A 144,179-nucleotide genomic window follows, 5' to 3' on the forward strand; every position below is an offset into this window, starting at 1 on the left:
TAGCAATTAATGCAATCCACACTGTCCCCGATCCTAAAATAATTTTGAAAAAGTTTCTATTCGGTTTTTTCCAAAGATTTTGCTATTTTGTTTATAATAGTTGTGGTAAAAAGAATCCCGATCCTTAATTGGCTTTTAAGAGATGGGGAAAAAACAACAAAGTGTTATGCATTCTATATTTTTTTATTAAACTCTTGGTTCATGATTGTGTCTATATTATGTATACTTGTTATTCATGAATATAAATTGAAATGATTATCTATAGTCAAGATATTATATGGCTAATTTTTGTAAACTACTGAAAAATTAATTGTAAGATATTAAGAGTGTAGATTGCGTTGGATCTATAAATAGTTGCTGACGTAGGTGTGTTCGACCATTAATAATAATATTAATAATAAGACCTGTTTACTAGTTTGGGTTTATTACCCATTAGAGGGTTGAGGCCAGATTGGTTCTGAGATAACTTAAGTTATTTTCCATTGGGTGGGTTAGGTCACATGAATATGTATTTTGAAATATCAGACTGAGTAGTTAGATTGCGACATATAGTCGTACCAGACTGTTGAAGGTGTATATAAGGTGAGAACTGAAAAATCAACTTCATTGCAATTTCGGATACATTCCTATTTCGGATTCTTATTTCGTATGTTGAAATATGTCTGCAGATGTGTGTAATGTTGTGTTTGATTAATTAGTGGGGAGACATTTGTAGGGAGTATTCACTGGAATTACAAAGTACTCATTCGAATAGAACCTTATTATGAGACTATTGTGAATTATTCAAAGGAGTTCTGTACAATGACTTTGAGGTATGTGCATTCAAGGATCTGAACTTCATTCGGAAAATTTGATTCTTTTTGATTTGAATAGAACTTTGAAGGATTATTTTGAATTCAGTTCATAATACTGCAAGTTCCTCTTACAGTTTAATTTTATAACATTGATAATTAAATAATTTGGGAAGTTTTTCCAAACTTGTTGGTTTTGCTTCTTTCTGTTACTTAGTTTATGACCTAAAGGCGTAACAAAATTAAATTTGTCAATAACCTTTCGAACGTAGGTTGTCTTGTATGTATATCGCAGGATCATATCAACGCCTACCCCGTTTTGCGCTAAGGTGGCAGGGGATAGTTTCGTGAATTGGCCCCTGTAAAATTTCTAAACTTAACCGTATGATATGACGTTTGCGGATATTTTTATATATAATTAAAGACATGGATATATTTCTGAATTTGTGAATTAGGCGTTTGGGGCTGTGTTGCTCTTGAAATTGGTATGAAGCATGTACACATCCAGTAGTTACTTTACAGTATATAAAAAATGGAATACCAATAATTGGCTAGGTAGAAGAGCTAGACATCCAAATCAGTAGACAAGTATGTCCAATGCAAGTAGAATACGGCTTGAATGGCAACTATTTTGAGTTGTATCAAGCGGTTTAGCACACAATGTTTTTCAGAATTATGACCTTGGAGTAGTATGAAACTGCCGGCATAAACCTGCCAAATTATTGGGATATCAAAATGTGACAAATAAACTGAGATCGCAGTATCGTTTGAATGCATCATGCAGGTTTATCAGAGAAGCGCAAAGGATTGTGTATGCATTCTCCGAAAAAAAATTAAAACACATAGATAAGTCGGTTAATCTGAGAATGACCTTCCAATAGAACGAAATAAAATAGGGCAGATTTTTATGCAAATAAAACTAAAATGATTCTGCAGAATATCGTGCATAAAAGATTATATCTTTAAAAGAAGCATAACTCGCCCACTGCGTCTGAAGCGAGTGACGTTTTGGATGAGGTCAGTGACAAAGATGTTCAAGATGTGGATGTGTTATCCCCTTCACTTTCCATAGAATCAAGTTTGTTGCCATTTGTGCAACCGGAAACCACTTCAATGTTGTCGTTTCTCGCCCTTACTACATACGCAAACCCACCAACTGCTATTGCGTGACAATGTACTTGCCCCATACCTGTTATAAAAGCTGCAGCGTTAGAGCTGTCAAAACTGCACCAGGGATGACTTTGAAAAGGACAGTCTGTGGCAGTATAAAAAAAGGAAGGGGCCTAATTTTACCAGGCACGAGTCGGCGAATACACCCAGGCGAAGGTCTTTAATTGCAAGGTCGCAGAAGATCACGCCGTTAACCTATCCGCAGATCAATCTCGATTTACTTGCGAAGGAAAAATTAATCAAACATTTTGTGGTGTTTTTTATACGATATGAACTTGCATCAATGGTACCATGCACACTTGAAACTGGCATCGTCAGTCTGGATTCATCAACATGCCATGGCACTCACTGGGTGGCATATGTAGTAACACCTCAACATAGTATGTATTTTAAATCGTATGGACCGCCAGTTGAAGTTGCTAATTATCTATCCAAGTATGGTAAGCAACCGTTGTTTCATTCAGTTATGCCAGTACAAACTCGGCAGGATGATCCCATGTGCAGCCATCTTGTTACTGAAACGTTGGCTGCACTGGAGCGTTCACCAACCCCGGAAGCACTTATTGATTCCACATTAAGGTATGTGTAATAAAATATTGCAATGTCTGTTAAAATTTACGGACGTTATTCTGCCCGACGAGACGGTACTGATATGGATCTGAGCCGATTTGCCACCAAAGTGGATTTGACAGATTTTACTAGTCGTGTTGTTGTTGGCGTTGATCCAGGTTAGCTTGCGATCTTTGAAGATCAAACTAGCAAAAAGAAAACATTAAACGTAGATATTTAAGATATTATCGTCAAGTTGAAAGACGCTGTCTCAAAGAACCTGTCTGAAGTCACTGAAAACGGTGTAATCAGAGACACCAGCGTGTCGGTTGCGTTTATCAAAGTCTATGCAGATCCTGGTAATATTACAACAAGACAACGTATATTTAATCAAATCAATAGCGTGACCGCATGTTACCAGCTTCAAGGAATATTAGGCACAAAAAAAAAACAATTAATCAATAGGCAACTTTATTAATTGGTCGACTTAGTTTAACTTATCTTGATGGAAATGATTTTGATACACATAAACCTGCCATTTTAAAGGTGCAGAGTCAGAAAGAGACATGTTTGTCATAACTGGAAGCACAGGTACATGGGATCGAGTAGGAATACTGATATATAATAAGGGTGTCTTGTTTTTGTACCACAAATATCCTGTATTCAGAGGTCCAGCAGTAGTATTGTACATTTACTCACAGTTTCAAGATTAACATCATTAGTTACCGGACATGAAATACAATTCGAAGCACTCAAAGTTTATCCTGACGGATGGTCAAGATTAACATCATTAGTTACCGGACATGAAATACAATTCGAAGCACTCAAAGTTTATCCTGACGGATGGTCACCCGTCTTTGGTGTTTGTGTTTAAGATTAGAGTGTTGTCATTATTATATACGCAATGGAATCTGAATGTGGTGATGAGGTTGCGGAATCTACCGACCGGGTATTAGACCATCTAGCATTGATAACAATTTCGTTCCACATGTCAATGAATATCTGCTTCAAAGTGGTCATACAAAACTCGTATGAACTGTCATTTAATTTTGTAAAGGGCCTAGTAGAAATTGTCATTTAGAATCACCCTGATGTACCACAACCTACTACTCAAGGCCTTGGAATCATCGCACGTGTACGTGAATACACTCAAGCGTCAACTGCAGCAGCAGATACAAAACCTCTTCTGGGTTGATGTTTTTGTATAACCACGACGTGGCATTCACCGATGTTACACTCCCTACTAATTATGTTAGACCAACATTGACTTGGCTAGCAGCAAAGGAAAAACCTGGTTGAATGAAATTTAGCTAGGATTCACTTGTTCTGGTAACAGCTATTGTGCAAAGACGATCGTTAGATATAAAAGGTATTGAGGTAATGGAAAAAAGGTGCTAAACAAGTAGATCACACAATAGCATGAAATTGACATTTCCCAGAGGTTGTAATTTTCTATAATTGTATGACAGTTATACCAGTAAAAAAGTGTAGTTTGTTATAAGTGCGTGTGCGTATTGTGCCTGTCGTGCAATTAAGATAGTGATTATATTATTAATAGAAGAACTAAGGACCCTCAATCTTACCGTCGTGAAATCGAAACGGAACAACAGCTGCAAGATGATATTACCAATAAAACCGCGCGGATGGTGAAATACAAACGCGCATATTTGGTCGTAGATGCTATTTGTGGTCTTGCTGTGGAAGCAACTGTTGCTCTTGGTGTGACTGAAATCACTTCCACATTAATCACTGTAGGCGCATCAATCGTGACTATTGTCGGGATATATCGATAGTAATCAGTATCTCTAGTGGTGCTAGCAACTTAATTTCGATATTACTGCATTCGTGAATACGCATCTATTCTGAGTTACTTGCGTCCACGCAAAGCAGTCTCAAAACGGTCTATTTATCTATCTGTCTATCTATATCTATCTATATATCTATAAATACGCTGACGCAGTCACACTTGGCTATTAAGCAATGGGTGGTGCGTGGTCAAAGATAAAGTAAAGATGAAGTGATAGGACAGTCAGAAGAGTAATGATAGGAAAGGCAGAAGTGAGTTAAAGAGTATCAGTGTACGTTTTCGTCCTTTCATACTCAGACCAATCAGGCTACCGTAGCGGCGATGAGATACGGAACCTCAACCGGCATAGCCCTGAGAATCACTAGGTCTTACTTCTAGCTGTCTAGTTCATTAGAATGTGAATTTGGAAAGCTCCTGCTTGTGAAACACCGAGTCAGGAGCTTCTGCAATTATTGATGGTAGTTTGTTCCTACTGTACATGGGAAGAAGCTAACCTTGAAACAACTTGTCGATGCTGACTTTAACTGGAAAATTTTCCAATGGTTTTTGCTAGTTTGGATATATGCCAGGGTCAGGTATTTGTCTGCAGTATGTCCACTAGGTTGTTCGCAATCTTGTACAACATGGTCAGCTGGGCCTTGGTTCGTCTGGATTCGAGTGATTCCCACTGGAGATGGTTCAACATTGCACCGACACTGCTAGTGTTACGATATTTATTTGTGGTGAATCTAGCAGCTCTCCTCTGAACCAGCTCTATCTTATTTATTAGATCTTTATTATGTGGGTTCCACACAGTTGAGCAGTACTCAAGACCTGGTCGAACCAGAATGAAATATGCTGCACTTTTTACTTTTTCATTGTTGATTTGGAGGTTGCGGCGCAGGAGTAGTAAATAGGGTCACTTTAGCCTCAATGGGAATTAGCATTACAGAGACCCCTGGGTCGTTTTAGCCTCAATGGAAATTTAACATGGAGAAAAATCGTGGGTCGTTTTAGCCTCAAGGGGAATTTAACATGGGAAATAGTCTTGGGTCGTTTTAGCCTCAAGGGGAATTTAACATGGGGAATAGAGTTTGGGCTTGTCTAGGGACAAGGGGAATTGAACATGGGATTTTTTTTAAAAAAATTTTTTTTAAATTTAAATTTAAATTTAAATTTAAAAAAAGTGGTAGGCAATTGAAAAGTCATTCTCTTTTCGAGAAATATGGGTGGCCCTGAAAAGGGCCTTTGGTTTTCTTCTTCTTCTAATTTCTTCTATTTCTCCACCAGCTTCTTATTTTCTGTCCTACACTTTTTCTCTTCTTTTCTTTCTTTCTTTTCTCCTCCTCTTCTTTCTTCTCCTCCTATTCTTTCTTCCTCTTCTCATTTTCTTCTTCTTTTTCAATTTTTTCGTTCCATGCTCTCATCCTTATCCTTTCCTCTTCATCCTCCTTCTCCTCCTTTATTTCTTTCAACAGATCACTGATAATTACCTTCATTTTTCGTAAGTTGTTTATCTCCATCTTCACTCGATGGGGACTATAAGAATAGTGATCCTCGTTTAGGTTAACCAACATTTGCTCCATCATTCCTAAATTGTCCAGGACGTTTTGCAATTTTTCCATTTTGTCAAGGTGGTTCGAAGCCATCTTCTTTTTTATTCTTTGCAGAATGGTTTGAACGACGAATACTGTGGGTTCTTATACGAAAAGCGCGAACGTGATGGAAAACATCCCCCTAAGACATAAAAATTGATCTTACCTAGATCATGACCAAGGAAAACATCCCCCACTTTTCTCATTTCATATAATAAAACCCAAACTATACTCTCCACATACGCTAAGAAACAATAAAGAAACTACTATTCTCACAAACTTTACTTGATCAGTTACAAACACAAACACATACACTCACACTATGAATAAAGAGTTATTGTTTATATTCACACTACTCTACCTACACACATTGGCAAATGGATCGTTATTTCTTTTCTAGAGTATTGGGGTAGCCCTGAAAAGGGCTGTTTTTTTTTGTTTGCTATGGCAATCTTTTTAGTTTCTAAGAATGCGATGTCCTCTGAGGATAGACTTTCTGGCGATAGGTCTGCTTCTTCGGAAAGAGAAGAAGAACTCTTTGGTGTCGATACGACAATCGACAAAGCCTCTGTCAGCTTCAGGTTGCTGCTGCTGTTGTTGCTGCTGTTGCTGCTGTCTCTGAAGTCTGTACTTCTCTGTCCATTCTTCTTTTTCCCTGTTCATTTCTTCTCTGAAGAGCTCTTCTATCAGGTCTTCAGTGACTTTTAACATTCTCACATTCTCTATTTCTTCTGGCTTCGGTATCAGACTGTGTCTGACCCTATGCAAATTCACGTAGGCTTCGTTGAGCTTAGCTAGTTTGGAGCACATCTTCTTAGGAGGATGAGTCGACAATGGATGGTTAGACTGGAAACTGCCCCGGTTCTTAAAGTCAAAGCGCGGACGTGAAGGAAAACATCCCCCACACGGTTTTCGAGCCGCAACGTTCAGTGAGTGTCATGAGAGGGATAGTAAGAAATGAAAGAGCATGAATCCAACATTCTTATAGCTAAACAAACCACAAAGGCATTTTTTCAAAACACAACATTTTTTTATTCAATAATCACTTAACACTAAACAACAACTATTACATTTTTAACAATAATCCAACATGATAACATCAAACATTTTTTCTAATGGCAAACATTTCTTTCTTTCTCAATTCACAGTCTACTTTAAACAGGGCTGACAACGTTGTGAATGAAATTGTGATTTCCACTGTTGGAAATCATTAGGCCATTGATGGACACTACGTTTCCTAGCTTGAGACAAAAGATAAGCATAATGGTCACAAAACCATCGATCTACTTTCACATCGTTTCTAGCAGAAGAACGAGGATCAAAATGAGTCACTAAATGTTCTAAGGAATAGCCTAGGCTGCGATGATGCAGAAAATACACACAGTACTGTCCACACACCAAGGAATCTGTGCCTTGTAATTTCACGTTATTGAATCGGGTAGTCTGAGCATTTCTTCTCATAAAGTCAATGATATCGTCTTCCAAAGGGGGCAATCCGTACGAATCGAAATATTCCACACATCCTTCTTGAGGAAAGTAGACGGCTACCCAGTGGGTTCCTGGGAGATGACTTTCGTCCGTGTTGATTACGTAAGCTTGATGGTCTTTAGGTTTGCGATGAGGGAGTTCATCTTTAGCACAGACGACAGGATTCCAAGAAGACGTATACGAACTGTGGTTCAAAAGGTAATAAAGTTCCCAGGTATCCATGTTTTGTGTGTGTGTGCTTTTTTTCTTCTTCACAGGTAATAATAAGTCGTCAATTCGATCCTGACTTTTTGCTTGAAAATGTCTGACAAATAACCGTTTCTTCGTTTCGTCTCCTCACTTTGATTCAGGAGAGCTTCGATACGATGGATCTCTTGAGTGGTTAATGGTGGACAAGAATGTTCACGCAAGTCTTTATACCACTGGTGCAACACGTCTTCGTCCGAGATGAGACTCCAAGCTTCGTCCAGATACTCGTCCAATTTTTCTTCTTGACTCAACATCAGGCATTTATCGTGTTGAATTTGACTGGGATGATCGTTTTGACATCCATAGCAATTTTTCTTGATCAATTCCGTCATTTTCTCGACCAAGTGTTTGGCAAAACAGGAGACTAAATGGGCTTCTTGTTCTGGCCATCTCGAATTCATCATGATCACTTCTTCTTCCACAGTCTCCTCACATTTCATGTCCAAAGTTTCTCCACTAGGTAAAGAGGGACAACAGTCTTCCATGGTTTCTAGTAATCTAGGATGACTTCTCTCAAACTGTTGATTTCTATCGTATTATCGAATTCTGCATACAGAATGACGTTCACCGTTTCATCAGGATCTCGGTCTTTAAACTGAATTTCCACACGAATCTGGCCGGATTTTATAGGATGGAAATGTCCCTCGTCGCTGCCTTGGTCTGGAGTGAAATCAAAAGCCCACAAAGCGTAGGCTCCTGCATAATCCTCGTACGTAATACCGTGACTGGTATTGGTTCCTAACTGTCCGGTGGCTTCGTACAGGGACAAGTACGATCTCAAGTAATTCTTCTTGGTAAAGTCAGGTTCAAACGGTCGGGTACACAAGGTCTTGCCATCGCGACTGACTTCGATTTTGGACACGCCAAAGTGTTGAAAGTACAAAGGATTTTTTTCGGCAGCTCCGTTGAAAGCTATATTCTCGAAGATACCAACGATGAAACGTTTGGGTAACTGTCCTTGGAACAGATGATCTTCGATCATGGATCGCTGTCCCTTGGGAATGGTGAAGGTTTTCACTTCCACGCGTCGTATGGGATACTTGGCGGTCGTTCTGCTCAACGTCTGACTGATGTCGTTTCCCACTTTAGGTAACACTTCCACACGGCGTACGTAGAGTCTGGCTTCTTGGATTTTGGTTTTGTAACCGTCACTATCAGCCAATAAATGGAAAGCGGTACTGCTACTATTCAGTCTCAGGCGGACATCCACCCCGTTCAGCAAATACTTTTCTTGCAACCACATGTCCAAATGCAAACGATCCATCAGTTCTAAACTTGTGTCGACTCCCGTGATTCTCTTTCTTCGTTCTACAAATCCATCGTTGTTGTCTTTCTTTTCATCAGTTTCCAATATTTCAAACTTGGTAGGTTCGTCAGCTTCCCATACCACACAGGCATTGAGATGAGTGTTCTTGGCATCTATTCCGTACGTCAAGAGATTTTCCAGGTAGGCACGATAAGGGTAAGTATCCATGCTGCTACTGACCAGTTTGTTATTCAAGTACAAGTCCACTCCACTGAACAAGGAATGCATGAAATTGTTGACGGCAGTTACTGCCTCATCTTCTATAGCACCTCCAGTCTTATCTAGAATTTTGACTTTCAGGTACAAGTAACTGCTATTCAGATCGATGTAATCTTCGGGCTGTCCTTTGATTTCAAACTCGATGGGAGCGGAATCCGTCAAAGAGGAGACGGGGTGAAATTCCACCCACTGAGATTCTTGCATGGTCATCATGGTGGGGGGCATGGCAAACAGATCCAGTTCCGACTTGGAACAAGCGCAAGGCTCTCGGTGCATCATTTTTTTTTTGTTCTTTCTCAATAATCGAAAACGTCTAAGTCTCGAACGGTTCTTCTTTTCTTGGCCTTTCTCGCTTGAAGTCTGGTGAAAGGGTGTTTTCTCCGTCGTCTCTTTCTGCCTTGTCCTTGCTGAATGCCTGACTCGGTAGCGTGCAGGGCATTTATAGGTGTGTCTCGTAGGCCTAAAATGTCTTTACCCGTTTTCAGCAAGACATTTTTGCCTGCCCTCATGAAGGCTTCTTTAGGGTTTTGTTTGTCGATGATGACATTTTGGAGAAATTCTTTGCCTTGCGTCAGTGCCGCATCTTTCAATGCGTGCAATCCGCGTGTCACCATCGGTTTCAACACCGGGGCCACTGAACGAAAGGCCGATTTTAACATATCTCCTAAACCGTGTCCTCGCTGTCGAGCAACCCCTCGGTACACTGGTTACATGACTTAAGAGTCGTGAGAAAACCGTTTTCGAAAATGGAGTTTCACCGTGACTTTCCCTTTGGTGAATGGAATATTTTGTCCCAAATCTCCTTTTATAGTAATGTTGACCGTGTCCAAATACGACTTACTGACAGGCAAATAGTGAGGATGGACAAATTCGCGGTGGACGTGGTAAGTGTTTCCACCTTCCTCGTCAGCGTTCGTGGCAGAATCCACTTTGAAAGGAATGACACGCAGTAACGGCACGGAGGTGTGTCCCACCACGTTGTACTCCACCACATCGGAATACACAAACATCAAATTCAGTCCTTGATTCAGTTCTACTGGGGTACGAAATAACTTGCTAAAAGACTCGTTGTCGTAAACGATGGGTAATTCGTTTTCTTCATCATGACCATTCTCATGTTCATGTCTCCGCCCAACATGTCATACAATTCAGGACAAAATAAAATGGACAGGATTTTACTCCGTTCAAATTTCATCGAGAAGCGACGAGCTGCTTTGTGGTACTCCATGGTGACACTTTTGTTGATATGCTCCAAAGCTTTCAGAAACACGCCATTAAACCTGATGGCTATGGTGCTGACCAAATGTTGACCACTAAAATAATAGCCTGGGGGAATAAACAAGTGATAGGTGGTGTACTTTTGTGTACGGGTTTTCTTGTCATATTTGACATTGCTATCCATCCACTGTTGCATTTGCTCGTCATGAACTTAAACATCAAAAAAATTTTGATTGGGAAGGACATTGAGGACTTGGGTCGGGTGAATGATTTCTACTAAAGCCACTTCCCAATGGGCTTCGTGATCTAAGGGGATGGCCTGAGGTAATTTGGCCGTGTAAGAGCACAACGTGTTGTGGGGAAACACCTCCATGGAACTGTCACTGGGTAAGGTTAAGTAAAATTGGTTTTGGTGACTCATAATTCCAGAGTTCTGTGGCTGTCCGAAGGGTTACTGGACGTCAGAGGCGTGTCTCCGCCCAAAATGGGGTTCTGGTTGTGGTTGTTGTTGTTGGAGTGGTGACTGACACTGGCACTGGACACAAGGTTCCCGTTGGAAGAGAATTTCAGGGAGGGATTGGGAAGCAGGTAACCGATGCAACTGCTCAATAAAATGGTCCACAATTGTTTGTCTCCTTGTTGCAAACTCAAATTGGCGATGGCTGCCCCGATGACACAATACACCACGAAGATTTGGCAGAAAAAGACGATTTGCGTTTTAGGCACACGTTCTCCGCACCACACCCACAAAGGTTGTTTTTGTAAATCTTGCACAGAAGAACTAGGTGAAGGAGGAGTGGTCGACGTAGCTGCGTCTGCTGTGTGAAAGGGCATGATGGTCGCTTCTTTTTATAGTCGATGACTTGCGAAGCGTCGATCCAAGAATCAAAACTGGGTGGATATCCTTTCCAACGTACTTTGACTTCTTTGACACGTCGTTTGCCCACTTTACGGGTTCTGCGTTCGAGAATGCTTTCGATGTCGTACACGTCGTCTTCTTTTTTGGTGACACGTTGTAACTCGGGCAAATAAAACGTTCCTTTGAGCACTTCTCCGTTCATGTCTTCCAATTTAAAGACGACAGGATGACGACCATGCACTCGTCCAGTGACGCGAAAAAATTCGGTCGTCCAGATAGGAAAGTAACCTTTGTCGAAAGTGCGTTTGGTTTTGCCAATGCGCACCCAATCTCCTACGGCCAACATTCCACTTTTCTTGGGGACAGCCCTCGTCGGGGACGTGCCAAACAGACGCTCGAACACCAGCACTTCGTTCTCGGGAGTCACGTCTTGCGGGGCACGTCCGATGCTTCGATGGTAAGATTGGTTGTACGCTTGCACCAGGTGCGGTAAGATGTCGATGTACTTCAGAGTGTGGTGATGCGTAAAATATTTCCACATGCGTTCTTTCAAAGTGCGTTGAAAACGTTCCACGATGCTGGCTTTGGTTTCGGGATTCTCGGTGGTAAAAAAATGAATGTCACGTTTCTTTAATTCTTTTTGGAAAGCTTGGTTCAGAAATTCGGTGCCTTTGTCCGTTTGCCATCGAAGAGGGCGACGACCGCTTTGTTTCAACACCCGTTGCAGGGCTCGCACTAACTCGCTGCTGGATTTGGAAGTCAAGGGCACGACCCAGGCAAATTTGGAAAAGACGTCGATGACACAAAACAAATATTTGTAGCCACGATTGTAGCTGGCCAAATGAGAGACATCGGCTAAATCGGCTTGCCATTGATGATCGATGCCTTCCACTTGGGTGCGACTTCTGGCAAACTTGCGTCGAATGGGTTTGTGTAAAGTGTAGGTAGCTTGTTCTTGTAACCATCGTTGCACTTGAGGTAAACGGAGACTTTTCAGTCGCGTTTTGGCAGCACGATACAATTTTTGAACTCCTGCGTAACCTGCAGGATGCGAGGGATCGTAGTAAATGCTGGCTAAGACTTTTTCCATTTTTTGTATTTGTGTGTTAATAAGGCACCCACTCTTGGAGGATGCTACTCTTTTTCTCTTGGGGTATTTTCTTGGATTGCAATGCTTTGCGTGTGCGACCGGCGATAGGTGTTGAAGAGGAGGATGTCTGAGCGGGGGATATAGGTTCTTGTTTCACTTCTGTCTTCACTTTCTTTTTCTCTTGTGATGAAGAAGGGGTGGCCATCATCTTTTTAATCCATCCAATTCTGGAGGTAGGTGGTGTTGTTAGCTTGCGTACTTTTTCTGGTGGAGTTTGAAACCCTTCTTCTTCTTCTTCTTTTTCTTTTTCTGTCTTGGTCACTGGTAGTGATGGTACGGGTACTGGTACTGGTGATGGTGCTGGACTTTTCATCAAGGTCTTAAAATCTTTCAGAGTGGGTAAAGCTGTTTCGTCTAAAGCTTTCTGGTGAAAGAGTTGCAGTCGTTGCAAGAGTTGACCGTACTTTTGCGATTTTTCTGTTTCGGACAAATCTTGGCGATCCATCAAGGACTGCAATTCGTGTTGTAACTGGGACATCTCGCTCAAATTGGGATTGGGAGGTAAATGCGGGGTGCGTTGTTCTTGCCACCGATGGTATTCCATCCATCGTTTGTAAGGCACTAAAGCTAGTTTTCGTCCTTCCATGGGGTTGTCAGGGGTCGATTCTGAGATCTTGGGACTTCCAAGGGTCTTTTTATCTTGCTCCCACCAGTCCTCCCAACATGGTTCCCAAGACTCCTTTCAGTATGGGGCCTAACAAGAGAGGCAAAATGCCTCCACGTTGGACCAACATCTTCTTTTTTTGACGAATGGGAATTTTCTTTTGAACCATTTGGCGAAGAACGTGACGATGTTTGCCTAAGCATTGTTTCTGGTGTTTGGACAAAGGGATCGTGCCTTTCAAAACGTTCAAACAACATTCGCACACGGTATCGATGACCTCTTTGGAGGCCGTTTGAATGAGTTTTTTTCGTAGGGGTGGAGAAGCTTTGGACAGGACAGATAACATGTCCCCATGTTTAGCTAAACGTGGTGGCAGTCCTTTCCTTTTCTTTCCTTGGGGTTTTCTGGAGGGTGACATCTTTGAGTCTTCAGGAGCACCAAAAAAACACTGATACCCTACTTGGTCACAGGCCTTTTTTATACTGGAACGCGTCGCCACTGATTGTCTTTACGTCGTATCAGTTTGAGGACAGGCATGACACGTCGTGCAGGGGTACGTAACGGACTAAATCGAGCCAGTTCTTGCTTGGACAAATCCAGTAAACTTTGTAACATGCCCGATCTTTCTTGGACTTTGATTTTGGGAGAAGGTACTTTGTGAGCAGCAGCCACTGCCACTAAATTGGAGGGTCCTGCCACTGGGGAAGTTCTTTTGGGGGTCATCAACGGAGAAGTTCTTGGTGTGATCAACGTCTCCAAGTACTCTTCAGTTCTGGGTGTCATTAACGGAGAAGTGGATAAACGTGAGGCTGCCGGAGACGCAGTCACCGCTGTGGCAGGTCGTGGTTTGCGAGTGTAAGGTTGCGTCCTGGCCGAAGTGCCTCTCTTGCGACTAGTTTTCTTCTGTGGACTTTTCTTTTTCTGGGGACTTTTTTTCTGTTTCTTTTTCTGGGGGCTTCTTTTCTTTTTCCGGGGTGGTGTCTGATCAGAGGAGGGTCCTGCCACTGGAGAAGTTCTCCTTGGGGACCTGGTCTTTTTCTTTTTCTTCTTGGGGCTTCGTTGGACTTTTGTCTTGGGGATAACTTTGGGGGCATTAGGATCCCATCTTAAGAGAGAGCGAATGATGACCCCTCCTAGAGTACCGCTCCCTCCAGGTTTCAAAATGATTTGTTTTTTGTTTTGAGTGTCGATGCGGGGATCGGCCAGTTGGACCAAAGCGACTTTGTTTCGATCGAAAAAGCGTTTGGTTTGATGAGGAATCTGAATGATTCCTTGGAGTATTTGACGTGCCATCACCGTGAACCATCGTAAGACTTCTCTGAGACTAGCTTCTAAGACATGGGCTCGTGTTTGTGGATTTTTTTCTCGACTGATGCCATACAAGGCACGAATCAATTTGACGGGAAGATGCGACTGAAGGAACGTCATGTTCGCACTGTGAGTGAGACAGACGAAAAAGGGTCTGAGGTTTTTATAGAATTTTTTTATGTGGAGTGAAATGAAGTCGAGGACGGAGACGTGTACAGGACAGGCCCTCCGTCTTGGCACCAGTGGTGAAACAAGTGGGTACGAAATCGCAAATCCTCGGGAGTCGTAGGTTTCAAATCGACGAGTAAATAGGCGTGTGGAGTTTGAGTGGCATCGTCGTACACCTGAGTCAGCCAAGGCGTTCCTAACTGTTTGGCTAAGACTTGCACTTGCGATTTATCTCAAGGGCTTTTAAACAAGACCACGTAATGCGCATTGAGACTGATGGTGCGATGGGCTTTACTTTGTTGAAACAAATTTTGGGTGATGTAAACGACACTGGCATTACGGTGATGCCCTTTGCGCGTGAACCACAATTTAATTTCTTCTTCGTCTTCTCCTAACATGTCGTCAAAAATGACCAAATGGGTTTGACGGGAGTCAGAGACGATGCTGTCGTCTTCTTTAGGAATGCCTTCCACAAACACGATGGAATCGCCTTGACTTTCTCGCAAGAGGTCGTACGCCGATTGCCACTCTTTGTAACACCACACGATCCGTTGAGGTGGCCGATCGATCAAATGATGTTTATGTTCGATCAAACGTTTGACGAATTCGGTTTTGCCTGAACCGCTGGGTCCAGCAATGAGCATGTTAAAGGGATGGCGAAGATACAAAGCCTCCCAACTGGCACGATCTAAGTGTTCGTCGATGACTTTGACAGTAGAGGAAGAGGGAGCAGAGACAGCAGAGGTAGCCATTGTGTGAGAAATGTCACTTGTGACACGAAAACAAACAAGACAAGAGTTTATATACTTTTTCAGAACACGTTTATTGAATGTTTTAAACATGAATACGAAAGACAAAAATACATAAAAGCCAAAGGCTTAAGTACAAGAATAAAAGGCACATGATAACCATTAACGTGGAATAAGCACAAGTGTCTGTACAACAACATGTTTTGGGTAATGTTCTAACCAGTTCTATACTAGGGGGTAAGGTCACACAAGTGTCCTCCCGAAAGGGTCTTTCAGGCCTGTCCACGACAGTCCCGTCCTGGGTGACGGGTTCTTCTGGCACCGTCACTAACACAGGTTGAAAAGTAACTTTTTTCCTTGAACAACTCTCGTGCATACTGGGCCACTTCTTGGGTCCAAGCCTCAAAACCCCATTCTTTCCAGGCACGGACATCTGTCCAATGGGGATGTAAGTCACAAGCTACACACACATCGTCATACACGTCTTGGGTAGCTAAAAGTTGACGAATCTTTTTTTCCTGTTGAGGTCGAGAAGTATCCAGATGAAACCGCAAGGCTTTGAGCAAAAGGAGTTTTTCGTGACCATTTAAGGCCATTGAGGTGGTAAGTACTGATCGTAAAGAGTCCACAAAGAATCGGCTGGTAAACGAAATCCCAGAAAACAAGTCACTAAGACACACACCACTTGTCGTCCAAAATTGAATGGATACAGTTCTTGTAATAATCGATGGTAATGATCCACGGTTTGAATATGGTCATTGAGTTCCTTCCACGGAATCTGTTCAATAATATGTGACATAATCCGTGGCATGGCAACTTGATTTTATAGTGTCTTTGTTTCTGAAGCAATAAAGGTAATTTCTAACCAAACATGTTCGTTCTCCAGTAGGGAATTTAAATGTTACATACTGTAACTGAAACGTCAGAGTTTGTCTAGATGTTTCGTCTTTTTCTAAGCAGATTCCATGTAACAAATGTTGGTAATCCTTTAACTCGTCTTCCTCAATACGTTGCAGTAAGTGAATCTCGAAGTAACCAAATTACGAACGTCTAGTCCATCATCATCCCCAAACTGAAAGTGTTCAACAAGGTCTGACCACTGAAAAAATTTCTGACGAATCAGTGCTCTTATACCATTCAGGTACCAGTGGTTAAAGATCTGGTGACGTAATCGATGCAATTGTTCTTTACGTTTCACTTGTATTTTCACCAGCTCTCGGTAAATCCTTTCTCTCAACTCCTCAGGCAAGCCCAAAATGTTCTCTTGTAAAGTATCCATAAGATTATACACTGTTTTTGGAATCGTTGGGTGGTGGCCAATAGCCTCGTTTAACTTTGTGCCTAATGTAATATCCACTCATAATCAGTCTTCTTGTACTTTGGAACAGAGCATAATTTAAAAACGGACGAATCACTTTGAGTTTGCGTTTCACTTGTATTTTGATCAGTTCTCGGTAAATGCGTTCTCTCAACTCCACAGGCAAAGCACGGATATTCTCTAGCAAAGTATCCATGAATAGGTCATACTAAATCCTCTTTGGTCTGACACAAGAAATGTACTCTTTGCACAAACATGGTTTTATTTCAGTGTCGAATTTAAATCGTTTAGTCACTAATTTGCACATTACAATTCGTTCAGAAGTTTCCTCTTTCACTAAGTTGACATTGTGTTCAAGATGTTGGTAATTCGTTAACTCTTCCTCTGGAATTCGATCCAGTAAGTTTACAATGATGTACGTAGAATCGTCCATACCAAACCAATCCTTTTTAAAACTAGAGGATCGTTGATCAATGTCTGTCCGATGGAACACTTTCAATTGAATCAATCCTTGTATAGCCTTCAGGTACCAGTGGTTCAAACACCGGTGACGTAACGGATGCAATTGTTCTTTACGTTTCACTTGTATTTTGACCAGCTCTCGGTAAATGCGTTCTCTCAACTCCACAGGCAAAGCACGAATGTTCTCTTGTAAAGTATCCATGAACAGATTATGGTAAGTTACTTCAATGTCTCGGTCCCACTAAGAGTAAGTAATGACAATTCGGTGACCATCGAGCATGTTCTACGTAGGCCGAATCTTGCGGTTCCCAGTGGTGAAGTGACACACCGCAACTGAAGCACTTGACTTTATCTCCTTCGCCCAAGTAGAAAAATCCGGCTCTGGCTAATTCTTCGGGGGTCGGTCCTCCAAGATACTTAGGCCATTTTCCTTTGAACGATTGAAGACGATTTTCAAAGTCGCAGTATTCCGACAAACGCACAGGGAACGAATATTCGTCTTTCACAGGTTCGTTTCGATGAGGGTTGAGTGACATGGGCAGGAGTTTGCTCAGGGCTGGATGACATCCGTAGGGGGGTAGACGTGAAGGTGAACATTCCCCTTTAAAACGAAGCCCAGTAAAATGTCCACGAGGACGAGCGGCATCACTTTCGCATCCCTCAGGTTTGACACGCACAGCATCCCTTTCCATGATAGGGGTAGTGACACTAAAGTTCCCATGATGCTTTACGGCATCGCTAAGGTCACAGCGTACAGCATCGTACCCATCGCAAGGCTCACAATCGCATTCCACTTCCGAAGCCTCACACTTGAATTGTGCCTTTCTAAACAACTTGTTCTGTGTTTCTCTGAAAGTATTCATCTTGTTCGCTCGGTCTTGGTAGTCACAATGAACTATCGATCTTGCCTAGGGTTCCTTTTTATATACAGACCAATACCGACGTGACCGTACGGCAACGTAAAGTGATTGGGAAGTCTCACTCGCTTCTGGTACACGATTTGATAGACTTTTTCCAAGGGTCGACTGACGATGTGGTGAGTGGGTAAACGTACAATCTTCTTCGGTTGATAGGTGGTCACTTTAAAGTTTCTGTCCTCTCCCGATTGCAAGGCTTCTTTCAATACCCCAAAGTTGACCACTCGACTGGTACGATGATTCAGAGTCAGTCCTTTCACTTTGAACGTCGTGTGCACTTCTCCTTGTTTGTCCCGGTATTCGTAGCCGTAATTTTTGGGGCCGCCACTGACGAAACTTAGAATCTTGTCGTCGGGATGCTCGTCTGTCCAGGCTCCTAAACGGTCTCCTTCGATGTCAGGGTGATGTTGAATCGGGTGATAGTAGTGAATGGGGCCACCCTAGCCTCAATGGGAATTAGCATTACAGAGACCCCTGGGCCACTCTAGCCTCAATGGAAAATTAACATGGAGAAAAATCGTGGGTCACTCTAGCCTCAAGGGGAATTTAACATGGGAAATAGTCTTGGGCTACTCTAGCCTCAAGGGGAATTGAACATGGAGAAAAAACCCTGGGCCACTCTAGCCTCAAGGGGAATTGAACATGGGATTTTTTTTTTTAATTTTTTTATAAATTTAAATTTAAATTTAAATTTAAAAAAGGGGTAGGCAATTGAATAAAGTCATTCTCTTTTCGAGAAATATGGCTGGCCCTGAAAAGGGCCTTTGGGATTATGTAATGTATCCATTAACATAAAGGGCACCGCATTGGTCTTCTTCTTGTCCTTAGGCTGCGTTTCACTGTAGGACCGTAAATCAGGACTCTTTTGAGGCATCCTTGTCTTTCTACGTAGATCCTACGTATCCACAGACTGGTGTTTGTCCTGTGGACAACGGTCCACTTGGACCGGACATACATGAGCATGTCCGTCCTAAACATCATGGAAGACACAAGCGTAGAAGATTGCACATCGGTCCACATCTTGAAGCGACGAGAACAAGTGAATCAATGCACTGAACTGCGCTTATTTATAGGTAGAGGCAGGATTGAAACGGATTGAGTTCATTCACCAATCCAAACACGCGTTACAAAATTCAGTCAGCCCGCATCCAATCTGAAGAGATCAGTCTGTGACGTCAGTTGGTCTATATAGATTCGCTAGCGCTTGTGTGCAGTCAATCTATGCGACAGTGATTCAACATGACGGAAATTCAGAAAACGATCCATTGGGGTGCACCAGCAGGGGAGACTGCCCAAGGGAACCCGGACTTACTTTCAGAAGAGGTACATTGGGATTTTGTGGATTTTCTTATCTCGCAAGAATTTGTTCCGGAACCTTCGTCTCATTCTTCATTACCGCAAGTGGAGAATTTTAGACAGAGACAGAAAGAAGAATTGGAGAAATTTATGCAACGACAAAAGGAAGCGGAACAAGCTTTTCTCCTACAGCAACAGCAACAGCAACAGCAACAAGAAGAGGTAAGAAAAAAACAACAGCAACAACAGCAAGAAGAAGTAGCAGCAAAGAAACAAGAGGGTGAAAATCAAACGGCTACGGTACTGTTGGACATTTTAGCGGAGTTAAGAAGTCTGAAACAAATGTATCAGACTTCTTTATCACGACCGAAGAGAATACGACCTTCCCGAGCTAAACACGCCAACCCTGTGACTAAGCCTGTCGTACCACCCTTAGTGATTTCAACCCAATCATTAGAAGTAGGCCTTGGCCGTGGCAAAGGCTTAAGGCAGTTAAAGTTGATTGGTTAAACTCACTCCTACACCATAAAGAAAAAAGGCCCTTTTCAGGGCCACTCACATTTCTCGAAAAGAAATACAATTTCAATTTGCCAATAACTCAAAAATAAACCCCACCCATTTTACCCTTATAGTACGTGTCTGTGTATGAGTGCGTGAGTGTAGCTTCTTATTTTAAAATCAAAACTCAAAGACACTTACCTTATATCATTAATGTATTATTTTCTCCATAGTTACAATCCAATTCACAATTCACAACAGAACACTTTAATTAAAAGTTCATTGACTTCTTCTTTCTCCTTGTTTAGTCTCTCTGTTTTTTGAATTTCTTCACCGTTTTTTCCTCATTCTCTTCCCTTCTTTTCTTCTCCTGTTTCTTTGCCTCTTTTAAATAGAATTTTCTTCTTTCTTCCTCTTCTTCCTCTGAAGAATCCCTCTCTTCCTCTGAAGAATCCCTCTCTTCTTCCGAAGAATCCCTCTCTTCTTCAGAAGAATCCTTCCTTTCTTCTGACTCCTCTTGTTTCTTTTTTGGGCAATCTGGAGACCAATGTCCTTTTTCTTTACAATAATAACAGGTATCTTTACTTTTGTCTTTTTTAGCCCCTGTTTTTTTTTTCTTTTTTGACGGTCTGGACACTCTGAAGACCAATGCCCTTTCTTCTGACAGATATAGCAAGTATCCTGACTTTTATCTCGAAAGGAAGGAGAGTAGTCCGTAGGCTGGTCTGAAGAGAATTTTCTAATGACCCCTCGCAAAGCTCTGACGAAACGTTCCATCTGGGTAGTCTCTTCCATCGTTGTGCTCGGTTTGAGAGTGAAATGAATAGTGAAAGGACAAGACACACACCCTTTTATATACGCTGGTTTCTCATGACTATAAATTAGTCTATGGTGTTTAAACTTTAGTCATTTGACGTTTTTCACTCAAGATGAAACGATCCTATTCATTCGAGAAGAAAGAAGAAGAAGAAGAAAGTAAGAGGCAGAAACGTGATCTATCGCCTCGTACCAGGGGTGAAATCTTGGCACAAATTCATGCCAGTGATTTTGAAGAGGACATGAGTGAACCAGAATCAGAACCCTCTAAACCAAGTTCACCACCCTTAGTCAACCCTGAAAAGTACTATTCCATTCGAGAGACGGAAAAGCCCTCCTCTAGAAAATTTAGAACCACGGCTTACACCTACACAGTGAAGTTTAAAGATTTCAAGGCCGACGTACCATTGGAGAAAGCAGAAGGGTTTATCAACCCTCAAGACCAGATGTGTTTAGCTCGAGCCATCGTGGTGGGACGAACCTATGCCAACAAGAACGACACGGTAGAATGGAAAAGAGCCTGGAAAACTATTCGACAATCGGACCGAGCCAAACAACGAAACGAAGCAGAACTCCTGTTGCAACAAGCTGGTCTGTCCAAAGACGCACCCTGTGGCATTCCTGAGATGCAAAAATTGCAAGATGCCCTAGCTCCACGCTACACCTTGAAAGTGCACCCTCAAGAAATGCGCGGACCTCTGTTGTTTCGAGGCCAAGACTTTAAGGACGGAAAATACATTCATGTTTATTATCACGATGACCATTTCGATACCATTACCACTATCACCGGATTCCTGGGATACAGATATTACTGTGAGAAATGTGATTATGGTTATAACAATCGAGAGCAACACAAGCATTGTGGATGGAAATGCCCAGGATGTTTGCCCTCTCCACCCTGTCTGAGCGAAGAACCAGTGCCTTGTTCCACTTGTCTGCGCACGTTTGTCAGCCCTACCTGTTACCAACAACATTTGAAAACACAAGGTTCACAGAAGAAATGTGCTTGTCAACTCCTGAGATTGTGACCTACGTGTAGACAAGGCATACGTACCAACAGTACCAAGGCACACGTATGTCGAGGAAAGAAAAAATGTCACATTTGCCACCACATCGTCGACTTGGAACACCAATGCTACGTGCAAAAATACCAACCCCCACCAGAGAAAGAGGACGGTCACAAGAAGAAAAGCAATTTCATCATTTTCGATTTCGAATGCATGCAAGAGACCGGCATTCACATTCCTAATTTCTGCGTGGCTCATCGAGCGTGCGAGAAGTGCATTCAAGAACCTATCTTCAGTCATTGCCCTCACTGCAGCAAGATTCCTGGAGGGCGTGAAAAAATCTTTCGAGGACCGAACACGTTAGCCGATTTTGCCCAATGCGTCTTAGATCCCATCGACAAGACGTGGAGCCAAGAGGACATCGAACATTACGGAGATTGTCATCGTCATGCCACGGTGATGGCTCACAATTTCTCCGGATACGATGGACAGTTTCTTCTCAGATACTATACGGAACAAGGCACCGAGCGTCCTAAAGTGACTTTGAACGGAGCCAAAATCATTTTCATGCAAGTGGGACAAGTACAGTTTAAAGATTCGATGAGTTACTTGGCCATGCCTTTGAGTCGAATGCCTAAAACGTTTGGAATGACAGAAATGGCTAAAGGGTACTTTCCTCACTTTTTCAATACGGAAGCCAATCAACATGCCGTTCTGCCCCATTTACCTGAGGCTCACTATTACGACCCCGACAAAATGCGTACCGAACAACGAGAAGCTTTCTACGCTTGGTACCAAGCTCACGCCTCAGACCCTTTCGACATTCAGGAAGAAATGCTAAAGTATTGTCGTTCCGACGTGGACATTTTACGGCGTTGCTGTGGAAAATTTCGAGAACTGTTCATGGAACACGGAGGGGTCGATCCTTTGAAAGAAGCTTGCACCATTGCCAAAGCGTGTTCCTTAGTGTATCGACAACGATTCATGCCTGAAAACACTGTGGCTGTCATCAGTCCTCAAACGACCCACTTTGTCAAACGTCAATACTCGGTCAAAGCCCTACGTTGGTTACATTACTTGTGCGACAAGGAAGACAAGTGGATTCAGCATGCCCGCAACGGAGGGGGCGAAAAGATCATCGGAACGTATTCGGTCGATGGCTGGGACTTAGAAAACCCCAAGATCGTGTACGAGTTTAACGGTTGCTTATTTCACGGATCCCGTCTGTTACCCTGACCGTGGCACTAAAAATCAGTTTTTGCAACGAACCATGGAAGACTTGTACCAGGACACTTGTCAGCGGCGCCTAAAGTTAGAACAGGAAGGATACCAAGTGGTGGAAATGTGGGAACACGAGTACGATCACCGTATGAAAACCGATCCCGAGTTTAAACGCCTCGTGGAAGGTTACCAGTTCATGGACCCGCTGAACCCGAGGGATAGTTTGTACGGAGGAAGGACCAATGCCACCTGTTTGCTGTACCAAGCCGACGAAGAGAAAGGAGAAGAAATCAAATACTTGGACGTGTGTTCGCTGTATCCCTACGTGTGCAAATATTGTCGCTTTCCTGTAGGGCACCCACAATTGTTAACGGAACACATCGACCTGAAAAACATTCGACAATACGAAGGCTTGATCAAGTGTAAAGTTTTGCCTCCCACGAACCTATACCATCCCGTCTTACCTCATCATTGTCAAGGCAAACTGATGTTTCCATTGTGCCGTACTTGTGCCGAAACGTGCAACCAAGATCAGCCTTGTCAGCACACCCAGGAAGAACGAACCTTGACGGGAACCTGGGTCAGCATAGAATTGTTCAAAGCTCTGGACATGGGATACCAACTGTTAGAAGTGTACGAAATTTGTCACTTTCCCAAGACACAACAGTACCACAAGGGTGACCCTACTCAGAAAGGCATTTTCGCCGACTACGTGGATGCCTTTTTGAAACTGAAACAAGAAGCCAGCGGCTATCCTTCCTGGTGTCACACTCCCGAAGACCAAATAAAATTCAAAGAGAAATACTACGAACAAGAAGGCATCTCTTTAGACCACATCGAAAAAAACGAAGGCAGGCGATCGTTTGCCAAAGTGATGTTAAATTGCTTGTGGGGTAAAATGGCACAACGACCGTGTTTACCCAAGACGGAATATTTGACAGAACCTTCCCGCTACTTCCAGATGATTCACGACAAAACCAAATACATGAAACACGTGGACGTCGTTCGAGAGGATTTGATCTTGGTCAATTACGAAGAAGATCTGGACTTTGTACAAGACGACCCTTTTGGAAATGTCATCATTGCGGCTTACGTGACAGCTCATGCTCGCTTAAAATTGTACTAAGCTTTAGAACTGTTAGAAGAACGCGTCCTGTACTTTGACACGGACAGTTGCATTTACATCCATCACCCGATTCAACAGCACCCTGACATCGAAGGAGACCGTTTAGGAGCCTGGACAGACGAGCATCCCGACGACAAGATTCTAAGTTTCGTCAGTGGTGGTCCCAAAAATTACGGCTACGAATACCGGGACAAACAAGGAGAAGTGCACACGACGTGCAAAGTGAAAGGACTGACTCTGAATCATCGTACCAGTCGAGTGGTCAACTTTGGGGTATTGAAAGAAGCCTTGCAATCGGGAGAGGATGGAAACTTTAAAGTGACCACCTATCAGCCGAACAAGATTGTACGTTTACCCACTCACCACATCGTCAGTCGACCCTTGGAAAAAGTCTATCAAATTGTATACCAGAAGCGAGTGCGACTTCCCAGTCACTTTACGTTGCCGTACGGTCACGTCGGTATTGGTCTGTATATAAAAAGGAACCCTAGGCAAGATCGATAGTTCATTGTTCATTGAAGTAACTTACCATGTCGTTGACGAAGAAGAAACCAGATTGGTTAGGAGTCAAATGTTGGACATCACCGAGACCAGGGTTTTGAGGCTTGGACAAAAGAGGTAGCCCAGTATGCACGAGAGTTATTCAAGGAAAAAAGTTACTTTTCAACCTGTGTTAGTGACGGTGCCAGAAGAACCCGTCACCCAGGACAGGACTGTCGTGGACAGGCCTGAAAGACCCTTTCGGGAGGACACTTGTGTGACCTTACCCCCTACTATAGAACTGGTTAGAACTTTACCCAAAATATGTGGTTGTTGTACAGACACTTGTTTTTATTCCACGTTCATGGTTATCATGTGCCTTTTATTCTTGTACTTAAGCCTTTGGCTTTTATGTATTTTTGTCTTTCGTATTCATGTTTGAAAAAAAAACATTCAATAAACGTGTTCTGAAAAAAAGTATATAAACTCTTGTCTTGTTTGCTTTCGTGTCACAAGTGACATTTCTCACACTATGGCTACCTCTGCTGTCTCTGCTCCCTCTTCCTCTACTGTCAAAGTCATCGACGAACACTTAGATCGTGCCAGTTGGGAGGCTTTGTATCTTCGCCATCCCTTTAACATGCTCATTGCTGGACCTAGCGGTTCAGGCAAAACCGAATTCGTCAAACGTTTGATCGAACATAAACATCATTTGATCGATCGACCCCCTCAACGAATCCTATGATGTTACAAAGAGTGGCAATCGGCGTACAGCCTCTTGCGAGAAAGTCAAGGCGATTCCATCGTGTTTGTGGAAGGCATTCCTAAAGAAGACGATGGCATCGTCTCTGACTCCCGTCTAACCCATTTGGTCATTTTTGACGACATGTTAGGAGAAGACGAAGAAGAAATTAAACTGTGGTTCACGCGCAAAGGGCATCACCGTAATGCCAGTGTCGTTTACATCACCCAAAATTTGTTTCAACAAAGTAAAGCCCATCGCACCATCAGTCTCAATGCGCATTACGTGGTCTTGTTTAAAAGCCCTCGAGATAAATCGCAAGTGCAAGTCTTAGCCAAACAGTTAGGAACGCCTTGGCTGACTCAGGCGTACGACGATGCCACTCAAACTCCACACGCCTATTTACTCGTCGATTTGAAACCTACGACCCCCGAGGATTTGCGATTTCGTACCCACTTGTTTCACCACTGGTGCCAAGACGGAGGGCCTGTCCTGTACACGTCTCCGTCCTCGACTTCATTTCACTCCACATAAAAAAATCTATAAAAACCTCAGACCCTTTTTCGTCTGTCTCACTCTCAGTGCGAACATGACGTCCCTTCAGTCGCATCTTCCCGTCAAATTGATTCGTGCCTTGTATGGCATCAGTCGAGAAAAAGATCCACAAACACGAGCTCGTGTCTTAGAAGCTAGTCTCAAAGAAGCCTTACGATGGTTCACGGTGATGGCACGTCAATTACTCCAAGGAATCATTCAGATTCCTCATCAAACCAAACGCTTTTTTGATCGAAACAAAGTCGCTTTGGTCCAACTGGCCGATCCCCGCATCGACACTCAAACCAAAAAACAAATCATTTTGAAACCTGGAGGGAGCGGTACTCTAGGAGAATCATCATTCGCTCACTCTTAAGATGGGATCCTAATGCCCCCAAAGTTATACCCAAGACAAAAGTCCAACGAAGCCCCAAGAAGAAAAAGACCAGGTCCCCAAGGAGAACTTCTCCAGTGGCAGGACCCTCCTCTTACCAGACACCACCCCGGAAAAAGAAAAGAAGCCCCCAGAAAAAGAAACAGAGAAAAAGTCCCCAGAAAAAGAAAAGTCCACAGAAAACTAGTCGCAAGAGAGGCACTTCGGCCAGGACGCAACCTTACACTCGCAAACCACGACCTGCCACAGCGGTGACTGCGTCTCCGGCAGCTTCACGTTTGTCCACTTCTCCGTTAATGACACCCAGAACTGAAGAGTACTTGAAGACGTTGATCACACCAAGAACTTCTCCGTTGATGACCCCCAAAAGAACTTCCCCAGTGGCAGGACCTTCCAATTTAGTGGCAGTGGCTGCTGCTCACAAAGTACCTTCTCCCAAAATCAAAGTTCAAGAAAGATCGGGCATGTTACAAAGTTTACTGGATTTGTCCAAGCAAGAACTGGCTCGATTTAGTCCGTTACGTACCCCTGCACGACGTGTCATGCCTGTCCTCAAACTGATACGACGTAAAGACAATCAGTGGCGACGCGTTCCAGTATAAAAAAGGCCTGTGACCAAGTAGGGTATCAGTGTTTTTTTGGTGCTCCTGAAGACTCAAAGATGTCACCCTCCAGAAAACCCCAAGGAAAGAAAAGGAAAGGACTGCCACCACGTTTAGCTAAACATGGGGACATGTTATCTGTCCTGTCCAAAGCTTCTCCACCCCTACGAAAAAAACTCATTCAAACGGCCTCCAAAGAGGTCATCGATACCGTGTGCGAATGTTGTTTGAACGTTTTGAAAGGCACGATCCCTTTGTCCAAACACCAGAAACAATGCTTAGGAAAACATCGTCACGTTCTTCGCCAAATGGTTCAAAAGAAAATTCCCATTCGTCAAAAAAAGAAGATGTTAGTGCAACGTGGAGGTATTTTACCTCTCTTGTTAGGCCCCATACTGAAAGGAGTCTTGGAAACCATGTTGGGAGGACTGGTGGGAGCAAGATAAAAAGGCCTCGGAAGTTCCAAGATCTCAGAATCGACCCCTGACAACCCCATGGAAGGACGAAAACTAGCTTTAGTGCCTTACAAACGATGGATGGAATACCATCGGTGGCAAGAACAACACACCCCGCATTTACCTCCCAATCCCAATTTGAGCGAGATGTCCCAGTTACAACACGAATTGCAGTCCTTGATGGATCGCCAAGATTTGTCCGAAACAGAAAAATCGCAAAAGTACGGTCAACTCTTGCAACGACTGCAACTCTTTCACCAGAAAGCTTTAGACGAAACAGCTTTACCCACTCTGAAAGATTTTAAGACCTTGATGAAAAGTCCAGCACCATCACCAGTACCACCACCTACCTCCAGAATTGGATGGATTAAAAAGATGATGGCCACCCCTTCTTCATCACAAGAGAAAAAGAAAGTGAAGACAGAAGTGAAGACAAATGTGAAGCAAGAACCGATATCCCCCGCTCAGACATCCTCCTCCTCCTCTTCAACACGTATTGCCGGTCGCACACGCAAAGCATTGCAATCCAAGAAAATACCCCAAGAGAAAAAGAGTAGCATCCTCCAAGAGTGGGTGCCTTATTAACACACAAATACAAAAAATGGAAAAAGTCTTAGCCAGCATTTACTACGATCCCTCGCATCCTGCAGGTTACGCAGGAGTTCAAAAATTGTATCGTGCTGCCAAAACGCGACTGAAAAGTCTCCGTTTACCTCAAGTGCAACGATGGTTACAAGAACAAGCTACCTACACTTTACACAAACCCATTCGACGCAAGTTTGCCAGAAGTCACACCCAAGTGGAAGGCATCGATCATCAATGGCAAGCCGATTTAGCCGATGTCTCTCATTTGGCCAGCTACAATCGTGGCTACAAATATTTGTTTTGTGTCATCGACGTCTTTTCCAAATTTGCCTGGGTCGTGCCCTTGACTTCCAAATCCAGCAGCGAGTTAGTGCGAGCCCTGCAACGGGTGTTGAAACAAAGCGGTCGTCACCCTCTTCGATGGCAAACGGACAAAGGCACCGAATTTCTGAACCAAGCTTTCCAAAAAGAATTAAAGAAACGTGACATTCATTTTTTTACCACCGAGAATCCCGAAACCAAAGCCAGCATCGTGGAACGTTTTCAACGCACTTTGAAAGAACGCATGTGGAAATATTTTACGCATCACCACACTCTGAAGTACATCGACATCTTACCGCACCTGGTGCAAGCGTACAACCAATCTTACCATCGAAGCATCGGACGTGCCCCGCAAGACGTGACTCCCGAGAACGAAGTGCTGGTGTTCGAGCGTCTGTTTGGCACGTCCCCGACGAGGGCTGTCCCCAAGAAAAGTGGAATGTTGGCCGTAGGAGGTTGGGTGCGCATTGGCAAAACCAAACACACTTTCGACAAAGGTTACTTACCTATCTGGACGACCGAATTTTTTCGCGTCACTGGACGAGTGCATGGTCGTCATCCTGTCGTCTTTAAATTGGAAGACATGAACGGAGAAGTGCTCAAAGGAACGTTTTATTTGCCCGAGTTACAACGTGTCACCAAAAAAGAAGACGACGTGTACGACATCGAAAGCATTCTCGAACGCAGAACCCGTAAAGTGGGCAAACGACGTGTCAAAGAAGTCAAAGTACGTTGGAAAGGATATCCACCCAGTTTTGATTCTTGGATCGACGCTTCGCAAGTCATCGACTATAAAAAGAAGTGACCATCATGCCCTTTCACACAGCAGACGCAGCTACGTCGACCACTCCTCCTTCACCTAGTTCTTCTGTGCAAGATTTACAAAAACAACCTTTGTGGGTGTGGTGCGGAGAACGTGTGCCTAAAACGCAAATCGTCTTTTTCTGCCAAATCTTCGTGGTGTATTGTGTCATCGGGGCAGCCATCGCCAATTTGAGTTTGCAACAAGGAAACAAACAATTGTGGACCATTTTATTGAGCAGTTGCATCGGTTACCTGCTTCCCAATCCCTCCCTGAAATTCTCTTCCAACGGGAACCTTGTGTCCAGTGCCAGTGTCAGTCACCACTCCAACAACAACAACCACAACCAGAACCCCATTTTGAGCGGAGACACGCCTCTGACGTCCAGTAACCCCTCGGACAGCCACAGAACTCCGGAATTATGAGTCACCAAAACCAATTTTACTTAACCTTACCCAGTGACAGTTCCATGGAGGTGTTTCCCCACAACACGTTGTGCTGTTACACGGCCAAATTACCTCAGGCCATTCCCTTAGATCACGAAGCCCATTGGGAAGTGGCTTTAGTAGAAATCATTCACCCGACCCAAGTCCTCAATGTCCTTCCCAATCAAAATTTTTTTGATGTGGAAGTTCATGACGAACAATTGCAACAGTGGATGGATAGCAATGTCAAATATGACAAGAAAACCCGTACACAAAAGTACACCACCTATCACTTGTTCATTTCCCCAGGCTATTATTTTAGTGGTCAACATTTGGTCAGCACCATAGCCTCTAGGTTTAATGTCGTGTTTCTGAAAGCTTTGGAGCATGTTAACAAAAGTGTCACCATGGAGTACCACAAAACAGCTCGTCGCTTCTTGATGAAATTTGAACGGAGTAAAATTCTGTCCATTTTATTTTGTCCTGAATTGTATGACATGTTGGGCGGAGACATGAACATGAGAATGAACATGATGAAGAAAAGCGAATTACCCATTGTTTACGACAACGAGTCTTTTAGCAAGTTATTTCGTGCCCCGGTAGAACTGAACCAAGGACTGAATTTGATGTTTGTGTATTCCGATGTGGTGGAGTATAACGTGGTGGGACACACCTCCGTACCGTTACTGCGTGTCATTCCTTTCAAAGTGGATTCTGCCACGAACACTGACGAGGAAGGTGGAAACACTTACCACGTCCACCGCGAATTTGTACATCCTCACTATTTGCCTGTCAGTAAGTCGTATTTGGACACGGTCAACATTACTATAAAAGGAGATTTGGGACAAAATATTCCATTCACCAAAGGAAAAGTCACGGTGAAACTCCATTTTCGAAAACGGTTTTCTCACGATTCGTAAGTCATGTATCCAGTGTACCGAGGGGTTGCTCGACAGCGAGGACACGGTTTAGGAGATATGTTAAAATCGGCCTTTCGTTCGGTGGCCCCGGTGTTGAAACCGATGGTGACACGCGGATTGCACGCCTTGAAAGATGCGGCACTGACGCAAGGCAAAGAATTTCTCCAAAATGTCATCATCGACAAACAAAACCCTAAAGAAGCCTTCATGAGGGCAGGCAAAAATGTCTTGCTGCAAACGGGCAAAGACATTTTGGGTCACCGAGAAACACCTATAAATGCCCTGCACGCTACCGAGTCAGGCATTCAGCAAGGACAAGGCAGAAAGAGACGACGAAGAAAACACCCTTTCACCAGACTTCAAGCTAGAAAGGCCAAGAAAAGAAGAACCGTTCGAGACTTAGACGTTTTCGATTATTGAGAAAGAACAAAAAAAAAATGATGCACCGAGAGTCATGCGCTTGTTCCAAGACGGAACTGGATCTGTTTGCCATGCCCCCCACCATGATGACCATGCAAGAATCCCAGTGGGTGGAATTTCATCCCGTCTCCTTATTGGCCGATTCCGCTCCCATCGAGTTTGAAATCAAAGGACAGCCCGAAGATTACATCGAGCTGAATAGCAGTTACTTGTACCTGAAAGTCAAAATTCTAGATAAGACTGGAGGTGATATAGACGATGAAGCAGTAGCTCCTGTCAACAATTTCATGCATTCCTTGTTCAGTGGAGTGGACTTGTACTTGAATAACAAACTGGTCAGTAGCAGCATGGATACTTACCCTTATCGTGCCTACCTGGAAAATCTCTTGACGTACGGAATAGATGCCAAGAACACTCATCTCAATGCCTGTGTGGTATGGGAAGCTGACGAACCTACCAAGTTTGAAATATTGGAAACTGATGAAAAGAAAGACAACAATGATGGATTTGTAGAACGAAGAAAGAGAATCACGGGAGTCGACACAAGTTTAGAACTGATGGATCGTTTGCATTTGGACATGTGGTTGCAAGAAAAGTATTTGCTGAACGGGGTGGATGTCCGCCTGAGACTGAATCGTAGCAGTGCCGCTTTCCATTTATTGGCTGATAGTGACGGTTACAAAACCAAAATCCTAGAAGCCAGACTCTACGTAAGTAGTTAAGGGGGATCTTATAGGGTCAATGGGACTTATCATTACAAATACCCTTGGGAACATATAGGGTCTATGTAAATTTAACATGGAGAAAAATCGTGGGAACATATAGGGTCTATGGGAATTAACATGGCCAAAAACCCTGGGACAATATAGGGTCTATGTAAATTTAACATGACCAAAAACCCTTGGGACTGTATAGGGTCTATGTAAAATTGAAACAGGGAGGGTCTCTATTTTTTTTTTTAAAAAATAAAAAAAATAAAATAAAAAAGGGGTAGGCAATTCAAAGGCTATCTCTTTTCGAGAAATATGGCTGGCCCTGAAAAGGGCCTTTGGTTTATGTTAATATGCCCTTAACATAAAGGGCATTTGCGACATCTTCTTGTCCTCAAACTTCGTCTTACAGCAGGGCCATACATCAGAGTCCTCTTGAGGCAACCTTGTCTCTCTATATAGACTCTTCTTATCCACAGGCTGCTGCTGGTCCTGTGGACAACGGTCCACTTGGATCGGACATACATGAGCATGTCCGTCCTGAACATCATTGTTGACACAAGGGTTGAAGATTCAACGTCTGTCCACATGTTGAGGCTCCGACAATAGGTGAATCAATGCAGTGAACTGCGCTTATTTATAGGGACAGAAAGGATTGAAACGGATTGAGTTCATTCACCAATCCGAACACGCGTTACAGAATTCAGTCAGCCCGCATCCAATCCGAAGAGAGCAGTCTGTGACGTCACGTAGTCTATATAGATTCGCTAGCGCTTGTGTGCAGTCAATCTATGCGACAGTGATTCAACATGACGGAAACTCAGAAAACGATTCAATGGGGTGCACCAGCAGGGGAGACCGCCCAAGGGAACCCGGACTTACTTTCAGAAGAGGTACATTGGGATTTTGTCGATTTTCTCTCCTCGCAAGAATTTGTTCCGGAACCTTCGTTACCTTCTTCATTACCGCAAGTGGAGAATTTTAGACAGAGACAGAAAGAAGAATTGGAGAAATTTATACAACGACAAAAGGAAGCGGAACAGGCTTTTCTCTTACAGCAACAGCAACAAGAAGAAGAGGTAAGAAAAAAACAACAGCAAGAAGAAGTAGCAGCAAAGAAACAAGAGGGTGAAAATCAAACGGTCACGGTACTGTTGGACATTTTAGCGGAGTTAAGAAGTCTGAAACAAATGTATCAGACTTCTTTATCACGACCGAAGAGAATACGACCTTCCCGAGCTAAACACGCCAACCCTGTGACTAAGCCTGTCGTACCACCCTTAGTGATTTCAACCCAATCATTATCATCATCATCAACATTACGCAGTCCAGAAGTAGGCCTTGGCCGTGGCAAAGGCATAAGGCAGTTAAAGTTGATTGCTTAAACTCACCCCTACATCATAAAGAAAAAAGGCCCTTTTCAGGGCCACCCACATATCTCGAAAAGAAATACAATTTCAATTTGCCAATAACTCAAAAAAAAATAACCCACCCATTTTACCCTATAGTACGTGTCTTTGTATGAGTGCGTGAGTGTAGCTTCTTATTTTAAAATCAAAACTCAAAGACTCTTACCTTATATCATTCATTTATTCTTTTATCCATTTTTTACAATCCAATTCACAACACAACACTTTAATTTAAAGTTCATTGACTTCTTCTTTCTCCTTTTTTAGTCTCTCTGTTTTTTGAATTTCTTCACTATCACACTCTTTTCCTCTTCTTCCTCCTCACTTTCTTCCCTTCTTCTTTTCTTCTCCTGTTTCTTTTTCTTCACCTGTCTGCTTTCTTCCTCTGAAGAATCCCTCTCTTCTTCTGAAGAATCCCTCTCTTCTTCTGAAGAATCCTTCTTTTCTTCTGACTCCTCTTGTTTCTTTTTTGGGCAATCTGGAGACCAATGTCCTTTTTCTTTACAATAATAACAGGTATCTTGACTTTTGTCTTTTTCAGTCCCTGTTTTTGTTCTTTTTTGACGGTCTGGACACTCTGAAGACCAATGCCCTTTCTTCTGACAGATATAGCAAGTATCTTGACTTTTATCTCGAAAGGAAGGAGAGTAGTCCGTAGGCTGGTCTGAAGAGAATTTTCTAATGACCCCTCGCAAAGCTCTGACGAAACGTTCCATCTGGTTAGTCTCTTCCATCGTTGTGCTCGGCTTGAGAGTGAAATGAATAGTGAAAGGATAAGACACACACCCTTTTATATACGCTGGTCTGCTATGACTATAAAGTAGCTCATGGTGTTTGAACTTGAGTCATTTGACTTTTTGCTTTCAAGATGAAACGATCCCATTCATTCGAGAAGAAAGAAGAAGAAGAAAGTAAGAGGCAGAAACGTGATCTATCGCCTCGAACCAGGGGTGAAATCTTGGCACAAATTCATGCCAGTGATTTTGAAGAGGACATGAGTGAACCAGAATTTGAAACCTCTAAACCAAGTTTACCACCCTTAGTCAACCCTGAAAAATACTATTCCATTCGAGAGACGGAAAAGCGCTCCTCTAGAAAATTTAGAACCACGGCTTACAAATACACGGCGAAGTTTAAAGATTTCAAGTCCGAAGTACCGTTAGAGAAAGCAGAAGGGTTCATCACCGGAGTGTGGGATTCTCTGCTCACTGCACTTAAGCGACAATGTCAACCCAAAGAAGACGATCGCTTGAGACTTTCCATACAACACGACGGTTTGAAATCCCCTGTTTGGATCGAGTTTAGCACCCCTGCAGAATTGACCGCTTCCAAAGTCATGGACAAGATTCAACACGTGCAACAATCTAATGACCAGTTTGACATCACCGATGGAAAAGCCACATTGGACATGACCCACGTCTCTCCTCCTCAAGGGACCGGACGCAAAAAGATGTTATTGGTGAACGACCTTCGCAGCATTAAGCGTAGCCTTGTCCAAATTCACAATCCTCATGACCAGATGTGTTTAGCCCGTGCCATCGTGGTGGGACGAACCTATGCCAACAAGAACGACACGGTAGAATGGAAAAGAGACTGGGAGAACATTCGACAATCGGACCGAGCCAAACAACGAAGTGAAGCAGAACTCCTGTTACGACAAGCCGGACTGTCCAAAGACACACCCTGTGGCATTCCTGAGATCCAAAAATTGCAAGATGCCCTAGCTCCACGATACACCTTGAAAGTGTACCCTGAAGAAGTGCGCGGGTCTCTGTTGTTTCGAGGGCAAGATTTTAAGGACGGAAAATACATTCACGTTTATCATCACGATGACCATTTCGATACCATTACCAGTATCACCGGATTCCTGGGATACGGTTATTACTGTGAGAAATGTGACCATGGTTATAATAATCGAGAGCAACACAAGCATTGTGGATCGAAATGCTCAGGATGTTTGGCCTCTTCACCCTGTCTGAGCGAAGAACCAGTGCCTTGTTCCACTTGTCTGCGTACGTTTGTCAGCCCTACCTGTTACCAACATCTGAAAAAGCAAGGTTCACAGAAGAAATGTGCTTGTCAACTCCTGAGATTGTGCCCTACGTGTGAACAAGTCATACGTATCAATAATACCAAGGCACACGTATGTTCAGGAAAGAAAAAATGTCACATTTGTCACCACATCGTGGACTTGGAACACCAATGTTACGTGCAAAAATACCAACCCCCACCAGAGAAAGAGGACGGTCACAAGAAGAAAGGCAATTTCATCTTTTTCGATTTCGAATGCATGCAAGAGACTGGCATTCACATTCCTAATTTCTGCGTGGCTCATCGAGCGTGCGAGAAGTGTATTCAAGAACCTATCTTCAGTTATTGCCCTCACTGCAGCAAAATTCCTGGAGGGCGTGAAAAAATCTTTCGAGGACCAAAGACGCTAGACGATTTTGCCAAATGGGTCTTAGACCCCATCGACAAGACATGGAGCCAAGAGGACATCGAACGTTACGGAGATTGTCATCGTCATGCCACGGTGATGGCTCACAATTTCTCCGGATACGATGGACAGTTTCTTTTGAGGTACTATACGGAACAAGGCACCGAGCGTCCTAAAGTGACTTTGAACGGAGCCAAAATCATTTTCATGCAAGTGGGACAAGTACAGTTTAAAGATTCGATGAGCTATTTGGCCATGCCTTTGAGTCGAATGCCTAAAACGTTTGGAATGACAGAAATGGCTAAAGGGTACTTTCCACACTTTTTCAATACGGAAGCCAATCAACACGCCGTTCTACCCCACTTGCCCGAGGCTCACTATTACGACCCCGACAACATGCGTACCGAACAACGAGAAGCTTTCTACGCTTGGTACCAGGCTCACGCTTCGGACCCTTTCGACTTTCAGGAAGAAATGTTAAAGTATTGTCGTTCCGACGTGGACATTTTACGGCGTTGCTGTGGAAAATTTCGAGAACTGTTCATGGAACACGGAGGGGTCGATCCTTTGAAAGAAGCTTGCACCATTGCCAAAGCGTGTTCCTTAGTGTATCGACAACGATTCATGCCTGAAAACACCGTGGCTGTCATCAGTCCTCAAACGACCCACTATGTCAAGCGTCAATACTCGATCAAAGCCCTACGTTGGTTACATTACTTGTGCGATAAGGAAGACAAGTGGATTCAGCATGCCCGCAACGGAGGGGGCGAAAAGACCATCGGAACGTATTCGGTCGATGGCTGGGACTTAGAAAACCCCAAGATCGTGTACGAGTTTAACGGTTGCTTATTTCACGGATGTCCCGTCTGTTACCCTGACCGTGGCACTAAAAATCAGTTTTTACAACGAACCATGGAAGACTTGTACCAGGACACTTGTCAGCGACGCCTAAAGTTAGAACAGCAAGGATACCAAGTGGTGGAAATGTGGGAACACGAATACGATCACCGTATGAAAACCGATCCCGAGTTTAAACGCCTCGTGGAAAGTTACCAGTTCATGGACCCGCTGAACCCGAGGGATAGTTTGTACGGAGGAAGGACCAATGCCACCTGTTTGCTGTACCAAACCGACGAAGAGAAAGGAGAAGAAATCAAATACTTGGACGTGTGTTCGCTGTATCCCTACGTGTGCAAATATTGTCGCTTTCCTGTAGGGCACCCGCAATTGTTAACGGAACACATCGACCTGAAAAACATTCGACAATACGAAGGCTTGATCAAGTGTAAAGTTTTGCCTCCCACGAACCTATACCATCCCTTCTTACCTCACCATTGTCAAGGCAAACTGATGTTTCCCTTGTGCCGTACTTGTGCCGAAACGTGCAACCAAGACCAACCTTGTCAGCACAGCCAGGAAGAACGGGCCTTGACGGGAACCTGGGTCAGCGTAGAATTGTTCAAAGCTATGGACATGGGATACCAACTGTTAGAAGTGTACGAACTTTGCCACTTTCCCAAGACAGAACAATACCACAAGGGTGACCCCACTCAGAAAGGCATTTTCGCAGACTACGTGGATGCCTTTTTGAAACTGAAGCAAGAAGCCAGCGGCTATCCTTCCTGGTGTCACACTCCCGAAGACCAAATACAATTCAAAGAGAAATACTACGAACAAGAAGGCATCACTTTAGACCACATCGAGAAAAACGAAGGCAGGCGATCGTTTGCCAAAGTGATGTTAAATTGCTTGTGGGGTAAAATGGCACAACGCCCGTGTTTACCCAAGACGGAATATTTGACAGAACCTTCCCGCTACTTTCAGATGATTCACGACAAAACCAAATTCATGAAACACGTGGACGTCGTTCGCGAGGATTTGATCTTAGTCAATTACGAAGAAGATCTGGACTTTGTACAAGACGACCCCTTTGGAAATGTCATCATTGCGGCTTACGTGACAGCCCATGCTCGCTTAAAATTGTACGAAGCTTTAGAACTGTTAGAAGAACGCGTCCTGTACTTTGACACGGACAGTTGCATTTACATCCATCACCCGATTCAACATCACCCTGACATCGAAGGAGACCGTTTAGGAGCCTGGACAGACGAGCATCCCGACGACAAGATTCTAAGTTTCGTCAGTGGCGGTCCCAAAAATTACGGCTACGAATACCGGGACAAACAAGGAGAAGTGCACACGACGTGCAAAGTGAAAGGACTGACTCTGAATCATCGTACCAGTCGAGTGGTCAACTTTGGGGTATTGAAAGAAGCCTTGCAATCGGAAGAGGATGGAAACTTTAAAGTGACCACTTACCAACCGAACAAGATTGTACGTTTACCCACTCACCACATCGTCAGTCGACCTTTGGAAAAAGTTTATCAAATCGTGTACCAGAAGCGAGTTCGACTTCCCAATCATTTCACCTTACCGTACGGTCACGTCGGTATTGGTCTGTATATAAAAAGGAACCCTAGGCAAGATCGATAGTTCATTGTGACTACCAAGACCGAGCAAACAAGATGAATACTTTCAGAGAAACAAAGAACAAGTTGTTTAGAAAGGCACAATTCAAGTGTGAGGCTTCTGAAGTGGAATGCGATTGTGAGCCTTGCGATGGGTACGATGCTGTACCTTGTGACCTGAGCGATACCGTAAAGCATCATGGGAACTTTAGTGCCCCTACCCTTATCATGGAAAGTGATGCTGTGCGTGTCAAACCTGTGGGATGCGAAAGCGATGCTGCTCGTCGTCTTGGACATTTTACTGGGTTAAGTTTTAAAGGGGAATGTCGACCTTCACGTTTACCTCCCTACGGATGTCATCCAGCCCTGAGCAAACTCCTGCCCATTTCACTCAACCCTCATCGAAACGAACCTGTGAAAAACGAATATTCGTTTCCTGTGCGTTTGTCGGAATACTGCGACTTTGAAAATCGTCTTCAATCGTTCAAAGGAAAATGGCCTAAGTATCTGGGAGGACCGACCCCCGAAGAATTAGCCAGAGCCGGATTTTTCTACTTGGGCGAAGGAGATAAAGTCAAGTGCTTCAGTTGCAGTGTGTCACTTCACCACTGGGAACCGCAAGATTCGGCCTACGTAGAACATGCTCGATGGTCACCGAATTGTCATTACTTACCTTTAGTGGGACCGAGACATTGAAGTAACTTCTTACCATAATAATCTGTTCATGGATACTTTACAAGAGAACATTCGTGCTTTGCCTGTGGAGTTGAGAGAACGCATTTACCGAGAGCTGGTCAAAATACAAGTGAAACGTAAAGAACAATTGCATCCGTTACGTCACCGGTGTTTGAACCACTGGTACCTGAAGGCTATACAAGGATTGATTCAATTGAAAGTGTTCCATCGGACAGACATTGATCAACGATCCTCTAGTTTTAAAAAGGATTGGTTTGGTATGGACGATTCTACCTACATCATTGTAAACGTACTGCATCGAATTCCAGAGGAAGAGTTAACGAATTACCAACATCTTGAACACAATGTCAACTTAGTGAAAGAGGAAACTTCTGAACGAATTGTAATGTGTAGATTAGTGACTCAACGATTTAAATTTGACACTGAAGTGAAACCATGTTTGTGCAAACAGTACATTTCTTGTGTCAGACCAAAGAGGATTTAGTATGACCTATTCATGGATACTTTACAAAAGAACATTCGTGCTTTGCCTGTGGAGTTGAGAGAACGCATTTACCGAGAGCTGGTGAAAATACAAGTCAAACGTAAAGAACAATTGCATCCGTTACGTCACCAGATCTTTAACCACTGGTATCTGAATGGTATAAGAGAACTGATTCGTCAGAAATTGTTTCAGTGGTCAGACCTTGTTCAACACTTTGAGTTAGTGAATGATCGAAATGTTCATTATTTTGGTTACTTCGAGATTCACCTACAGCAATACATTGAGGAAGACAAGTTAAAGGATTATCAACATATTTTACGTGGAATCTACTTAGAGGAAGAGGAAACTTCTAAACGAACTCTGAAGTTTCGGTTACAGTATGCAAGATTTAGATTCCCTACTGAAGAACGAAGATCTCTGGCTAGAAAGTACGTGTATTGTTTCCGAAACAAAGAGACTATAAAAACAGGCTGCCATGCCACGACTTATGTCACATGTCATCCAACAGATTCCGTGGAAGGAACTCAATGACCATATTCAAACCGTGGATCATTACCATCGATTATTACAAGAACTGTATCCATTCAATTTGGGACGACAAGTGGTGTGTGTCTTAGTGACTTTTTTTTGGGGATTTCGTTTACCAGCCGATTCTTTGTGGACTCTTTACGATCAGTACTTACCACCTCCATGGCCTTAAATGGTCACGAAAAACTTCTTTTGCTCAAAGCCTTGCGTTTTCATCTGGATACTTCTCGACCTCTACGGGAAAAAAAGATTCGTCAACTTTTAGCTACCCAAGACGTGTATGACGATGTGTGTGTAGCTTGTGACTTACATCCCCATTGGACAGATGTCCGTGCCTAGAAAGAATGGGATTTTGAGGCTTGGACCCAAGAAGTGGCCCAGTATGCACGAGAGTTGTTCAAGGAAAAAAGTTACTTTTCAACCCGTGTTAGTGACGGTGCCAGAAGAACCCGTCACCCAGGACAGGACTGTCGTGGACAGGCCTGAAAGACCCTTTCGGGAGGACACTTGTGTGACCTTACCCCCTGTTGAGCTGGTTAGAACATTACCCAAAAGATGTGATTGTTGTACAGACACTTGTGTTTATTCCACGTTCATCGTTATCATGTGCCTTTTATCCTTGTACTTAAGCCTTTGGCTTTTATGTATTTTTGTCTTTCGTATTCATGTTTGAAAAAAAACATTCAATAAACGTGTTCTGAAAAAGTATATAAACTCTTGTCTTGTTTGTTTTCGTGTCACAAGTGACATTTCTCACACCATGGCTACCTCTGCTGTCTCTGCTCCCTCTTCCTCTACTGTCAAAGTCATCGACGAACACTTAGATCGTGCCAGTTGGGAGGCTTTGTATCTTCGCCATCCCTTTAACATGCTCATTGCCGGACCTAGCGGTTCTGGCAAAACCGAATTAGTCAAACGTTTGATCGAACATAAACATCATTTGATCGATCGACCCCCTCAACGGATCGTGTGGTGTTACAAAGAGTGGCAATCGGCGTACAGCCTCTTGCGAGAAAGTCAAGGCGATTCCATCGTGTTTGTGGAAGGCATTCCTAAAGAAGACGACGGCATCGTCTCTGACTCCCGTCAAACCCATTTGGTCATTTTCGACGACATGTTAGGAGAAGACGAAGAAGAAATTAAATTGTGGTTCACGCGCAAAGGGCATCACCGTAATGCCAGTCTCATTTACATCACCCAAAATTTGTTTCAACAAAGTAAAGCCCATCGCACCATCAGTCTCAATGCGCATTACGTGGTCTTGTTTAAAAGCCCTCGAGATAAATCGCAAGTGCAAGTCTTAGCCAAACAGTTAGGAACGCCTTGGCTAACTCAGGCGTACGACGATGCCACTCAAACGCCACACGCCTATTTACTCGTCGATTTGAAACCTACGACCCCCGAGGATTTGCGATTTCGTACCCACTTGTTTCACCACTGGTGCCAAGACGGAGGGCCTGTCCTGTACACGTCTCCGTCCTCGACTTCATTTCACTCCCCATCAAAAAATCTATAAAAACCTCAGACCCTTTTTCGTCTGTCTCACACAGTGTGAACATGACGTCCCTTCAGTCGCATCTTCCCGTCAAATTGATTCGTGCCTTGTATGGCATCAGTCGAGAAAAAAATCCACAAACACGAGCCCGTGTCTTAGAAGCTAGTCTCAAAGAAGTCTTACGATGGTTCACGGTGACGGCACGTCAATTACTCCAAGGAATCATTCAGATTCCTCATCAAACCAAACGCTTTTTCGATCGAAACAAAGTCGCTTTGGTCCAACTGGCCGATCCCCGCATCGACACTCAAACCAAAAAACAAATCATTTTGAAACCTGGAGGGAGCGGTACTCTAGGAGGGGTCATCATTCGCTCACTCTTAAGATGGGATCCTAATGCCCCCAAAGTTATCCCCAAGACAAAAGTCCAACGAAGCCCCAAGAAGAAAAAGAAAAAGACCAGGTCCCCAAGAAGAATAACTTCTCCAGTGGCAGGACCCTCCTCTTACCAGACACCACCACCCCGGAAAAAGAAAAGAAGCCCCCAGAAAAAGAAACAGAGAAAAAGTCCCCAGAAAAAGAAAAGTCCACAGAAGAAAACTAGTCGCAAGAGAGGCACTTCGGCCAGGACGCAACCTTACACTCGCAAACCACGACCTGCCACGGCAGTGACTGCGTCTCCGGCATCCTCACGTTCATCCACTTCTCCGTTGATGACACCCAGAACTGAAGAGTACTTGGAGACGTTGATCACACCAAGAACATCTCCGTTGATGACCCCCAAAAGAACTTCCCCAGTGGCAGGACCCTCCAATTTAGTGGCAGTGGCTGCTGCTCACAAAGTACCTTCTCCCAAAATCAAAGTCCAAGAAAGATCGGGCATGTTACAAAGTTTACTGGATTTGTCCAAGCAAGAACTGGCTCGATTTAGTCCGTTGCGTACCCCTGCACGACGTGTCATGCCTGTCCTCAAACTGATAAAACGTAAAGACAATCAGTGGCGACGCGTTCCAGTATAAAAAGAGCCTGTGACCAAGTCGGGGTATCAGTGAACTTGTAAAAGATGTCACCTCCAAGAAGCCACAAAAGAAAGAGACAAAGGCAGACGCGTCATCCGACAAAGCGCTTAGCCAAGCATCGACATTACCCTAAGAAAAGACACAGTCGTTCCAAGAAAAAGAGACGTCAACAAAGGGGAGGATTCCTTGGCGATTTTGGGAAAAACATTGTCACCTTTATGACAAAGCGATAGTCCCAAAAAACAAAAAGATAAAAGGGTGTGCGTTAAGTCATCGACGTTAGTGTCTGTTCAGTGAATGTCCCGGAACCCACAAGCAAAAATGTCACCCTCCAGAAAACCCCAAGGAAAGAAAAGAAAAGGACTGCCACCACGTTTAGCTAAACATGGGGACATGTTATCTGTCCTGTCCAAAGCTTCTTCACCCCTACGAAAAAAAACTCATTCAAACGGCCTCCAAAGAGGTCATCGATACCGTGTGCGAATGTTGTTTGAACGTTTTGAAAGGCACGATCCCTTTGTCCAAACACCAGAAACAATGCTTAGGAAAACATCGTCACGTTCTTCGCCAAATGGTTCGAAAGAAAATTCCCATTCGTCAAAAAAGAAGATGTTGGTCCAACGTGGAGGCATTTTACCTCTCTTGTTAGGCCCCATACTGAAAGGAGTCTTGGGAACCATGTTGGGAGGACTGGTGGGAGCAAGATAAAAAGGCCCTCGGAAGTCCCAAGATCTCAGAATCGACCCCTGACAACCCCATGGAAGGACGAAAACTAGCTTTAGTGCCTTACAAACGATGGATGGAATACCATCGGTGGCAAGAACAACGCACCCCGCATTTACCTCCCAATCCCAATTTGAGCGAGATGTCCCAGTTACAACACGAACTGCAATCCTTGATGGATCGCCAAGATTTGTCCGAAACAGAAAAATCGCAAAAGTACGGTCAACTCTTGCAAAGACTGCAACTCTTTCACCAGAAAGCTTTAGACGAAACAGCTTTACCCACTCTGAAAGATTTTAAGACCTTGATGAAAAGTCCAGCACCATCATCATCATTACCACCACCACTACCATCCCCAAGGGTCACCAGAGATGCTACCCCACAAAGACCTGAGGAAGAAGAGATGCGCGAAGTGTTTCAAACACCGTCAGCAGCTCCCATTTCGAGTAAGATTGCAGCATCCTTGTTGACCCCGTCCCCCACACCCCAACGAGAAGAAATGAAAGCTTGGGTTAAAAAGATGATGTCCACGCCTCCTTCGACAGAAGTGAAAAAGAAAGATGGGAGACCAGAAGCGAAAAAAGAAAAGAAAACCAAAGCCATTCCATTGCCACCTCCACCACCACCACCACCACTACCTTCGACTTCTACTCCCGTAGCCCATCGGACACGTAAATCCGTTTCTAAACCACCCTTTCGACCCACCCAAAGTAGCATCACCGAAGAGTGGGTGACTTATTAACACACAAAAAATGGAAAAAGTCTTAGCCAGCATTTACTACGATCCCTCGCATCCTGCAGGTTACGCAGGAGTTCAAAAATTGTATCGTGCTGCCAAAACGCGACTGAAAAGTCTCCGTTTACCTCAAGTGCAACGATGGTTACAAGAACAAGCTACCTACACTTTACACAAACCCATTCGACGCAAGTTTGCCAGAAGTCGCACCCAAGTGGAAGGCATCGATCATCAATGGCAAGCCGATTTAGCCGATGTCTCTCATTTGGCCAGCTACAATCGTGGCTACAAATATTTGTTTTGTGTCATCGACGTCTTTTCCAAATTTGCCTGGGTCGTGCCCTTGACTTCCAAATCGAGTAGCGAGTTAGTGCGAGCCCTGCAACGGTGTTGAAACAAAGCGGTCGTCACCCTCTTCGATGGCAAACGGACAAAGGCACCGAATTTCTGAACCAAGCTTTCCAAAAAGAATTAAAGAAACGTGACATTCATTTTTTTACCACCGAGAATCCCGAAACCAAAGCCAGCATCGTGGAACGTTTTCAACGCACTTTGAAAGAACGCATGTGGAAATATTTTACGCATCACCACACTCTGAAGTACATCGACATCTTACCGCACCTGGTGCAAGCGTACAACCAATCTTACCATCGAAGCATCGGACGTGCCCCGCAAGACGTGACTCCCGACAACGAAGTGCTGGTGTTTGAGCGCCTGTTCGGTACGTCCCCGACGAGGGCTGTCCCCAAGAAAAGTGGAGAGTTGGCCGTAGGAGATTGGGTGCGCATTGGCAAAACCAAACGCACTTTCGACAAAGGTTACTTACCTAACTGGACGACCGAATTGTTTCGCGTCACTGGACGAGTGCATGGCCGTCATCCTGCCGTCTATAAATTGGAAGACATGAACGGAGAAGTGCTCAAAGGAACGTTTTATTTGCCCGAGTTACAACGTGTCACCAAAAAAGAAGACGACGTGTACGACATCGAAAGCATTCTCGAACGCAGAACCCGTAAAGTGGGCAAACGACGTGTCAAAGAAGTCAAAGTACGTTGGAAAGGATATCCACCCAGTTTCGATTCTTGGATCGACGCTTCGCAAGTCATCGACTATAAAAAGAAGTGACCATCATGCCCTTTCACACAGCAGACGCAGCTACGTCGACCACTCCTCCTTCACCCAGTTCTTCTGTGCAAGATTTACAAAAACAACCCTTGTGGGTGTGGTGTGGAGAACGTGTGCCTAAAAGGCAAATCGTCTTTTTCTGCCAAATCTTCGTGGTGTATTGTGTCATCGGGGCAGCCATCGCCAATTTGAGTTTGCAACAAGGAGACAAACAATTGTGGACCATTTTATTGAGCAGTTGCATCGGTTACCTGCTTCCCAATCCCTCCCTGAATTTCTCCTCGAACGGGAACGTTGTGTCCAGTGCCAGTGCCAGTCACCACTCCATCAACAATCACAACCAGAACCCCATTTTGGACGGAGACACGCCTCTGACATCCACTAACCCCTCGGACAGCCACAGAATTCTGGAATTATGGGTCACCAAAACCAATTTTACTTAACCTTACCCAGTGACAGTTCCATGGAGGTGTTTCCCCACAACACGTTGTGCTGTTACACGGCCAAATTACCTCAAGCCATCCCCTTAGATCACGAAGCCCATTGGGAAGTGGCTTTAGTGGAAATGATTCACCCGACCCAAGTCCTCAATGTCCTTCCCAATCAAAATAAATTTGATGTGGAAGTTTATGACGAGCGAGTGCAACAGTGGTTGGATAACCATGGCAAATATGACAAGAAAACCCGTTTACAAAATCAAAAGTACACCACCTATCACTTGTTCATTCCGCCAGGCTATTATTTTAGTGGTCAACATTTGGTCAGCACCATAACCTCCAGGTTTAATGTCGTGTTTCTGAAGGCTTTGGAGGATGCCAAAAAAAGTGTCACCATGGAATACCACAAAGCAGCTCGTCGCTTCTCGATGAAATTTGACGGGAGTAAAATCGTGTCCATTTTATTTTGTCCTGAATTGTTTGACATGTTGGGCGGAGACATGGACATGAGAAAGGCCATGCTCAAGGAAAACGAATTACCCATCGTTTACGACAACGAGTCTTTTAGCAAGTTATTTCGTGCCCCGGTAGAACTGAACCAAGGACTGAATTTGATGTTCGTGTATTCCGATGTGGTGGAGTACAACGTGGTGGGACACACCTCCGTACCGTTACTGCGTGTCATTCCTTTCAAAGTAGATTCTGCCACGAACGCTGACGAGGAAGGTGGAAACACTTACCACGTCCACCGCGAATTTGTACATCCTCACTATTTGCCTGTCAGCAAGTCTTATTTGGACACGATCAACATTGCTATAAAAGGAGATTTGGGACAAAATATTCCATTCACCAAAGGAAAAGTCACAGTGAAACTCCATTTTCGAAAACGGTTCTCTCACGACTCTTAAGTCATGTATCCAGTGTACCGAGGGGTTGCTCGACAGCGTGGACACGGCTTAGGAGATATGTTAAAATCGGCCTTTCGTTCGGTGGCCCCGGTGTTGAAACCGATGGTGACACGCGGATTGCACGCATTGAAAGATGCGGCACTGACGCAAGGCAAAGAATTTCTCCAAAATGTCATCATCGACAAACAAAACCCTAAAGAAGCCTTCATGAGGGCAGGCAAAAATGTCTTGCTGCAAACGGGCAAAGACATTTTAGGCCAACGAGAAACACCTATAAATGCCCTGCACGCTACCGAGTCAGGCATTCAGCAAGGACAAGGCAGAAAGAGACGACGAAGAAAACACCCTTTCACCAGACTTCAAGCGAGAAAGGCCAAGAAAAGAAGAACCGTTCGAGACTTAGACGTTTTCGATTATTGAGAAAAGAGACAAAAAAATGATGCACCGAGAGTCTTGCGCTTGTTCCAAGACGGAACTGGATCTGTTTGCCATGCCCCCCACCATGATGACGATGCAAGAATCCCGGTGGGTGGAATTTCACCCCGTCTCCTCATTGACAGCCTCAGCTCCCATCGAGTTTGAAATCAAAGGACAGCCCGAAGATTACATCGATCTGAATAGCAGTTACTTGTACTTGAAAGTCAAAGTTGTCGATGAGGACAATTCAACCCTAGATGGCGATGAGGTAATAGCTCCCGTCAACAATTTCATGCATTCCTTGTTTAGCGGAGTGGACTTGTACTTGAACAACAAACTGGTCAGCAGCAGCATGGATACTTACCCTTATCGAGCGTACCTGGAAAATCTCTTGACGTACGGAATAGACGCCAAGAACACTCATCTCAATGCCTGTGTGGTATGGGAAGCTGACGAAGCAGGCCAGTTTGAAACATTCGAAACTGATGCAACCAAAACACCAAACAATGACGGATTTGTAGAACGAAGAGACAAAATCAAAAACGGACAAAGTTTAGAACTAATGGATCGTTTTCATTTGGACATGTGGTTGCAAGAGAAATATTTGCTGAACGGGGTGAATGTCCGCCTGAGACTGAATCGTAGCAGTGCCGCTTTCCATTTGATAGGTAATACTGCTTGCAAAACTGTCATCGAGGAAGCCAGGCTCTACGTACGACGCGTAGAAGTGTTACCTAAAGTGGGTAACGACATCAGTCAGACGTTGAGCAGAACGACCGCTAAGTATCCGATCCGACGCGTGGAAGTGAAAACCTTCACCATTCCCAAGGGACAGCGATCCATGATCGAAGATCATCTGTTCCAAGGACAGTTACCAAAACGTTTGATCGTTGGTATCGTCGAAAATGAAGCCTTCAACGGAGCTTTGGCTAAAAATCCTTTCTACTTTCAACACTTTGGCGTGTCCAAAATCGAAGTCAGTCGCGATGGCAAGACCTTGTGTACCCGACCCTTTGAGCCTGACTTTCAGAAGAAGAATTACTTGAGATCGTACTTGTCCCTGTACGAAGCCACCGGCCAGTTAGGAACCAACACCAGTCACGGTATTACGTACGACGATTATGTAGGAGGCTATGCTTTGTGGGCTTTCGATTTCACTCCTGACCAAGGCAGCGACGAGGGACATTTCCACCCTATAAAATCAGGCCAGATTCGTGTGGAAATTCAGTTTGCAAACCGAGACCCTGATGTAACGGTGAACGTCATCCTGTATGCAGAATTCGATAATACCATAGAAATCAACAGTTTGAGAGAAGTCATTCTAGATTATTAGAAACCATGGAAGACTGTTATCCCTCTTTACCTAGTGGAGAAACTTTGGACATGAAATGTGAGGAGACCGTGGAAAAAGAAGAAGTGATCATGATGAAGTCAAGATGGCCAGAACAAGAAGCCCATTTAGTCTCCTGTTTTGCCAAACACTTGGTCGACAAAATGACGGAATTGATCAAGAAAAATTGCTATGGATGTCAAAACGATCATCCCAGTCAAATTCAACACGATAAATGCCTGATGTTGAGTCAAGAAGAAAAATTGGACGAGTATCTGGACGAAGCTTGGAGTCTCATCTCGAACAAAGACGTGTTGCATCAGTGGTATAAAGACTTGCGTAAACATTCTTATCCACCATTAACCACTCAAGAGATCCATCGTATCGAAGCTCTCCTGAATCAGAGTGAGGAAACAGAACGAATAACCGTTTATTCGTCAGACATTTTCAAGCAAAAAGTCAGGATCGAATTGACGACTTATTATTACCTGTGAAGAAGAAAAAAACACACACAAACCAATGGATACCTGGGAACTTTATTACCTTTTGAACCACAGTTCGTATACGGCTTCTTGGAATCCTGTCGTCTGTGCTAAAGATGAACTCCCTCATCGCAAACCTCAAGACCATCAAGCTTACGTGATCAACACGGACGACAGTCATCTCCCAGGAACCCACTGGGTAGCCGTCTACTTTCCTCAAGAAGGATGTGTGGAATATTTCGATTCGTACGGATTGCCCCCTTTGGAAGACGATATCATCGACTTTATGAGAAGAAATGCTCAGACCACCCGATTCAATAATGTGAAATTACAAGGCACAGATTCCTTGGTGTGTGGACAATATTGCGTGTATTTTCTGCATCATCGAAGCCTGGGCTATTCCTTAGAACATTTAGTGACTCATTTTGATCCTCGTTCTTCTTCAAGAAATGATGTGAAAGTAGGTCGATGGTTTTGTGACCATTATGCTTATCTTTTGTCTCAAGCTAGGAAACGTAGTGTCCATCAATGGCTTAATGATTTCCAACAGTGGAAATCACAATTTCATTCACAACGTTGTCAGCCCTGTTTAAAGTAGATTGTGAATTGAGAAAAAAATGTTGGTGATTTGAAAAAATTGTTTGATGTTATAGTGTTGGATTATTGTTAAAAATGTTAGAGTTGTTGTTGGTTAGTGTTAAGTGATTTTTGAATAAAAATGTTGTGTTTTGAAAAAAATGCCTTTGTCTTTTGTTTAGCTATAAGAATGTTGGATTGATACTCTTTGACTTCTTACTATCCCTCTCATGACACTCACTGTACATTGCGACTCGAAAACCGTGTGGGGGATGTTTTCCTTCACGTCCGCGCTTTGACTTTAAGAACCGGTTTGTTTCCAGTCTAACCATCCATTGTCGACTCATCCTCCTAAGAAGATGTGTTCCAAACTAGCTAAGCTCAACGAAGCCTACGTGAATTTGCATAGGGTCAGACACAGTCTGATACCGAAGCCAGAAGAAATAGAGAATGTGAGAATGTTAAAAATCACTGAAGACCTGATAGAAGAGCTTTTCAGAGAAGAAATGAACAGGGAAAAAGAAGAATGGACAGAGAAGTACAGACTTCAGAGACAGCAGCAACAGCAGCAACAACAACAACAGCAGCAACAAGAACCTGAAGCTGACAGAGGCTTTGTCGATTGTCGTATCGACACCAAAGAGTTCTTCTTCTCTTTCCGAAGAAGCAGACCTATCGCCAGAAAGTCTATCCTCAGAGGACATCGCATTCTTAGAAACTAAAAGATTGCCATAGCAAACAAAAAAACAGCCCTTTTCAGGGCTACCCAATACTCTAGAAAAGAAATAACTATCCATTTGCCAATGTGTGTAGGTAGAGTAGTGTGAAAATAAACACTAACTCTTTTTAAAAAAATGTGAGGATATGTGTTTGTGAGTTTGTGTGTTTGTAAGTGATCAAGTACGTTGGTGTGGATAGTAGATTAAAATGATGTCTTTATTTGGTGTTTGAGGTGTAGATTTCGGGGTTAGATTGGATTGCTTTGAGTATGTGGATAGTCAATTGAAGTGATTTATAAAAAATTTTAAAATAGTGATGGGTAGAATAAAAAACTGAGTGAGTGTTTCTTTTAGGTCCGCGCGTTGTTGTTTTTTTTTTGGTCATGATCTAGGTAAGATCAATTTTATGTTTTTAGGGGGATGTTTTCCTTCACGTACGCGCTTTCACTATAAATTGAAACTTGTTCGGCAGTCTAGCTACCCTTGTTGATTGATCAACACAAGAATGAATAGTAGCAGAATAAGCAAACTTCTTGAACTCCAGATACATCTGGAATATGTCAGACGCCTGGTAAATGAACTGGCTGCGGAGGCTATAATAGAAGAAGAAAGAATAAAGAAGGAAGAGGAGGAGAGAAGACAGAGGGAAGAGGAGGAAAAGAAAAGAGAAGAGAGGATGTCGTTCAATATTCCCGAGACAGAGGATTGGGGTGCTGAAGCGAATCATCCTCCCTCTTCGCTCCCCAGAAGAAAGGTGAAAGGAGACTGGGGAAGAAGATGCGTGTGTGGCGCCAGGCCAGGAAGGTGCAATCATTAGATAGTTGCATCTGGAGTTTTAAAAAACAGCCCTTTTCAGGGCTACTCAATACTCTAGAAAAGAAATAACTATCGATTTGCCAATGTGTGTGTGTGTGTGTGTGTGTGTGTGTGTAGGTAGAGTAGTGTGATTATAAACACTAACTCTTTTTTCATAGTGCGAGGGTATGTGTTTGTGTGTTTGTGTTTGTAACTGCTCACGTAAGTTTGTGTGAATGGTAGATTATGGGTTTCTTTATTGTTTCTTAGCGTATGTGAAGAGTATAGTTTGGGTTTTGTAACCGCTCACGTACGATTGTGTGGATAGTAGATTATGGATTTTGTTTATTGTTTCTTAGCGTATGTGGAGAGTATAGTTTGGGTTTTGTAACCGCTCACGTACGATTGTGTGGATAGTAGATTATGGATTTTGTTTATTGTTTCTTAGCGTATGTGGAGAGTATAGTTTGGGTTTTGTAACCGCTCACGTACGATTGTGTGGATAGTAGATTATGGATTTTGTTTATTGTTTCTTAGCGTATGTGGAGAGTACAGTTTGGGTTTTCTAACCGCTCACGTACGATTGTGTGGATAGTAGATTATGGATTTTGTTTTAATGATTTGCGTGTGTAAATAGTAGATTTGGGGTTTGTTTATTGTTGCTTCACTTATGTGGATAGTATATTATATGAAATGAGAAAAGTAGGGGATGTTTTCTTTCACGTCCGCACGATGTTAGGTCATGATCTAGGTAATATCAATTTTATGTTTTAGGGTGATGTTTTCCATCACGTACGCGCTTTCACTATAAGAACCCACAGTATTCGTCGTTCAAACCATTCTACAAAGAAGATGGCTTCTAACCAAATTGACAAAATGCAAACATTGCAAGACGTTTTGGACAATTTAGGAATAATGGAGCAGCTGTTAATAAGCCTCGTTGAAGACCACTATTCCTATAGTCCCCATCGTGTAAAGATGGAAATTAATAACTTAAGAAAGGTAAAGGATAAGATAAGTGGTGTAATGAAAGAGATAAAGGAGGAGAAGGAGGATGAAGAGGAAAGGATAAGAATACGCAAATGGAACGAAAAAATTGAAAAAGAAGAAGAAAATGAGAAGAGGAAGAAAGAAGAGGAGGAAGAGAAGAAGAAAGAAGAGGAGGAGAAAAAAAGAAAGAAAAGAAGAGAAAGAGTGTAGGAGAGAAAATAAGAAGTTGATTGAGAAAAAGAAGAAATTAGAAGCAGAAGAAGAAAAACCAAAGGCCCTTCTCAGGGCCAGCCATATTTCTCGAAAAGAGAATGACTTTATTCAATTGCCTACCCCTTTTTTAAATTTAAATTAAAATTTAAATTTTTAAAAAAATTTTAAAAAAAATCCCATGTTCAATTCCCCTTGAGGCTAGAGTGGCCCAGGGTTTTTTCTCCATGTTCAATTCCCCTTGAGGCTAGAGTAGCCCAAGACTATTTCCTATGTTAAATTCCCCTTGAGGCTAGAGTGGCCCACGATTTTTCTCCATGTTAATTTTCCATTGAGGCTAGAGTGGCCCAGGGGTCTCTGTAATGCTAATTCCCATTGAGGCTAGGGTGGCCCCATTCACTACTGGTGATGGATGTAAATGCAACTGTCCGTGTCAAAGTACAGGACGCGTTCTTCTAACAGTTCTAAAGCTTCGTACAATTTTAAGCGAGCATGAGCTGTCACGTAAGCCGCAATGATGACATTTCCAAAAGGGTCGTCTTGTACAAAGTCCAGATCTTCTTCGTAATTGACCAAGATCAAATTCTCTCGAACGACATCCACGTGTTTCATGTATTTGGTTTTGTCGTGAATCATCTGGAAGTAGCGGGAAGGTTCTGTCAAATATTCCGTCTTGGGTAAACACGGGCGTTGTGCCATTTTACCCCACAAGCAATTTAACATCACTTTGGCAAACGATCGCCTGCCTTCGTTTTTCTCGATGTGGTCTAAAGAGATGCCTTCTTGTTCGTAGTATTTCTCTTTGAATTGTATTTGGTCTTCGGGAGTGTGACACCAGGAAGGATAGCCGCTGGCTTCTTGTTTCAGTTTCAAAAAGGCATCCACGTAGTCGGCGAAAATGCCTTTCTGACTGGGATCACCCTTGTGGTACTGTTGTGTCTTGGGAAAGTGGCTAATTTCGTACACTTCTAACAGTTGGTATCCCATGTCCAGAGCTTTGAACAATTCTACGCTGACCCAGGTTCCCGTCAAGGCACGTTCTTCCTGGGTGTGCTGACAAGGTTGGTCTTGGTTGCACGTTTCGGCACAAGTACGGCACAAGGGAAACATCAGTTTGCGTTGACAATGGTGAGGTAAGACGGGATGGTATAGGTTCGTGGGAGGCAAAACTTTACACTTGATCAAGCCTTCGTATTGTCGAATGTTTTTCAGGTCGATGTGTTCCGTTAACAATTGTGGGTGCCCTACAGGAAAGCGACAATATTTGCACACGTACGGATACAGCGAACACACGTCCAAGTATTTGATTTCTTCTCCTTTCTCTTCGTCGGCTTGGTACAGCAAACAGGTGGCATTGGTCATTCCTCCGTACAAACTATCCCTCGGGTTCAGCGGGTCCATGAACTGGTAACTTTCCACGAGGCGTTTAAACTCGGGATCGGTTTTCATACGGTGATCGTATTCGTGTTCCCACATTTCCACCACTTGGTATCCTTGCTGTTCTAACTTTAGGCGTCGCTGACAAGTGTCCTGGTACAAGTCTTCCATGGTCCGTTGTAAAAACTGATTTTTAGTCTCACGGTCAGGGTAACAAACGGGACATCCGTGAAATAAGCAACCGTTAAACTCGTACACGATCTTGGGGTTTTCTAAGTCACAGCCATCGACCGAATACGTTCCGATGGTCTTTTCGCCCCCTCCGTTGCGGGCATGCTGAATCCACTTGTCTTCCTTGTCGCACAAGTAATGTAACCAACGTAGGGCTTTGACCGAGTATTGACCTTTGACATAGTGGGTCGTTTGAGGACTGATGACAGCCACGGTGTTTTCAGGCATGAATCGTTGTCGATACACTAAGGAACACGCTTTGGCAATGGTGCAAGCTTCTTTCAAAGGATCGACCCCTCCGTGTTCCATGAACAGTTCTCGAAATTTTCCACAGCAACGTCGTAAAATGTCCACGTCGGAACGACAATACTTTAGCATTTCTTCTTGAAAGTCGAAAGGGTCCGAGGCGTGAGCCTGGTACCAAGCGTAGAAAGCTTCTCGTTGTTCGGTACGCATTTTGTCGGGGTCGTAATAGTGAGCCTCAGGTAAATGGGGTAGAACGGCGTGTTGATTGGCTTCCGTATTGAAAAAGTGTGGAAAGTACCCTTTAGCCATTTCTGTCATTCCAAACGTTTTAGGCATTCGACTCAAAGGCATGGCCAAGTAACACATCGAATCTTTAAACTGCACTTGTCCCACTTGCATGAAAATGATTTTGGCTCCGTTCAAAGTCACTTTAGGACGCTCGGTGCCATGTTCCGTATAGTATCTCAAAAGAAACTGTCCATCGTATCCGGAGAAATTGTGAGCCATCACCGTGGCATGACGATGACAATCTCCGTAACGTTCGATGTCCTCTTGGCTCCACGTCTTGTCGATGGGGTCTAAGACCCATCGAGCGAAATCGGCTAGCGTGTTCGGTCCTCGAAAGAATTTTTCACGCCCTCCAGGAATCTTGCTGCAGTTAGGGCAATGACTGAAGATAGGTTCTTGAATGCACTTCTCGCACGCTCGATGAGCCACGCAGAAATTAGGAATGTGCATGCCAGTCTCTTGCATGCATTCGAAATCGAAAAAGATGAAATTCCCTTTCTTCTTTTGTCCGTCCTCTTTCTCTGGTGGGGGTTGGTATTTTTGCACGTAGCATTGGTGTTCCAAGTCGACGATGTGGTGACAAATGTGACATTTTTTCTTTCCTCGACATACGTGTGCCTTGGCAGTATTGGTACATGTGCCTTGTCCACACGTAGGGCACAATCTCAGGAGTTGACAAGCACATTTCTTCTGTGAACCTTGTGTTTTCAGATGTTGTTGGTAACAGGTAGGGCTGACAAACGTGCGCAGACAAGTTGAACAAGGCACTGGTTCTTCGCTCAGACAGGGTGAAGAGGCCAAACATCCTGAGCATTTCAATCCACAATGCTTGTGTTGCTCTCGATTATTATAACCATAATCACATTTCTCACAATAATAAATATATCCCAGGAATCCGGTGATAGTGGTAATGGTATCGAAATGGTCATCGTGATAATAAACATGAATGTATTTTCCGTCCTTAAAATCTTGGCCTCGAAACAACAGAGGCCTGCGCACTTCTTGAGGGTGCACTTTCAAGGTGTAGCGTGGAGCTAGGACATCTTGCAATTTTTGCATTTCAGGAATGCCACAGGGTGTGTCTTTGGACAGGCCAGCTTGTTGCAACAGGAGTTCTGCTTCGTTTCGTTGTTTGGCTCGGTCCGATTGTCGAATAGTTTTTCAGGCTCTTTTCCATTCTGCCGTGTCGTTCTTGTTGGCATAGGTTCGTCCCACCACGATGGCTCGAGCTAAACACATCTGGTCCTGAGGGTTGTTAATTCGGACGAGACTCTTTTTGGTGCTGCGAAGGTCGTCCACCAATAACATCTTTTTGCGTCCAGTCCCTTGAGGAGGAGAGACGTGGGTCATGTCCAGTGTGGCTTTTCCATCGGTGATGTCAAACTGGTCATTAGATTGTTGTACGTGTTGAATCTTGTCCATGACTTTGGAAGCGGTCAATTCTGCAGGGGTGCTAAACTCGATCCAAACAGGGGATTTCAAACCGTCGTGTTGTATGGAAAGTCTCAAGCGATCGTCTTCTTTGGGTTGACATTGTCGCTTGAGTGCAGTGAGCAAAGAATCCCACACCCCAGTGATAAACACTTCTGCTTTCTCTAACGGCACTTCGAACTTGAAATCTTTAAACTTCACCGTGTATTTGTAAGCCGTGGTTCTAAATTTTCTAGAGGAGCGCTTTTCCGTCTCTCGAATGGAATAGTACTTTTCAGGGTTGACTAAGGGTGGTGAACTTGGTTTAGAGGGTTCGGATTCTGGTTCACTCATGTCCTCTTCAAAATCACTGGCATGAATTTGTGCCAAGATTTCACCCCTGGTTCGAGGCGATAGATCACGTTTCTGCCTCTTACTTTCTTCTTCTTTCTTCTCAAATGAATAGGATCGTTTCATCTTGAGTGCAAAACGCCAAATGACTCAAGTTTAAACACCATAGACTAATTTATAGTCATGGCAGACCAGCGTATATAAAAGGGTGTGTGTCTTGTCCTTTCACTATTCATTTCACTCTCAAGCCGAGCACAACGATGGAAGAGACTAACCAAATCGAACGTTTCGTCAGAGCTTTGCGAGGGGTCATTAGAAAATTCTCTTCAGACCAGCCCACGGACTACTCTCCTTCCTTTCGAGATAAAAGTCAAGATACTTGCTATATCTGTCAGAAGAAAGGGCATTGGTCTTCAGAGTGTCCAGACCGTCAAAAAAGAAAAAAAAACAAGGGCTAAAAAAGACAAAAGTAAAGATACCTGTTATTATTGTAAAGAAAAAGGACATTGGTCTCCAGATTGCCCAAAAAAGAAACAAGAGGAATCAGAAGAAAAGAGGAATTCTTCAGAAGAAGAGACGGATTCTTCAGAGGAAGAGAGGGATTCTTCAGAGGAAGAGAGGGATTCTTCTGAGGAAGAAAGAAGACAGGTGAAGAAAAAGAAACAGGAGAAAAAAAGAAGAAGGGAAGAAAGCGAGGAGGAGGAAGAAGAAGAGGAAAAGAGTGTGACGGTGAAAAAATTCAAAAAACAGAGAGACTAAACAAGGAGACAGAAGAAGTCAATGAACTTTTAATTAAAGTGTTCTGTTGTGAATTGTGAATTGCATTGTAACAATGGATAAAAGAATAAATTAATGATACAAGGTAAGTGTCTTTGAGTTGTGATTTTAAAATAAGAAGCTACACTCACGCACTCATACACAGACACGTACTATAAGGGTAAAATGGGTGGGGTTTTTTTTTTTTAGTTATTTGGCAAATTGAAATTGTATTTCTTTTCGAGAAATGTGGGTGACCCTGAAAAGGACCTTTTTATTTTGGTGTAGGGGTGAGTTTAAGCAATCAACTTTAACTGCCTTAAGCCTTTGCCACGGCCAAGGCCTACTTCTGGACTGCGTAATGTTGATGATGATGATTGGGTTGAAATCACTAAGGGTGGTACGGTAGGCTTAGTCACAGGGTTGACGTGTTTAGCTCGGGAAGGTCGTATTCTCTTCGGTCGTAATAAAGAAGTCTGATACATTTGTTTCAGACTTCTTAACTCCGCTAAAATGTCCAACAGTACCGTGACCGTTTGATTTTCACCCTCTTGTTTCTTTGCTGCTACTTCTTCTTGCTGTTGTTGCTGTTGTTTTTTTCTTACCTCTTCTTCTTGCTGCTGTTGCTGTAGGAGAAAAGCTTGTTCCGCTTCCTTTTGTCGTTGTATAAATTTCTCCAATTCTTCTTTCTGTCTCTGTCTAAAATTCTCCACTTGCGGTAATGAAGAAGGTAACGAAGGTTCCGGAACAAATTCTTGCGAGGAGAGAAAATCCACAAAATCCCAATTCACCTCTTCTGAAAGTAAGTCCGGGTTCCCTTGGGCAGTCTCCCCTGCTGGTGCACCCCAATGGATCGTTTTCTGAATTTCCGTCATGTTGAATCACTGTCGCATAGATTGACTGTACACAAGCACTAGCGAATCTATATAGACCACGTGACGTCACAGACTGCTCTCTTCGGATTGGATGTGGGCTGACTGAATTTTGTAACGCGTGTTCGGATTGGTGAATGAACTCAATCCGTTTCAATCCTTCCTCTACCTATAAATAAGCGCAGTTCACTGCATTGATTCACCTGTTCTCGTCGCTTCAAGATGTGGACCACAGTTGAATCATCCACCCTTGTGTCTTCCATGATGTTTAGGACGGACATGCTCATGTATGTCCGGTCCAAGTGGACCGTTGTCCACAGGACAAACACCAGCCTGTGGATACGTAGGATCTACGTTGAAAGACAAGGATGCCTGATAAGAGTGCTGATTTACGGGCCAACAGTGAGACGCAGCCTAAGGACAAGAAGAAGACCAATGCGGTGCCCTTTATGTTAATGAATACATTAACATAAACCCAAAGGCCCTTTTCAGGGCCACCCATATTTCTCTAAAAGAGAATGACTTTTCAATTGCCTACCCCTTTTTTTAAATTTAAATTTAAATTTAAATTTAAAAAAAAATTTTTAAAACAAAAATCCCATGTTCAATTCCCCTTGTCCCTAGACAAGCCCAAACTCTATTCCCCATGTTAAATTCCCCTTGAGGCTAAAACGACCCAAGACTATTTCCCATGTTAAATTCCCCTTGAGGCTAAAACGACCCAAGACTATTTCCCATGTTAAATTCCCCTTGAGGCTAAAACGACCCACGATTTTTCTCCATGTTAAATTTCCATTGATGCTAAAACGACCCAGGGGTCTCTGTAATGCTAATTCCCATTGAGGCTAAAGTGACCCTATTTACTACTCGCAGGAAACCAAGGTTACTGTTCCCTTTTTGCACTATATTGTCTATGTGCCTTTTCCAAGAGAGGTCTCTGGACAATTCAACCCCTAGATATTTTGTTGCCTGCTCATTGGTCAGTAAACTGTATTCAGCCGCAACGAAAGATAAAATAATCAGTGCGGCTGAATTTGAGACCGTACTGGCGGTAATTTAAAATCACATACATTTACAACCACAAATAAGAAACAGCGCGGATTTACATACAGAGAAAACCAAATAAAGAAAACAATCTTCACGCACAGAACTGGTTATCGATCGAAAACACATTACCTCGCAGTGTGATTTTCTCGCTACCATAGGCTTGCCCGAATAAGTATACACTCTGCGGGATTTTTGTTTCTACAATCACAACAAAGTAGATATGTTTTACTACTCAGGTAGTATCAAAACCCGGAGTCTTAGCCTGTTTTGTTACCCGTTCGGGTCACAGACATCCGTACGAAATTCGACCTCATGGTTGGTTCACTCACGTGACGTATGGGTTTGCACCCCCGCGGACAAAATTAAAATTGCTAAACATGAATCGATTGCATGGCGTCAAACTATGTCATAGGGGTAGATGAAAGAACGGGTGTTAGTGGACCCAAAGGGTAACAAAAAGGCAAAATGGCAGTTTTATACTACTCTTGGAAATGGGCATGTGTTTGCACAGTGAATAACACATGTTGTCAAAGATGACCTTCTGACTTTTAAAAAAACATGCATATATAAATTTGGGGTTGGGTGCATAAACTTCTTTTGTTATAACTACCAGGTATGATATTCGTAGGCTTTGTTTTAATATTGCTATCCAAAAATGTGTACTTTTTGACCTCACTTGTGCATTTTTTTTTTGATGATTTTTTTAATTATATATTAGGCAGGTGGGTTCGGCATTAAATTTATGCAAAAACTGTCCCTCGCACCCGAAATGATGAATGTCTGCCTGTTGTCTATAACTTCCTTGTTTCCTTTAGTCGAAATCGTTGTCAGGATGTAATTTATATTCCGTTAACAAGGGCTCTGCAGAGTAGGCATTTGGGAGTTTAGTTTTCACAAATCCAAAGCTGGGTGAAATTAACAGTTATTTTACAACGCGCTTTTTAGCATTGGGGGCTGCACCAAAGCTACGACGTAAGTTGACTAACCAGAGTTTTAGCACGACCCGAGAAGCGCCACCTACTGGTCATGCACCGAGTCAAGCGGAAACAAATCCTATCCCAAACAAAAAAGATGACTTCAGTGTAACCTAGTTTACATTAAATCAATACACGAGCGATGTAGACGGAAATGTAGAAAAGAGAAAGGATGAATCATCAAAGCAAGATATTTTGTTTTAGGGTCATTGTGATCGTCGTGACTGCTTTATTATGGGTAAGTCCAACATTATTATCTTTTATTTCTTGGCATTAATCATGATTATTACAGTGCTGAGTGCAGACGGCAACGCTGTGAATGTAATAAAAACGGCCAGGCTCTGTCAGGTCACAAAACAAATTATGATAATGAAATGATCATACATAAATACGGAAATCAGTTGCATGTTTTGATTTTTACGTGTGCAGATTTTATGTTAGATTACAGGTGCCTCTCGGAGCTTGATGCAAAATTGCTCCACTGCATAATTACAATCTTGATGTGTGTTTTGAGGCAGTTTTATATAAATTTTCTTAATTCATTGATATTAAAACTCAGAATTGCGAGCTGTTGACATATACATGTAGGAAGATGCCTTGATATGATAATGACCATACCCAAAAACTCGACAGCATTGACTGATAGAAATCTTGGTAGTTTTGCCTTCAATCGTGTTCATTCGCCCCAAAAATCATAAAAGAAATTAACTTTCTTCTGTAAAATTTTGATTTCATGTTTCGTGTTGCATGGCTAATATTCACAGTAGCACCTGAGTCAAAAGTCATATGAGGTATTAAACATTTTGTAGATCTAACCTTTATTCTTCCAATCCCATGTCAGCTTCTTATTTATCCTATTTTATTTCAAAAATCATATTTTTTATTATTATTCAAGAACGTTCTTAAATATGCACAAAAATAGTCTGACTGGTTATAAACATAAAATTATCTTTATCAACAACAATAATATTGATCATTCCATTGATAGGCATAAAATGATTGTACTGAATATTGACGAGTTTTCTGTTGGGGAAAAAATCAGTTAATTCTCCTGATTTATGAATACATATTGAACTACTAAACCATGATAATATACTGTTTGGTTTGAAGGACATTTTTATTATCAGTCTACGAAACAAAACAAAAATTAGCTTTTCATGGACCACGTTTGTTGTTTGAGCAGAATAAACCTGACAAGTACTTTCCTTTGCTAATTAATCAAGTACAATTCTAACATTTTTCGTCTGTCCCTGAGGACAGAACAGCAGTGTTTGATTTTATGCATTTGCTTAACATTGGTGTGATCAAAAAGTAGTTGTATGAGAAATTAAAATAAAGGTACATTATATAAACAATGATTATTTAAATAGCTTTATCAAAATTGAAATTGGTCCTGTTAGGATATCTAGAGCACTGGGTTGCTATAGTACTCATATTGTTTAAAATACAGAATAAGTATGTGAAGTTGGAGACTTCATGGCATGTGATTGAATTCTCTATTTCATGAACTGCTGCTGATCAAATTTTTTAAAATGTTTGAGGCTAACATTGCATAAAACAGTTTGGACATAAGTATAATTTAATTCAATTTTGTTTTTTATAATATAATTTAATTTTGTTTTTTATTGTGTTTCTAAGTTGGTACTTTATAACATTTTATGTTAATAACACTCTGGTTTTATCTTGGTATATTTATCAGCATAAACAATGAGGGCATAACAGTATGTTGAGTGTTTTGTAATAACTTGAAAGTCTATCCCCAGAAGTGATGATCCAAAACCTATCCCCAGAAGTTGTGATCTCATTCTTCTCATATATAGGCAGGGAGAGATATGGATGCTAAAGCCTGAATAAGTATTGGGTTTAGCTGTCTGGCTGTAAGACCAAGTAAATTTATGGTATGACTTTGTGTCAGACATCCATCCAGTGTCTATCAGCAATTGTTATATGTTACTTCGTCTCAAAAACCTCCTGATCAATTTCAACCAGTCATGGTACATAGCATTATGGGGTAAAGTCCTCTTATGTTTGTATATATGCCATAAAATTTGGCTACACTTACTAACAATAAAAAATCCCTTAAATGTTTTATTTTCAAAAGCTTATGAACAGGAATCAAATGTACAGAGCTTTTTGCATGGAGATCTTTGAAATTTGCCATAAAAATGTCAATGTACTATCAAATATGGCTGCCATTGCTATAATTAGAATAAGATTCAACTGACTTCTACAAAATCACTCAATAGAATTTGAAAAAACTTGACAGAAAGCATCCTGGCATGAAGATTTTTCATGTTTATACAAATGTGGGCTGTGTTAAATCAAATTTAGTTTGGGTAAGCTCCAGTATCCAATGTCCTTACAAGTAACAGTTAGAGAGAATGGGAAGAAGAGTCATATTCATAACAGTCCTTGATGATCGTTTGTCATTTAGTTAGGCATCACACTGGAGGAATTGCATAATGTGATTAGGGTCTTATTACATACCATTTTTGGACATATGTGCATGTACTAGTACTAACTCGGGGCAGGTGATCAATCATTGCTTGAAAAGGTGTCAATGTGTGGACAACCTTTTATATCATATTTTTGTAAGGCACTCCAAAAGGAGACCTATCCAAATATGATGCATCCTGGGGACTCCACACGGTTGAAAAACACTTGCTTCAGGGACCTGTGCAGTTGGGTTAAAAGGAAATCCCTGTAGATGCTTAATAGAATCTTTACAAAAATTTCCTAGCTTGAATGCCTATCAGAAGCTGATGTATGAGAATTTTGAGGTACATGAAGCTGTATAAGTGAATGATTTGTATTGATGATATTGAAAATCATGAATGTGTTTCCTATCTTCCTATGTATAGTATCACTGCTTCAGGGATGCAGCTAAAATAAATAAATTCCTTTGTATGAGGGCCTCAGGGTAGATTAGTTCTTAGCTAATTGTGTTACCCTCTTTAAATAAGGTCATTATTAATATTATTATTATTATTATTGTTATCTTAAAAAGCCATTGGCAGTATTGGTATTGATTACAGATAGGAAAAAGCATATAATGTTCACCATGTAGTACATTAATTCATGTCAAATATAAAAAATGATATTGGCATATGTATTGAGATTACTGATAGCCTCACACTTTAGACAGGATAGAAAAATAATGAGTACATAAGAGAATAAGGAAAATGTCATTTCTAAAGGTGAAAAAATGATAAATATGACATAAACTTAGTGAATTAATTACCCTAACAACACTCATGAGTTAGTAAATTAAAATGCTCAACTCCTTTTTTTATGATGTTAAAAAGAGAAAGGAAAAGAAATACATTCATGTAGATTGTTACTGCTATTCTGATTTGTCACTTCATCATCAGTAAAATTAACTTTAGGAGAAGGAGCAAAGAAAATATGGTAAGCCATTCATTGAACTAACAACAGAAATTTATAATAAATTCAGCAAACCCTTATTTACACATTACTGTTTAAGTGGGCAAAACAACCTGGGCAGACATAACATGGGATGAGCCAATTTGTGGGCCAAATGACCTTTTTCCCCAGTGATACTATACATGCTTTCAACCACATGTGTTTAAGGAAATGAAAACTTTATGTAGCATATTGTTCCTTTTTAATAGATTGTGATACTGTATTTGAAATATATACATGTTGCTTGCTGTAGTTTCTACTGCAACAAACATACATGATGAATCATTAAGGGTATGGATGTCACATAAACGTAAGTACATGTAAAACTATATATGTACATAGTCTACATTCAAATAATTAGCCATTGGCAATCATTTGACTGGTGCACATTTCAATGACCACTGATACTATCAGTGACCTGTCATACTTGATTAAATGCATTACTTTTATTTGATATGAGGGATCAGTTGTTTCTGTTTCCTGTTATGAATAAGATGAAAGAATGAAAAATGCTAGAGATAAAAACTAACCATTATTTACTATTGAACTATCATAGATTAGGTCAGCATTGTTTGTTCTTCTCATAACAAAAAACAAAATTTCATTGATCCAGATCTGCTGGCACATTATGCAATGGCAGATCTGGGTCTGTAAGTTTGTTGTTGGATTTGACTTATAAGCAGGCATAAACAGTAAGCAGAAAAGGTACTATGAGTGTCAAAAATCACAAGATGTACAGTGTGTGAAATGATAAATATCTGCATCTACAGTATACATGTATATGTAAAGGGTTTAACAGCATGCAATGTATCAGTGTATATCTGCTAATATAGCACCAACAAAACAACTAGCTTGCAAAAATGGCACACTTTAAACACCTTGCTACATGTGAAAGACAAAACACCTCCAGCCTAAAATAGATGTCCACCATGGAACAAAAGATGTAAGATTAAAGATGTTGCAAAAATGTCCCCAAAAGAGATACAAACAAATATAAAGACAAAAGGGTGTAAAATACAAAGTCAGAATTGGTCATTATAAACCACGGATAGTCACAGGATGCATGCATCAGCAAATGAGTTTTTCACTTTTGTATGATATGCAGTTGAGCTTATTTTACAGACCCAAACCCCCCAGTGGGAATAATTGAGACGAAATGGACTTTACAAGGCACAAAGGACTTACAGAGGGTGAAAATATCAAATTGTTGTCAAGCTCACACTAATGAGAAGTGAGACACAACAGTTATTTTTCAGTCAGCAGTACAATCGTCTACTCATTGTTAAGGATTTGTTTTCTGGCAGGTTCTTCATTTCTCTATATTTACCATTGATAGATTCTTATCATACTTTGCAAGACTCATTATGAGGCTTACACAGCTCATTCTAGGACATACTTGTTTACCCTTTCACATTAGTATCAAGATCACAGTGATGAAAAATTTGCATTAAAATTTTGCTTTTATTTTCGTAAACATCTTTTTGAATTTTGTTCATACTTTAGATGACTTGTTCTCAAAATGAGATAATTTGCATTATGTGACGTATATTTACCCTCTTGACCTTGGGGTCAAGATCACAGAAAATTCGAATTAAGGTTTAAGTTAAAAATTATTTAATATGGTTTTATTTCTTAAACCTCTTGATTGGTTTTTCTTATTATACTTGGCATGAATCGTTGATTGATTTTTCTTATTATACTTGGCATGAATCATTATGAAGCTAAGACAATTAATTTTGCAATACTCTTGCTCCCGTCTTTGGCCTTCATGTCAGTATCATGGTCAAAGAAATGTGTAATAATGTTTTGACTAAAGTATTTCCTTTGCTTTCTTTCCAAAGCCCCTTGATGGATTTTATTTATACTTTGGATGGATAAATCTTTTTATGATGCTTACAAATTTATTTTATGTCATGCTACTGAACAATTTGACTTTAAGGTCAAGATTACATTGCACACTGGTATTTTGATAATGGTTTAGATGTGCCATACTTGAATTTCATCTTCATTTTATTTGACCACTCGTTTGCCTAGGGATAATGTCAGGATAATGTGACTGGGAGGACATGATGTTATATGTCTGTGACATGATTCCCCAGTGCTAGACATCACTATAAACTGCTGCAGTGCAGAAGTAATAGTGATATGACTGACAGATTGTTAAGGCTACGTTAAAAATCCAAATCACACACACTCTTCATTATTTAGCTCAGATAATTACTTAATGTTCTTAAGTAATGTCTGCATAAACAAAATCTTAATAATTCCGATGCATGTAACACCTCAGTTTCTTATCCATTTTTTATCAGTAAAAGATTGCTGTAGTGATGCACATTTACAGATAATTTAAAACCAACTTTTGATTCTGTCTTGAAGTAAACTTTTATTTTTTGGCAGTGTCTTTTAAATTTGTATACATATAGATAGCTAAGTAATTGTAAAATAACAGAAAAATATATTCAGTTTGAAGAAAGATTTTCTCATCAGTAATCCATATAACAAAAAAAATATAAAAACAACAAAATTGTAGAGGGACAAAGTTACATACAATGACAACCAAAGACTAGAAATTATTTTGTCTTTGGTCCTTCAGACCTGCTGTAGATTCTCTCCACAAAGATTTACCACCTATACATGTGACTGTACAAGCATAGTAATGCCTGTAGACAGTAATTCTTATTGAATCCAGAAACATTTATTTAAAACAAAACAAAAAAAACTCATATTTTCTCAGCCCTTTGTAGAAAAGTTAAATTTTATATCTGAGATATTGCATAATAAAAACAGTTAAGTGTTCATTGTTGGTGTGGTTAATGATATAATCAATAATTTTAGCCATTGGGTTTGTATGAACTCAAATGAAAAATGATAAAGAATTTTCAGTAGACTGATGAGGAAATTAGCGCCTTCTTTCTCCAAACAGAGTGAAAAGACTGACTTGCTGTCAGCACAAGTTATCTGCTGGCATATTAGGTCTGGCCATGTGTATTATACATGAGCTCAGAGCTTTCTTCAGATTCATTATTCAGTCTGGTTGTAGGTTTCTTTTCCTTAGCATAAGATTTTTTTGCTAAATGATGAATTGTTTCATGTTACAAGATTTCAGCAATGGATTGTATTCTTTGCTGAGCCATTTGTTCGGAGGATTAGTCTGAGATTTTAATTAGCCTAATACAGTTTTGCAAGGAAGCTGTAGCTGTTCTGGTGTAGTCCTGCTCGTGCTCATGTGGTGTATGCTGAAAGGGAAGAATCATTAAATAATTAATTTAACATGTCAAGATTTACATCTAAAGTGACTTTTATGTTGTGAGTCTTATGAAACATGTGCCTGAAAGTTCATCCAGCCATTTTCCGTTTACAGGGAATTGCACTTAGGCTGCTTTCTTAAATCTTTTATCTACAAACATGCTTACAATGTGTATATGGATGGATGCATCTCCATTGTGAATGCATGTAAGTGTACATGTATATGTATATTTGTATGTATGTAAAAATCATATTTGTCCAATGACAAGTCCATGCTTGATGATTCAGCCTATCCAAACTTTTATTAAGTTTTGTGAGAGATTTAGTACTGTGATATCTTTGATAATAAGCCAACTTTCTTCTATGTGACAAAGATATTAAGCTGGCCTCCAGGGCATATCAGAAATATGGTATGCATGCATGTACATGTATTTTTAGCTGCAAGTATGTCTGCACACTTACATACAACAGTATTTTCTCCAAGTAAAAAAGCATTGGGAAAAATTGCACTTATTTTTACACCTGTGTTTTACCAGTATTTTTAAGACTTTATTGGCTATACCATGCTGTGGAAATGGTAGCTAAGTGCATTTCTTAAGGACATGCGGAGGTAGCTGGCCTGGGTGGGTACATGTATCACATGAATGGAGGGGAGTGTTCCCTCCCCCCAAACTTTTTGTTCTAGAAAGAACCTCGTATGTATGTATGTATGTATGTATGTATGTAATATTCACCAAGGGACATCTACTTGATCCTGAAGAAAACGGTGCAAGTCTGATGTCCATTATGTTCATCGTAGCAGATAATTTAAAAATCTTATCACTGAAGAATATCGGAGATGGTTTCAGTACTCAGCAGTCAAAAGTAAGATGTCTATCTTGAATTCCTGGAAATTGTTTTCTCAGAGAGGAACATCAGTCCTTTCAAGGGACTCTATTATGGAGGCAGATTACTGCCATAATTATATGCTTGTATTTCCCATTCTTCCTTGATGCATTATTTTAAATGTCTGCTTGCAAGTGCTACTCTCATAATTCTATCAATGTATATTGTACTTTCACTGATGCAAATTGGACATGGCAGTTTGCAAGTGGACATGGCAGTTTGCAAGTGCTACTTTCCTTCTGCATTATTGTAAATGACTGCTTGCAAGTGCTACATTCATAATTCTAGTCATGAATTTTTTATTTTTCATTGATCCAAGCTGTAAAGGGTTGGTTGCAAGTTTTTCTATCTACTTTCCTTCTGCGTCATTGTATTTTGTGATTTGCCAACTACTGAATTGATTTTGTAGTTTGTCATTTGACAAACGCTATGTCAGTTATTACAAGTTTTGTATATTCTGTTTATAAACTTTACAATTACTTCATTCCAACTGTTGTTTTCATACAGATTTGGCCTTGCAACAATGTAAATACTGAGTTTTATCAGTATCGTCTTTGTTGTCCTACTTGTGTCGCCATCTGTTGTCATAATGGCATACTAGAGATTAGCTTTGCATTATGACAACAGACGGTGCTCTAAATTTTTAAAGGTTTTTCCTTTACCAGAAACAATGAATGCTCACCACGGGCTTTACAACATTCATTTTGTGTCGATAGCTCTTTCAGTCCCTTTTTAAGGTGTACGTTAGCAACATAGTTTTAATTGTTTCTAAAAACCATATGCTTTCTCGAAGGTCTAAGTGATTTATAGCACCTTAAGAAAACAAAAACGCATACAGTACAGCAGGGTGGTCCATCTTTTTCAACCCCAGTTTTGACGCACTTAGGTATTTACCTTCACTGTTTAAGAAATCTACTTCTTAGTGATATCTCTCATTACTTTGGAAACATTAGTTTTTTTAGTAAGGATCAGAAATGACAATAATATATTCCCTCATACTCTTCTTAATGAGCTTTCATCAGACGAACCCTGGTTGTAAGAATTGTATGTCACCCATTTTGATGCACCTCACAGATGTCTATCTTTTCCTTTTATGCTCTTGTACATAAGCTCTGCAAAAATAAAATATTTCCGAGTAACATCAATAGCACATAAAAAAAGTTTAAAGTTAAAATGACATTTAAAAAATTCAGCATTCCTTAAAGGTATTCTTATTCTTATCATGATCTTCATTTTGGAACAAATTTTGCCGCAAAAACAGAAATAATCAAACAGGAAAATCATGATCGTATTATGACAAAAATGTTTACTTGCGATTAGAAAGATTATATTTAGTGTACAATTGTTTTCCAATACTTAATTTGCATTGTTAATGTACAGAACCTCAACCTTTGAATGTATTTATAAAAAAAACAACCAAAAAACCAGCTTTAAAACTGGTTTGCCTCCTTTAAAACTTTTGTCTCTAAAAGTGGAAATAATCAGAGACAAAAGAATGTTACAGGAAATTTTACTTTTATCTATTGTAATCCTTACCATTATCAAACCAATTAAAATTAATAATTTGGTTCAAGAATTTTAAAAATATAAATATAGCACCCATGGGTTCTAATTATTCAGCTGCTCTTTGTCACATTACAGATTTTTAAAAATAGCTTATAAGAATTTTTGAAATATGAATGTAGTGATGCATGATTCTGATATGTTAATTGTGCAGCTCTTTGCAATATACAGTAGTTAGTGAACTATCTATGATCAAAGAAGTCATTGTAATTGTTTACATGTATCCTGGGTTGATGAGTGTGTTTTGGGACAGTCTAAAGCAAGTATCAACAAAAGAATAAACTCTACACTTCTTACTTGATAATTATATAGAGTAGAATTTTACAGATCACTGTCTTTTTATTTGGTTTTATTCTGTTTAATTGCCTACATGTATCCTGGGTAGTTGAAGGTGTTTTGTGACCGTCTTTTGTTGTTTTAGGGTAGTCATGGGGTCTTTCATGTGGTAATAAATACCAATATGGGGAAAAAATCTCTCCTGATCTTACTTGATAATTAAATGCAGGATTTGACTGATCACTGTCCTTTTTAAGGTTTGATTCAGTATAATGATATACATGTATCCTGCGTAGGTGAGAATGTTTTCAGACAGTCTTGAGCTAGCCCCATTACTTTCAGGGTGACGGATAGAAAAATTAAACTGTTGGATGTCTAATTCATGCATAAGTTGCTGGAAATAATCAAACATAAAATTTGCTAGACAGATTTGGGGTGGCAAACAAGTGTTAAAAACATTGCCTAAACTTTTAGAACAGTTTTTGCTTTAATATTCTTCAAAGGAACAGACTATGGAAATCTTGATGACGCACACATTATGGTCAACAAATATTGGCTGCTTGACTTTGTATTTGGTAAAGAACCGACAGTCTACCATTTTTCTGTTAAATGGCTTGTCAAATGGTCAAATGCAGGAATAGGCTGCAGATGTACCTTAGATATCTTCTGATTAGATTTCCTACCATTTGACAAGTGTGATAAGATCTATGGTAATTATAAACATCACTTTAAATTTTCAGAAAATAAAAATGATTCAGGATCTTGTGATAAGTCTTACTGACACCGAAATGACCAGCTTAAGGAGTTTTATGGGCTAGACTGCATTTCCTGTCAGTATGACTTAGGAACATCAATTTGATTGCTCACTGACCACTCATCACCAGCAGGTACATCGGGTGCCTCCATTTTCTCATAATGACCCCATTTTTCACAAAGTAACAAACTGGTACTTGTATGGCTTTAATTTCTAAAACCCAGTCTTGTGTCTTCTCTGAGGAATAGTACTTGGGGGCCTTTAACACATTAAAATGACTTGCATGCTTATAAAGTAGCTGTTACTTTCTGCTCAGATATCTTACAACTGCAGTTAGAAATTGGCTCGTAGTTTCTATTATTCTGTGAAGAAACTAACTTATGAATCTCTCTCTTCCTCTCTCTCACTCTGAGTGATTAAGACATTTAAATTATGGAATTTACCTTATACATTGTTCCAAGGCACATACATTAGGGATAAGGGGCCATATTTAGAATTTCATCTCAGGTTCATAAATATAATAGTTTTGTGAAGGTCAAAGTATCAGAAATAACAAATTAGCAAATAAAATATAATCCTTTTCATGGTTTTTTGCTCATAGCAAGTGCAAACAACTTGTTTTTATTGCCCACAAAATAAATTCATCAAAAAGTGAGCATTTTTGTACAGTATATATATTGAATACAGATCCAGTAATGGAATGTTTTTGGGGATTAATTCTTGAAACAGACACCAGGGAATATAACCTGACTGTTCTTGAGTCATAATTTACAAATGTATGTGGTATGCAAAATGTAATGTGTCTTGGCCAATCCAGAATTTACAGTTTTAATTCCTCAGAATTTGAAATGATGAGTACGTCCAATCCAAAAGCCAGATTGTGTGAAAAGCTTGTCTTCATTCATGTTTTATTCATGTGAAAGTGAAAAACAAAAGGGATTGGAAAATAAATCTATAAAACAATGTACAAGACAATCCAGGTATTTGATCCTTACAATTGCCTACCTATATGATAATTTTTGTTTCAGACTAATTCATCTAACAATATTGTTTGTATGAATGCCGGTTTAAATTAAACTTATTTTTTCTCTTATATTTCCTATGAAAAGTTAAACATAGGACTGTATATTGTTTTTATTTATTTATTTTACTTTATTGCATAGTTGTATTGTGTTGATATTTGTTGTGTCATGACACTATTAGCTTATATTTTAAACAGGATAAAATAATGATAAAATCATAGACAACTGAAGATGTTTATATGGGGGGATGGAGGTCATGGATGCTACAACACTTTACAAGATTTTTAGAAAATTATTTGGGGGTTCTTATTCTTTTAACAGAAAACAATCACATCTGTAGAAGATACATGTAAAAATTTGTATTCAGCTTTTTAATTACTAGATTAATTTCATATCCAGATGTATCAAGCACTTTTAGTACTGTACTGTAGCAGTAATAATACAAACAAATTGAGCTGGTTACTGGTAGCAGTAGCAATGTTGTTTATATTCAATATATTATATTTGTATAATTGCTACCAAATGAGTCTGATGTTTTATCAGTGAGGTACCATACAATCATTCATCTTATCTGTACTATAAATGTCACTTCATATATGGATGAATTACGGTTTTAAATAATAAAAAAATGTAGTTTCCAGTTTGATATCTGTCGAAATAAAGTATCTCATAATTGTATGGAAGTGTTCTTTATGTTTACATATAGAAAATATATTTCATACTCTTAGAATTTCTTTTCTTATATAATGAAATAAGTTCATATTTTTGTAGCATATATGCTTTGTATGTGATGTCCTTGTTTCAAGTCATTTGCCTCCTGCTGTTGTATTGGAATTGGAGATTTAAAATGATATGACATACTTGTCACAGACAACTAGTGACAATACTTGCTGGCTATTGCATAATAACCCATGCCATACATATATAAGAATTCTGTATAATTTGACTATTTACATTACTTCTTGTTTTATATATATATATATATATATATATATATATATATATATATATATATATATATATATATAATTAAACTGCCACTGTAAACTGCATATTAACAGTAAAATTTAATTACATATGGTTGAGAGAATAAACAGAATCCTCATCTCAGTAATGTACTCTCTCTCTCTCTCTCTCTCTCTCTCATGAATAAAGGAATGAAAGTATGGCCTCGAGGTGCAATTATCTGCACTTTGCTCAAACCTTATAAGGTCTTTACTGCTACAAAAAGCAGAATTTGCACTGCACTCTAAAATAATAAAATAAATATGCTCTAAACTGATTTTGAATGAGAATATATAAACAACTTGGGGCCTTAAATCCTGCTTGTAAGCGGCTATCCTATTCTGCCACCATGTGACAGTGGTAAATTAAACAGACAAAATGTTCAAATAAAATGGGGTGGGAAGGGTTAGTGGAAATATAACGTTGTGTAAATACATCTAATTGTATACAATTTGATACATTTAATTTATTTTGTGCTACTTGCATGCCACCTCTCTTCCAAATGTTAATACTCTGAGACATCAGCTGCTGTAATATAATTCGAATGATATTTTAAATAAGACACCCAAACATGCCGTAAAGTGGTATAACCTCTTGTTGCTAGGGTCAGGGGAATAGTCGTATTGTAAGAAATTGACATATCACAGCACCATCTGTTGTCATAATGAGGCATTATTTTATGCCAACTTCCTTGATTCGAAAATTTTAACGTGCTTGATGCTACATTATAGGCATGATATTGGAAGGTGCAGTTTGTGAAACTTGTGATATAGCAAATTTATAAACGGAATGTTAAAACTTGTAATAACTGACATAGCATTTGCCATATGACAAACTACAGAATCAATTCAGTAGTTGGCAAATTGCAAGATACAAGGATGCAGAAGGAAAGTAGATCTAGGCACTTTCAAGCAGCCATTTACAGCTTGCATCAATGAAGAATAGAAAATTCATGACTAAAATTATGAATGTAGCACATGCAAGCAGCCATTGACAATAATGCAGAAGAAAAGTAGCACTTGAAAACTACCACGTACAATCTGCATCAGTGAAGAATACAATATACATTGATAGAATTATGAAAGTAGCACTTGCAAGCAGCTATTTACAATGGATCATCAAGGAAGATTAGAAAATATATGCATAGAACTATGGCAGTAATCCCCCTCCATACTCTATAGTGTTAATACACATTCCCGATTGTATCTCCTACTGATTTTAGAAACAAAAAACATCAAGGATATAACATACACACAAAATTCAGTCATTCATCGATTTTTAAATTTTTAATCTGATTGGTGCCAAAGGGTCCCTAACTTTGTCAAATTATTGGCATTTCAATGCAAAACTCCCAATGTAAACAAGCAAACAGACTGCTCGCTGTCCATTTCTGATATTTAGAATAGTCTATTTCAGTAAAAACTCTGTCATTTGCATCCAATGTTTGCAGTGTCTAGTTTTAATTTTTCAAAAACAAATTGAACGAAGAAATTGGAGGAACTTGTGTATATAATAATAATAATGAGGACTTTGTATAGCGCCTAATCTTTAGAAGCTCTAAGTGCTTTACAACATTAGATAACACCTATAAGATAAAAAACATATAATGATATGATTACAAAAACAAACACCATGAAATTAGAAAACATAAAAAACATGCAGAGAATATCTAAGGTAGGAAACATTATTAGGTCTTTAAGTTTATTCTTGCAGTCGAAATAAGTGAGTTTTGAGAGCACTCTTGAATGGTATCACCGGTCTTTGTGTCTAAGTTTAGTGGGCAATTCATTCCACGTTGCTGGGCCCTGTTATGCAAAAGATCGCTGTCCATATAACTTTGTTTTCATAGTGGGAATAATGAGTATACGATTGTCAGAAGAAGAGCGTAAGTATCTTGCTGGTGTGTACACATGGGTGAGGTCGGATATGTATGTTGGACTAGAGTCCGTCAATGAAACATAGCACAGAGAACAAATCTTGTATTTGATTCTGGATCGAATGGATAGCCAGTGTAGGGTACAGAGCAGCGGGGAGGTGTGCTCTGATCGTGGTACTCTAAGTATGATCCGAGCAGCTGTGTTTTGAACTTTTTGAAGTTTCTGGAGTAGATATTGAGATGAACCAGACAGAACTGAGTTACAATAGTCCAGTCTTGAAAGTACTAATGAACACACAAGTGTTTTAGTGGCATCAGCTGAAAGATATTTGTGAATATAGCTGATGCGTCTCAGCTCAAGATATGCAGCCTTGCATATGTTCATGACATGTTGGTGCAATGTGAGAGTACTGTCCAGAGTAACACCTTGGTTTCGTACTGATTGTGTGAGTTTAATGTTGTTGTTGCTGATATTTATTGTTTGAGGTAAAGGATGTGAATGAGAAAATCCTCAAAGGGATGTCAATTCAAAATTTACAGAATTGTTGAGATTTTCAATGACAGTGGACTACATCACATCTGTTGCTTAAAAACAGACAGGCCCAAGGAAATATAGCAACTGTGTTGCTAAGGAAATTTGATTCAAAACGCCAACAAGTTGACAGTATTTGGGACATCAAGGTGACAGTCAGGGTAGAACTTATAAATTAGTGACTGAAATGATGAAGTTTTGCATATTTTTTAATATATATCTGATGCCCTGTTTTTAAAATCGGTAGTGGAGTACAAACAAATGGGATGGTGTAAGAATACAATAGTTATAAGAGTTTACAGGATGCACAGGATATTGGGGATAGTGGAAGCAGCTTCCTTGTGCTGTCTTTTACTCTAATGGTACAGCTGTATCTGCAAAACAATTACTCCATGACCTTGTTTCTGTGTAGAGCCCTTTGTTAAAAGCTTTGCATACTAGATAAGGCCTCAATTACATAAATGGTACATCTTAATATAGGTTTCATTGTGTGTTTTTTCTTTTAATTCATTATGTTACATGTATTTTTACAAATCTGTCAACCATAAAAAACTATTTAACAGTCAGAAAGGTTATGATAGGGTGAATGGATGCTGGAAATTAGATTGATTGTCATAACCACATGTACACATAACTGATAAACAGGAACAGTATAAGCTCAATGTACTTGCACAAGTTGCAGCTTGAAAATTTAATGTCTGGTTCAGCTCTCTCTGGCATATTTTGCAGATTGTTGAATGAATCAGCAGTACCGCTATATTTCAGTGTACATGTATGTATTATGTGTACAGCATGTATGCAAACAACTGTTGAGACATGTATAGTTAAGTTGGACAATCAATATCAGCATAAACATACATGTCAAATTAAAGATCAAACTAGTTCATGGGGTGGGGTGTGTGTTTTTATTTTGAGTGACAATTTTTGTATTTTCCTCAAGATGATTTTTTTTTCTTTAACAACAATAAAAGGTTATTTTGGTTCAAAACCAAAGCATGAACAAGCTACATGTATTTGAGAGCTAGAATGTGGTGGTTTTTTTTCTTCTAAAAAATCATAAGGCAACAGCCCCACTTTTAAAATTGAATATTCAGGCCCTTATAACATCATTTTTTGGTTCCTTATTATGCCTCTTATGACATGGTATGGAAATGGACCCGATTAAATTGTTTGAATTTTGTTTTATTACTGGCTGTAAAAGTATTTCTCTTAATTTTTGTTCTTGATAATTAAAACCAATGATAACACATTGGTTTGTGTTATTATGACATGTCATTGTTGGAGCATCCCTTCCCTTACTGTATGGTTCCCTCATTTATATAATTGGTCACCTTTCAGCATTATAAAGAGCTCATTTACAAATCAATTTGCGGACTCCTGGGACAAGCTCAAATTCTACTCAGGTTAGCTCAAATTCTTACATACATGAAAGTTAACAAAATTAAGAAAGAGGGATCATGTTTCATTGGAATGCTTTATGTTCTGCAAGTTTTATACCCTGTGATCTTGCCACAGTACATTATATGTACCACATTCTTTTATTACGTAACTGGCAACAGTTTCTTTCGTTTATTGTGTGTCATTTCATGCTTGTAGTCAGTGTCATTGTCTCTCATTTTATTGGTAGATGTGATAATGTGAATATTTATGATAAAAGCAAATTAACATATAAGGAATAAATATTTATATTTAACTTACTGGTTTCAGTTTAATCATAATATCTGTACCTATCCAGGATTCGCTATCTTTTATGTACTAATATAGTCACTGATAGTTGTGGGCTTGCTGATTCTAAACAATCGCCATGTCAGAGACTTTTTTTAATTGATGTCACAGATCTTAAAGTGAGTGGGCATTAATTGGTAATAATATAACTTGTGATATTTCTTGGACAGGTGTGTTTGGAAATAAAAGACAATCATTTCTAAATGATTATCCACATGGAGGATTTTGTTTAAAGCATGATCAATGTACCTAAAAGTAGCAGCCACAAGTGATGTTTGTAATCTGTTGTTTTGTTGAGGGGTTACATGTAATTATAGGAGACCAATACATACTTACTGCTAAGCAAACAATTAAATAGATAAAAATAAGTATTTTCAATCTCATAAATTGGCTTGTCAAATATCTTGATGCATATTGCTAATTTCAAGGTGACGAGATGATAATTGTTTAAGTAATGGATAAAATAAGTGTTCGCAAATCCTTATTTGTGAATATAAATAAATCATCACAAACAACCTAGACTGCATTATTGTTGATGTAGTTGATGATAAGATTGCATTATTGTTGATGTAATTAATGATAAGATTGTATTATTATTGATGTAGTTGATGATAAGATTGCATTATTGTTGATGTAGTTGATGATAAGATTGCATTATTGTTGATGTAGTTAATGATAAGATTGCATTATTGTTGATGTAGTTAATGATTGCATTATTGTTGATGTAGTTGATGATAAGATTGCATTATTGTTGATGTAATTAATGATAAGATTGCATTATTATTGATGTAGTTGATGATAAGATTGCATTATTGTTGATGTAGTTGATGATAAGATTGCATTATTGTTGATGTAGTTAATGATAAGATTGCATTATTGTTGATGTAGTTAATGATAAGATTGCATTATTGTTGATGTAGTTGATGATAAGATTGCATTATTGTTGATGTAGTTGATGATAAGATTGCATTATTGTTGATGTAGTTAATGATAAGATTGCATTATTATTGATGTAGTTGATGATAAGATTGCATTATTGTTGATGTAGTTGATGATAAGATTGCATTATTGTTGATGTAGTTGATGATAAGATTGCATTATTGTTGATGTAGTTAATGATAAGATTGCATTATTGTTGATGTAGTTGATGATAAGATTGCATTATTGTTGATGTAGTTGATGATAAGATTGCATTATTGTTGATGTAGTTGATGATATGACTCTGCTGTCTTATCTTGGAAACTGAAACTTGATAATGTGTCAAGCTCGAATGCAGGGATGTATCAATTTTATGAACATCAGCTTGCCAATGGCAAGGGCCAGCTGATGGGAATTTTTTGTTGTTCCAGCTTTATCTGCTTTCTAACACTTTCTCATTTACATATCTATCTAAATGTATTTTTTAAAGTGCCAACAAAGATAAAACAAAAACAAAAGTTAAAATAATTATAATGTGATTTCCTTAAAATATCCCATATTTATCCTTATTTTTTTTCAATTCATATTGGGATATTTTGTTGGGGCAAGCTCATATTTCCCAACTGCATTTTCAATTTTCCAGTCGGCTAGAAATTATTAGTAGACGTAAAGTCTGCTGATTCAGTCACCGGTACTGTATATAATATCAGGTTAGACTTTTAATTGGTTTGAAAAGAAAACATAAAGTAAGAGTTAACTCTGGCGTTTAAAGTTGTTTCAGTCATAGGCCTCAAATATTTGAACGGAATTCTTTTTAATGAATGTGAAAGCCAAAATTTAAAGTTGAAATGATTTATTGTGCATTCATGAGTTACCATTCCTTTTTTTAAAGCTGATTGCTTTCTCAGAAATTGTCTTCTTCTACTGTTGCTAAATGTACAGATAATATTTTTAACTTGTTTGCCATGCAGCTTTTAAATAAAGACAAATAATCTTCATTCATGTAGTTGATAAGATTGCATAAATGGGGACAACTGTCAGAATCCATGATGGCTGCTAGTACCATTTAACTGTATTAGCTTTGCTGCTTTGGCTTCATGCATTGCTCATTGTTACCAGTTATATTATTTAGCTGGGTTGCTATGGTTACCTTACAGTATTAGTATTGCTTGTATGTATTTACTTTTCAGTCATTGATCAGTGGAACAAAAAAAGCTCCATAGGCAAAGCTAATGGATTCAGTTACTTGTACAATATGCTTATATTTATAAGCCTGCATTTCTTCCAGAAATTCAACCATAAGAATTTGGAATGCACTGGCTTCTTCTCTAGCTTTTTCCTCTTCTAAAATAGTATCATACCATTTAATGTATATACATGTACTCACTTATAAGTTTGGTGCAACAACATAGACACTGATTTGCCATCGCATTGTGTCCCAGATTAGGGTCTGTATTGTTTGTTCAACTGATTATTCCAAACAGACTGCATGGACCCAGATCATCTGGTGCATCTATACATTTGGATCTGACATGTGTGAGTACGTGTATATATGGTAGATCAGATGTGTTTGATGCATTTAATTTTTGGAAGACTCTCTTGTCTTAGATGAAGTAGTGTAAAACTGGTGGTGTATATAGGAAAACAAAACACTTTTACATATTAAGATGGTAACATGCAGTGTTCATTGTATAATTATTTTGGTTCTTGTTTGGGTTCATTGCATTATTTTAATTATTTAAAGTTGAACAGACTTTGGTTCAACAAAATATAAATGTACATTGTAAATAACCTGATATGGACACTGAGAATGAAAGCAAGTGTACATGTGAGGGTCAACTTGACAGCTATGAACAATACATATTTTCTGTCCTCAGAGTATTAGAATGTATGGGTTACTCAAACCAAGGCATGGGATTGAAAACTTGAACATCAGCAGTGAAGAAGGAAGAAAGAATGATGAGAAAAAAGAAAACAAAACTCATATGCACCATATTTATACCAGTACACAAGAAAATGCTCTGTCAATTAGGGTTCCTATGATTGGTTTAATTGGCCAATTTTCAGTTTTCTTTGCACTTAAAGGCAGTAAAATCTTAAATTTGTAGGAAATCAAGTTGAATTTAAAAAAAATTAAGACGAATAATATTAATAAATGATAAGTCAAGCCAAATGAGCACACTCTAAAAAATATGGTGGATGAAAATTGAAATAACCGTAATGCTATTTGGCAGGTCTTTACTGAGTTTTGGTGCAGGGAACTGTCAGAGTAAAACAGAAATTTTCTCCGTATGTCAATAGGGGATTTATACTGATAATCCAAGTGACATCTGAAATATTTTAAATCACTTTTCGGTTCAGATTGCTGAAAAACTTCAAGAATATGAGATTTCCTCCAATCTTCTCGAATGCAGAGATGTATCAATTTTATGAACATCAGCTTGCCAATGGCAAGGGCCAGCTGTTGGGAATTTTTTGTTGTTCCAGCTTTATCTGCTTTCTAACACTTTCTCATTTACATATCTATCTAAATGTATTATTTAAAGTGCCAACAAAGATAAAACAAAAACAAAAGTTAAAATAATTATAATGTGATTTCCTTAAAATATCCCATATTTATCCTTATTTTTTTTTCAATTCATATTGGGATATTTTGTTGGGGCAAGCTCAGATTTCCCAACTGCATTTTCAATTTTCCAGTCAGCTAGAAATTATTAGTAGACTGATTTGTTCAGAAAAAACTCAGTAATATAAAGTTTAAAATTCCAGAAACGAGTCCTGTATTTATGTTGAAGTATATTACAAAAATGAATGATTGTAAAGCCAAAGGACTAGATATGATTGGACCAAGGCTACTGTTATTAGTCTTTGCTCTTTAAAAAAGTAACAGAAAAGAGTGAAAAGCATAAAGCTTTGTAAAATTCAACAAATAATTTATTTACCTAGAATACATGAAAATAAAAAAAAAAGAACTGGTATTGCAAATTAAATCCCAAAATAATCATAGAATTGCAAACACAAGTCCTAATAATAAAAGTTCTGAATAAATTTTAGTAGAAATCAAAATTAAAGCCATTGCTGAAGGTGTTGATGTGCCTGTGGCAGCTTGTATCATGTTGTTGTACGAGCAGTCTTTTGTTGATATACAGCAATGTAATTCCAGGTTTGCGTTAACTATAAATTCCAGTAAATGTCTCTGTCCAGGAATATTTTTTGATGAGCATGGTGTATTTCCAGAGGAAAAAAATCAGTGAATTAAATAACTTGAAGTAATAAAATCCCAAATGAATAATCTTTTCAGTGACAAAATTATTTAGTCCTCTACTTGATCTCATGTTACAATTAGCATTTCTTTAAAAAAATCTTATACCTAATGGAAAATAACCACCTAGAAACTTCTTAATGTTTGCTAAATAAAATGTTAGTTATTATTAGAAAGTCTCTTACTAAAGTTATAATATATAACCTGTACTATGTCAGGTATGCCAGGTAAATTGTAGATTTTAAATAACCTAAACCCATACCCAAATAAACTTGTTTCCTTCTATCAATAATGATCCTGATATTAAACCCAAATACATAGAGAATATTTTAGACATGTATTAGTTGTTTACAGGATAAAATAAAATCAATTATTCAGGTCAAGTAGAAAATAAACTTGATCTTGGACAAGGTTAAGTGCAACACACATTGTTACATCACAGTAGCTAATACTGAAATAAATGAAAATTATTTAAAAAATAATAATAACAAACAATGCATATTAAATATACATAAGACTACTAAAGGCATCTTCACCTGCTATAGTAGATTATAGTTTTTATTTGCAATCACCAAATTAGGCCTAATACACTACCAAGATAACCTCACTGCATAAAGCTGCAACTAAAGATGATGTGAATAACTAGACCCATCTCTATCCTTCCATGTCTTTCCAAATTACTCGAAAAACATGTACATGATTCTTTTATAAACTTTTAGTCTTATGATAATCAGTCTAGCTTTGGACAAACTCACTTGTACAAAACTGAAGACATATCTATGATTGATAAGTGGCCACAAACATTAGCTAATGGAGAAGTGGTTTGCATTATTTTGGTTGGTTTTCATAAAGCTGTTCCTCTTGTAGACCATAAAACTTGCTTGAAAAACTGAAAATCTATCCATGTAATGAAATCTCCCTTAACTGGTTTACTTCCTACTTAACTGATAGAGTGAAAAATTTATCTCTAAATGGTCATCTTTCTGAAAGTAAAATATTAATTGTTGACTACCACACGGCTCTATCCTCAGACCTCTGTTATTCATTCTATACATTTCCCTTTAGATAGGAAATTAAGTGTACTTAGAACAAAACAAAAAGGTTGAAGTCTAGATAGTTCTCAAACTCCAGGTTCTGTTTGACAGTGTTAGCCTAGATATGACTTCTCATGGTACTTGCCCAGAATTTTTTTCTTCTTGAAATATTATACACTTCTGGGATTTCCTTTATATGGTAAGTGACAGGAAGTTTTACTTAAATAGAAAATTTTCAACTTGTCCAGGACTATTGGATAATGAAGTTATTTATTCCTGCATAATCAAGTCTGTTCAATAATCTAACCAGTAAGGAAGAGCAAATGGTAAATGTTCATTTCAACACTTGAAAAACATTTTCTCTTTTTCTTTTCAGTTGCTGGGCGGTGGTATGCTAGGTGTGGCCATATGGTTCCGGTTTGACTTCTGGATCAACCAATATGTTGCAGCCAGTGAGGAGCTAGAGAAATATGCCATCCTTGTGTACATTGTCATTGCTGCTGGGGCATTCATAGTTCTTTTTGGCATCATTGGAATTATTGGTGCCGTCAGACCTGAAAAAACTCTTCATAACATTTTTCTTATAGTGGTATGAATACATCTGTAGTACATTAAGTCAAATCTTATATACAATAGACTTGAGTTTTTCTTTGGTTTTTATCAAATAATGCATGCATAGTTGCATAGTGTATTTGTTTATCACTCATATGAATGCAGTAATTAAATTTTCAGAAGGAGGTATTGGTTATTTTAAGTCCTACATTGGTTCTCACCTTTAAGACCCTTCTATATTAAGAAAACTGTTATAAAAGGTGACCTAAAAAAAATCTAACATGAAAGTACAGTGGTTCCACATAGTAAATCAGCTCAACATAGTAGTATTTGAAAAGTTCTGAATATCATGTTTTCATTGTTCTTGTTTCTTTGAAACTTTCACTAAATTTAGTTGTGATTGATTGACAAAATAACATTCTATAAAATTATCTGGAGTTACCTGTACAAATGCCAGATTCCCGAAGATATTGGTGTGTAATATAATATGGGCTAATGACAGTGACCTACAATGTGGGAAAACAATTCTGCTACTGAGCAAAGAGCATACAGTAAAATCAAGCCACTCCTATTGTATTCTCTGACTGATATCATAGCTGATTTGAATGAACTTTATGGATGTTATCTGTAGTAATATCCTACAAATTCAAAGTGATTTCGGCATTTTAATGATCACAAATCTATGGAAGATAACCCACATTCTAAAACAACATTGGCTGCAATTGGTGAATGGGATGTGGATACTGTGAAGGAGGCAATTGATGAAGATGTTTGATACATTGTGGAGTATGTTTCTGTTATCAAGGGCATTAATTTGCAAGCTGTTTATAATATATTGAAGAATCAATTGAAGCTCACTAAGGATTGTGCAGTATGGATTCTGTATTTGTTGATGGCCGATCAAAAATGGTCATGGGTGGGAAATAGCCAAGCAGCTGCTCCTCATGTGTGAAAAGAGTGACCAGAAACATTTTAAATGAGATGGTGATAAAATATGAACTTTTTTTACCTGACTCTAGAGAAAACAGTGTAGTTTTTATTGGAAAAAACTATCAAAGATCACAAATTGCTTGATGATGGATGATTGTCAGACACATTATTTTTCTTTGCAAAAGACCTTATCATCCAGGTACCTGTGTCTGATTCAGCTAGTATCACTGACGTTTATGCTTAGAAGTGTTGCCAAAAGTTGTAGAACACTCTTGAACCACCTGTCTGCACACCAGCAACTGAAGGATCCTTCTTTGACGATGCACCAGTACACAAATCTGCCATCATTACAGACTTTCTGAAGAAGCACAGCATCCAAACTTTGCCACAGCTTCCATAGAGCCCTGACTTAGCTCCATGTGATTCTTGGCTGGATCTTGTTATCAAAGGTTTGCTTAAGGAACAATTATTTAGACAGTCACCTTGCAGTTGGAAGTTCAATTTACCAGGGTATGAAAGAAGAAAAAAAGTGGATACAAAAATGGCATTTAATAAGTGCATAATCAGACTGCAAGAGTCTTTAGCATTGCATGGGGAAAATGTTGAGGGTAGAGATGTCAAAATTTTGGGAAATTTCTACTGGGTACCTGTCGGTTGAACGATCAGTTACCCGGGTAGCCAATCAAAGGGAAATTGCATTAAATGTGTACCTGAACTGCATTGTTGTAGGTTCACTCACACCACCCCCCAAGAGAGGTATTAGCATAATTTATTACTTATATAAGTGGCAAAACACAAATTCGGAGCATAAAAAGAGCAGTCTATATATTACCTGCCATAATTACAGAAAAGTATATGAAAAATGTACATATTTATTTTATTTAACATAAGTTTAATTTTGCTACTTACCTGGATCTGCAGTTAAATTTTTTGTCACAAATCAGCTAAATCCTTGTTATTACAAGAGTACAGACACAAAAGAAATTGATAAATTATTAATGCATAATACTCACTTTAACTAGTCTACATATCTACAGTAACTTTTGCGATTAGTCGTAAAGTCCACAAAAGATGACTTTTGTAGTATCCTTGACCTGCCATGGTACATCCATTGATGACAGTCTTGTGCAACATATTTTTAAGTTTAATAAAATCCCTCCCCTAACATTTTTAAGTCATGTAACATCCAACAGTCTCGTAGATACAGCCCCTTTTTTTGTGATATCTAGCACCATTTATTTTCAATTTAGACTGGTGCGCAACATATGTAGTATCAAAATAGAATGAATCCATGAGAAACCTGTATGTTTTCTTGGAACTGTTTCATGTAAACTTAATGCAAAAATTAAAATATTTACACACATGGTCAAATTGTATTAGATTATTTTTTCAATGCTATTAAATAACAAAGATGTCTCTTGTATTTAAATATTTCATTCTGTACAGTTGTCCATGTCGTTCATTTTTTTCCTAACATGATATAAGAAGTACATGTTATGGTAACCAAGTTTTTGTGTCGCCTTTGCCATGACAAAAATATCTGTCTTGGGTTTCCCTCTAATAAAATAAAAAAAGATTCCAGTAAACAAACATGTGAACAGTGGCCCAGACTTGAACAACTAATACTTGCTCCAGGGCCACAGACTTAAGTATACATGTATTTTTTTTTAAAATATAACTTTTCCTAAATAAATGCATTTAGAACTTATCTTGAGATGACTCAGAGTTGTAGATTGGTTTATATGCGGGTCATGCACATTAACCCTTTACCTCATGCAAGCGCCTTTGGACGCCTCTACTCCGTTTGCATGGAAGCGCCTTTTGACGCCTCTACTCCTTTCGCATGGAAGCACCTTTGTAAACATCAGGCGTTTTAAGTGGGTTTTTGTAGCGCCACCTTCAAGGAAAAACCCCTACTAGGTACTACAGTCATTTCTGCGAATGACCATTACATCAGATCATGTGGTCACTGTTTATGCTCTGGTCGAAATCTGCTATTTAAAGTAACTGGGTCATATTCTCCACTCTCCAAAATGGAGTTCACAGATTTCATTCAGTACTTACAAAGTTTTCATGATTAGAATCACAACTATGAAAGCGTCAATAGCTTAGGTAAAGGCTCTGATATTGATGTAGACGGCAATTAGTTTTTATAATTTATCAAATTCAGATGACTTAGTGATGTAGACACAGACAAAAACTTGTAAATTTCGAGTATGAGAAATGGCAGCTACAGTTGGTCACACGGATTCACTGACTTGACGGTGAACAAGTTCTCTCAAGATTTTAAAGCACATAAAACAAATTTCCGTGAAAAATAATTACACAGCTATAACAATTGGACTTTACTCTTAAATTTTTCCATACATAATAGATGTGTACCAAAAATGTAAAATGGTTAAAATTGCTGTTAAACATAAAAAAACACACTGTGTTGCTTAACGGTTAACAGGCAGGCCTATGCATATGGAGTCGAATAGGTAACAGGTGTTCTATTTATAGTGCACTGCACTGGGTAAATTGGCTCAATGAGGTAAAGGGTTAAAGCAGTTTTACCTGTTCAGTTTGGGGTTTTTCTAATACTCAAATGGGCTTATACACGAGTATATATGGTACTGTAGCTTTCTGTGAAAGATATTGACCTAGTTAGGCTCTCAAAACAAACATGTTTAATTTGTGAGAAAAATTGCACAAGAAGTTAGGATGGTGCAGCTTTAAATATCAGCATTGATTCTTAATTAGATCATGCGAGAAAGGACATGTACGACAAGTAAATTCTAAGCAACCATACAAGGCCCTGTGATGATGATTAAATGCGCACACAACACGAGCCGCAAACTGTAATCGTTATTCTGTGTCTCGATCTGAACATGGAATACTTTTTTATGCATACCCAGTTCATTTTATTACCTGGATTATTACTAATGGGTGGGTATCTGTTTGGATCTTTAGTTGTGTATTCACTGACATACTGTTCACTAATAAAGAACTTTGTGGCAAAGTACACTAATCAGAACTTTTTGAATATCCCATGTACATATAACATGGTCTCACATTTAACACCAACGTGGTTATAGTTCCCATTATTGGGATGAATAGTTTTTTGTAGTCCAAAAGTCAGCTTCTATACCTTGCATGTTATGTTAGTGGCTGATTTATTAAACTAACAGTTCTGATATTGAATTGTTCTCAGGATAAGAAGACCACCCTTGATGTAGTACATTTTAATGGCTTCCCAGAATGATGTTACAGTGTGGTTTCAGTGTAGTACTTTCAAACTTCATCTTTGACATGGTACATTTGTATGGCTTCCCAGAATGATGTTACAGTGTGGTTTCAGTGTAGTACTTTCGGACTTCATCTTTGACATGGTACATTTGTATGGCTTCCCAGAATGATGTTGCAGTGTGGTTTCAGTGTAGTACTTTCAAACTTCATCTTTGACATGGTACATTTGTATGGCTTCCCAGAATGATGTTACAGTGTGGTTTCAGTGTAGTACTTTAAAACTTCATCTTTGACATGGTACATTTGTATGGCTTCCCAGAATGATGTTACAGTGTGGTTTCAGTGTAGTACTTTCAAACTTCATCTTTGACATGGTACATTTGTATGGCTTCCCAGAATGATGTTACAGTGTGGTTTCAGTGTAGTACTTTCAAACTTCATCTTTGACATGGTACATTTGTATGGCTTCCCAGAATGATGTTACAGTGTAGTTTCAGTGTAGTACTTTCAAACTTCATCTTTGACATGGTACATTTGTATGGCTTCCCAGAATGATGTTACAGTGTGGTTTCAGTGTAGTACTTTCAAACTTCATCTTTGACATGGTACATTTGTATGGTTTCCCAGAATGATGTTACAGTGTGGTTTCAGTGTAGTACTTTCAAACTTCATCTTTGACATGGTACATTTGTATGGCTTCCCAGAACAGTGTATGATAGTGTAGGTTCATTCAGCACCAATCACAGTTAAAGGCTACCATTAAATGATCACTGGCTCTCTGCATCATCATTGAAGAGAGGATATCTGACAAAACAAAGACCTATCCAATGTTCTGTTCAATTTGGTTATCCACATCCTTGCACAATGGATTCTTATCACGGGTACTAACCTGGCTGATCAAGACACCATTTGAACCGCTCTCAAGAGCTTCATTCATTCACCTCTCATATTAGACCTTCTTCCTCACTGCACTAGCAAATAGCAGGCAGAATCTGCAAAATACATGCTCTATCAGTCAACCTGAACTTCAAACAGTTCTGGCAGAAAATGGGTCAGTATCACTCATTATGGCCCCTGCTTTTATTGCCAAAAATAGGCTTTCATTGATGGGGAATCAGACTTTTGTAATCACAGGATTTTCAGTGTTCTTATTGACCTCAATCAACACACAAAGCTCTTGACTGTTAGTTTGTAGGCCATAAAACAATACCAATGACAGTAAAAGATGCTATTTCAAAAACAAACTTCTGTCTTTATTGTGTCAAAGTTCAGTTCTCAGCTATCATAATATCACTGTCTAAAAGTGGGGAATTTAAAGCCTGCATGATCTAAAGTAGTCCTTGGTTTGTTGATGATTCTGATACCATCTTAACTCTGTATGCGACTTGCTGCCCATTGGTGTGAGTAGAAGTCAGTAATGTTCTTTGATAGTTTCTAAACATCTCACAAGGAGAGACTGCTGTCACATTTAAAAGAAAATGCTATCATACCTTTGTGCCAGGTACATGCACAAAGCCTGCATATTTATTTGTCAGCAAATTCCCCAATGAGGAACTGTACTCATTTAAATGGACAGGCAGACATTGCTGTCAGAAGAGCTTATATGGCCAGGAAGTCAATTGATACAAAGTTGATTCTTTCCATATCTGACAAAGTATCAGTTTAGATGGAAGTGATTAAAATCAACTTGAAGAAGTAATAACAATAACAATTTGGTTTTGTGTTCTCTTTGCTCATTGGAATAACAAATTCATGTCATATTTGTCATCATTAGAATAAACAATGTAGTGAGAATCTTTTCTTATTCCATAAGTCACTGCTATTGGAATTAGACACAGTAATTGCTTTCACATTAATCTACATGTTTCTGTTCAGTATAGAATAGCGCCTTATAATAGAGGATACAATACTTGGATGATCCATATCTTATGTTTGATATTTTCATGGAAAAATAGCTATTAACGTTATTCTAGGATGTTTGCGCTTAAAAGGGGTGAACACTGTGATCAACATTAATTTTGTTGAACTTAGCCATTTAGGCATTTCACATCTCTTAGATGTCCACTCAGTTATGACCAGTTAAAACATTTTGCCCATTGTTTTATTTTACCATCCACATTTGAATATATATATAGCCAATTTTTAATTTGCAAAGAAAATGCAATGCTATATTATTTCTACTTTTTTTTTGTCTTCCTACAGTACTTGGTCTTTTGGGTCCTTGTATTACTTCTGCTAATTGCTGGAGGTGTGTATGGATATGTCTACAGAAAGGAGGTAAGAACTAATGTATACTTCAGACTTATTATTGAATTTACAATAAATCCTATCTGATCTAAACTCCAAAATTTTAAAAAGTGTGTTTTAAATGGGCAGTTATTTGGACTGGAGGGAACATTAATGCAAGCACATGGGGTTCTGCAGAACACTTGTTAATTGAATCAATTTGCCACTTCATTTTTCCTGTTTATCCAAAATGGCTGAGGACAGAAACATCCATATTAAAAGGATATCATTGTATTTTAATACACTGTAAATATGTTTTTTGCATGTATCTGATAAACAGAATTGTTCAGATATGATTGGTCAATGATCAAAATATAAGATCCATTATTTCTGTTATAAAGTATACTATAGATGTGTAAGACTTCCATGAAGTTGATAATCAACATGGAGGGTGCCATTAACTTTTAGCTTTCTTGGATATAAGGCCATTTGAGCTTATGGTGTCTTATCTTGATATCACTTATATCCTCAGTTCATTATTTTCAGGTCTTAACTAGATAATTAGTGCTACTTTCAAAAATGTGCATACATTAAAGTACATTATAATATTTAGATGATGCAATATTTCTCTGGTGTTACTAATCAGATATTGTCTCCATATAAAATATTACTCTATTCACTTATTTATAGTTCGTTTATAAGGAGACAGCACTAATCATACAGAAAATGATAAATAATTATAGAATTTACTTGGTTGCCATGGCAAACAAAAACAGTATTAGTGTTGGAAAGGTTTCAAAGAGTTTAAATAAAATATTGTTGGCAGAATCTTTTATCCAGCTGTAAACAGCTTTCATTTTTCCTAGAATTCAGTGTGGTGAACCTGTTTTAATTATGAAAGTAAAATGCTAATTTTTATGTATGAAGCAAAATTAATTTATGTTTTTGTTTAAGGAGAAAACTGTTGATGCAGTGAAGTCTAGTGAAGAATAACAAGACTAATTTTCTCATTTGAAAGTTGTTGAAATTTAGATGTGTCTCAGTTTTTAATATAAACACATCTATATGCATAATATAATAATAACTGACAAAATCCATCACCGGTTTTATCATCAACTGGTGGACTAAATGTTTAAAAATGACAATGACACAAAAATAAACTTGCCTTTTAAATTGTAAAAATTGTTATTAAAAATTATAACTTTATTCTTTGATTTAAAAACTTTTAGGGTCATCACTAAAAATGTTCATTTCCTATTAGTGAATATGAAGGATACAGTCTATCGTTACATATCCAGAGACGGCATGCATTCATGATTTTTGTGCAGTTTTGGTGAAACCTATGTCCTTGGATTAAAAATATATGGACATAAAGATACACTAATATGCATGCATTCTCGAGATCATGAGTTGCACAAATTTGAATTAAACATGTCAGAAACAAGACCGATTGTTAACTCATAAAGGAATAAATTCTTAGGTCAGTCGTATTCATCTGAGATGGTACTGTACATCTTTTAATTTCATTTAAAGGCCACGTACCTCTACTCGTTATTATTCATGCAATGATTTTACATGTATTTGTACACAGTGTCTTGAGTTTCCTCGTTGAGCAATCCAAGCCATTTTTATGTATTTCACATTCATCTAAAAATGTTTTGGAACAAGGTTACCATATAAAGTGTACATTTTTACCACCAACATCACAGCCTTACTCCAATCATTGAAAAGCATTGAACCCTCTTCCATAAAGAATTTTGTCATATTCTCTTTCCAAAGACTTGTAAAATTAGTACTAGCAGCTGCCTTGCTTGGCACTTAGCATTAAGAAGTTAGTGTTAGGACTGGTCGGACTTGTGTCAGTATAATGTGACTGGGTGGGACATGATGTAATGTCTGCGGCAGATTGTCCCAGTGCTAGACATCACTACAAACTGCCACACTGCAGACATCATAGTGATATGACTGAAAAATGTTTAAAGCTATGTTAAAAATTTAAATCTCACACACATAAACACTTTCCACACTTAATTTGACAAACTGGTAATTATTCTGATTTTACAAAAACATGATTAGCTTGTACAGTCAGGAAAAGGTATTCTGTCTTTTACTAGTTTAGTTTCTATGCAGTAACTCAAGTTTTCCACCATCAACAGTTACCAGACTTTGTGGTAAGGAAAAAGTCTATCAATTTCAGGTTTAAGAGTCAGATGTCAAGGTCACTGAAAGATGAAAAGTGGTTTTATCACAATAACTTTAGTTCTTTATCATGTACCTGGACCAAACTTTGGCTGGCTTGCTTGGTTTCTGCTGATTAAGTTTAGTGTATTAAGGACCTGCCTAGAGGATTATTAAATAGGGGTTGGACATAACAACATGCTGTTCACAGTATTGTGTCATTTCAACAGATGGAGGATGCTTTGAAGAGATCAAACCTACTGAAGAATGTGGTACAGAAAGTCTATGGAACAGATAAAAAAGTCACCAATGGTATTGATTATATGCAGGTGGAGGTAAGAGTATTACCATAAATCACAATATTTTCATGAGCATGACATTTTTTTGAGTTTGCAGAACCTCTGATTTTTTTAAACAAAGTGCAGATAGTAACGTTTTCATAATCAGCATATTACCAATGAGCAGAATACAACATCGGCCACAAATATGATTTACTGAATTCATAAAATATTCTCAGACTGATACTAAAAACATATGATTCACAGTATGTGGCTTTCAACAGTAGATATGGGTATAATATTTTTGGATCCCCACCAATATTTATAATTGTTTTGTTTTAATGACTTATGACTTATTTAAATATTTGTCAAGGTTGGTTGGAAATTACAAGTTTTTCATTTGGACATGGTAAAATCTCTGAAACTGTTGACAAAAGATTGATCCCCTCCCTCCATTGTCTTCTTTTTCAAACTTAAGTTTAGTTTATGTCAGATGAACTGGCAAGGGATGACAGATGAACTGGCAAGTGGCAAGGGATGTCAGATGAACTGGCAAGGGATGTCAGATGAACTGGCAAGCGATGCCAGTTCAGGTAGTAGAGCAGTCCTCTAGGTGTGGGGAGGTGCCATGTTCAAGCAGCAGCCTATATTTCCTCTCTGATTTTTAGTAGCATCAGTAAGATTACTCATTGATGCTGTCATACATAGGAATATTACATTCAATATTTTAAGCCACAGAAGACATGAACGATCATAGAGACATAATTGAGAACCCTTCTCTGAAATCAGCTGCTTATTATTATTGCAAAAAGCAGCTTGGATCATCTCTTCAAATGGCTGAGCTATTAGAGCTCAGTGATTGAGAAGTCTTTGATATGAGCTAGTTTCCCATTTAATTACCCTAACACATTCATCTCATCAATGACTTGGACATCAAAACGTGTTTTTCAGCTAAAATGTTGTGGTGGTACTGGTCCCCTGGATTATACAGAATCAACCTGGAGAAATGGAGATCCACTTCTCCCTAATAGCCGAAAGGACATGGCTCCATTGACATGCTGTCAAGACTACTGGAAGTACAAGGATGCCAATACTATTAACTACAAGTACTGCCCACTTTTTATTGACAACACTGCTAATGATCCTTTAAAGAACCTCAATTATAACATCTACAAAAAGGTGAGCTTTCTCTCTATTCATCTTAATCACTACCTTTATCTTTACCATCGTCTTCCTTTCCTTCCGTAGTAGACATTGCTGTAAGATTTCAAGAAAGTGCCTGAAATGAATGAGCATAATGTAAGATTTCATGAAAGTGCCTGAAATGAATGAGCATTCTGTAAGATTTCATGAAAGTGCCTGAAATGAATGAGCATACTGTAAGATTTCATGAAAGTGCCTGAAATGAATGAGCATTCTGTAAGATTTCATGAAAGTGCCTGAAATGAATGAGCATACTGTAAGATTTGATGAAAGTGCCTGAAATGAATGAGCATTCTGTAAGATTTCATGAAAGTGCCTGAAATGAATGAGCATTCTGTAAGATTTCATGAAAGTGCCTGAAATGAATGAGCATACTGTAAGATTTCATGAAAGTGCCTGAAATGAATGAGCATTCTGTAAGATTTCATGAAAGTGCCTGAAATGAATGAGCATTCTGTAAGATTTCATGAAAGTGCCTGAAATGAATGAGCATTCTGTAAGATTTCGTGAAAGTGCCTGAAATGAATGAGCATTCTGTAAGATTTCATGAAAGTGCCTAAAATGAATGAGCATATTAAAGCCCTTCCTCGTCATTGAAATTACTTTATAGGACCCTCAAATTCAAAACTGGAAGCTGTATAAAAACCTCAGAAAAATAAATAATTTAGGAAACACATATATTAGGAATATGGTATTGATGAGTTGGGACTGATTTGCTATGTAATTTACTTCTACGCTCAAATACTGCCATTTTTATTTCACCCGGTGAAAGGTCAAATGAGCTGATAGTATGCCTTATTGTGTGTCAAGTGTCATGCGTTGTGTGTCCATCAAGAATTGCAGTTTTAAACTTTTCTCAAAACCCATTGGACCAGTTCTAACTCCGTTTGACACAGAATATCCTGGCATGAAAGGCTTTCACATTTTAGCCAGTTACGATGTTCAGCCATCAGATATGGCCACTGTTACTAAAAATGCCATAAAAAGGACTCCTCAAAAACAGCTGAACAGAAATTTATAAAAGTGAGAAAAAATTACCTGGTAGGAAGACCTTCCAGATTTGTGGAAATGATGATGGTCCACTTATAAATATGTTCATGGTTTCTAAATACAACAACAGAAAAGTCATTATAGCTGAAACAAGTAACCAGAATTAGTATGAGTTTGCTTTTTTACAAATATTTAAATAGAAAATAAAGCATGGCAGCATTTTATAAAAGAAACAAGGGAACAACTTCAGACTGCTAAATCATCTGAAATTCTAACTCTGACTGACTCAGACTCTAATCATAATGCCAACATAGTCTTAACAATCAACCAGAGCTGTGAACTATTTTTGAACTGTTTTCAGACATTCTTTTAATCTAGAGCAGTTGTAGTCAATCCCACATACCATTACCACCCCCTACACCCTGATTATATTACCACAGGAAATTGACTCCAATATATTGCCACATTTAGTCTTTTATTCAAGTTGTGAAGTCACTACATACATTTGGAATTATCAGTATGTTTAAAATCTGACACTATCCTTTTATTTATTTTCTGAGAAGTTGGTAATGCAACATCACCACTAGCCAAGGGTCATCAATCCACTTTGTTCCACATCAACCCTTGCTATATTCAGCAAACTGAAACTGTATCTACTGCTTCACTGTCTGATTGGAAGCAGCTGAAAGAAATGGATCAAATCAGATCCTTTGTCACACTTCAATTGGGGTATTGTAAAAAAATAACTGCCTTTGTACACAATGACTCGTGTTCATGCAAGTTAGTTCCTTTTAAACATTTTAAGCAACATTTAATTCTGTTAGCAGAAGTTTCTGATCACCACTCCATCTAAAAGGTCTTCTGTTAAACTTTACAAATACACATTCAGCCCATAATTTAGTTGGTCCCAAAGGAAAATGGTTCTTCCCAGACATCCACTACCAGTATGGTTGTTATGCTGGTCATCTTGAAAATCTTGTTACCACTACTCCAGCAGAATTATTGGGTGATCTTGTCAACTTAGGGTTTTCATTTAAAGACTTCTCATGTCTTAAGTATGTGCATAATAAATTTTGGAAAATCCAATTTTGCATTGTGGAAATTAATCCATCCATACTATTGTCCCTCCAGGACCTTGCATAATGGTAATGGTTGATGCCTACATCATGGCTCATAGTGGATGGAATGTTAATGTCCCGATTGGAAAGTTCCAGTAATATAAATATGTAATAGTAGACTCCGCTACACAATATAGTGAACTCCACAACACAGAACTTACCTGCTTACCTGTAGGTTGAAATAAGTAGACAATGCAGAATGCTGTTTTAAATATTACTCAGTACTTAATTTTACTCAGTACTTTTTAATATTCAAAGATTTGCCCATTAAATCACATTAACCCATTGTCAGGTCTTCTCATCCAAGCCATTTCAAGTGCTTCTTTTGTCTTTATTTGCCACAAAGCATAAATCAGACTCCTACATATGCTCTTAGCCCATGGTCACCTGTGGAATTATTTGCTAAACTACTATTATTGTGAGTTACTTAATTTGATTGGCTGAAAGTGGTAATTACCACAAAAGTGCCCAATACAACATATACACAGTGTAAATAGAATGAAGACAGAAATCAATTAATTTCAGTTTTGTATTTAGTAAAAATTCAAAACAAAGTAAAATAAGGTGCAAAAAGTATGTCAATTCCTAATGAAGTTTTTCATCTTCAATTGTTACTGGATTATACCTTTTACAGTCAATACCCATCCCCTTTGCAGTCACCTCCTTCATTTGAAAATCTAATGCTTTTTTAAATGTTCAAAAATCGGATGTGTTTGTTTTCATCAGAGTCAGTCCAGGTTTTCTTTCCTCTAAAGTGTATGTAGCATTAGATTACATATGCTATAGCCATAAGGATATTGAGGTGGGGGATAATTTCCACAATCAGCACACTACAGTTAATTTCAATAATCTGGAAAGACAAAAGTCCAAAACATCAATGTAACCATCTATCAGATTCACAGGAATGACACCTTTATTTTGCTGCAGATCTTTATGGATATAGCTGAGTCACTACAAAGCTTGAGTGACTATCCATTTGATCTACATGTTTTCTCAGGAATTCTGCTTTTGAGTTTTTCACAAAACTCTTGTGATGGCAAAAGTGGATCAAACCTCAGTGCAATTTCTCCACCTTCTTTGAATTTTCATCATTAGTCTCCAGTTTCTGTTTAGGGATATTGACAAAAAATCCTTTGTAGGAATATTGTTCATATATAAATTCTCAGCCACAAACTTAAAATTGCCAAGTTGTCACAATATGAATTAACGGTAGATGTATTTGAAATATCTTAAGTAAAAAAAATCCATAGAGAATACTAGCTTATATAGTACTTGCATAATTAGTATAAAAAATTGACAATGGTAGACTGTAGGGTGCTTGCATAAGTAGGATATAACTTTGATAGACCATAGGGTAGGACCCTTTGGGTACTTTCACTAGGTGTCTTTATATAAGCAGTTCACATTGGTGAGATAAGTTATTATTTGATGACTCTTGTCTTTTTTAACCAATGATTTCAGGGATGTGGAGAGGCCATTGTTGATTTCTTCTACAACAATTTAGGAGCATTTTCTGGTGTTGCTCTTGGCATGGTTGTTTTATCTGTAAGTAAAAGTTTAATCTTTCATCAGTTTGTCAGGTATAATTTTATTCTTCCATATGTTGTTTCTGAAGTGTGTGTTTGTAACCAAATTTCAAAATGTTTACCTTGTGTGACAAATTAGCAGCTCCAGTTAGTTCAAGGTTTTCCTAATTCCAGTAGATCGTTGACTGATACTGAATGTTATTGATATGTTAGTCATTAATTACTATGCACAGCTACACTCAAGACTTGTCCAAGTTTTAATTCTTAAATGTCTGGCACTTAGTTGATTATCAGATTTTAAAATATGTAAGTTCAGATAACAATTCCCATTTCATTTTCTTGACATTTCTTTATATATAATATATACCTAACATCAATGAAAATTTTTATATACTCACTTATAAGTCACGTCCAACTGCAAACTGCACAGAGCCAGATCTGCCATTGCATATTGAACTGGCAGATATGAGTTTGTGTAGTTTGTTAATAGTAATCACTTAAGCAATTAACATAGACCCTGTTCTGCTGATGAATTGTGTGCTGGCAGGTTTGGATCTTATCTTGTTTGCAATTAGACTAGACTTTTATGCATGCATAGATCGTATAACATTCCAAGCAATTGTTTTGCTATCAATTTTCATTTCAGCTAAGTGGTATTATCAGTGTATCATGCCTGCTCTATTACTTGCGGCATTGGCCACCTCCACAGGTGGATGATGTTGTCTATGAGATGGCAAGGACACAGGAAAAGTCTCCATATCCTACAAGAAGTGGTCCCTATGCGAACTTGTACCAAAGCTAAGGGCACTGGATGCCCTTTTTTTCATCCGTGATTCTCATATCATAGATTTCATTGTAATGATTTATGGGTCACAAATTGTAAACCAATCTATTGCATACTGTGGTTTAGTAAATTTCCATTTTTTATTGCTATATCAAGCTCTGAAATGAAGAATTAGTATAAGCATGACTATAGATATGGTATTATTAATCCAAGGTTCTTATTAACTTTGCATTTTGATGATATAGCAAAAGTTAAAATATTGCATCTAGTTTTTATTGGATCCCTTGGATTTAATCAGTGTCCCAAAATTGCATAGTCTTTTATGATTCATTGAACATACATTATCTTACAGGTATTTTTTTAGTTTTATGTACAGATCCATTTGATTATGTTCATTTTTTGAACATTTATTAATCCTTCTCTGATCAGTACAGCTTTATTTTTAACAGAAATTAGAATATATGTTATTGTGGATTTCAGGCAGTCACATCAGTTAAATGTAATGCTTTTCTGTGTGCTGGAAAATTAGAAGATGAAAAAGTATACAAAAAGGTTGGATTACCCACACAAGACATTGTGAAAATTACATTAGCTTCAAATGTGATGAAAAGATGTTTCATATGTCACACCTTAATGCATCTATATGTATTCCATGGGATTTTAATTAACATTTTAACATCAATAATGAATTCAACAGATATTTCTGCTGCACTGTAGGTGCGATGCTCAATGTTTATACCAGTCAATATTTCATAATTTGCACACCAGTTCATCACTTTTATCCATCATTGTTACTATGTCAGTTAATTTTACCCAGTCTAAAAGCACAGAGCTGGGGTCATACTAGGGGTGACATTTGCTCCATTACTTTTTTCCCATATATTGGGCTGAGGCAAAGAAGATTTTGACCTGTTCTTGAGTCCATGTCTTCATCCCTTATTTTCATTGACTATTATGAGTACTACTTCAACTCTTAAATATGTTTGTGTTCAAAGAACAATGTAAAATGATTTAACCTTAGTATTATTATGCTTTTTGATGTCAATTAAATGAACATTTATGCTAGCAGTTAAATTTTAATTTGCAAGATTCCAGCTGAAAAGCCACACAAGATGCTTGAAGAAGTGAGTGAAATTCCATGCATTTGTAGCTCAGTAAATTATTACATATAGGTTTGTAGACTGATTCCTAGTCTGGATAAAAATGTGTATTTCACATTTCATCCTGTAAAAAGTAACAAGAATAGGCTTGTCTGGCACCCAGTTAATAGGTAACCTATTTTAAAGATTAACATCCTTTGCAGAAATAGTGTGTGCGTGATTTAGATTTTTAACTTAGCTTTAACAATTTTCCAGTCATCACTACAATATCTGCAGTGAGGCAGTTTATAGTGTTGTCTAGCACTGGGGCATCATGCCGCAGACATGTCCCACACAGTCACATTAACCTGACACCAGGCCAACCAGTCCTAACAATAACCTCTTAATACTATGCCAAACAAGGCACCAGCTAGTACCATTTTTATAAGTCATTGATATGACTTGGCTGGGGTTCGGACTTGCAACCTCCTGCATTCAAGACACACTCCAAACAATAGAGTGATGTAACAATTTGCTGAGTCCAACTCAAAAACCTTTTAATATTTTCATAAAGTTAATTGAATGTTTCTTTTGTTTTTACATTATTAACTCATCAGCTTAGTAAAATGGCTGTTTTAAGTGATTGTTTTGACCATTCTGACTGTTAACCTCCCTACAATCATTTCTCCCAGTTTTCCAACCACCCTGTTCTGTCAGGAGAGTGAAGTCAGTGTACCTGAGAATTTCAGCAAAGCATGGATCCTGATAGAGATATACCAGTTCATTTCACCATTTCTATATGCCTGCCAAAGGCAGTGTTTACAATTTTATGATTATGCTTGTATATACATACATATGTATGCCAGTCTGTTCAAATCTCTTTCTGTTACCTTTATGTTTAGCACAGTAACTTCAGTTTTAAACCAACTACCATTACCAGACTTTCTGGATTCCATGCACTTGGAGTAAGGCTTTACTTTTAGGTCAGAGGTCGAGTTCACTGTAACTACATAAAGAAAAATAGTTTTTGCACAGCAGCAGTAGTTCTGAATCACAGATCATGATCAAACTGGATAGCTTGTTCTTGGGGTAACAAAGAGGACTATCCGTTATGGGGTCAAAAGGTCAAAGGTCATATTAGCTGGCTGAAAAGATTCAGTTCTTGATCATGTACCTTCACCAACTTTTTTCAATGGCTTACACTTTAGGTACAAAAGAAAGCTGTTGGTTTTGGGGTAAAAAAGATTCAGAGATCATGGTCACTATAACTGAAAGATGAAGAAAACATTTTTCCATAAAAGCTTTAGTGCTTGACCATGTACAGTGGCCTAATTTGTTTAGTGCTTGACCATGTACAGTGGCCTAATTTGTTTAGTGCTTACACATAATGTAATAAAGAGTCTTTTCATTTAGGGTTCAAAAGTTTGAAGACTGAGAGTCATTGTGACTGAAAAAGGGTTTTGAGCAATCAGTTTTGCTCTTGAGTCGTGTCCTGGACCAAACTCAGTGGCTACTTGCACAGTACTGGTATTAAAATAGAAGAGTCTGGTTGACATCAAGTTTGGTTTAAGACTGCTTTTGTGACCAAAGGTGAAGGTCAATAAACTCTCAAGTGACTATGCTCTGTTAGTGCCTGCATAGGAGACTGATAAACACAGAGCAGGTATATAATACTATTCCAGGTACTTGTGTTAGATACGTAATTTAGATGGACTCTACTGAGACTCTGTCCTTTAACATTATTCCCTTATATGCCATTTCACACTACTAGATTACAAACATTACCATTCTCTACTTCATTTTATTGCTTGTTGTGAATATACTTATGTCTGTTTTCAGATATATTTGTGGTAGTGTAATGTTATCCATGTGTAGTCTTTCTAACACTTGATAATTATATTGGGTTCTTCAGTCAAAGATTATTATTTCAGTAAAACATTTTGTGCTGATAATTCCCTTAATTACAAGCTCTAACAAGAAATCATAACTCTCTAATGAAATATAGAATTTTTAGAAGTTCATTTGCTAAAGATTCATACATATACCAACCAGCATGATCTTGTGGACTAGAGTTTCCATGGAATTTTCATGAGGCCCTAGTCCATTTAAACAATATGCATTAGACTGCATCCATTCTGTATGCATAGTCTGGATGTATTATCCAATATGTACACCATCATACACATTTTTGGGTGGACTAGCCCTGATAACTGTTCTGATGAAAGATCAAACTTGACAGGTCATGTTGGTTCAGATATACAAACTAGATTGAAGCATTTTTTATCCAGATGTCCTAGTCAGGTAATTTCTTTTTACGTTAAATTCACTGCGAAGCTGTGATGTCTTAGTGTTTTTTACATTATACTCCTGAACAGAAGGATACAGGCTCTCACCATTTAATCAGCTTGTATCACTTACTATGGTATGTCCTTGAACAAGGTGCTTTACTTGCCATGACACACTTTTACCTTTAGAGCATTGCTTTAATGTGCAACAAACATAATATCTAAACTCTGCCACTGTCTGTGAGTCTGAGATTGTCCTTATTTGAAAATGGGTAGCAGCAGCATAGAAAATACATACAAAGTGCATGTGATATATGGCACAGTGTTTTCATTGATGAGTTTGTTTTTTCAATGATATTCTATATGACACCAAAATGTTGCCATCATATTTATCATAAATATTGCTGTGATTGATGAGCTTATCAGGGGTAATCAGTAATTATCAGTAATTGATTGCCAGGTTTTCAGTATTCACAAGTAGTTTGTAATAGGCTGAAGAGATTTTTTTATAAAACATTGCCCAGCCATATGTTATGACTAAATGGTGCATTGCATTCCATAGCCATGTCCCCTGTCTCAAGTTCAAGGTCATGGTAAGTGAAAATTTAGTTCCTTGTATCCTGGTCTGGAGTATAACATTTGAACCACTGAAGACATTTTACTGAAGCCAATTATATATGACATATAGATTTTGTGTCATAGACAAAATCTACACCCCAAGCCCCTTTAGTCAAAAGTCTTTAGCAAGAAAAAGTGTAATTCTGCGGTTTGTATCCTTGTCTGGAATATAACCTAATTGATCACATTGGCTTAAGATGTTTTAGTTAGTCTTTTGCCATGTATAATTGCTGTGTTGCATACCATAGCCACACCACTTGCTGCAAGGTCGTGACAAAATAAAATGTAATTCTTTGACCTATATTTTTATTTGGAGCATAATTTTTCAACAGCTGAAGATATTTCATTTAAAATTTATCCATATATGCATCATGTATAGGTGGTATGTCACATACCATAGCCGTGTTCCTTTCCTCCCGGTGAGGGTCACGAAAAGAGGAAATGTAACTCTTCCATGTATCCTTGTTTGAAGTATATCTATTGAAAGATTGAAGTTATTTTAATGAAACATTATATATATATATATATATATATATATATATATATATATATATATATATATATATATATATATATATATATATATATATATATATATATATATATATATATTGACTAGACAGTGTGCCATATATTATAGCCATGTCTCATGCCTCTCAAGTAAAGGTCGCAGCAAGAGACAGTTCCAGTCAGTGAAATCCATTCATGTACAAATATTATTTTTTATTCAGTGAAGATATTTTAATCAAACTTTTCCCTTTTACCATATATATTCACTTATAAGACAAGTACAGCTGCAAACTGCAAAGAGCCAGATCTGCCATTGCATAATATGCCATCAGACCTTGGTCTCTGCAGTTTGTTTGGAGTGATCAGCAAAACGAACAACATAGACCCTGATCTGCAGGTATATTTTGCTATGGCAGATCAGGATCTTTGTCATTTGCAGTTTACTTGAATTATAAGCAACTACATATGGTATACATCTTGACTTAACAGTGTCTCATCTTCCCGTCTGTCTCATTGTCAAGCTCTCAAAAAGGGATAATCTAAGTCAGTCCAGGCTTCTTTATTCAGACCAACACTTTTAAGATATTTTATGAAGTGTTATTCAGGTCCACACCATATGGTATAGTAGTTGAGTTTATTGTTCTAAGTCGATGGTCATTAGTAGATAACTATTAACGTGACAGGCATATCACGTGCCCTTTGCGCTAGTCGAGTTATACTTGGCTATGACTTTGATATTCAATATGTCGCTTGTAAATAATTTTCATTGCCTCGGGCTCGGCCAGTGTGGATATGTGAGAAAGCTTGCCGGTAGCTTCTCTTGGGTCAATGGTTCTTTCTGGGGTTTTCCCAGGTTCTTCCTCCACCATTAATACTGGCCGCCATGTGTAACCTATCTTGTGCTGAAAAATGGCGTTAAACCCTACAACACCAACAACAAAAACAACTTTTCATTGCCTGAACATATCACATGGTCAGAAGCCCCAAGTTTTCATGTATGCAAGCATTTATTTTAACAGTTTGTGGCATAATTGCATATTTGCAGCAATGGACTGGAGAAGAGTTTCTATGGTGATGATAAAATGGCATTTAATAGACATTAGGAACAATCACTGTATGGTTCATGTATGTCACCAGCATTATAACAATCTAATTATAAACTGAGTACATCACCATTTGTAACAACATGCATTTTTTTATTGACTTATTGCAATTTTTATAGCATGATTGATGTATAATCAGGGGGAAAAATCACTATGACATTCCAGCTAGCATGAATACAGTATTGTCTGTAATATTTTTTACCCTCATATTTTCATACACCCTAAGTCTATATTATAATTTTTTTTTCTAATTTTGGTAAAGAGAATATTTTTCTTATCAAAATTTTTTTAGGTTAAAGTGAATGATTTTTGGTGTTTAAACATGTAGATAGCGCAGCAAGCTATTTTCAGCACATTTGTTTCTGACATACTTTCAGTAAATGTACTGTTTGGTACACTTACATTGAAACTACAATTTTCATGCAAAAACCTCATTACATCATCTTGAAACTCTCTTTACATATCTGAGATTCTTGCAGGTGTCAATGTATGATGGAAGACAAAACTCTGCAACCTAGTAGTGAAATCTTGGACTTTTGACTTCCATTATGACTTAATGAGGAATGACTGATAGAATCAACATCTCGAAGTAAAGACTTCCTGCATTTTGGGAATTCCTGCTAAAAGTCAGCCTAGGGTGTTGATAATATATGGCCAACAATACAATGCTAGAATATTTTTGACATCACAGCCACTATGATATGAAATCAGTAAAATCTCAAGTCATTTGGGTTTTTTTGCTTGACTTAGATATTCTTCATTAATAAAAATTAGTGATTTTATTTCTATACATAATGTAGGCCCTGATATTAAAAGTTCATGCAATTATATATTGTCATGTTTTTTTTAATTAAAAAAAAAACCTCTTAAATAAAAAAGGTATTGATTTTTTTTTAAGAATTGAAAAGGTATGAACAAGAATATAAATTGAAGAAAATAATCATTGGTTAAGTAAATGAATAATAAAGGCAGGTTGTTGATAGTATGGGTGTGTCAATAATGGGCAAATGAGACTGGCTGCAGAAGAAAATCAGCATCTCCAGTGAGACAAGGGAGGCAACTATTGTATTAAAGAGATCCAACTGATCATGGTGGGTGTTGTTTTTTGTCAAAATCACAAAGAGGCGATGTGTGCATTCAGTTCATGTTATCGGACCAATAGTACCTCATATTGCTCTTTTTACTTCTTCACCTGAAAATGTTTGTAGAAAGTGTACAAAAATTACAGACCATACAGTAAAATGATTGAGAAGTGAAGGTCAGATGATACAGATATAAATACTACATTTTGTGCTGTGTAAAGAGTATCCAGTACTCATCTGTCTTAAAAGACAGTAAAAATAAAAATTGAGACTTTAACGTTATAAATATGAGATGCTTTTGTATAAAAGCAAAATCATTTAACTATTTTATTGTCTTGGGGTGTTGTTGTTGTTTTACTTGAAAGTTGACATGTAACATAACCTTTGAAGAAGCAGAAGTTATGGATTGTTCAGTAACTTGAATATATTCTCTTTTTAACTACAGTGAAACCTGCTTTAATGGACATGCATCTATAGACATATAAAGAACCATTGTTTATAAATTTAAAAGACTTTTGTTATTCCAACATTTTTCCATCAAGGACAACATGGTATGGTCCTTTGTGTTTCCTTTATGGACAGGTTTCATTGTAGCATTTAAACACCTTTATATTTAATGGAAGCTTTGAGTTTTTGTATGTTTTCTCGTCATTTGTGACTACATGCTGATCAAATGTACATTTTGAGAGCATCTTTGACTATAAGATTTTTGAACATTTAAAAATATTAATTTAATAATGTTTTGCATGTATTTTTTGTATGACCGATACATTTTTTTGGCAGATAGTTTGATTTCCTTGAAAATAGATATCTTTCAGAACAGAGGACTATTGTTAGTAATGGAAGGTTGTATGAATCTCGAAAAGATTACTTAAAAAATACATTTTTATTCATAATAAGATGTAGTTTTTCTAGAGTTCTATGTTTATTATAGTTAATCAAAAATGTTCATTTTTATGTGATGTATGTGAACATCTGTATATGACAAGGTATTGGGTAGTATTTTTGTTGCTATGTAAAAGTATACTGTGTTGTGAATTTTATCTGCAGAAATTAAAAATTTAATGCAGATAGTTGTACAATCTAAAGGTGACCACATACAAGATGAAAAATCATCAGATTCAGAATTTACGGGATAAAAAACATTATAACAAAGATACAAACTGGCTTAGAACTCGCTAAGTCAATTTTTCCACAAAAGTTTGATCTTTGATATAAATATATACAAAAATGAATATGGGTTGTTGAATTAAATGAAAATATCCAAGGCAACCAAATGCATCATAAAAGTTAACTATAAAGAAATATGATTAGCTTTGTGGTAGCTCCTATCCTGACAGACCCTACTCAGGAGCCCATCTCCTGATTAGAGGCCAGTATAGTGTATTTTTGATTTGAAAGTCAAATGTTTTGACAATGGTTTTTTTTAGCTGTAATGATTGGTGAGCATAATCACAAAAGGTATAAATGGATTTTTATGAAAACCAGGTTGTGAGTATACATGAAGAATCCCTTATTTAGAAACTTGATTCCACTTCCCAACTAATATTTATGGCTTTAATCAAACTTGGCACGTGGGTGTAATCTTGACTTGATCTAAGACAATTAAGTTAATTGACCGTCTGTCAGATTCACAATTATAGGCCATGACAAAGAACTATATACATGTACTGCAGTTGTAGGTACAGGCTGTGTATCTTTAACATATGAGAAAATATTTTTGTTACTGAATTTATAATGTAGTTTCTCAAGAATATCAGAGATAATTACAGTACTTGGCAGTTAAAAAGAATAAAAGGAAAGAAGAAATGGACTTATTGTATATTCATAAAAACTCATTTTGGCTCGTAGAGCATCATTCCCTTTGAGCATCTGTTATTATTTTGTACCCCTTAAAAGATGTCGTCCTTTTTTTAAGGCCAACTTTCCAGTACTGAAAGGATGGCATCATCACAGGGGACCAGTATGCTAATATATTCTAAGAAACAACACTTTCATTATTACTTCAAATCTTTATGTTTGGTCAGTCATCAGGTCTGCTGAACATGATAAAGCCATTGATGTATTCTGTCTTTTGGCCCTGGTTTGCATCAATTATCTCATCATTTGATCATTGTTGTCATCATTTTTTGAAGAGTATTACATGTCATGGAAATTTGAAGATTGTCATCCTTGTACTTTTTTGTTGTGAAATTCATTGATTTTGTAAATTTGTATTTTGCTACATAAATTTTAAACTATTTTAGGCTCATGTTAAATAGTTATGTAAGCTTACAGTTGTTGACTTTTTAGATGATGTGTATGCAAATCTCCAAATGTATCATCTTGGTTTGATACTTCTTAAAAAGTAATACATGCACTAGCAACTTTTTAAACACCCACTGTAAGGCAGAAAATATGCTGTGATGTTGTCTGACCACTTGATTTAAGGAAGAACCCTATCAATTTCAGGCATAAAAGGTCAGAGTTCAAGGTCAATGTGGATGAAACAAGGAAAATGTTTTTATATAATAATTTGAGTTTTCCACAATTTACAGTTACCAAAATGTGTGGATAGGTTGCACTTAAGGTAAGGAAGAACCCTGTTGATTCCTCAAAAGGCCAAGGGTCATTGTACCTGTGACTGAAAGAAGAAAAATGTTTTTTTGCACAGTAGCATAAATAGTCCTATATGACATACCTTAGCCTGACCTTGTTAATGGCTTACACTTATGGTACTGTCAAGGTCACTTTGCAAGTAGCATAAATAGTCCTATATGGCATACCTTAGCCTGACCTTGTTAATGGCTTACAATTATGGTAGTCAAGGTCACTTTGCAAGTAGCATAAATAGTCCTACATGACATACCTTAGCCTGACCTTGTTAATGGCTTACACTTATGGTACTGTCAAGGTCACTTTGCAAGTAGCATAAATAGTCCTATATGGCATACCTTAGCCTGACCATGTTAATGGCTTACAATTATGGTACTGTCAAGGTCACTTTGCAAGTAGCATAAATAGTCCTACATGACATACCTTAGCCTGACCTTGTTAATGGCTTACACTTATGGTACTGTCAAGGTCACTTTGCAAGTAGCATAAATAGTCCTACATGGCATACCTTAGCCTGACCTTGTTAATGGCTTACACTGTCAAGGTCACTTTGACTGCAAGTAGAAAAATGTTCTCTCCGCAAAACTCGGTTGTTTACATCGAAGCTAATTAAACATATGGGAGGTGTATCATGTGCCTGTTCACACTACTCTTGTTTTTGGTTCATATTTTGTGTAGTGTTATGAGAAGACACGGGACATATATTCTTTGCTATCATTTTTCATGTTAGAAATCAGAAATATGGTTCATTGGTACATATCATCAAATCAGCAACTGTTTTGTTTATGTGATAAACCATTAACTAAACATTTTGATTAGATTGTTTTACCATAATTTATATTAGAGTACCTTTCAAAAATATTGGAAAAGGTTGAAATATGTTTTTAGACTTGATTACATGTTACTGTTTATACATTTTAATGTGTATGATACATTAACATCACACATTTAGTGGTTCATCGTTAATCAGTCGAAACCTATTCAAGCCATCAAAGTATTTTTCTTCTCTTTGTTTTTGGTCAACATAAATTGTTTATCAATATTTGTGATCAATATTCAGTTTAAAAGGTGCATTTAGAATAGATTTTTATTTGTACATATATATATATATATATATATATATATATATATATATATATATATATATATTTGCCATAGATGTAAATAAAAACAAAAATATCTGCATGTGTATGACTTTTATTAACTATATATTACACAAAAAGATAGTTTATCAGTTGGCTTCGTAAGTGACTTATTAGGCACATGCACACATACACACATCTGTTGCCACTATCCATCATTTTATTTGTAAAATACGTATATTGTAGTTTTATTCACCTGATATTATCACACAAAACACACACTGTACTGTTATCCATTCATTTAAATCTTTTTTTTATTAAGAAAAATGTGCAACTTCTTATAAATTTAATAAAACATCCATTTGGATTGGCTATTGGCATGTGAAGAGCATGAATATATGAATGAATAAATACAAAATAAAATTCAGTTTTCAGAAAAGATTTACAATCACTGTGTTTTCCACAGTTGTGTGATTCCAATCCAACCCCTATTCCAGTAAAACTCCTCCCTATCTAAAAACTTGTCATAATTCTAAAATCATACCCAAAATATTCCCATTGGTATCCAAAAGTGCATGATATCATTTATCAAAAGTAATGCAATGAAAGCAGCGCATACTGAACCATGGCAAGCAGGCTTTGTAGTTATTTATACAGGGTATATATATATATATATATATATATATATATATATATATATATATATATATATATATATATATATATATATATAGCCTTATCTTAAAGAAGAAGCAGTTTGAGATGTATAGACTATTTTAAAAAAGTAACATTTAAAAATACTACAAAACCTGCTTTGCTGACTGTTTTGTTTTGTAAGTATTAAACCTGTCAAGTTGCCATTTAATGGGTGTTTGTTAGCAATGTAGATTCTTGGTCAGTTGTTTTGACCAAGCCTGAGTGTTCAGGTCCTTGACAAATACAACCAGATCTCAGGCAAATACGACCAAACTTGGGCCAAGACTCCTGACCTCAGACCTTGTACTGTACCTTCAACAAGGACATCAGAAAAACACTAAAGAAAATAATATTACAATTCAACACGTGCATGATGACTAGCATGCTCTTCAGGACTTTCTAAAGAAAATAATGGTTGGGCCATGTTTCAAGTAGAAATAAATACAATAATACTCTTGGTGGACAACTGATGGTAAAATATACTACAAAAATGCATTCAAGTCTTTATTAAATATAATTATTACAGATTAAAATTTTTCTACAAAGAATAAAAACTTGCATAATAATATCATTTTAGGTGTTATGGAAATCATTTAGAAATGCAGCTTGAAAAATGCCACCACCACTGATCTCAAACAAATTAAAAGCACAAATGGACCTGAGATCACTCACCTGGTTGACACCTACCTAAAAGTAAAAGAACTGGGAAAGCAAAATGAGTTAGCATGGTGAAGTCTGAAATATATATATATATGTTTTTCTGTGATAAGTAAGGCTGGTCATATTTGAAGATGATCAGCATCATTTATTTCAATTTAAAAGGCATGCATGCCTTATGCTTTTCATGAAATTTGGTCTAATACTGTGAAAGGGGTTTTGAATGTTTTCACTAATTTAGTAACAGTGGTTCTATTTGATGGCTGATCAGCATCAGATTTGTAAGCTCTTCATTCCCAGATACCTAAGAAGAAGAAATTGTATCAAGATTTTTCCATTTTTAATTGCAGTAACTATATATGAAGGTTGATGGGACAGCTTCTGCACAAACTTAAAAGCACTTTATGTCTAAGTGTTGTTAAAATCTGTATGCATGGCTTTTGGTGTTTTTTTCTTAAATTATTAAGTCATTGAAATGGTTACTATTCTTATTAATGGTCGCCATATTTAATAACATTATCATAATCTAATAATTTTTAACGACTTTTATGCAAGAATGCTTTCTGTTGAATTGGATCATTTTCTGTTTCCGTTTTTGAGAGAAAATAATTGAAATATTTCTATATTTTTTAATAATGGTGGACTACATTTTATTGTGGACCAGCATCATTTCTACAAACTTTAAAGGCCTTTATGTCACAATGCATTCTACAAACTTTAAAGGCCTTTATGTCACAATGCATTCTACAAACTTTAAAGACCTTTATGTCACAATGCATTCTACAAACTTTAAAGGCCTTTATGTCACAATGCATTCTACAAACTTTAAAGGCCTTTATGTCACAATGCATTCTACAAACTTTAAAGACCTTTATGTCACAATGCATTCTACAAACTTTAAAGGCCTTTATGTCACAATGCATTCTACAAACTTGAAAGACCTTTATGTCACAATGCATTCTACAAACTTTAATGGCCTTTATGTCACAATGCATTCTACAAACTTTAAAGACCTTTATGTCACAATGCATTCTACAAACTTTAAAGACCTTTATGTCACAATGCATTCTACAAACTTTAAAGACCTTTATGTCACAATGCATTCTACAAACTTTAAAGGCCTTTATGTCACAATGCATTCTACAAACTTTAAAGGCCTTTATGTCACAATGCATTCTACAAACTTTAAAGACCTTTATGTCACAATGCATTCTACAAACTTTAAAGGCCTTTATGTTACAATGCATTCTACAAACTTTAATGGCTTTATGTCACAATGGATTCCATAAAAATTGGTGAATTCTATTCAGCAGGCACGTATATGTATATAGAGAGAGACAGACAGACAGAAAAAGAGAGATACATATCTCCCTTGTTATAAAGCAGTAGTTGGGGTCCATAGCTGCCAACCGCGATATATTGAAAATAGCATACATGTAACTGTGGTATAGCTGGCATTAACACAATGTGTTAAATAATGGTTTTTTGAAAAGGAAATGAAGATATAAAACCAGGTTTCAACTGTATTGTTAGACATTGGTATGACTTTGGTTATGGGGTCCACAATGGTACTGCATTGTACCCAGAATCTCATTATAACTAGGTATGTTATAATGGGATGTGTGTGTGTGTGTGTGTCATTGAAAGGTTTTTGTGTGTGTGTATATATATATATATATATATATATATATATATATATATATATATATATAGTAACAGATTATCTCATTTTAGTAACAGCAACCACATATAATTGTAGATCATTATTGTACTGGTCTCGTTCAACCATATCCTTGCATGGCTCACTACTGTGACCTTGGCCATACAAGGGTCTGGTTGACCTTGCTCATCTGGACCGATCATCACTGTGCTGTGAAAAAAACAAAATCAGAGCCTAGTCAAACTGTGAGTGCACAACACCACTGCCAGCCCAGACCATTCGACCCCAGAGTGTTTGATTTGTCATTTCAATGATTTTTGTATTGAATTCTGGCAAAATGATTAACAGTTAACAATACAGTGCTAGAGTTAATTGATTGATTGTTTGGATTATAGAGGCGTGTGCACAATTGTGTATGTGTCTCTTGTTTATTCCTGCACAGCAGGATGCTAATACTTCTTGGGGGAAGGAATTAGAGCCACATCCCACAGGCGTTTATGTGCTCAAAGAGCACTGTTAATTTTAGCCTCAGGTCGTGGGACAATAAGTCCCTAAAGAACTGAATGAAGGGCTTTCACGAGTGGGAATGGACCCAACACATACTCATGTTAAATAAATGAATTTCAGTCTGCAATCAACTAGTCCAGGTATCTACCAAAGCAGTATGTGACGCCAGTTGCGATTGGTCGCCACTATGACGTCACATCGGGACACCAGGATTTGACGGGTGGAAATGGTTCCACATCTCCATCATGGTACAGGAGGTCCGGAAGAGCTAAGGGAGGAAAGGTACCCGGCAGCAGGTGCTAGAGTTAATGGCTAAAGTCTATCAAACGATTAGATTGTACGCTGCTTTTTGAAAATCCTCCTGAAGGGATGAAATTACAATGTACCCGCTTTGCGTAATTAATCACACGGGGGTGAAGCTATTACCTTATTTTCCACCAGAATGATAACTGCAAATACTCTATGCAGATACAATATGGGCAGGTGGTCTCATTCAAACAGACTCTTGCGTTGCTTTGCGATAGCTTGCTTTGCCATACGAAAGTAGTAAATCCTTCATTTATCTCTGGTACTTCAGTAAAATTGAGACAACAAGACGCTTCTTTTAGACAAATTTTTTGCAGTCTTTCATAATGTAAGAACTGAAAATTTAAAAGTATATAATTTAATACCACTACTGCCGCAGGAGGTATATCTCAACCAGCCATCGAAAATGACCATAAGTATGACATCACCTTGTTTTATCAACCTATTAAGTCAATTTTGGGGAAGTCCAGTTCTGACGATATGAGACAAGCTCGGTTTTTAATCGAACTCTTGTATGGCTAAGATTCCCATGGAATCGTGCGAGTCTGGTTGAACGACTAGGTAGACAGAGACCAAGGTTTTGTACAATGCTTCATTGATTGCTGTTACCGATTGAACAGGCTCTGAAAGACATTTTTCGTAAACTGACAATTTATCGGGAACTACCTTCTGCAAACACTCCACCAAATTTCTCTATTAAGTTTCATATAATGTCACTAAACATCACTTTGTAAACAGACGCTATGCAGGAGGGGTGTCTCAATCAGCCAGTGCAACTTTAAGTGTTTTGGGTATTACAATGAAAACATTTTATATAACCCTTGTAGGTTAACATCTCGCGAAGCCACACGATATATTTTAAATTATTTTTGTTGTATTTTTATGTTTTATATTAATTTTTTGGTTTAATATGGTTCAGTGGTTTGTGACAGGAAGAAATTAGCAATTGCAGACGGACGAAGGGGCATACCATAAGCTCGCATGACCTTGCAACCAGGTGATGTAAAAATCAGAGCCACAAGTTTAAAAAAATATTTCCAAAGGAAAACAAACAAACAAAACAGACACAGCAAGAAGTGATTATATTGTTTGACTTGGAAGCGTACTAATTGCCACATGACGGCTGACTATTTAACAATCACCGAGGAAAACTGATCTTGTATTTCCGCAAGTTTCAAATGTGACAAAAAATCTTCCTTATATTTTACGAGATCATTTTCAATTAAATCAAAAGCAAAGGCACTGAAACACGCTACGGCTGCATCGTAAATCCGCTACTTTAAAATAGTATCGCGTCAGAGCTTTTATGTTCATTACAATTTTTCCATTTTTAAAAATACTGTTTCGTAGTTTATATTTACCCACACCGAATTCCGGGAAAACTCAAAAATATTAATTTCCGGATTAAAAGGCTTCCTACTGTAAGCTGAGGTTAAATATTTTTTAATGCCTTTTCAATTCCCAGAATCTCTTCAAAAGTATTAGCCTGCATTTCTTACTCTAGACGATGTACAGTACTGCTAGTTAAATGCTACTGTACTCATTGAAAGTTATATACATATTGAATGAAATTTAACGATTTGTTATGTACAAACGCCAAAACCAATTTAATCAAATTCTGTCGACTTGAGGGGGGGGGGGACATTTCCTCTACACGTCCTAAGATGTTAACATGATTCCAAACTTTGCGAGCAACTGCAGAAGTACGTATGCGGTACGCATGTTATGAGTTTAAACGTGCTAAGTTCGCCTAGCATGTGCTTTTCTGTAACGATTACGCCACGAGATTTTCCAGGGCCTCTTCTGGTATGCTGTCGATAGCCCGACCGGTTTTTAGAGTTATGGCCACAGAAACATTTTCTGGACTGTAAACACCAAACACTGGCCACAGTGGCTCCGACATCTCCGAGATGACCAAGTTCTTAAAATGGAACAGCATTTTCTTGTTTTTGACATCTACTATGATCCAATGCTTCTTTTCTATGTCCAACATGAACCCGTAGTACTGCCTGACGAAAGTACCAGGAGGCGAAGGTGTTCTTGGCGACAATGCTTTGTGGGTCAACAGCTGACCATTGTGCCAAGTCTGCAGACAGATCTTGCCACACACGTGACATCCACGCGCGCTGACGGACCACGCGGCAGGATGGCAGTCCACTGATTGGTGCTTGTCGATGCAGTCCAATTTGGCGAGGCCAAACTCAAAGAGCATGCCTTGTCGAATAAGGCGCTGGATCTTGTAAACGACCCCAACTTCCCAGTAATACAAGCCTGTCTTATGCATAGGTCTACTGGCCATAGCACCACGGTAAATCTGCAGTCTCCCGGGCTCTAAACGAGTCGTGACTTTGCCCTTCGTTCGAGATGTTTTGGCTCTTATCGTCTTACCTTCCTCCAAAATGTCTATAGTGTTGTGGCATGTCACTGCGTCAAACACGAAGTCCGGACCTTCAAGAAGAAAAAAGTTGTGTAAAACAATTCAAATTAGTTTGGAAAGGATTTATTACTGAAATTCACTTCGGAAGATCACCTTGCTCAAAACTAGATGATTAAATCTGCAAATACTGATAAACTGTTTCTTCCTACCCGTCCACCTATCATTCTACCTGCTCACGCACGTATCAACTTACTCACCTAACTTATTAATTGAATTTCTCACTGACATGCAAATATTTGTATTTTTACAAAATACAAAATTACAAAATGGACAGGGTAATTACGTGTTCTGAGCAATTTGGTTTACAATGCAAAATTAGTATGTCCATTTTTTTAAATTTAGCTCGTTGCTGAATCGTGAAAGCAGTCACATGACAAGTCACATGAACTAAACTTCCAAAATACTTCGAATCGACACAATTTGAATCAAACTGTCCGTTCAATATTTATAGCATAGTCAATCATCCAGCGATGTAGCCCGTAACATTTTAATGGCGATGGGCGTTAGAGTTATGTTCCACAAGTTGTCAAACATCGGATTTGATATGGAAATATGTTATACAGATCGCTGAAAGCTCCTTTCAACAGACACTAACTCAGGAGCCGCGAAAAATATCGATAAGTATCTAAAACCATCGATATGTGTACTGATGTGTAGCCGACAAGTGTGTCTGCATTAAATGCAATGTTTGATGAACAGGTGGAATCCACCTCAAACCACCAAATTTACAGTACAGACCCGTGGGGGGGTGGGTGGGCTGATTTACTAGACAAATACGAAATATACTTACAAACAATATCGCCCAGCATGAAATCCGTAATCGGGGTCATCGCTTGACTTGCCTCTGTAACAGGATTAGTCATAATTATTTATAATTTCAAACCTGAAGTTTCTTGAATATACTAATCAAATATAGAACATTACATTATTGTAACAAATTTGCATCGCTAGGAAGGCTGCATTTTCATGATATAAAAAGGATTTTTTTAAAAAGAAAACTTTACCACGGTTATATTTCTTTTCTTCTAGATGATTACAGACTCAATTTTATTCGGTAGGTGTTGCATAATTGGTTTAAAATCCCTAGGAACATCCACCATTACGAGTTCCAGTTGAGGCCCTCTCTGTATTCGTGACCAAGTAATGAAATCACCAAACCTATGTAGATCTATTCAAACGTCTGACATACAAACTTTGAGATTTATGAATCGTCGTGTCCTTCTCTCCGTCTGTCACACAATCTCGTCTGCGCAACAAGTTCCTATTTCTTTCTTCTTTTTCACGAATTTGGTAAATATTATGGTTATCAGTTGATAACAAAGTACAATAATTATCAACAGATTACTATTCTGCAATTTGTATAAGTGTTAATGTTCTTTTCGACTTGCTTGGGCATGCGATCAGGCTCAGCTTTTAAATGGGCGGCATACAAGTTATTAAAAAGTGATGGTCATCGTCTGAAGATGCGCATATCGACAAATCACTTTTAAATGGGAGGCATACAAGTTATTAAAAAGTGATGGTCATCGTCTAAAGATGCGCATATCGACAAATCACTTTGACTTTTGTAAGTTATTGCATTGTCCTTTTTTGCTTTCTAACGTAATGCGGCGTCTGTCAACCATGTTATCGCAGCTACCCACAGTTATTTTTTATAATTGTTTTTGCATGGATTGCTATGAAATTGTTAATATTATGATAAATACATTAAGATGTGCATAATAACATATTACTTTGCTCCCACAGTATTTTATTTTCTTTTTTATAAGAGTTATAGCTTTTGTTACCTTTCAGCTGAAAGCAGTGTATGACGAAGTGTTGTAAACGCAACTAGTCTCATAGTTTTCAATGGAAAGTCATGAAACTCGTGAAATTGTCGTTGTCTGTACTCCTCCGGTTGTTGTCAGTTATTGCACTTTTTAAACGTGGAACTTGAAGCAGTGTATGATGGAATCTTTTGAATACAAATGCTGTCACCGTTTTCAGTCAATTTTCTTTAAACTTGTTATGTTCATCATTGAACCTGTGCATTTGGACAAATTACTGTCATCCCATAATGTTTGTTCCAGTTTTTGACCTTTTTGTCGTGCATCTGGAGGCAGTGCATGATTGAATATTAAAAAAGAAAACTCGTCTCACTTTTCAAATCGATCGTCATTAAACTTTGTACATGTTATGGTCATCATCTAGGCATGCGCAAATCTACAAAACATTGTACTTTCGAACAAATGTTAGAGTTATGGCCCTTTTTGTCAAGCAGCCTGCTGTAATTTAAAACAGGATCTTGGGAACGCAACTTGCATTACGAATTTTGTACAAAGTACTGTTAAACTTGGTACGTTTTATGACTATCATCTAAAAATGCACATAATGACTATTTGTGCTCCAGTGACCTTTGTAAGAGTTCTTTGTTGACCAACAGCCGAACAGAATACATGAAAAATGTGTAGTTTTTAGTGGGTTGTATTGAAACTAAGTACATATTATGGCCATCGTCAGATGATCTGCATGTTAACAAATCATTGTATTCATGCAGTTTTACACAGGAGTTATGGCCGTTTATTTTACTATAGAATTATCTCAAACATATCGTGGGGGTGTGATGCGGGAGAGATAGTGATATATTTATGTGAGCAAATTCCTCACGATTCGTCTGGTTCAAAGCTGTATGTACATAGACTAGTTCCTATTAACTGTATCTTAAGGTGCATAAAAAGGAAATATTTCATAAAAGGCATTCAGTGTTTTAGGTCGATGTTAGTTAGTTAGTTAGTTTGTTAGTTATTTAATAAAGTTATATATGCATGTATCTTTCTTCTATTGTCCCTGACAGTAGTTACTTAATAATCGCCTACTTAGTAGTCACATAGTAGTCACTTGCTTAAAAGTTACTTATTTAGTAGCCACTTACTTACTGAGTGACCACTCCGGTGGCCTAAGTGGTTCGAGCGTCCGCCTCGGATGCTGGAGGTCGCGGGTTCGAACCCTTGTCTAGTCATACCAAAGACTTACAAAAATGGTAATAGGAGCTGCCTCGCTTGGCGCTTAGTATTAAGAGGTTAGTGTTCGGAATGGTTGGCCTGGTGTCAGGATAATGTGACTGGGTGTAATCTGCGGCATTATGTCACAGTCCTAGACATCACTATGAACTGCCACACTGTAGACATCGTAGCAATACTACTAAAATTGTTAAAGCTAACAATCTAATTTACACACATACTTGCTTAGTACTTACTTAGTAGTCACTTGCTAACTTTTTAGTCAATTACTTAGTAGTCACTTAATTACTTAGTAGTTACTTACCGCTTGGCGTTGCTGTTTTCATTGGATCGCCGAGTTCCCTCTGCTCTCTTTTCTCTGAAAGATTATAAAACTGACACAGTGATAAAACATCCCGAATATATATATTCTTTTTATTCCGTGGCATACTTATATCACCAGCATTTCATTTTCAAAGGTGATCTACTAGTATTCGTTTTTGATCACTCGAACATGTTAATAAAATGAAACACAACAGTGTACAGCGGCAATCATACAACAGTCATTGAATAAATAGGTGAAAACAAAGAAATAATCACCCTGAATGGCACAACTGAAACCGTAAAACTTCTTTCAAAGGTTTCTTGGACAAAGCAAATTAGCTGCAGTGAAATCTGCACATGAAGGACAGTTTGAGAACTGAAGAACTGAACAATTTTCCGTTCTTTAAAAACAGATGTCTTAATATGCGTCCTATGCCATACCCATTTCCATTTCCAGATCCAGTCTGTCTACCATTGGTCCGCTCCCAACGTGGAAGGAGAACTCGTTAGGAATCATGGTTCCCATTACGAAGACACTGGCCCGGTGCTTTCCCTTCACAGTGCCCCTATATTTGGCTTTGAACAGACCCTCAGTAGCTGTGCAATCTATTATGGTAGCACCGTGCGTTCTTCCATTGGGGTCCGTGACCTCAACTCGCACATCTACATCTCCTGTAATAAATAATCATACTCTACAACATATAAAGATGTTTTATTTAACAATGGATTATGTGTCTTTGTCAATGTTTTAAGTCATATTGTTTCTATTCATCAGTTATCACCACACTGGAAATGGAAATTTACTATCGAATATTGCTACAAATTTACTTGTTTTAGTGTAACCATAAACTTTTCTCTCCCCTATAACATTTTAACTGCTTCTCTTATGAATGACAATGAAAACGAGAGGGAGAGAGAGAGAGAGAGATACCTTCACTCTCCTGGTGACCCTCGCTGTCAAAGAGTGTGATTTTCATGAACACTTGCTCCCTATCCATCGATATGTCAAAGGGTTCCACGTGTGTATTGGGAAGATAGGCCGATGTTGACCAAATGGAACCTAGTTCACGGCTCAGTTTGTTGAAGTCTTCGCCCATTTTAACTGGCTTAAATTTGATCTCATCATTGTCATGAGGAACGATATCAAAATCTTCTTCCCGAAGTTCGTTTAGACGATGGATGATGCTGTTCTTGAAAAAGAGAAACTCAGAGTTGGTGCTGTAGTTTGCCATATTGTTAGAGAATTCATAGGAATCCTCCATGTTGTTCTTGTGGAAGCAAATACTGTCTAATTGCTTGTCCAGTATCTTCTTTTTCTCTTTGACCTTTGTATGCAGTTTGTCCTTTAGTTCATCCCGACGTCTATCCAAGGCTTTAACACATTCCTCGAAAGCGTTATCGATTTCTTTTGTGATTTTCTTGAGTGCCGAATCCAGACCGTCAACTGTATTGTCGATGGCGGTAACGGTGTCCTTCGCAGAAAGGGTTCTGTGTTTCACGTCCGACATTAGCCCCTCGACTACTCTTTTGACTTCGACATATACGTCATTTATCTGTTTGATATTATGTCCTTGTGAATCTGGATGCGACTGGATGGCGCAAAGTGCGCAGACGGGACGATCGCATTTTTTGCAGTAGAATGCATAGGTTTGATCCTCATGGCCCGATACCTCACAAGTCTGCTTACTCTGAAATTCCTCGAAGGGGGACTCCTTCAGTTCTGCAAGAGTCACTATCTTATGTCGCTTGGTAACTTTGGTCTTAATGTGAATATCGGCACATTCAGTGCAGAGGAACTGGCCACATTCATGACATCGGCTGACGGCCTTCTTTTGCTTACCGCATTCTTCACAATCTATGTCTGGGCTGCCTCGCTGCACTTTCAAGTGCATAATCAAGTATTTCCTCGTGTCATCCTTGCGGAACTGATCTAGGTCGCTATCTGGGACCGTGTGTCGTACTTCGCATACAGGGCACTTCATGGTTCCATGGTTTTCCATGGATACGAGGCACGCATGGCAGCAAGCGTGAAGACATGGTAATATGCGCGGGACAACGTCGTTATCGTTGTACTCTTTTAGACAACTTTGACATTCTGTGTACTGCTGGCGGACGTCCTCTGCCTTGACGGAAGCTTTGCTGATGGGTCGCGAGGACTCCATAAATGTATCTGAATATTCTCTAATACTTTCCTTCCTATAATAAAAGATCAAACTTACACATGTTTGACTGCATACAGTAAAGATGTTTAGCTGCGTTCATAAAGCCAGATGGATTAAAACGAAAATTGTTTACATGTTGTATGATACGTAAACTTAGATGGATTCTTCTTTTAAAAAAGAACGAAATTTCACTGAGACCGAGGTAAACGAAATACATTTCCCAGCCAAAGCGATCCAACATTTTCTGTCTGTATACTTGGAAAATACAACGATTTACTTATGCTTCCCCGTTTTTAAATATTATAATTAAATGGAAAACTATATACTTGTACAAATCGATAATGTCGGGACTCTAATTAATATTTTCTGAGAATCACAAGAAAACAATTTGGCATAAACAATCAAACATAAATAAAAACAAAACAATACTTACTCCATTTTTCTCTCTCTCTCTCTCTCTATCTCTCTTCCTTTGAAGACAAAAATAAAATATGTAAGTCTCTAGTCGTCTTAATGATCCGGGTTTTAACGGAAATACGAATTGTTCATAACATCAGTTCATGTCACTTAAAAATACGAATTGTTCATAACATCAGTTCATGTCACTTAGAAATACGAATTGTTCATAACATCAGTTCATGTCACTTAGAAATACGAATTGTTCATAATATCATTTGTTAGATTTGTTCATGTCACTTAGAAAATTCTACCGATATGACTATATCTTTACCACTTTTGAAACAGAGTTCATATTTGTTTATCGATTTATGATCAGTCAAAGAAATCTGAATCCATGGAAGTGTTGCATGGCATTTAATATGGTGTTTGGCGATTCATCAAATAGCCTTTTAAGTAAGCAGTAATTAACAGTGTAATAATATGTCCAGAACTATTAGATAGAATAATGTTATTCAAATATATTAACGACTTACCTTCCAAGTTTATGTCAGATTTTCATTGGTGTTTATAATCGATAAGAAAGAATGTTCCTGTTGGGACAACAAACACGAATCCTACGATTCCGTACACACCAGTGTCGAGTCCTCCGATCAATCAACCTCTTTGTTTCCAGCTGGACAGATCATGTACAATTATGTATGCACGGATTGCTATTACCCACCGTATGTCGGTTTTTAAAGGCAGTCGTCTGACTTCGACATTACCGATACTATTGTACCGCACCGTCTTGGTGCACGGACTTACAAAAGGGCAAGAACTTTTATTCGTGCAGAGGTGGTATCGACAGGGTACCTCCATGTCACCGCTTCTATTGTTTAATGTGTGTTAACTTTCGTCCTTGATAATCTAAAGAATCGTTGCTCTGGATCGTTAGTCACATTGATCTATGCACATGCATAACAACGTAAGCTCCATGGAATTTCTCTTGAGTGTGTACACATATTCCCCCCTCCCCCACTTAAGTCAGTAACTCCGAAATCGTCTTGGATAGACTTTGTGGTATCACATATATAAGTTTGCAACAAAATTGATGTTAGTACGTTTAATACATACATTAAAACAAATATATCGCATGTACAAACAACATTTAACATTCATTAAAAACTGAAGATATATATATACTTAGGAATACATACCTTCCCATTCACACTCATACACATTATATATATATATATATATATATATATATATATATATATATATATATATATATATATATATATATATATATATACTGTATTATCTGAGTCCAGTACTTCATAATAATGCAGTAATATCTACCGATCTATAAGGGTCTCGTCCTTAAATCACCATATGCAACCAATCCATGTTGGGTAGGTTTGTTAACTCCAAGAAGATTTTTTCCATCAGTTCGGCAGCATTTCCTTCAATAGATCCCCATATTTCTGATCCATAATTGAGAACTTGTGAAATTAGTGTCATAACTTTCACAATTTACATTTAGGTGCACATTACCAGACTTGCATAAACATGTACCCATTGCACATTACTGAATTTGTATAAATATGTACCCATTGCACATTGCTAAATTTGTATCAATACGTACCGATTGCACATTGCTAAACTTGTATCAGTATGTATCCATTTGCACATTGCTCAACTTGTATCAATATGTACCCATTGCACATTGCTAAACTTGTATCAATATGTACCCATTGCAAGAAATGTATCTGAAGCTTATGAGTTTAAAGTGTGTTGAACTAGTGTGAAAGAACCCCATGTTTTAAAAGCAATTCGAAGAAATACAAATGCGTTAGCAACCTCTGACCCTAAAACTGTATAGAATAATACAGTATCATTTACAAAATTATTATTTTGTTTGTATTAAATTTAAGGCTTCACTTGTCACATTATGTACAATGAGTGATTAGGCCCTTGTTCTGACCTTATTTGGACTTTAAAAAATATTAATAAATCATCTGCGTATAAAATCATTAACTGGTGTAGCATTCCTAAGCCAACGGCTTGGAGACCACTGTTAATACATTTTTGTACAATTTAATTAATAAACATGGAAAATGAGAAGGGCAACAGACATTCCCCATGACGCACACCAGTCACACATAAAAATGTATTCAAAATATTATTGAATCTCACCCTACTTTGGACATTTTCATTTACTGAATGGAGAATATTTAATATTTCACCTTTTATTCCTAATCTAAGTAGTTTATAGCATAATATATCCCTTAGAATAGAATCTAACACTTCGGCAAAATCAACAAAATCACAAATAAATTTTCCTTGAATTAATATGAGTTGTTATGGACATATGTTTCCAAAAACCAGTCTGAGATTGGACAAATACCTGTTCATTCTCCGTCCAGTTAGCAAGTCTGTTATTTACATTTCTTGTAAACATTGTATACATGACACTTATAACGAAGATACCCGTGTAATTACGTTATTTCAATAATATATTTATGAACAGGTATAACAATACCCTTAGATCAGATGTCTTGGAAGTAACTAATATTGAAAATAACATAAAACATTTAGAGTAGATATAGGTGAAGGACATCCTTGCTATAAATAATTAATTAATTGATTACGTTATCAGTGTTACTGCTTTTACGATTCATTAACTCTTAATTTTTCATTTCCTGTCGAAACAGCTATATCTAATTTATCAAACAAAAGTTGTAAGTACCCAATTATTACACAAATCTAGTCATCATCGTGTATACTGAAATACTTAAAAAATGCTTCAAAGTAATTTATTGATACAGCAGGTACTTGTTTGATATCACATCCCCTCAAAATTGCCAATATTCATAAACATTTCGTTTACAAAATTATAATACTTTATTCGTTCAGGCGTATATAAATCTCCCCCAACATTTTTGCAAAGCCTTATAGACAGAATTATAAACATGTTTAAAGTGCGTTTTACGGCTCATTTCCTTTTATTTTATGACACAGTGTTGCTTTTCTCCGGAACTGTCCATTGATTGTAAAAATATCTTAAATAAAAGAAGATGAAAGTATCAATAAATCATCAACATAAACGAGAATAACATTTTGTAAACTAACTTTACGTGAGGAAAAGATTGCCTTATAGGCTGACAAGGGAATGGCTGATTCAGGGTCTAAATCAGAGCGATAACCTCGCTGTGTTCATTATAGTCGAGAAGTTAATATCTGGTTGTGCCCTTCTATACCCTTTTTTGATCAAGAACAAAATAAATTCAATTACATTATCAAATAAATAGAACAATATTCATATTATCTGGAAAATTTCTTTAATATTCAAATGTTGCAAAAATAAATAAATAAATAAATGGTCGGTCTTGTAGTTTTTTCCCTTTCCTTGTTTTTCTCTTTGTGTGCATTCATTTCCTTTTTTTTTTTAGTCATATATTGATTTAAACTAGATAATGTGCGTGCTTGTTCTCTAAATGACTTGAACTAAGGGTCGGCGAAATGTTAAAATTCCTCCCATTCCCTTTTGTTTATGTCAACAAATATCACAAAGACGATCAACCATCTCCGATTAGCACGAAATACGATTGCTTTTCTCATACTGCATCAGTCTCTCTCACTGTCATTGACATACTTCTCCATGTTTCGTACATTTAGTATGTATCATAGGACGTTGACTTAAATATTATCTTTAACCGATAAAGCGGTGTTTTAATCTCGCACATATTCATAAGTTCTGCGCAACGCAGTTAAGGAAGATTGTGACGATGTCGACAGTAAAGATGATGTTGATCATCATGATGATGATGATATACGGCATTTTGGGATTATATTGTTTTTGGGTTAATAAAGTACGGAACATCGAAATAGAATAATTACTTTAAAGACAAAAGTCGATGAAACAAGGGAAAAGCGGATAAATGCATTCAGATAGAATGAAAGAACTGATTGAAGACACATTACAAAATAACAGGAAATACTGAAAATACACATGTACTCACAAATGATTCGACGTAACAGACACACAGCAGTAGTCACTCTTCAATATATGGATTCGTTTTCGATGTAATGGAGCTTATTTAAATAATTGTTTTGGTGGTGATTTAAATTAATATCATGGGGTTATTTATTTGTGTATGGGTTTGTATGGATATTTTATTTCTCATGGTACACTAATTAAAGGCGATTTTTTTGTGTCACATCTTATAGTTTTTCTTCACTTTTTCAAATTCGCAGATTGTGGTTTTCAAGTATAATGTATTATATGAAATGATACGAAATTCTTTGCATTTTCTGATAATTTTCTTATTTAATGCATCTGTCTCAATCGCCCTCTGTTTCTCGCAATGTGCAAGCGTATTCAAAGCTATTGGCTATAACACGTGTTTATGATATACTTTGTGTTTGAATTACTGCCTTAGTGTTAATCTCGATTTTCTTCACCCGCCTCTCCGTCTTGCCGAGTAGAATATATATATATATATATATATATATATATATATATATATATATGTGTGTGTGTGTGTGTGTGTGTGTGTGTGTGTGCGCGCGCGCGCGCGCGCGTGTTTGTGAGTGTGTTTGTGTGTTCTAATCAAACTGTTTATAGCACCCTTTGATGTAATTTTATGGCAAATATCGCGGTACCTTTTAACTCCGCTTGTACTTCTAAACTCTATTTACGACGCACCAAATCGATAGTGTGTGTAACTCTTTCTACTAAATAATAGAGTTATATCCCCTGCAAACCCATAATTCCATGCGTGTTTGCATGGTTACGTATACACTCTGCTTTCGTATAGTATAAATATTGAACAGTAAATAAGGTTTTCTCCATCCTAATATACCAGGATTTAATTTTCTACTGGCCAGTATTTACAAACAATCATGAGTGAATTTAAGGAGCTTAACTATGAGCCAAGGCAAGACTGGCAGCAGACTTCAACTGGAGTCGGACACCAATATAGACCTGGCTATCATTTTCCCAGTTCCGAGTTTCATGTAAGTTTCGAAATATCTTCACAAACTGGAAAACTTGTATCCTTAAAACAAAACGAATTTATTATTCTGAGCTATTTCAGAAACAATTCTGATTGTTACGTTTGGTTACTATTCAACTGCTATTATAAGTTTCTTTCTTCCTTCTTTCACCTCATCACTCTTTTTTTCTTCCTTGCTAGTGGTAAATATCTCGCTCAGTGATGTTATTGCTACTAATGAGGTTATATATATATATATATATATATATATATATATATATATATATATATATATATATATATATATACAAGTTTTCTCTGACTTTTCTTTTTCATTCATCAAAGCCATGATTTTGCTGTCAAGCAGAGAACAACTTCTTGGTCTATGTATAATAGTGTTGACAGGATTTTATGTTCTTATGTAGTCTATTTGAAGGAGCTAAATCTTAATGTTTTAAAACAAATAACAGTTATCTGTAACATTAAGAAAAAAATATGTAAAAGGTGCATTTATATGAAATTATAAATTGGAAAGCATGCTATTATTACATGTGTAATCTACCATAAGTATTCAGATGAACATGTATAAATAAGAAAGTCAAATGAGCAATATTTCTTCTACTTAGCAATTGTCAAGCGTTCTTAATACTTACATGGTTCCTGCAGTCAAGGAAATCAAGGAAAAGTTTGTAAATTACAGAAAGACATGTTAAGGCCTTGAAAAGTTTTGATATTTTCAAAAGTCTTTCATAGTTTTGGAAAAGCCATGGAATTTGGTTATTTTGCATTATTCTGTCACACTGTCATTTGCCAACACAAAAGTTTTATTAACTGACCTAACCTTGATAATGGACTTGGTAGAGTAGGTTCCCATGAAACTTCATAGCTGGACTACATCTGGGGATATTACCACCATAGGTGGTTTTTCCCTTGAAGTGACTGAACCCCAGATCAATTCTGGATGATTACCTCTCATTGGATAGGTCTTTCAAGCCTGCATTCAATGTCAATAAAGCAGCCTGGAGTGCTTGTCTAAACCCTTGAAGCTAGCAGGAATGAGAAACTTTCTGGTATATGGTGCCTAGCTTGCTCAAGAGATTCTGCTGACAGTGGTAGCTTGACTGCAAAATGATCGAACATTAAAGTGAAAGGTATCAGCTGCAGTCACCAATTCATCAAATTTCCAGGGAAAATCTTCCAGTAGTGGTAGGTAGCTGACCTAAGATATTTTCCTGGCAGTGATATCAAATGGTGACTATTACTACCGGCAAGAAGAAATCTGCTCCATGACAGTGAAGAAAGAATTTCTTTCATAGAATGTGTATTGTGTAAATAATGTTGTGTAAGTAGCATTGATTTTGAATTTGCCTTGAATGACCTTTAGATACTAAATGGTCTGTCCACATCCTGCCCATTGGACATTGACCTGTGAGAACATTTTTCTTGAATTATTTAATTTCTTGAACTTTTCTGCCTACACCATGTACCTTTGAATAACTTGCCCTTCTACTTGACCTTTGGATAATCCCCTGCCCCCCCCCCAACAATCAAGACCAAAGTAAGATATTTTTCCTTTGCATTCCTCTTTCAAACATTTTTTAAAGACTAAAATCCATTTAAAAGCAGCAGCTTAACAAGCATACCATTGTAGTACTGTTTGTTTTGTGAGTTAAAATGATTAAAAATATGACTAGAAATTTTATGTTTTTATGTTTGGTAAATATTAGAGATTGTAGATTTATGTATTAAGTACTATTAAAATTGGTAAAAAGGTCTTGGAAATGTTTTGGAAAAGTCATTGAATTTCATTTATTTTTAAAAATCATTGCTTAATTTATGAATTCTATTCATGTACAGGCCAACATAAGGGAACCAGTACCTCCACCACTGGCACAGATGGATCAAGTTACAAAGGACCAACATTTTGAAACCACCTATGGTAAAAGCCATGACACAAAGTATCCAACTACAGTCTACTCAAATCCAATTTTCAAGAAGGCTCCAGGTCATTGGAAAGTAGATTATGTGAAGGATCTAGCAGAGAAGGTAAAAGGATTCCATAGTTTGCACTTCACATTTTAGACTCCATTAACCCAATGGCAATGTAATAGTTTCTTGTTGATTCAGACATTAGAACAACTTGCGTTAAGTGAATGACTTGTGACCAATATGTGGTCTTGCTTTACATTTTTCTTCCCTATATGTGCATATGACATGTACACAGTTTTAAGAATCATGCTGTGTAATACAAGGGATCATTGAGATTTTCATTTTGAGAGATGACTCTGAATTGTGGTGTAGGAACTTAATTTGCCACTAGATCCAAACTTTTTGTTCACATCAGAACTCATCGAAACTGTTATATTATCAATGACTTTATACTAACTGTAATACCTGGACTGAGAATCGAAAAGTTGCAAGGTGATTGTTTTCCAGTGCATATGCTTAGACAGTCATGGTAATTTTTGGCATACACTGTTTGCAGTTCCATTTTTTTTATATAGCTTTATAGAATATATGTATATGGATTTGTTCAACATAGGAAGTACTGGTAAATAAATGATATATCACGATATACTGCCTTGTAAAGTAAACCATTAGAAAGATATTCTGTCGCATATACACTGCTGATGACTAACAAGAACTGTCAAGGATTTTAATATGATACTCTTGTACTTTAAGTTTCATCAATATTTTAATGCATTTATACAAAAACTTAACATGCAAGTTGTAAAACTGCATTGAACCTTTTCCTTAACATATATCGCTGTGTGTGTATGTATGTATATGTATATATATATATATATATATATATATATATATATATATATATATATATATATATATTCCTGCTGAATTTCAGCTTGACAAAGGTGGCTGGAGAAAACCACTTACAACAGGAAATCAAATGAGTGAGACTAGAGAACAATACTCAGCCCCACCTGGTATACGACAAAAGTATCACTTTGATGATGCAGCTGGTCTTGGTTTGCCTCAACCATTCAATCTGAAAGATCACCATGTTGAGGGTCCATCAAAGGTATTTAAATCTCAGCTTAACAGGATCTTCAAGCCATATAATAACCTAATTAGCACTGTCCCTGCAAAAGATATCCATGCAAAAAATGGAAACTAATTTAAAAAAACATTAAGCAGAATGTATCTTGCATGTGATGTTGATAGAAAGTAATTTTTATTTCCACATAAAATTTACCATAAAAACAGAGAAGCATTTCTTTCAGAAAAAAACAAACTTTCCTTGTCTGTTATACAGTACTTATGCAGCGATAGACCTAGATGATAGATGCTTGATTACAGACCCAACCCCCACTTTCGTAAAACTCTGACAAGATTCCATTGTCCAATCATAAACCCAACTTTGCTTTTAGAAATACAAGAGTCCCAAGAAGGGAACTACTATCTGAAAAGAATTTCCAGAAATTTAAGATTTTTACGATTTTTATGAGTTTTTTGGCCAAGTGCTGAAACCATATCAGATATTCTGAGTGACAAGATTTTCAAATTAGTCACTGTGCCAGCCAAAATATTGGATTGAAGATTGGTACTATTTTCATTTAGCACAAACTAGACACCATTAGAAGACTTTTGGTGAAAAACCCCATGCCAATTTGACTATCCGTTTAGAAGAATTAGTGACATGAGTTTTAATATGTTCATTGTGGCTGCCATATTTGATGTCTTTGGCATGACATTTTCATTTAGGACTAGCTAGATATCATATAATATCTTTTAGTGGATATGTTAGTATGACTATACATTGTGGAGATTAAGTAGCAGAAACAAGATTTTCAAAATGGCCACTACAATGAGAAGCCTTCTTGATCAATATTCTGTGTCGATGTGCGGTCTTTCCATTCAGAAGGAGTAGAGATACGTTATTTTTAAGATGGCTGTATTAGCAGCAATATTTGAAATAAGAATGGCACCATCTTTATTTAGGACCAACTAGACTAAACAGATATTTTTAGAAGCTAGAGCTTATGGTCAGCATGTTGTCTGTTGTCCATCTATCGTTTATTATTTAGCACAAATTTGCTATCACTACTCCTAACAAACAGCATGGGGAATTGCCATGAAACTTAACATGTACACTAATCCCAAAGTATAATGGTCCCAAATGAAAATGGCATCCACTATTGCCATTGTAAAAATTTTGTTGCTACTTCTCCTAAACAGAGGGTTCTATCAATATCGGGTTTTCACTGAAAGACTTCTTATGACATCTGGCTGATCCTAAATGAACATGGTGCCAATCTGACCTCGATATGGCACCATAGTGGCCATCTTAAAAATCTTGTCACTGCTACTCCCACAGAACAGAAAGTCTTCCAATGATACCAAGTAAGTCCTAAATGAAAATGGTGCTAACATTAATCCAATATGGTTGTACAGCAGCCATCTTGAAAATGTTGTCATTATTCCTCCTTCCGAAGGGAATGTCATATCGACATGGGGTATTTACCAGAAGACTTCTCATAGCATCTAGTGGAACCTAAACAAAGTCATGCTAATCTGACATCCATTATGGCCACAATGATGTCCATTTTGTAAATCTAGTTGTTACTCCTCTGGAATTCTGACATCCAATATGGCCACAATGATGTCCATTTTGTGAATCTAATTGTTACTCCTCTGGAATGGAAGGTCATAATAACATAGAGTTTTCACCAAATTACTTTTGATACCTAGTTAGTCCTAAATAAAAACGGTGCTGATATAACATCCAACATGGCCATCTTGAAAATGTTTTTATCACAACTCTTCCTGAATACATGTTCATACAGACACAATGTTTTCACTAAAAGACTCCTCATGATATCTAGTTGACCTAATATGAAAATGGTACCAATCTGAACTCCAGTATGGCCACCACAGGAAATTCTCTTCTGCCCGCAAAACATCAATCCCTTTGGGGACTCTTGCTAGTTCACAGACCAGAAAAGCTTATAGGATGGCCGGTTGTCAGACATCTGTCCATTAATTTGCCCAAATTTGTTATTGCTATTCCTCTTAAACTACTAAGAGGATTGCCATGAAACTAAACAGGCACATTCCTTCCTTGGTATAGTTGGTCCTAAATGAAAATGGTGCTGATCAGATATCCAATATGGTGTTAAGTGTTTAGGCTCTTACAAAATGTAACAAGAAAAAAGTGAAGACAACAAGCTTTGTAAAATTTAACAAATAATTTATTTCCCTAGAAAAGCAGGTAAAAATGAGAAAAAGAAGAAAGAACTTACGGTTCTACAAGTCAAATCCAAAAATAATCCAAGAATTAAAAAAACAGAAGTACTAATAATAAAAATTCCTAATGAAATTGAGTTTGAATCCAATGAAATCCAAAATGGAAGGTGATGACATGTGCTTTGGTCAGCATCATACTGATGTGTCAATGGTTCTTTGTTGAATCACAGAAAATAATATTCCAGTGTTTGAATTCTGTGTAAATTTTGATAACTGTCCTTGTCCAAGAATTAATTTAGAGTACAAGTATTTCCAGAGAAAATTAATCTCTTGAAATCCAAATAAATTGAAGAAAATAAAATAGTTAGCACAAAACTGGCCACAACATAAAACACCTTGTCTTTTCCAGTGTTAAGGCAAGTAATGACTATTCTTTCTCAAAACAGCAATTATAAATCTAGCTATGATGCAAAACAGATGCCCGGATGTGGGTCAATCCACTGGAAAAACCTAATTGATACATGTTATTTGTCACATGCTTTAAGTACAGCCTCAATTTCACTTTATGAATCTTACTTTGAGAAAGAATACAAAATAAAATATTTAAAAAAGTTGTTTACTTCAACTCTTACTGGTTCTGAATCAAGGTCAGGAATTTGGTCAGCATTAGATACAATGTTTCTATAAAGTTGTTTAGATCAACAACAAAAAAATCAGTCAGAACTGAACTCTATTCCAGTAACTAAAGTTACATTACAATAGCATGTAATGGTATATTTAAAAAAATTTAAACTAGCAAACAAACAATAAAATTAAATCAACTATAAATTAAATCAAATATACATTACAAAGTCCACTTGAGCATTCAACTTGAAAATCTTATTACTGCTACTCTTCCTGAATGGATTGTCATAGCAGCATGGGCTTTTCACTAAAATACTTCTTATAATGCAAACTAAGTTACAAATAGCACCATGGGATTTTCACGAAAAGACTTCTTATAATGCAAACTTGCTTTTAAATAGCAACATGGGCTTTTCACTAAAAGACTTCTTATAATGCAAACTAAGTAATAAATAGCACCATGGGATTTTCACTAAAAGACTTCTTATAATCCAAACTCGGTTTTAAATCAAGACGGTGCTAATCTGATGTCCAAAATGCCTACCATGCCAGCCATCTTGAAAATCCTTATTGCTAAGCAGGGAGTCATAAAATCATTGGGTTTTCACCATGAGACTTTTTATGATGTTCAGTGGATCCTAAAGGGGCCATCTTGAAAATCATCATGTTGCCACTCCTTCTGAATGAGTGTATCATATTACTCTGTTGACACCAGGAAACTATTTTTAATCTGTTGTGTCTGCACAAATTATTTCTATATATCTGGTCATTAAGCAAAATGAACTTCATACAGCTTATTAAATTTTTCTTTATATACAAAGATTACATAATATTTATTAAGTGATATATCAGTTGCACATTGCCTACAATGCATGTCATCAAAGCACTGATAACACTTAATTTGACAATCAAAGCACTGATAACACTTAATTTGACATTCAAAGCACTGATAACACTTAATTTGACAATCAAAGCACTGATAACACTTAATTTGACAATCAAAGCACTGACAACACTTAATTTGACAATCAAAGCACTGATAATACTTAATTTGACAATCAAAGCACTGATAACACTTAATTTGACAATCAAAACACTGATAACACTTAATTTGACAATCAAAACACTGATAACACTTAATTTGACAAAAATTTACTATTTATGTGTGACATAAAATCCTAAATTGTTTTTGTTGATTTAATTATAATCACAAATTATCTTTTTATATTTCTAGTATGGACAGGGCACAACAGAAAATCCCAAACTCAAAGGAGAACCATTTTATGTCAGAGACAAGGGAATATTACGGCTCCTGGACCCCTATCTTTCAACAACACACAAAGATCATCGATCTTTCCACCCAGACGAACAAAAGAAGTACCCTAAGAAAGACATCGCCACCTACTGGGAATGTGAGGAATATCCAAAAGCATGGGGCTTTGGCTTGAAACACAAGTAATTAATTATTAATTTAATTATACTCTGAACTTTTGTATAATTTTATGTCAGTTATACAAGTTCATACAACTTATAATAATATTACTTGGGGCTCTGATATGGAAAAAACTGGATAACACTGAAAAGTAAAAGGTGTGATTTGTAGTATTTAAATCATTTCCAGAACTCATAGAGACATAAATTACATAAATTCTGTTATTAATATTCCAATGATACTAATAATAAGATTTAGTAGTGGTTTTCATTACCAGTATATACTTAAGTGTTAAATATAGATTATTACTGATGATATACTTTTCATATTGGTTTAATACCTGTATTTTCACAAGTGAAAAATATTACCTTATATTTTCACATGTGAGAATACAAGATTTCCCATCATGCCATGCAACATTAGTGTCTACCTTTAGAAGTCATACTTGCAGGGAAAAAGATCATTTTGTGAACAGTAATAAAAAGAAACTGCATTGCCTTTTAGGCATGAAAATTATTTGTTGCCAGAGATTCACCACCACTTGCTTCTTTACAAAGCGAACTAAAATAGTCATAAATAAATTTTATAAATGGTCTTCTTATGTCAGGAATAGAGAATGAAAAGATTAAATGACATAGCTAAGATGCCAGTATACTGAATAAATAGGAAAATATATATCACATATACTTGCTTTACAAAACAAGTCCAACTGCAAAGAAACACAGACCCTGACCTGCCATAAAATAATGTGCCAGCAGATCTGGGTCTACATTGTTCTACTGATTATTTCTAACAAACTGCACCAATCCAAATATACAACAGCAAATCTGGGTCTAAATTGTTCTACTGATTACTTCTAACAAACTGCATCAATCCAAATGTACAACAGCAGATCTGGGTCTACATTGTTCTACTGATTACTTCTAACAAACTGCATCAATCCAAATATACAACAGCAAATCTGGGTCTACATTGTTCTACCGATTACTTCTAACTAACTGCACCAATCCAGATATACAACTGCAGATCTGGGTCTACATTGTTCTACTGATTACTTCTAACAAACTGCATCAATCCAAATATACAACAGCAGATCTGGGTCTGTGAAGTTTGCAGTTAGATGTGATATTTCTATAATAAATACAGATAGTAGTGACGAGGTAATTGTATTAATTTTTAGTTTTTATCTCATTTAAGAAATTAAATATTGAAAATCAGTACATATTTCCCAATACTTAAAAACTTAATTCCTGAAATTGTTATTATAATATCTACAATTTAAGAAACACTTTAACAAAAATATCAGTGGTACTTCTCTGCTTGATACATTTCATAGCAAGTTAATACTGGATATTTCAGTGTGAGGTACAAAAACATATTTTAAAGAGCAGTGCAGCCACAAGAAAAAATATATTTTGTCAGCAGTTCAAGCATTATTATGGAATGAATATATCCAAAAAAGTTAAGTAAATATTTTTCTTTACAGCCCCCTTCCGAAAGATACAGTCCCGCGGGAGCCATTACCAATGAGGGATCCAACTTTCTTTACAACAAGAACAAAAATTCCACGTCCTCCTAAAGCTCTGATCCCTGTACCTCATTCTGGTCTTAAGAGCCTCAAGCAAGACTCGTACACATGGCCATCTGATGTAAAGAGAAAGGAGGCCATGTTTTGCCCAGTAGATACTCCATTCACTCTACCCAGTAAGTACATGCATACAGACTCTTCCGTAAAAGTCAACAGCATATGAAATGAGTTTAAGAATTTATAAGATTTTACATAAAACCTTAGAATAGTTTAGAGACTTTGGTTGTTTTGTTGTTGAACAGGGTGAAAATAAGACAATTGATGGTATTAATCCTTGGAGAAAATTGATTTCTTCATAATTTCTTCATACACAGGATAGAACCAGTACATCAAATCAGTAGATTTCAAAATTTAGATTTTTTCAACATAACTTTTGTTAAAATAATCAAAATACTTAAGTGTTTCTGCCAAACTAATTTGTTGGTTGGTCTCTCTTTTTTTTATCTCACTTCCATCATAGGCTACCAGTTTTTAATCAAAGACTCAAAAGCCAACACAGACTACTTTGGATCCTTTTACTAATTATGAAACCTCCAAAAATATCCCACCTTCAGCTTTAAGCTTCTCAGATTCCAACAATAAGGTAATCAATTTAGTGTTTTGTAACATGTTGGCAATTGTTTAACAATTCTTAATCAATCCAGCCAACATTGCACCAGTCACAGCTTATGTCTGTAATGAGTGGATTGAAGGCATGAAAATAGTTTTTTTCACTTATTTAAAGACATTTTTTCATTATTTCATCTATTAATTTTTTGAAAGGTTTTTCAACTATAGAACAATATGTCTGGTAGAGTACCTTTAAAATGGGACTTTTATCAACCAGAATGATGGCTATACCTCTTGTATTTGAGAAGAATGCTCTTCTCACTAACTGGCATAGCTACTTAACTTGGATTATTTTCTCCCTGAAAAGTTCTATATTCTAAAGATTTGAAATTGTAGCAATATGTTGTTAAAAGTGAGCAGTGAAAAACTTGTCCAACCTACAAATTTATGCCTGTAAAAATTTGATTAGGAGTCCAATGTTGAAACCTACCTAGTTGATTTGGAAATGGGTTCATCAATGTTGAAACCTACCTTAGTCTAAGTTGATTTGGAAATGGGTTCATCAATGTTGAAACCTACCTAGTTGATTTGGAAAAGGGTTCATCAATGTTGAAACCTACCTAGTTGATTTGGAAATGGGTTCATCAATGTTGAAACCTACCTAGTTGATTTGGAAATGGGTTCATCAATGTTGAAACCTACCTTGTTGATTTGGAAATGGGTTCATCAATGTTGAAACCTACCTAGTTGATTTGGAAAGGGGTTCATTTAAATATAATGCTATGCTGACTGATATATGCCTTGCCCAGCAGCAAAGGTCAGTACTCTGCATTGTTCAAAGGTCATTTCTCTGCACTGGTCAATGTTCAGTTCTCTGCATTGGTCAAAGGTCAGTTCTTTGCATTGGTCAAAGGTCAGTTCTCTTCATTGGTCAAAGGTCAGTTCTCTGCATTGGTCAAAGGCTGATAACACCTTTCAACCTTCCAGACAGTCTTAAGGGCTTTTTGAGACTTACAAAGTGTTTTCTTTTGTTATTGAAGCATTTAATACAATTCCAGACAGTCCAAAATAGGGCAGTATGCCAGTACATAGCATTGTTGTATAGCACACACACACATGTGCACACACTCAGCTGTGCATGCACACACACACACACACACACACACACACACACACACGCACACACACACATATGCACACACACACATACACACAATCACAGCCACAAAAACTTTGAATAAAACGAGAGTTTCTGTCCTCAAAATACACTTGAATGTGGAATACAGTATTGTCAGTGTTGACTGTGCCACTTGAATGTGGAATACAGTATTGTCAGTGTTGACTGTGCCACTTGAATGCGGAATGCAGTATTGTCAGTGTTGACTGTGCCACTTGAATGTGGAATACAGTATTGTCAGTGTTGACTGTGCCACTTGAATGCGGAATGCAGTATTGTCAGTGTTGACTGTGCCACTTGAATGTGGAATGTAGTATTGTCAGTGTTGACTGTGCCACTTGAATGTGGAATACAGTATTGTCAGTGTTGACTGTGCCACTTGAATGTGGAATACAGTATTGTCAGTGTTGACTGTGCCACTTGAATGTGGAATACAGTATTGTAAGTGTTGACTGTGCCACTGTCATTAGTTGATTGGAGTGTCGGAAGACACAGGTGTTGTTAGTGTTCAACTTTGCACTCATAAGAAATTGGATGGTACCATTTAAACTTCCTCAAAAATCTTGTGGAATTTTTCTGCAAAATCAAAATGGTCTTTCTGTATATTGCCCAATGTAGGGTGGTGTTGTATGTTGCTGAGAGAACAGGTTTGGCACAGTCAGCAGGAAAAGAGGATTCTGTGGAACTTGTCATGTAAATTACTCCAGAATGACTCATGTCTAAATGGTGTTTGTGGTATGTGTAAAATGTGCCCTTGCTACTGAGCTTCACAAAGTCAGGAGTTCTGAAAATTGGTTTTGCTGGGGTTTGTTTGTTTCACAGACAGCTCATCTTACCCTGAGTTACACTTACATTAAGACTTTTGTCTTAAAAAATGAATCACACTGGCATAATGTTAGTTGACCATTCCAATATAATCATGTTCTGCATTTATTCAAAGAGTAAATTCAGACTTAAATGAAATGTTGCAGATGATCACACCATCTTTAATAAAGATAGACAGCTTACACATTTTATTCAAGACAAAAAAGTGTAATAACTTTTGTTTTTTCAACATAGCTAAACTGATTTGCCAAACTTGAGATGAATTGGGTTGTTCCACTTTTCAACACAGCTGAACTAATTTGCCAAACTTCAGATGATTTGGGTTGTTCCACTTTTCAACACAGCTAAACTGATTTGCCAAACTTCAGATGATTTGGATTGTTCCACTTTGTGTGCTTTACCTATGCAGATTACTCCTACATCAGTGCTCAAAGGAATACCAAACAAATCACCTTCAGTTGTCAGTGGAATGGTGATTGTTCACTGTTTTACCTTATAGTCACATCTGTGACAAAAAACCATCCAGGGGTGACAGTACACCATAAGCATTAAGTGTGAAGCTACCAGAATATGAATCATTACTGTTTTCTGTTTATACAGGGTATGGGCACATACTGCATTGTTAAGAAACTTAGGTCATTCTTTGGGTTTTTTTGGTAAGATTTACTGAAAGTTTTGGTTTTTTTCATGATGGTCTCGGGGCTTTTGGGAGTGAGTGTGTGTGTGTGTGTGATTTGGATTTTTAACGTAGCTTTAACATTTTTTTGGTCATATCACTGTGATGTCTGCAGTGTGGCAGTCTATAGTGATGTCTAGCACTGGGGCATCATTCCACAGACATGTAGCATAATGTCCCACCCAGTCACATTATCCTGATACCATGAGGCTGACCAGTCCTAACAATAACCTGTCAATGATAAGTGCCTAGTGAGGCAGCTGTAAGTACCATTTTTATAAGTCTTTGGTATGACTCGGCCAGGGTTCAAACCTGAGGTGGATGCTCTAACCACTAGGACACTGGAGCATTTGGGAGTAAAACTATGCATTACATGTGACACATTATGATCTGGCAGATATGCAATGCATAAAGTATAATATTTGCAGTTTTCCTGTTTGTTTTGGAGTGTATGAAACAAACATTATGAACAATAATCACCTCAAGATGCCATATGTTGCTGACAAGTGTAACAATATTATTTTCAGTGGAATAAAATGTTACAAATTTGTAAATTTTACTAAATTACCTGCTTTTTTATTGAACATTCTCCAGATATGTGTGTGTGATATTTAATGTAACAATTTTTCAGTCATATCACTACCATGTCTGCAGTATGGCAGTTTATAGTTATGTCAAACGCTGGGGCATCATGTCACAGACATGTAGCATGTCCCACCCAGTCACATTATTCTGACACCAGGCTGACCAGTCCTAACACTAACCTCTTAGCACTGAGAACCTAGTGAAGCAGCTGTTAGTACCATTTTTAAAAGCCTTTGGTATGGCTCAGCTGGAGTTCAAACCCATGACCTCCCACATCCAAGGTGGACACTCTAGCCACTAGGCCACCAGAATGGTCTCGATATATCTAACAGGCATCATATATACATCATATTACACATGTATGCTTTATGTACTTCATTTTATTTAATAATATTAAGTGAAATTAGTTTCCTTTTCATAAATTTGGAAATTGTATACACAATAAACGTTTGCAAGTGAAATTAAATAATTTCATTAAATTTTATTTCTTTTTTGTCATTCCAGAGCCTGGTACCAAATCTACGATGACAGCACCCAAAATGTACAATACTGAATATCAACATATAGGCAGTAACAAGCCCATCATTGTATGAAAATGTGCAGCTTCTGGCATTTGCAAGTTATACATTGAGGAAAGGGAGGCAACTGGTATTAAAGCTGCATTTCTTGAAGAATGTGCTGATATTTCATCCAAGTCTTCGATATGTGTGTGAATAGTGTGAGAAACAAGAAAATACAATTGCACATTTTGTGATTATCAACTGTATACCCATACCATTTATCTCAGTCATCACACTTTTTGTTTCTGGTTCTTTGATGAACATTTTCTTATAACATTTTATGAATAATTATTTTATATAATAGAAGGGCTTCATATGAAAGTATGAAATAGTAATTTTTATTTGCAAATACTTTACTGCTCAACATAATTTTCTCTGATCTTATGAGAATTATGAAGCTTTTACAGTTTTGTATGTAATTATTTTCTTCAAAATATGAAGCAAATATAAAATATATAAAAATATAAAAGGAAATGCAAGTTGTTAGATTAGATATCACCCTTTCGTAAAAGACTGTGATCTCAGAAGATGAAGAAAAGATCATCTCATATTGAATTCCTGTTTGATATTCATATGTACACATGCATTTGCATCAAACTGTCACTTGATCCAAGAGTAGCCAAGAATGCGTCCATCACATGTATTGTGCATGCAGTATTCATGTACCCTTGCAATTGTAAGCAGCACAAACTGTAGTTACCTGCTTCCCCTCCCCCCACTAAACTGTTTTTTTTTCTCAATAAAATATTTAAATGATGATGTTGATGAATCTCTTATGTTATCATTTTTGTTATTATTATAGCATCAAATGAGTACAACTGGCAATACCATTTTAAGCCTTTGTGATTGCGATTTGACTCATTTATAAGTCTAGTACGATTGCAAACACCCTACATCCAGGTCTGCCATTGCATAATTTGCTGTCAAATCAGAGTCTATTTTGCTTATTCTACTCATTACTTGTAACAAACTGTATAGACCCAGATGTGCCATTGCATAATGTGCTGTCAAATCAGGGCCTTTGCTGTTTGTTCTACTCATTACTTGTAACAAACTGTATAGACCCAGATCTGCCAGTACACTGTGTGACAGCAAATCTGGGTCTATGCCTTTGCAAGCGGAAAGCAGAAGACCTCTTTGTAACCTCAAACCTTGATTGCCAACAGTCAATATCAAGGATTACTTCCCTTTCATATGTTGTGTGAGAGAGAGAGAGAGAGAGGTATCTTTAAATGAAAAAACATTCTGACTGCATTGAATTTCAATAACAAGTGCAGATTTTGCTCTTAATAAGACTTGCTGGTCATTTGTTGACACAATATACCCAGCCAATCGGTTGCAAGATCACCTCATCATTATTCATGTTTCTTACACATTATCTAATTCATCTGAGATCTTATTCAAATAAAAAATGTATTCTAAGTTTGATAAATCTCGTATCATAAATATGGCTTCCAGAATGGTAACAAGATCAGTCCAAGATGACCTGAATAACACATGTGAATCATGTCTACTGTCAAACTTGTCCTAGATTTTGATGATATGAGTCCACATTCCAATTTTGATCAAAATCTGAGCAGAAATATGACCTTCGCAGTGGTAAAAATGCAATTGCTGAAGGTTGGCTGATGGAAGACAGACAGACAGACAGACAGAAGGACATACTGTAAATGCACCTGACCTGATTATGACTTGCATCTTCTATCAAATATTGAAGACGAGAAATGTATACAATTTTTATCATAATTTAATAATCACAATAACAGTAAATTGATAAAAAATAATAAAAGCCAATGAGAATTGTATGAGACCTTTGGAACGTATTAGTCATTTACCATAAATAGACAATGCTGGCTCTCTTTTTTGAAATTCCTGTGTCAACTCAATAACTGTCACATAGCAAAACAATTCACTCATCAACAAACAATTTTCTGGATGGATGTCACTGGATAAGTTTATGATCTTTAACCTCTGAAAATTCAATGGATGTTTATGTACTCCTTCAGTTAATATTTCCGTGAATATTGGTGACAGGGTATTGTTCCCATACATTTGTATGTGATGATCCTAACATGGGATAGAGAATTGACTAAGTATAATACAAGGAAAATACCAACAAACATATAAGCATTTTTGTTTTTAGTTTGGATCAACCTTGAATCACATGAAAAATTAAAAATTTTGGAAGTCAAATAATCTTGAATTTCACAGACTGCCTTTCTTGCTAGTAACCGTAATCAGCATAACTCAGTATGTTGGTTGTAACTGGCAAGAACCATTTAACATGATCTGACTCAGTGTTTTGTGTACATCGACTCAGAGTCAATGTCTTTCATGGATTTTGTCTCATTAACTCCATTGAGGACAATTTCATGAACATTTCATCAAATTCAGATGGAATATAATAAGTACATTGTTTTTTGCCTTTTTATGGATTCTACCGATCTAACTAATGTTTCGAAGGAAGGAAGTGATTTATTTTTAAAAAATGGCTGATATTGATCATTCTTTGAAATAATAAAGATGTTTGGTTTAAACAATGTTCAGATATTCAGTTTAGAGATGCCACCTCTTAATGCAGCTATCAAAGTCGCATTTAATACTTTTGTTTTTGAGACTGCCCAAAACGTTGTGATGTCATGCATTCCACAAATAATGTTGCTGGTGACTAATCTAATAACAACAGCTTTAGCATATAGAAAAAAATACATTGATAAGAAAGGTAGATCCACTTTTTAAACCGATCAGGGAAGCTTAAAATTAAATAAGTTTGTAAACACATCATAAACAACATCCTGGACTTTTTTCCCTAATTTAAGTTGTCTAGTCAGCAACACAAATTTTACTTTTGACTACATGGTTGAGTTATTGAAACGTTGTTAGTGCACTCATGCATGCACACACACATTCATTTTTAAACTCTGATCAGAATAAATTCATATTTATATTAAGCTTTCTATCATTCACCACCAGCACATGTATCAGTGTTGTCTAATCATATTTTGAACAAATTTATGTGTGTGTGTATGTGTGTTCTTTGTAAGTTCTTAATTGATTAATAAAAAATTATTTTTTCAGCTAAATTAAAATTTTACTTGAAATGTTAAAGTGTTTTCTAAACTGCATAGACCCATGGATTTAACCTGGTGCAAAATCATATACATTAGTTAAAAATGGTTTATGTTATGGTGACATCTGCAACAATCACTCTGCTACAAATTGGAATATTGCCAACACTTTCTATTATTTTTACAGCAGTTGAAAAATGGGCTGGTAGATAATGTATATATTTGGATATAAGTTGGATACAGCTGCAAACTGCATAGACCCAGATCTGTCATATCATATTGTATCAGCATATATTGGTCTGTGCAGTTTCTCTGGAGCAATCAGTGGAACAAACTACATGGACCCTGATCAGTCAGCACAGTGTACACAGTAGATAAGTGGGTAGATATGGCATGTGACTGCTGTTCCACTTCTGGCTCAGTTTCCATTCAATTTCTCAAAATTTACTTGATCTTGCTCATAATACTTAAGAATAAGTAAGCAGACTATTGTCATGGATAAATTAATAAACAGGAAGGGTGAAAAATAACTCTTTTGTTTAAAAATTGTCCACTTGTGAATATTTTTATTTCAGAAAGATAAAAAGGTTGAGAAATTCCTCAAAGTTTAGGAATTTAATTGTCCTCAGTGATAAACTAGATTCTCATGGAGAATCAGTGGTAATGTAATGACTACATTTATATCCAGAATTCAATGTTATTATTTGCCAAGCAAGCAATAAGAAAAGTAATGGCAGGAGGTAGGAAGTGGCATTCATAATGCAAGTACAACACAGTCTGCCATGAGATGCTTTACGACAGTCACCAAAACAATATGTTAAATGGTGATTTACTGCAAATGGGCAATGTATTATGCATTCCTTGCACAGAGAAGCTGTCTTTTGATCATGATCCATACACCCCATAGCATTCATTTTCAAAGAATATCTTAAACCAATTGCCTGTCTTTAGAAGGACTCACTCAGATTTCTTTTTGTGATGTTGAATAATTGAGAAGTATGTGACCTTGACTTTTAGTCATTTCCAGATCTACATATCTTGGTACATTTCCAGATCTACATATCTTGGTACATTTCCAGATCTACATATCTTGGTACATTTCCAGATCTACGTATCTTGGTACATTTCCAGATCTACATATCTTGGTACATTTCCAGATCTACATATCTTGGTACATTTCCAGATCTACATATCTTGGTACATTTCCAGATCTACGTATCTTGGTACATTTCAGGAGTCTTTTAGGGATACATTTCCAGATCTACATATCTTGGTACATTTCCAGATCTACATATCTTGGTACATTTCCAGATCTACATATCTTGGTACATTTCAGGAGTCTTTTAGGGATACATTTCCAGATCTACATATCTTGGTACATTTCCAGATCTACATATCTTGGTACATTTCAGGAGTCTTTTAGGGATACATTTCCAGATCTACATATCTTGGTACATTTCAGGAGTCTTTTAGGGATACATTTCCAGATCTACATATCTTGGTACATTTCAGGAGTCTTTTAGGAATACATTTCCAGATCTACATATCTTGGTACATTTCAGGAGTCTTTTAGGGATACATTTCCAGATCTACATATCTTGGTACATTTCAGGAGTCTTTTAGGGATACATTTCCAGATCTACATATCTTGGTACATTTCAGGAGTCTTTTAAGGATACATTTCCAGATCTACATATCTTGGTACATTTCAGGAGTCTTTTAGGGATACATTTCCAGATCTACATATCTTGGTAAATTTCAGGAGTCTTTTAAGGATACATTTCCAGATCTACATATCTTGGTAAATTTCAGGAGTCTTTTAAGGATACATTTCCAGATCTACATATCTTGGTACATTTCAGGAGTCTTTTAAGGATACATTTCCAGATCTACATATCTTGGTACATTTCAGGAGTCTTTTAGGGATACATTTCCAGATCTACATATCTTGGTACATTTCCAGATATACCGGTACATATCTTGGTACATTTCAGGAGTCTTTTAGGGATATATTTTCAGACAGACAAAATTGTAAGCAGTTGCTGTCAGTCCTTTTCAATGTTATCACATACAGTTGCTGTCAGTCCTTATCAGTGTTATCACACTGTTGCTCTCAGTCCTTATCATGTTTTGACATAATTATGTTATAAGGTATTTTTTGTTTGCAGCAAAGCACTGTTCATAGTAAATTAAAATGCCTGAAGTCTAGCTATCAAGTATTATTCTTAAAGAAAGTGAACTAACACATATTCAGTCTCAACAAGAAAACTTGAAACAAGAGTCCCTCAGATGAAATGATGCTCTAGTATCCAAAAAGAATTTCCAAGATAAGATCATTTCTTCTTTATAATTACTTAGTATCTCTGATTTTCGTGAGTACGGTAATAAGATTTTCAAACCAATCACTGTGGCCATCATATTATATGTAAAATCACCACCATTTTCATTTAGGCCAGATTAGACACCATTATATAAGACTTGTGAAAACGCCCATGTTGATATGACCATCCATTCAGGAAAATTAGTGACAGGATATCAATATATTTATTGTCGCAGTCATATTTGAGGTCATATTGGCACAATTTTCGCTCAGGACAAACAAGACATCATATTAGTCTTCTGGTGAAAAGCTCATGTCAGTATGACTTTAAATGTAGGAGGAACAGTAATAACAAGAATTTCAAGATGGCTGCTGTGGTGACAATTCAGGACTCACGGTACTAGTTCAGTTCCCATAGTAAACCTATCATACACCATGATATTAAAAACTAAATAACTTAAAATTTGTGAGTGCTCATGATGAAACCTATATTTATCAGTATAGATGAAACCTGGATGTCAGCTTCTGTGTAGAGAAAAGGATATAAGTCACGGCATTTTCTGGACCTGCATGTGTTTGAAACATGTGCTTTCAATTCCGCACCAAAGAGTCAGATGCTAATTTTAGTAATGAGTGTGTTCCAAACTCAAGACTGTTAAAGGGCTGAAATTCCATCAATAAAACAATGTCTCTACAACTAGTATAAGCTGACTCTTAACATTCTTTTTCCTACAACATAACTTACATTATTAACCAATCCTGGTCAGCCAAACCCATATATACTCTATTTTATGTTCACCCATTTCCAGGCTAGTTCCCAGTTTTCCATATCATTTGTACCATGTATCCTATATCCACCCTTGATTTTTTTGACAGCCCTAGGAATAGTAGTTCAATACATAAGTAAGCAATGTGCATAGCTCTGCTTGTCAAAGATTACATTAGTGAATATTAAATTATATTGCAAGTTCATCTTCACCTAAAGAGCAAAGGTGCATTACAGGCAACATTTAAATATCTGAGCTTTATTTAAGAAAATAAGAAAAAATATAAAAATAAAGCTATCTAATAAGAATCATCTTTTTTAATATCACCATTTATCGCTCTTCAATTTAATGCTGAAATATATTACCAGCCTTGTCATATTATGTAATTAATGAGTAAAAGGTCAAGGTGACCATCTATATGTATATGTATTATTACAGAAAAAGAGATTTAAATGACAAAAATTACCTAAAATTCCTCCCAGAAAATATATCATTTAAAACTAAAGTAAGGCAGACACAAGTCCATTAAAATGCAAAATATGAACTTTCAAAACATTTCACTGAAAGAAATTAGTGAGATGCAAAGTCATGAGAGGTCATCACCATTAAGCATGGTGGAAGAGACCTAAGTGATCATATCCACCATTAAGCATGGTGGAAGAGACCTAAGTGATCATATCCACCATTAAGCATGGTGGAAGAGACCTAAGTGATCATATCCACCATTAAGCATGGTGGAAGAGACCTAAGTGATCATATCCACCATTAAGCATGGTGGAAGAGACCTAAGTGATCATATCCACCATTAAGCATGGTGGAAGAGACCTAAGTGATCATATCCACCATTAAGCATGGTGGAAGAGACCTAAGTGATCATATCTGAAGCATTATGTTTCAAAACACAACTAGGAAATATCATATTGCTTACTATAATTACTCTAACAATGGTAAATTGTATAAATTTTATGTATGTATTGCGTAGATATAAACCAAAGTGCAAAACACTCCACCTAACATAGTCAAATCTACATACTGTTCCCCCTCCCCCTTCTTGGCAACAGTTGATATATCTGAATATGCATTTAGTATCCCACTGAAAGTCACTCTGTGGTTTACAAAAGGTATTAATTTTGCTTGTTATCCACAAATAGAACCATGTGATTGCATTTATAGTAAAGTTAATTGCACTTGCATATGTGGAGTCACTGTATTGCCGTGGCTGTCTATAGGACTCATGGCACTAATTCAGTTCCCATTGTAAACCTATGCAAACACCACAATATTAAAAAATAACTTAAATTTTTTGAGTGCTCATGATCGAACAAATATTAACAGTATTGATGAAACCTGGATGTCAGCCTCTGTGTAGAGAAAAGGATATAAGCTGCAGCATTTTCTGGACCTGCATGTGTTTGAAACATGTGCTTTCAATTCCGCACCAAAGAGTCAGGTGCTAATTTCAGTAATGAGTGTTCCAAACTCAAGACTGTTAAAGGACTGAAATTCCATCAATAAAACAATGTAATTTTTTTTTCACTTACAATTACAAAAACCTCTCAAAAGATTATTTTTCCTACAACATAACTTATTAACCAATCCTGGTCAGCCAAACCCATATATACTCTACTTTATGTTCACCCATTTCCAGGCTGGTTCCCATTTTTCCATATCATTAGTACAGTGTGTCATTCAGGATGCCAGATTAGCAATGTTTTCATTTAGTACCAACTAGATATCTAAAGTTATCTGGTAAAAATGCAAAGTGGTTTTCCATGTAATCTAATAAGCATTTAGATTTTCAGCAATATACCAAAGTGGTGGCCATATTGGGTATTGGATTGACACAGTTTTTATTTAAGATAAACTGGACACCATAAGAAAACATCTGGTGAAACTCCATTATGATAAGACTTTTCATTCAGAGGAGTTAGCCATAGTATTTTCAAGATGACTGCTGAGGGGGTCATTTTGGATATCAGATCAGTACTATTCTTGGAATAGTTCCACCAAGACA

At 37.8% G+C, this 144,179-nt stretch overlaps 3 protein-coding genes across 3 annotated transcripts; 2 read left to right on the forward strand and 1 right to left on the reverse strand.

Moving 5' to 3' along the window:
• The first annotated feature begins 58,855 nt into the window (after positions 1 to 58,855).
• LOC149784846 (tetraspanin-7-like) lies at positions 58,856 to 104,248 on the forward strand. Its single transcript, XM_089978412.1, has 7 exons — positions 58,856 to 59,034; positions 80,694 to 80,906; positions 87,230 to 87,304; positions 89,662 to 89,766; positions 90,661 to 90,888; positions 94,482 to 94,565; positions 95,193 to 104,248. The coding sequence occupies exons 1-7, from the start codon at positions 58,969 to 58,971 to the stop codon at positions 95,346 to 95,348; spliced, it is 927 nt and encodes a 308-aa protein (XP_089834538.1). The 5' UTR covers positions 58,856 to 58,968; the 3' UTR covers positions 95,349 to 104,248.
• A 1,535-nt stretch (positions 104,249 to 105,783) lies between these two features.
• On the reverse strand, positions 105,784 to 118,109 carry LOC149784847 (E3 ubiquitin-protein ligase TRIM45-like). Its single transcript, XM_089978411.1, has 6 exons — positions 117,845 to 118,109; positions 116,181 to 117,445; positions 115,691 to 115,921; positions 115,251 to 115,304; positions 112,738 to 112,791; positions 105,784 to 111,958 (listed from the first exon to the last, which is right to left on the reverse strand). Exons 1-6 carry the CDS (start codon positions 117,847 to 117,849, stop codon positions 111,285 to 111,287), a joined length of 2,283 nt encoding a protein of 760 aa, XP_089834537.1. The 5' UTR covers positions 117,850 to 118,109; the 3' UTR covers positions 105,784 to 111,284.
• A 4,462-nt stretch (positions 118,110 to 122,571) lies between these two features.
• Positions 122,572 to 136,767, forward strand: LOC149784848 (stabilizer of axonemal microtubules 3-like). The gene is made up of 6 exons (XM_089978413.1): positions 122,572 to 122,811; positions 124,647 to 124,835; positions 125,653 to 125,829; positions 129,853 to 130,073; positions 131,537 to 131,754; positions 135,955 to 136,767. Exons 1-6 carry the CDS (start codon positions 122,698 to 122,700, stop codon positions 136,041 to 136,043), a joined length of 1,008 nt encoding a protein of 335 aa, XP_089834539.1. The 5' UTR covers positions 122,572 to 122,697; the 3' UTR covers positions 136,044 to 136,767.
• The last annotated feature ends 7,412 nt before the right edge of the window (positions 136,768 to 144,179 follow it).

This window comes from Sinohyriopsis cumingii, chromosome 13 (assembly GCF_028554795.1).
Source record: "Sinohyriopsis cumingii isolate HCF-2022 chromosome 13, ASM2855479v2, whole genome shotgun sequence".
NCBI classification, from domain to species: domain Eukaryota; kingdom Metazoa; phylum Mollusca; class Bivalvia; order Unionida; family Unionidae; genus Sinohyriopsis; species Sinohyriopsis cumingii.

What these genes read in the sequence shown, in the direction of transcription:
- LOC149784846 (XM_089978412.1), top strand. Translation starts at nt 58,969, where the DNA reads ATGAATCATCAAAGCAAGATATTTTGTTTTAGGGTCATTGTGATCGTC. An exon ending in ATTATAACATCTACAAAAAG is followed by an intron (nt 90,889 to 94,481) that starts GTGAGCTTTCTC and finishes CAATGATTTCAG; the next exon opens with GGATGTGGAGAGGCCATTGT. An exon ending in TTGGCATGGTTGTTTTATCT is followed by an intron (nt 94,566 to 95,192) that starts GTAAGTAAAAGT and finishes TTTTCATTTCAG; the next exon opens with CTAAGTGGTATTATCAGTGT.
- LOC149784847 (XM_089978411.1), bottom strand. An exon ending in GGATCTGGAAATGGAAATGG is followed by an intron (nt 115,305 to 115,690) that starts GTATGGCATAGG and finishes ATAATCTTTCAG; the next exon opens with AGAAAAGAGAGCAGAGGGAA. An exon ending in CATGCTGGGCGATATTGTTT is followed by an intron (nt 111,959 to 112,737) that starts GTAAGTATATTT and finishes TTCTTCTTGAAG; the next exon opens with GTCCGGACTTCGTGTTTGAC.
- LOC149784848 (XM_089978413.1), top strand. Translation starts at nt 122,698, where the DNA reads ATGAGTGAATTTAAGGAGCTTAACTATGAGCCAAGGCAAGACTGGCAG. An exon ending in TGAAGGATCTAGCAGAGAAG is followed by an intron (nt 124,836 to 125,652) that starts GTAAAAGGATTC and finishes GCTGAATTTCAG; the next exon opens with CTTGACAAAGGTGGCTGGAG. An exon ending in TACTCCATTCACTCTACCCA is followed by an intron (nt 131,755 to 135,954) that starts GTAAGTACATGC and finishes TTGTCATTCCAG; the next exon opens with AGCCTGGTACCAAATCTACG.